Source organism: Bubalus kerabau, chromosome 3 (assembly GCF_029407905.1).
Source record: "Bubalus kerabau isolate K-KA32 ecotype Philippines breed swamp buffalo chromosome 3, PCC_UOA_SB_1v2, whole genome shotgun sequence".
Taxonomy (NCBI): Eukaryota; Metazoa; Chordata; class Mammalia; order Artiodactyla; family Bovidae; genus Bubalus; species Bubalus kerabau.
Genome location: NC_073626.1, coordinates 73,676,435 through 73,820,613, shown reverse-complemented (window position 1 = coordinate 73,820,613; position 144,179 = coordinate 73,676,435). Strand labels below are relative to the sequence as shown.

Here is a 144,179-nt window from a genome sequence, read left to right as displayed (position 1 = left end):
TCATCATAAAATTTCATTCTTAATTCCTTTTAATTTATCAGAAGGAAAATATGGATAGTTATTACCCAATTAAAATACTCCTGATGCTTTTAAGGTTGACATTATGGGGTTTTTGGAGTTTCACTGAAGACAATTAAAAAAAGAAAGAGTACCGCATGACTTCAAACTGTTTTAAGTGCTCGAGTTTGCAGAGATATTCAGCTGTTCAGTATCCTATTTCCACCTGTCTGTTCTCTTAGCATCTGTGATGTAACCAAGGGAAAATTGGAACATTTTTAACCACACGAAAGGTGCCAAAGTGTGTGACATAAAGACAAGACTATTCATTTGGTGGCTAGAAAATCTGTTCTGATACTACACATCCTTGGCTTATACTAATAGTTGGCTAGGGCAAGGACCAGGAAGATGATCAGTGGAACACTCACAAAAACCAGACAGATGCATGAATCTATGTCCTTGGCTGGACCAAGTGCTACTCACTTTGTGAGAGACACAGAGGTGTGCCCTTTAGACGGATGTTCTGTGGTGATGATACATTTTTTCCCAGATGGTTCCAATGCTACTAGCCAGAAAACAGCCCAGCAGGGCAGCTCAGTTACAATGATTATGATTTCTTCCAGAGAAATTAAATGGGTCAAAGTGATAGCCACAAAAATAAAATGCCTAGTCATCAGAATTTCATTCCAATTCATTATGAAACGATCGTGCAGAATTTAACCTCATACCTCTTTCTTTGACTTGCTCAATTTCTACCTCCTTTCTTCTCTGCTTGATCATGACCTTATTTGATTGCAAACTTAAACCAGAACAGTACTGAAATCTTTTAACTTCCTTCCCTTCACTTATCAGAATATCTTAATTTCACGCACACATGAGTCCAGTTTTCTAAAGAGAAAGCCCTCCAATTCCTAAACTTCTAAAGGTTTACTTAAAGAAAAAGAAAATGCTCTTGGGGAGGGGGATACTGTGAAGATGCCTTATTCTTGCCCAGGCTTTCAAACAATTAAGGAACTGCTCTAGCAAACAAAGAATAAGTTGAGTCTTGGCAGTGATGAGTTGGTGGGTATGCTCAAGGTAAGCAGAGTCACGTAAATATATGCAAATAGCATTCACCTGTTGTATCGTATACAGAGGACAAGATGGTTGGTTGGCATCACAGACTCAATTGACATGAGTTTGAGCAAACTCCAGGAGATAGTGAAGGACAGGGAAGGCTGGCATGCTGCAGTCGGTGGGGGTCGCAAAGAGCTGGACAGAACTGAGTGACTGAATAACAACAAACTGCATTGTTTTTCACCTAGTGTGTGCTCTAGTTCACAAACAGATCTGGAGCCTGTTGCCTTATTTGGCAAAAATAAGCATCGCTCCAGCTCCTAGAAGCAATTCACTGCTGTCTCCTAACACATCGGTCATTTGTGAATGACATTTTCTAATTAAATAGGCACATTTTCACTAGAAATACTGGATCTAGTCTACTAGGATCCATATCAGAAAAGATGATGAAATACTGGGCATTCTTAAAAAAAAAAATTGGGCTTTCCCCAAAGGCTCGGCGTAAAGAATCTTCCTGCAATGCTGGAGACACAGGAGACCTGGGTTCTATCCCCAGGTAGGGAAGATTCCCTGGAGAAGGAAATAGCAACCCACTCCATTAATCGTGCCTGGGAAATCCTACGGACAGAGAAGCCTGGCAGGCTATAGTCCATAGGGTTGCAAAGAGTCAGACACAACTGAGCAACTGAGCGCACCCACACAAATACAAATAGTACATTTTTAAAAAGTACATTTAAATGTCAGTCATTTCTTAGATGGGTCTCACCCACCTGGCACATTTGGCCTCATTTGTTATGTTCTGTTTTAGCATGAGACTCTAATGCCTGAACACAAGTTACTCCTGTTCTCAAAAGTTATGAATTTTGATATATGGCCCCTCATTATGAAAGCTTACCTCTTTTTGGCTTCACCCAGGTAAGTGCATGACTCTGGGCTTTTCTTGAAGGCTCCAACCTGGAATATGGGCTCTGCAGGCACCGACTTGTACAGCAAAGTCCCACACGGGCAGGTATCACTGCCTCTAGTGAGCTGGGAAACTCTAGCCAGAGAACATGGAGTTGCTAAGTCTTTCAATGTAGGACGGGAGCCCCAACTTTTAAAGAGGCTAATCCAAACAAGTGACAAACTGCTGTACTTCAAAGACAGGAAATCCCTTCAATCGTTAAATTGTAAGGACAGAAAATGACCTACATTCAGGAAAACGGGGAGCTAGGAATTCAACATCATGTTTGTTCCAGTTTAATGAAGCGTGTTTGGTGAATATTAACTGGTTCTAAGGATTCCTATTCTGAGTAGCCACCAGAAACCCACATTTTCAAGATCTTATTTTAAAAAGTCACTTTAAAAAGTTCACAGCAGTTTGAAGTTATTGTGTAAAGACTCTCTGTAGGCCAGTTTTCACCCTTAAAATTTGTCTGGTTTAAAATTACAAATTACTCAGCATGTTTAAGAAACCGTTATGAACATGTTTTAACATATTCCTAAACGTCAAAACTAAGAGAAGGCATCACCCTGCAGTGCAGCTTTGGAAAACAAGCAGATGGATTGTTTCAGGTTTGACAGACAGACTGAAGTTCCTCAATGGCAAAGCATGCGATTCTTCAGTAGTTTTTCCCAGCTCAGAATGCAAAGTCTAGATGGACTTCTTGACAACTGCCAAAAGTACTTCGGGCTGTGGAGCTAGCAGTTTGAACCATGTGAGTATAAGTACTAAATTCTTGCCCAGTTTGCTCAGAATAAAAAGAGGGCCTAGGATAGCTAATGGGGACAGAGATTTGGTGAATGCTGTTTTCTCATGGCAGGGCCTCTGTGCTCCCCCAGCACTGAGAAGAATTCCTGAACAAATATGCGAGCAGGAAGGGAACGGGTGGGTGAAAGTCAGCCCCATCTCAGAACACAAAAGTTGTCCTGTGTTTACGTTTTCAAAAAGCGAGAATCCAAAAAAGAATTGAGATTGGAAAATTCCTGGGGAAACAAAAAGCTTAACCTACATTCCATGGTTGTATCAACTTAAGCCTTTCTGAGCAAGGAGGTCAAATTTAACTCTGGTTCCCTGTTTACCAAACAAGTCAACTTATTTTGTATGTATAGCTATAAACTGTGTTCAAGTTTCCTAAATCAGGCACTCAGGATGAATTATGAATGGAATTAGCCAGCTTGACTTGGAATTTCCTCACTTTTACTGGTCTTTTAAACAAGATTTTTATACATTCATATGTAATCAATGGGACCAACACATGAAATGGTCCTTAACGTAAAACACTCTGTTTTAGAGTGATTTTGCAGTTAAGGAAACTTAAATATGAACTTCTAATGTGGAAAAGGTAGTTTTTACATGCTGCTTTAAAAATGATCTGGAAAACTGATGATCTGGTCACAGTATTTCTGTCAGAAACTGAAATCAAGTTTATATTTTAAGGTACAATTTTAAATGCTTGCTTTCTTTCATGAAGCCAATCTGCTTCTTATAACCTGAGCCTTAGTCACCTTAAAATACATAAATTTGTTATTTGGCTATTGAGTTTTTAAGTTGCAGGGGAGAATAATTTAGATATTCATAAATACGGAGTATAAGGAAATCTTTCCTGAGTGCAAAACTACCTTTTAACCTCTCACTCATCTAAATAAGTGAATGATACAAATATACCTCTTGATTTAATTTTGGCTAGTAGTTATTTCATATCTTAATATATATTCTTTCATATTAAACTTGCACCAGCTTAAAATTTCCCTATAAACTGGCATGTCCAAATTGATTTCCATAACAGTTTGTGTACATAAAAACTAAGAGATCAGGATCAATGTCAAGTTTTGGAGAGAAAAATGAACTTGGGATTGTTTTTTACTCCAACAAGGCACATGTTCAAATTGATCCCATATACATATAAAAGATTAAAATATTTCTCAACTGTTCATGCAGGAAGTAAAATGTAACACATGCCAACTATATTTTTATTATATAGATAATATAACAAAACACTTGGAACGGCTGAAAGGCAATCATTCAAGAATACATAAAAATTTAAAAGAATAAAAAGCCATTGGAAAAAATACTTCTTAGTCACTTAGAATCTAATTACTTGCACGTTTTAATGGTCTTGTATATTTTGATAGTAAAATGTTTTTACAAACTTCTTGCCTTTTCAAGTACCTCAAACACATGAAGAACCAAAAATATTTTTTCCTTCATAATACATTCAAAAGTATCCATCATCTTGACAGAATTGTTATTATAGTAATAATTTTCTTATACCTGATTATAATATTTCTATAGAATGGAAAACTCTGACTTTTCTTTGGAAGGGGGAATAGGGTTTAAAACATGCTTTAATAGTCATATAAAATGTATTCATTCCCAAGTTTCTTTACAAAAACCTTTGATATTACAATTTTATCTAGATTACATTTATAGTTTTGGAATAAACCAAACCTCTTGAATAGGGTTGTGCTAATCTTGGTTAAATTTAAAAAAAAATTACTTCAGTGATATCTACTTGAAGAGAGTTAAAGAAATATTAATCCTGATGTTTTTAGTAGTTATGGAAATACTTTTTTCCTGAGGGACAGCTGAACTTCAATCTGAAATGTGAACACAGAACAAAATAACACAAGTATAAAGTTTCCTTTTGAATTTAATAAAGCAACGAAGAAATGTTTATCGTGAAATTTTAAATACAAAACTTTTAGTCTGAACTCTTGAGAAAATCCTATTCAGTAAAATATTTGTTTCTATATTTGCTCCTTAAACCTTCTTGTCCTTCATTTTTCAAAGGAGCACTGACTGACCACATTCGCAACTGCTGTCTGCAGGGAATGGCTCAAAGTCACCGCCATGTCATCTGTCCCTTCTCCCCAGCAGCCACGGTTGTCAAAAAGAAATTTTATTATTTATATCCATTCTTTTTAATTCTGTTTTTATTAGTTCTCAAAGTCTTTGACAGCAAATGTCAAACCACATTTAAATTGTTTTGATTTTTAACTCCATGCTCCAGGCCAGATTTCAAATACTTTGCAAATGATTAAAACAAAAACAAAAACAAAAACATTGTTGTTTAAAAAACTGTTAAAGAACACTTCATTCAGATAAGACCAAAAAGTCTGAAACACGGACAATAATTCCCATTGTAAGTTAATGATAGTTATTTTAAGCTAGAAGTGTCAAGTGAATACTGCTTAGCCAAAGATTCTCGGGTTCTCCATTTGCCTTGGACATTACCTGGCCACACAAAAAATCAAATGCTCTTGCCATCTGGAAAATTAAAAATACAAGGTATTCTCTTCCTCGTAACCCGCACAAGCCTCGACAGGAAACTAAAGGATCTTAGGTGGTAACTTTAACTTACCTCTTCTGGGCTTTAGCAAGTGGTTTACTTAAAAGTATTTACTTCCTTGCAAAAGGCAACTCATTCTTAAATGCAGCTGAAAACCTTGAACAACCCTGAGAAAAAATGATGCCCCGATATGTGTCACTGCCCATTTACTTCCTGTTTCGCCAACTTACAAGTAATTCACTCCTGATACTGACTCTTCAGATGGCAGCGTTTGCATCTTTTTGGACTACGAAACGTGGCCCGTGGTTACCTCTAGCTTAAAAGCACCCATCTTTCATTGGGCGCCGTCACCGTCATCTTTCTTCCTGGAAGACAAATCCTTTGCAGATCTCGCACCCCTCTTTACAAACCTGCGCGGGGCTTTCGGGGGGAGGGGGAGGCAAGACTTGGGTGGGAGCTGCTTCTCTTCACCAGACCGAGGGCTGACTGCAAAGGCGCGGGCTGGGTTCTCCAGCAATTTCCTGCTGATTCCAGATTCCACTCGAAGCAGCGTGGAGAGAAGTCGGACTTCTTTTCCGTGCGGAGTCTCCACGTTGGACTTGGAGAGCCCGTGGCCGTGAGCCCGGGGCTGAGTCCCTGTCCCAGGCCGACGGCCCGCCCGACGGGGAGGGCCGAGGAGAGGGGTCCCCGGGGCGGCGCGCCACGCTGGACTCCAGAGAGGGGGCTGCACGAGGGAGAGCTCGCTCCCACCGCCGCGGGCTCAAACCCCGGGCATGCACTTGAACCCGCCGCGAGGCCGACCGCTTGCCCCGCTCCGAGCGCACCCGCGCCCCGGGCGGAGCCGGACGCGGGCCTCACGCGCTGCTCGGCCTCGGTCCACCGAGAGGCCCAGCCCGGCCCGCGGCGCCGGGGGCCCCACCCAGTTCCCCGGGGTTAGCCCCGCGGCGGACAGCGCATCCCACTCTCGGACCTCGAGTCTGAAAGTGGAGACCGAAGGCCGCCTGTGGCAAAGCTCGGCTTACACTTCATTTTCTGATTTGGAGAAAATGTCACAGGAGAGAGGGTAAAGTCGGGGGGGGGGGGGGAGAACCGTAAATTCGAGTTCGAGGGGGGCGAGGGCTGCCTGCTTGCGGCTCCGGGCGGCGCGGCGGCGGGGGCGCCCGGCGGGGATTCCCGGTCTCGCAGCGCACCCTAGTGGCCGCCCTGCGCCTCACCCGGTCCCCGCGACGCTCGCCGCGTCTCCCCGAGCTCATTACAGTCCGCAATATATTATTTCTTCCAAAGTATTGACAATGTGTGAGGCTCCAGTAACCCCGCAGCTCTTGTCTGTAATCAGCACATTTATTCACATTTAGGGACAAGAATCCGAATTAAATCCCCGTGACCCAGATTGGGTTACAGTGTCATTTCCCCTGGATCCTCTTTTAAATCCACTCCACACCGCTTCTGTGTCTATTACATGCTAATTTAATTTTACTGTGGACGATATTTTCAGCATTTGCTGAGGACAGTAAATTTTGTAGTTTATGTTATTTCACTTTTTATGACTTTTTAACACTTAATAAAATTTTATTAGAGCACTTTTGTGTTTACAAGGCCACAAAACTCTTGGCAGGTTGTCAGAAGTCCTTTTTATTATGATCCTACTGATATACTGCGAGTAATGAAATAATCATGTCCAGAAATGTATCAAAGGCCAGAGGGATTATCCCACTTAATAGCTCCACAGATGCGCCCAGAAGAATGCGGACACGCGGCAAGACGGGCTGAGAGGCGGCGGGAGGAAAGAGGCAGCCCCCGCGTCTGTCTGTACCATTTCGGTGCTTTCCTAAAAGGCTACAAGCAGGGTCATGTGACTTTCCGCGGTCTCAATAAAAAAAAAAAAAAATTATTCTATTGCAATAGTGCTTTTCTTTTTATTCTCCTTGTGTGGGCATTTAAGGCTGTTCTAGTGGCAATGAGGCTGGCCCAGCATATCCGTGTCGGTCAATTTCTTCTCATTTCTAAGTGTACTTTTGTGGCATGTAAGCAGCCGATGGTAACATTGGTGTTGCTCGTAGGACTTCTCCAGCCCATGCCGAGAGAAGGCACGGGAGGGCCCCAGAAGGGCTCGAGGTGTTTGAAGGAACTCTCCCCCACCCCTTCTGGCAAACCGCACCTTTTACTGTTGCTTTTTGTTTCGCAAAACAGGGGAATAGTCACTGGAGGACTCTGCTTTCTGCCTTGTGCAAAAGAACCACAGTATGCTGCTTTTATTTTATTTTGGTTTTGGGGGGATAAGACTTGCTATGAGGACAGATACTGCAGCTTTTTTTTTTTTTTTTTAAAGAACCATTTCCTTTTCTTTTAAATATCCTTGTAGTCATTTAACACACTGGTGTTCATTCTTGCTGCAAAAGAAGGCCATTGTGCTTCCTGACCCCAAAAGCAAGGTGGGTGGCTTTGTTTTATAATTACATTTTCTGTCTTCAGCTTTGTATTTCTCTTGCTCTGTTATTTCCTAAGTGGTGTGCCAAAGTGATCAAAGAGTGAGGCATGGAGTCATAAATGGAGTGATTTTGAAATTGCTGTTGCTGTATCCAGGGCACGTGTTCTTCTAAACTTTGGCTCTGAGGGGCTTTGGCAGTATTTTTCACAAGTGTGTGTGTGCGCGTGTGTGTTGCATGTTCCAAAACACATCACGTTTGGATTTTGGAGTCTGTCATTGTTTAAAACAGCGCCTGGGAAGCATGCCTTTCCCTGGATCGCCTCTACCACACACACGTGTGCGCTCTCGGGTTCCGATATACACAGGGGCTGCTCACCAGGGCTCTTTGATTTCAACTTCAAGGGAGCAGTTTTGTTCTTTGTATGCCATTTGCTAACTGTGGGCAAAACTTGGTGCCTGGTCTGTCTACTGTGTGTACAAGATGGCCTGGGTTCTAGAAAGAGCAACTGAAGGCTAGCAGTCATCCTTTAAGAAAAATTTATGTCCTGAGACCATCTGGGCGGCCATGTTCGTCTTTTTATAGTGTTTTCCATTTGCAGATAGGAGGTGGTTTTTCTTTTTTTCTCTTGTTCAAATGATTTTTCTAATGTAGCTGAAGAACTTGGAAAGAAAATGATCTTAGGCTGGGAGTAAACACTCTTCCTTCATCCTGGTTGTTACTGATGATTCATATGTTTTGCCTTTTACTGCAAGAGTCATAAGACTGGACAGAGAAAAGGGTTCAGATTTTAGCCCTCCAAATTTCAGAGCATTTTACTTAAGGGAATTTATGCACAAGTACAGGAATCAGGAAAGCGTATTAATTTTAATTCTGCTATAAAGTGACAGTTCAATTTTATAAGTAATTTCTGTCTAGGACAATTTAAATAACATTTCAAAGACTGTAATAGCCTTCAAGTTAGAAATATGTTTTATTAGATTATGAAGTAAACCTCTGCTAAGATAGATATTTTGAATGCATCAAAGTGTGTTTTGTAATTCTTATTCAAAAGAGCGGGAGATTGCCTTAAATATGATAACTGATGACATACGTCTTGGTCAGTGGAGAGCCTAGCTAGTGTGCACAGGGATTTTACGGCCCTACTGAAGTCTTCAAAGCTGAAAGAGTCGAGCCCCAATCCTCTCACCTAGGGAATCCATCTTTGAAAAGAGGAGTAAACGAACCAAGCTAGAGGCAGGAAATGGTACCCTCACGTGGCCAATGTGTCAGAAAGCAGTCTCACATGCTGTCAGAAGGCAGGAAGGTGTGGGGGTCCAGAGGACAGGCCCTAGAACCACACTGCTTGGGTCTGACTTCACTCTGTTGCGTACTCTGTGTGTGGCCTTAGACAGGTTGTCTAACCTCCTCGTGTTTAGCTTCTTCATCTGTAAAATGGGACTAATGAGAGTACCTCCCTCCTAGTGTTTTTGAAGGGTTAAAAGAGTTAGTTTATATGAAATACACAAAAAAGATCCTTTAACCCTAGGGAGACTAACTTACCCATTACCTAGCACATGCTGGCACAAAGTAGACGCCACTTAACATTTGCCAGGTGAGTGCGGCTCTTATTTCACGGACAGCCCTGGCTGCTCAGGTGTGACCCAGGGGCAGTAACTCAGTCAGTGTCAGCACCAGGTGTGTGCTTGACTTCACTGAGAACGGCCAGCACTCCAGGAAAAGCTGTGTCTAACTGCTCGTTTAGTTTTGGCTGGGTTTGTATATAGTCTCTCAATTAGCAATTGAGGTATAAAGTTTCCGAGGAAAGGAGGAGCTCAGATTTGGGGAGAAGGGTCCCATATCCAGTGCAGTGCTTTGTAGAGAAGTAACAGATAACCAGTAAGATAATCTAATTTGGGAACACATATCAAAGCACCCTTATCATCATTTGTTATTCGATAAACTGTAGTTAATAGACACTGTACTAAACTCTTTGATACATGATCTCACATCATCCTCACACTGGCCTTCAAATAGGTAGTTATCATAATTCATCTTTTACAGGTAAGAAATATGTAGCTCAGAGAAGTCAAGTGACTTTCCCAAGGTCACACAGCTAGTAAATGACAGATCTGGAAACTTAACCCAGGTCTCTGGGAATGTAAAATTTATGCAGTTAATCAACTTCTGTTCTACACTACCTCCCAATCTGTTTGGTTTTATAGAGCTCCTAATCAATGTGGTCATTTATGATTTATGATATTTGATGGTTTACACCATCATGAAAATGGAAATAATGAAGGTTGGGACCTAGACCTGTTAAGTCTTGAGTCATCAGCATCTTGTACAGTGATTTGAATGCCTGCCAGACTCAGGGGAGCGAGACACAGGCGTGCCTCCCAGGGCCTTGCCTACCGCAGTTCCTCCCACTGCTACAAGTAGATGTTTGAAAAGAGCCAAGGGAGAAGTTAGGATTACTTTCCCCCCCGTTGGAAAATCATAATTAAGATGAATTTACCTGAAGTATTAAAACAACAGGTGAATGGAATTGCATGTGTATGTGTGTGTGTGTGTGTGTGTGTGTGTGTGTGTGTGTTCAGTTGCTTCAGGCGTGTACGACTCTGCAACCCTATTGACTATAGCCCGCCAGGCTTCTGGCGGGTGATTAAAGACTTAAAAAGCAGAATTCAGACAAGTAGGTGGCAGAGCACTTTTTCCTTTTCATCAAGAGTTCTTCACGGACTTTAAAGATAGTCATTCTCCCAAGCCAGATGACAGGTTTCCTGACCATTTCAGGGGGTAAAGAACAAACTGAGACAATAAGGAAAGCCTTGATCCACATACAAGGTCACTTAAGGGCAGGCAAAGGTGCAGGCGTGGTCTGCTTTAACTACAGGACTACGTGATGGCACCTTTAAACACGTGTGCAGAACCCCAAAAGAGGTCATCAAAGAGCCCACAAGAGAGAGAGAGACTGTAGGGAATAGTCAACACCCCCTTAGTAAAAAATACATCCAAATCTAAATTTCAAAAGTGGATGATGAAAAGACGAAAGCTGATAAGCAGTATACTTTTCTTGAGAAGAGAAGACTCAGTCTTGGGTTGGTGAGATTCTACCACCACCAAAACAATTAGAATTCAACTTTGACTTGTGACTTTACTGCTGGGAGAAGGGGAGGGAAAGGGGAGGAAACGAGGTGCCTCCAAGGGGCTCATGACTCCACACAACTCCAGCTCCCTGCCTTAACGGAGAGGCTTGCAGCCTCACCAGTCCGGATTCACTGCTGGGCATGTAAGGCCAAGCGCTGATGGCGGTGCTGGGCAAGGTTCTGGGTTGACCAGTCCTCTGAGCACTCAACTCACCGTGCTATCTTGGGCTTCTCCTTTTTGAAAGATAAAAGTCATCAGAATGTTAACACACATTTGCAGAGTTTGGGGAATACAGACTGTATTTAGAGTTCATTTTGAGCTCTTCGCCATGAAGTCTGAATAAATTTTTTTAAAAAATAGATGAGTACCACATTGTGCCTTGCTGAATATTTGATAAGAACAAGAGAAAACTAAAAAAGCAGCATCAGTTGCTGAATTTAACCCCACTGACATAAAAACGTAGCACGATGGACAACAGAACTGAAGCTGAAAATCTCTGAAAAGAAAGAATGGATGATACGCCAGCCATTTGGCAGCAGATATAATTTTAAGCCATCAAAACTTTTAAGGACCATGAGTCATTTTCTTCAAATTTGACTTGCCTTTCTTTCTGCCTCTGTGAATTTGCCATGTTAAAGTTTATTGCTATAACCAGTTTTGAATGAGGGTGCATCTTTTTTGAAAAGGTCTGAGTACTTTTTGATTATTTGATGGAAAGGATATACACTTTTCCTTCTTATGTAGCTTTCAAACCAACTGCTCTGATATAAATAAAATCTTGAAAAACATGTATGCGCCCTTTTTAAGCTAAGAGCACACATTCTGTTCCCTGAAAATTATGTGATTGCTGAAAGCATCTTATGAATGAGATGGTTCTTAGCTCTAGATTAGTCAGCTAGCCGGCAGATCAGATCTTATTCCTATAGTTCCACAGTCGAGAATGAATGTGATGATCAGCAATGCCCAAATGCAAACCTCAAGGCAACAAAGCAGTGAGCCCCCAGGGCAGGCTGTGAGGACAGGAAGCCACTGGAATCTGGTTGCTAGGAGACACTCCTCTTGCTTTTGCTGGCGGCAGGAAGATGTCCTTGAGCGTGGCTTCCCCTGGGGTCGGCTTTGGACAAGCCGCGGATCAGTCTGTCTTTGCTAGTGCAACCCTCCCAGTAGGACTGACCAGTCCATGGCTGCAGGTGACGTGGAGGGGCAATGACAGGCTCTGTTACCTCAGCAAGTTTCTCACACATGCCCTGCCTTTCTGACAGACTCTTGAAATCAAGAACTATTTCATATGTCTATTCTGGGTTTTGAGGATATAACAAAGGTAGATCCCTGTATGATGCTTACATCTGTGAGAATTTTGCAACATGAAATTACATGAAACAGGGGACTGCCCTGGCCGTCCAGTAGTTAAGATTCTGCTTCCACTGCAGAGGTTGTGGGTTCAACCCTTAGTCAGGGAACTAAGACCCCACATGCCATGTTGGGCAGTGAGGTCAAAACAAAACCAATAAATAAATACATAAATACACAAATAAATAAAATGATAGGAAACAGCCTACAAGTGCTGCAGGGGAAAAGGGGGATAGGATAATTAGTTAATAGGAATAGAAAGAGATGTCCTGGGAGAGAGAACTGGGGCTGGGGGTGTTGCTTAGGGAAGGATGACTCTCACAGGAGAATAACATCGACCTGGGAGAGCTCTCTTGGGGGCAGGTGGGGTGGAGGACTGTGAACCTTGTCTCTTTGCTCGCAGAAATATCCCTAGTACCTAGGTCAGTGATTGGTAGAAGGGGCAGCCTCAGTGCTCAAGGGCGTTAAAAAATTAAGGTGCTACTGGCAGATTCTGAGCCTGGTAGAGAAGAAAGTTTTGTGGTTTATAAGTGCTCTTCCTTTTTTAAAAAAAAATATTTATTTTAATTAGGGGATAATTGCTTTACCATATTGTGATGGTTTTTGCCATACATCATTATGAATCAGTCACAGGTATACATGTGTCCCCCTACATCCTGAACCCCTATCCCTCCCTCTCTCCCCACCTTATCCCTCCAGGTTATCACAGAACACTGGCTTTGGGTGCCCTGCTTCATACATCAAACTCACACTGGTCATCTATTTTACATATGGTAGTGTGTATGTTTCCATGCTGTTCTCTCAAATCATCCCACCTTCTTCTTCTCCACTGAGTGTGAAAGTCTGTTCTTTTTTTTTTTTTTTTTTCATTATCTTAATTTTATTTTTAAACTTTACAATATTGTATTAGTTTTGCCAAACATCGAAATGAATCCGCCACAAGTATACATGTGCTCCCCATCCTGAACCCTCCTCCCTCCTCCCTCCCCATACCATCCCTCTGGGTCGTCCCAGTGCACCAGCCCCAAGCATCCAGTATCGTGCATCGAACCTGGACTGGCAACTCGTTTCATACATGATATTATACATGTTACAATGCCATTCTCCCAAATCTTCCCACCCTCTCCCTCTCCAACAGAGTCCATAAGACTGTTTCTATACATCAGTGTCTCTTCTGCTGTCTCGTACACAGGGTTATTGTTACCATCTTTCTAAATTCCATATATATGCGTTAGTATACTGTATTGGTGTTTTTCTGTCTGTTCTTTACGTCTGTGTCTCCTTGCTGCCCTGCATGTAGAATCATCGGTACTACCTTTCTAGATTCCATAGAAGTGCTCTCTCAAATGCATTATTTCTCAAATACATGCAGTTTATTTATATGCCAATTACAACTCAGTGAAGCTATTGAAAATACATGATCTCATTAGCTATTTACAACTTGGTGCAGGGCACCTGCTCCTTATTTCATTTCACAGAGGAAGAAACAGAAGGACCCAGAGAGGCACACGGCTTGCCCGAGTTTAGATGTTTCAGAAGCCAAGACTTCTGGGTCTTCTGTCTCCACACACCTCGTTTGCTCCCTTCTGGGAGCAGCTCTGCTGAGGGGCCTGGGACAAGGCCAGCCTCTGGTGGAGGAGGCCAGCCGGGAGGCAGTGGCAAATGGCTGTTTATGAGGTGGCTGTGGTGCTGGCTCCGGGGACTGGAGAGGAAGACAGGAGAGCAGGGTTCTCTCTCTCTCTCTTTCGCCCTGTGCTTTGCTCGCTTTGCCTTTCCTCCCCATTCTCCCTCAATCGCTGCCGGGGTCCAGACCTCTGAGGACACTCCTTGCTAAGCGTCACATGTGTGGACTCCATGACTGCCAAAGTGGCCACAGGGCCAGCTTTGGGACAATACTGTACTGCCCAGAGAGGAAAGGGCAACCTCCCCCTCCCCAGTTTAATTGAGATAGAATTGACATATAACATTGTCTAAATTCAAATTATGCAATATAATGCAAATTGCATGTTTGCAAATTTGCATATTGCAAAATGATTACCAAAAAAAAAGATTAGTTAACATTCATCACCTCATATAATTACAATTTGTTTCCCTTGTGATGAGAACTTTTTAAGATCTACTCGTAGCCATGTCTGAATACACGATACTGTACTGTTAACTGTAGTCACCATGCTGTATGTTGCATCCCTAGGGCTTATGGATCTTACAACTGCAAGTAACTGTAACTTTGGACCATTTTCACCCAATCCCCTCACCCACTGACCCTGTCTCTGGCAAGTGCAAATCTGATCTCTGTTTTGAGTTTGTTATTTTTTAGATTCCACGTATAAGTGAGATCATACAGTATTGTCTTTCTCTGACTCATTTCACATAGCATAATGCCCTCGAGAGCAACACCTTTTGGATCTGAAGCATGATATCTGTGGCACCTCTTGAAGAGGTCTGATATAAAGAGAATACGAAGAATGAGATTTGGAGCCCGTCAAATATTACTCGTATTTAGACCGCACTTGTGACTGTTGCATTTAAATAGGTATTTAAAAGGCTATCTTAATGGGCTTCCAGATCTGGCTTCAAAAATAGTCATGCAACTCTTACATGTGTGAATGAAAATCACCTAGATTTTGACTTGAAAATTAAATGGCCTCACAAATATAAGCCATTAGACCATGTGATAGAGGCCATATAGTCCCGGGGGCTTCGGAAACAGATGACTGAAGTTGGAATCCACATTCTACCATTTATTGAATGCTAGGTATTACTTAACCTCTTCGAGTCTCAGTTTCCTACTTAACAGGTTTGTGTGCCAGTTAAATAATAAACTAAATATAAGGAATTGTTCGCACTCCAGTGATCACCTTTTGGCTGGTCACCACCGTCTCCTCCATCATCAGCTCATCATCTTCATCAGCTGCATTACCAAAAGCAGTCTGTCCTAGCCCGTGGCACTAGAGAAAAGCAGACTTGCTTCCTTTAGCATCTGGAGTCGCCCAAGGCTGAAGGTTATATTCCTAATGCTACAACTTCAATGATTTTTACCCTTATACCTCGTTCGGCAGTCTTTTTCTCCCCTACCAACTTGCTCATCTAGAGCTGTTCCACTTGAAGGGCTTCTTAGTACACATTTGTTGAGTAAATGTATGAAATGAACCGCATCACATCCAGTGAGGATTCTTCCTTTGTGAAGGGTTGTGGTGGTGGTTGGTGAACAGTGTTGATAAACAGGAGTGACTTGGGACAAGGGTTTCTGTGGGGTCAGGTGCTAGATTCTCAACCCAGTCATTCAGAAATTCCTTTTCATTAAACTGAAAAGCAACCAACTGGAAAAGAAAAATTCAGTCAACTAGTTCTTTTATGGAAAACATCCAGGTTAGCAAGCTTTTTCCCCCACTCCGATGTCCTCTCATGGGCCTCTGCAGTGGCCTGGCTAGATTGAGTCATGGTCCCAGCCACAGCCTTACCCGAGGCTCCTGTGACACAGCCTCCAGTTCAGTGCGCGTTCCAGCCCCAAAGCACTCAGCCAGCTGCTCTAGAAAGAGCAGGCTTGACCATCTCCAGCCCCTTCACCAAGCCTCAGTGACCTGTTCTCATAGTCATCTTGCTGCTGAAGCCCAGTTTGCATCAGAGTACAGATAAGGGGTAGAACAGCAATATTAACCGCCTGAATAAAAGGCACATGGGAACAGGAATTTTTTTTTTTTTAAGCCAGCAAGGAGCTCAAGAAATCAGCCTGAGTGAAAGGCAGTTTGGGGCCAGTAAGATGTATCTTCCCGAGAGGTATTATACCAATACATGGAAACAAGAGGTCCCTTCTTAATAACAGAGTCAAACAGATACAAACCCACCTTTTAGTCTTTTAGTCATACTTCAAAGTAAAAAAAAAAAATTTTTTTAAGTATTAGGCCTGTATTTTCCTTTATTAGCAGAAGCATTTCTTCATATTCTCCCAAGAATGCCAGTGGCTAATAGTGACCTTGAACAGGTTCTAGGATCCTGGCAAACTCACTTAACTCTGGCTGCTCCATCCCCAGGAGCTCAGACTGCCAGTCTTGAGTCATCTCAGCTGGGGATCTGGCTTTGCATTTCTTTGCAAAAATTCAGCCCATGGGTCTCATCCTAAAGTAACATCAGATGTGTATCCAAGAAACACTTTTCTTTCAGATTTATTTGCCTATCCGCCAATCCAGTCCTTAAATATTTTCACAGTCTGTGTATTCCAAAAGATGCCTTGTCTGTCTTCTTGACTGTATCTCTAAAACTTAGCCTATGTCTGGAATAGCATAATCACCGAAAGAATATTTGTTCAGTAAATAATCAAATGATTATCAAATACCCACTATGTATTGAAACTGGAGGCTATCGATATGATAAAACACGGTTCCTGACGTCACTCTTGGTATTCACAATTCTTTTTCAGCCTGGCTTTGTACCTCATCAGAAAAATAGATTTCAAGGCTGCTAATGCTCTTTTTATATTCAATTGACTGGCCGTTTCAATAATTGACTGCGTAGTGCATTAACACAGATGCAAAATTCCCTTCAGAGACAAATGAGGAGGAAAAAAAATAATCAGCTTCACATCAGACAGATTGTCATCATTTCTCCCTAAAGTGCACAGCACCTAGTCACTAATGGCTGTAGGAGACTTTGGGGACACTGATCTAATGACTGCACCATTTCCTACAGGTCTTGTTAGTTCCTAAAACCATATGTAAGAAGTTATTGTATTTGGCTTTCTTAAGCCGTGTTTTAAAAGCAAGGCATTTAATTAGTGCTTGTTAAGATGTTGCGAGCGCTCTGACCACTTCTGTCACCCCTGCTGTTTCTTCTTGGTCAGCATATTTTCTGGAAGTGTTGTTTCCAGGAAAGCACACGAGATGCTTCTCTGTTTTGAAGCTGTGTGTGTCCACACGAAGCCGGTTTGGAATGGAGACCCAGGACCTTGTCAGGCTGGCCGTGCAGGAAGGGCCTCTGTGTTCCCAGCAGCTTCTTTGAAAGACCTCTGGTTTTGACATATTTATTGAGAAAGCTGAGACCTCAAAATGGGTTTAGGACCACTATAGGAGCCCTAGAGAAAAGGTCACAAAAGGGAAATGTATTCGAAATATTAAATCTAAATGTGTTTCTAAACATTTCATAAAAGGGGAGTTTGCTTGAAAGGATATAATTTTCAGTAACTCTAAGAGATGCTAGGAAAACTGCAAAACAGTTCATGGCACTGAAAAATCCACTGATACTAAAATAATGAATATGTTGAATATGGTTCTATTAAATTTGCAAATACTTAATACCATTAATTTAATTCAATTAATTAAATTTAAAATTCAAGCTGGTTTTAAACAGTCAGACAATTTTACTGTTTTCCCCAGAATCCTTTATCCACATTCAGATTAGAAGGGTTTGATATCTGTGGTTTATGAATCACAAATGCATGCCAAATCCAGTTCTAAAAAATATTACAGGACAATAAAATATGAATTTTTGGATATGAGGAAATATGTGTCTAGATAGATTAAGGAATGTTATATAACCTACTAAGAGAATTTACTTATATTCCCCCTCCAACATCCCAAACATATATTTAAAGTTTCATGTTGGTTACTGCATAAGTGATAATTTAAAAATTTTTCCACTGTCTTTGAAATGTGCTCTTTTAAGGTAATCCTTAATTAAAGAGGAAGTCCAATGAATGTAATATACACTTAGCCAAATTATTAACTCTCCATATTCCCTAAGAAATTTCTATTGGAATCCCTTTTGCCTCCATAACTGAAACCTTTAAATATATGGAAGGCCTCAGTGAAGGATTAGCATTTGGCACTGGGTGTAAACATTTCCTGTTGGGCCCTCAACCACTAACAAGCTTCTTGTTTGGGAAAGAGGGGCAGGAAAGGTGGGAGGGAGGGAAGATAGGGGAGAAGTTGGCCAACTCAACATCTGAAATCTTGATCATGGTTTTCGCTTTGCACTAATGATCAGTGGTATTGGTGTCTATCCGTGTATCTTTCCCTGTTTGGATGGAGACCATCTGCAGTCATGATGGTTATTAGAGCAGCCCAGCCAGACATCTGGCTGCATCCTTGCCCCTGAAGCAGTTGTTGGGCACTCCTGATTCCCTTTGAACATACTACTGTGATTCACCAGTTTCTTGATGTGAGCGAGAGTCAAGTCCTGGCTTCAGTCTAGTTGGAAACAAGATTTATGAAATGAGGAGGGGTATCCCCTTTGCTGGAAGAATGGCTGTTTTCGTCGGCATAGGGTTTAATGATGCAGCAGGTTCCTCTGCACCCTGGACAACTCACTCTTTGAACACAGAGAGAAATAGCGCATCAGAAAATTATTTTCATGGTGTTGCCATGTTTACTGTTTCCTGTGGTCTTTGCCTGAAAGTGTTTTTAACAAAAATGAGGGTTGAGCAAAGAAATATTTGAGCCAGGGGATGAAAGGGGTTGTTATTATGCTTCCTTTCCAGGTTAATGTGGTGGCCTTTGATTTAAGCACCATAGACTTAAGACAGGATATGACACCAATTAAAAACATGAAACTTAATTTTTGGACTAAACGATTACATACTCTTTCTTCTGATATCTTGTTGATGGTTACTGACATGACATTTATTTCGCAACCACAATCCTAAATTTATTGGATTGGATTGATTTAAGGTACATAGGGCAACTGAGAGTGGTGCACGTAAAAGTCTAGACCCATCTCCCAAACTGTAAAGTAGCTCTTTGCTCTTCCCCTGTCAGCAGAAGATCAAGAACACAGGCAAGCTGGCTCTGTGAGCCCCAGACCCACTCATCTTGGTTGGAGGCAGATTTAAATTTAAGATCTAAATATCAAAACAAAATAATTGATTTTACCTCCTAAAGTACAGCAGGGGGAAAAAATTAATAACTTCTCTTTAGCTTTACATTTAAATTGCGTTTTTTCACAAGAGTTTTTGTATTTATTGAAAACCAACTGTAAATAGTAATCACAATATACTACATGATGAATTATTAAAAATATGAAAAGTGGTGTGCTATATCTGGCTGACAATATGTTTAAATAATAAAATTGAATATTCATATGTAATTCAATGCAACAAAGACTGAAAGTGAAGGCATGCAAATTAACAAGCCAGGTCAAACTCCTCATCTTTTCACTTAGGTACCTTGTTTCACTCTAACTAATGATCCCATGAAAAAAGTATTAGTGGTTTCAGTTCAGCCCCTGGTGGTCTATGTCACATATTACATAACCCGCTGGTGGGTCCTCCAGGGCTATATTCTATTGATAGACAGTACGCTTTTATAATTCTGTCTGTGTGTGTGAGACCTACCTATTATACACTTGAAAATACCGGAAATATTTATTAAAAGGAGACAAGTTAAATTTTGTAAGACCTTTCAATGAGTTTAAAAATTTCAAACCTGCAACTCTACACTAAGTACTCAAGTTATTATGTTTAAAAGAAAAAAGCTACTTGTAACTTTGACTCCTTGTGGAAAATTACCAAACACACAGCAGTTTTTTTAACCACGAAAATCCCATTTTTGTGTGGTTAGTTCCTCACTGTGTCTCCAAGGAGTCTATGGAAGTCTGAAGCATTGCAGAAAAATGAGAATTTCCACACTTAAATGCAGCCAAAGCAGCATTTTTTATGATTAAAAATAAGAGCAGAAGTGGAAGAGGAAGGGACCCTGGGTCCTTGTTTTGTTTTTTTGCTCCCCTAAAAAAATAAGAGTGTGGGGTGTTCCAGGTGAGAGTCAAATGTGGGCCTGTTTTTAATTTTTACAGGACATTTTTTTTTAAGGAAAAAAACTCCCTTAAACCTCACTGTCATTTGCATGCCGTGAACTAAAATGAAAGGAGGCGTCAAGGCCAAATTCACCGTTCACAGCTTCTGTGAGCTGCCAGGAGCAGCTCTCAGGATCTGGGCTTTTATTTCAGTTTGCGAAATAAGTGTGCCTTTTTGACGAGTTCTTTCCATCGTTCAGTTGAATGTACACAGCAGATGCTTCCAGTATGACATCCACCCACCCTCCCACACAGGTTTTATACATTTAAAGAAGATGAATATCTTTAGCCCCTTAGTAATAACATTTTTAAAAGCTCAATATTTGGATCAGAGAGTAGAATACTTTCATAGGCAGCTCTCGTGGGCACAACGTGCTAACTGTTTTCTATGCCACCCTTTCATTGTGTGCGAGCGGATAGCAAAATGGTGGTTCCAGCATTTTGTTGTATGAGGGCTTCTTTGCAGACAGCCTCCCATCTCGGATCGCATAACCAGTTCGTGTAAGAGAGAAAAGCCACATTTCCCACGCTCAGGCACGGATTCAATAAAGCACACACAGATCTTCCTCTCCTTACTGCTCTGCAGATGCGCAAGCAAAATTTTAGATACATTCGATACAAAGAGAGTAAATCCTGGTTAAAATTTTAAAAATGTAACAGAAATGATGTTTCAGTTAAACACATAACTCCATGGTGTTGGTAAATGCAGATATTATGCATAGACTAATGTCCCAGTTAGAAATCTACCTTGAGAAAAGATCCAAGACAGTGTGAGCATAGAGAATATGAATGTTTTACTTGTGAATAAATGATCTTTCCAGATCAAGGTTGAGGTCATTGGCAAGCAAGTTTAGGTGAGCTCATTCCACAGTTATTTGCACATGCAAATCAGGCTTCTCAATTTTTCTTACCTTTTTCTGTCTTTTGTGCATGAAAACATCATTGATTACTTTCTTAAAACAAAAATATTCAAATAATTGAGCAATATAATAATTAAGCTTTGCTTCTAGTATCCATTATGAACTAGCTCCTAAATAGAACCAAAGGTAAGATAGATTTTGACTTACCTTTTACTGGATCTCAAATGGAAGAGAGATAAATATGACTGAGAGAAGAATGTGACATTGCTCTGTATTGCCTACAGCTGAATCACCACTCTCTTTTGTCTGAAGGAAAACATTTTCTTCTCAATGAGGTGTATATTTTTAAGACTAAGAAAAACAGGGGGATAGCATTTTTTTTTTTTGCCATTTGACTGAAATTTCCAAACATTGAGATTGTAAAAACAATGGTGCTACATAAACTAGACCTGCAGCAACACTGTTTATGGCACACACAACAGTATTATTTCTCTGTTTGGTGTGGAGAAATTGTAAATAGGAGTGTGTAAAGCTATTAAATCTAGAAGCAGGAGGACTCTTACGGCAAGGTTTATTATACCAGTGTCTGAAAAAAGCCTTACTTTTTTTATCTGTGGGTGTTAAATTTTCGTGTTTGCAACAGTATTTTAACTCCGGAGCTATTTATCTGGTAGCATCTTCGAGAAAAAGGAAATGGACAGATGTCCATAAACAAAGGGCTCCACCTGGTGGTAAAGGGAAGGTATGAAATGTTGATGAGAACTAATGCTGTAAAGGGCGAACAGATGGAAAGGCAGCGAGGTGTATGTGTGTGTTTGTGTGTGTGTGTGTGGGGGGGTGCAATAAATATATTTTATGCAGAACAATAACACATCCCCCAAATTTGGATTTCAATGTTGATATAGCTTTACAGTTAACACTTTATTATTTCTTTCAAATTCAATCCTTCTAACATATTTACAAGGTATTTTATTCCAAATGCATCCATCAGAACATACATAACGTGTGAGGAAGCAGAATAGAAGGCAGACTCTCCATATCACCCGATCATCTTACTTTTAAGTACAATACCAACCAGTAGACAAATTTAAACAAAGAAAGCATTTGTTCCAACCCAAGGGTGTTCCTTGGGTAACTTCGTGGCTCACCTCATTAGGAAGGACTGGAGAGCATGTGGTACAGAATTCAATCGGGAGGAAAGGAGTAATTTCAAATCCATGCCTAAAAAACAGAAAATTGCTCATTTTAAAATGGCATTTCTGGCTGAAATGTTGAAGAATTTGAATCTACATATTGTGACTCTTCCACCTTTTCAAACTCTAAAATTAGACGAGGAATTACACATACCAAATGCTATGCAAAATGTAAAATAGGCACACCGTTTATGGCTCTCGACGTAAGGTGGAAATTAAATCTTCAGCCTCCAATAAAATTGTATTTCTGTAATAAAACTGCTGCACTTTGACACTGGACTACATTGAATCCCAAATTAAACACCCCATTTACTGTACTGTAACAAGAAAAAGAGTTCGCTGCACTGAACACTATTACAGATAGAAAAAGGTATTATATTTTGCCTTGCCATCTAGGTGTAGTCCACCCCAAACAGGCGCTTGCCCCACACCTTCTTTCTTAGAACATATTTTGACAAGGGGAAAATTGAAGGTTTGTCTTTCATTGCTAAAGCGTCTGTTTCTTCCTTAATTATACAAACCTGCATAGGAGAGTAGGTCTAAAAAAGTCCATCAAGTACTCTACTTAGTACAAAATGTCCTACTGCATTTTATGGATAACTCAGCCACCTAAGCAGAAACAGCCGGTGTGCTCAGGGCTGGGGACATTTCTTTATGCGTTATATACAATGGAGGTGTTCTCCCCGAGAACTTACACCCACTGCCCCCTCCATAGCTACATCTGCAGTGTACACATGTTGCTACAGAATCTATGGGGGTTTTAAACTTAGGATCTGTTCACACAGGTTATGTATTTATCTCACGCAGTGTTGATTTAGAAGAATTAGACTGGATATTGTTTTAAGATGCTGGTTGATTCCACACCCCCCGCCCCCAAGCCAGCACGGCCATCCGGCATTTCTGAAGGGGCTTTATGAGAAGTTAAAATCGACAGAGGTGAGACGTAGAGAACGATGAATACTAATGTTGCTTCTTACCAGCTGAAGAGCAGGCCAGCAGGACGGGATGCTGTGTGTCGGTGTCTCTGCCTTCCTCCCGCCGGCCCCGCGGAGCCCCCCCTCTAGTGGACGGAAGGGGGAATTGCCTCTCCCGGCGGCCTTTCTCCTTGGCACATATACCTCCCCTCCCCCTCTCTCAGGAGACGGTGGATATTATTAACCTTCAAGCACGATACAGCGAGATGAATGTTAATCGTGAAGGGATTTCTAATCAAGTTTAATGGTGTAGGACAGAGAGAAGTTGTGTTAGCAGTTTCAATTCTGCTAGAAATGCTAATTGTTGCATTTCATGTAATAGGTGAGGATCATATGAATGTGGTAACAGCTTTGTTTCCATTTGGAAGTTGTTGCCTGTAATTTTGAGACAAGTATGGAGGAAAGGGACAGAGTCCTTAGTGCTGACGACTTGTCAAGAAGCTAATTTCTTGGGAACCATTAGATATTTAGGGCTTGATGTCTACTCAATTCAAGAAAAGAGTGAACTCCTGGGAGAAAAATCGCTGAGTATGAGAAGCCCTGGGGAGGTTTTGAATCTGCAAGTATCACATGTCTCCACTAAAGGATGCAGAGGTTACAGTATTGAGTCACTGATGATAAGAACACTTCCATCTTTTATGTTTCCCTTTATGGTTCATTGCCATTTTTGCCAACATGTGAAGGTAACTTAAAAAAAACCACAAACTTATTTTGTATTGGGGTATAGCCTATTAATAATGTGATAGTTTCAGGAGAACAGTGAAGGGACTCAGCCATACATATACATGTATCCATTCTCCTCCAAATTCTCCTCCCATCCAGTCTGCCACATAACATTGAACAGAGTTCCATGTGCTATACAGGAGGTCCTTGTTGGTTATCCATTTTAAGTATAGCCGCGTGTACGATTTTTTTTAAAGCAGATATTTCACCCTGACTTAGGAAATAGAGCACTTAAGAGTCCTAGATGAGCAAGGGGAGAGTCCCCATTCTCTGGCCTCTGTCTCTCTCATTGACTCATGAATCATTGCCTGTGCTCTGATGTAAGGATGCCCTACTGTACCCAGCGCTGATGCTCCCACTCTGGTGAAGTTGGCATCTCCTGTACTTCTGTTGTCTGTCCTGGTCCCCTGGCTACTTGAGCTGCAGTTCTTGCAAGGCAGATATGTACATGGAAGTGAGGGTGCTGTGTTGTGCTTAGTTGCTCAGTTGCGTCTGACTGTTTGCAACCCCATGGACTGTACCCTGCCAGGCTCCTCTGTCCAAGGGGATTCTCCAGGCAAGCATACTGAAGTGGGTTGCCATGCTCTCCTCCAGGGGATCTTCCCAATCCAGGGATCAAACCCAGGTCTCCCACATTGCAGCCATATTCTTTACCATCTGAGCCACCAGGGAAGCCCAAGAATACTGGAGTGGGTAGCCTATCCCTTCTCCAGGGGATCTTCCAGAGCCAGGAATCTAACTGGGGTCTGCTGCATTGCAGGCAGATTCTTTATAAGCTGAGCTTCCAGTATTAGATGTTAAATGAGCAATGTCTTCAGTGCATACTTTTACTTGACTTTGATTACTTTGTATGGCTCAAGCCTAAACCACTCTAGTACTGTCATAAATTACCTGCCAATGAACTGGAAAGCCTTTTGCTGCAGTGCAGTTTACCAGTTCAGTGTGGGCCTTGAAAAGTTTCCTTGTATTTTCATAGTTTACATGCTCAGTCTAAGTTTAAAAAACGTCTAAGTGATAAATACAAAAGATCAAAAGATAGTCCATGAAGGCTCTGCATCTGTATGGAGATGGTTCATTTTAACTGTGTTGTGCCGGCCTCTGTTTTTGGCTATTGTCATCATTTATCTTTTTTTTTTTTTACAGACTCCTCAAAAAATGATTCAATGTAGAGGAGATAAAAGTGATTCCTGGGTGTTAACATGAGAAGCGAAATCAGTGACCAACATTAGTTTCCCATCAATAATGATAATTATGCTAATTAGTCCAGGCATCACACACCTGTGCAAAGCCTTATCCCTATTTTACAGATGAAGTAACTGAGACACCAAAGGTTAATTGCTGGCACAAAGCCATGCCGCAACTCTGTCAGTACCACAGTTTAAATCTCCCAATCTTGCTTCCTTGGCAATAGAGAAATTATACTTCTCTTCAAAGAAGGGAAATTTATTGCTTGCATCACAGGAAATAGGCACTGATGAACAACAGAACAAAGAGATCACATATTGTTCTAAATTTGTAGAATTTTTCTGTGTTAGTGGAGACTTTTACTGTATTTTCTAGGTTGGAGTTATTTTAGTGTCTAAAATTCCACATTATGTACTGTTAGCAAAATCAATAGTCACCCATCTGAATGAGGAGATGGTGGTTAGATATGGTACAGACCCTGGCATATCCTTGTTTGAAGACAGAGTGAATTCAGTGAGATCGTCTACTTCTTTTCATTTTCTTTCCCAGAAGAATATGTGTTTTTTCCCCTCCCCAAATGTTTCAGTGCATGTTGCAGCTGTGCAGCAAGAGGCAGTTTTGCATGCATATATTCTGAGAACAATGTGGAGTATTTCTCCCTGGGGATTAAAAAAACCCCGGCAACAACAAACTTGAAAACAGATGGTTCTGATACAACCTGATAAGAATGTAAACAGGAAAATATCTTTGTTGACTTATTTCTTAGTAATTAGTAATAATTAGTTATTGTCTGGAGATGAATTACAGTTTTGATTTCGCAAGTGTGGCCACCAACAGCCTCTGAAAGTGAAACCAAATTTCTGAAATTGGTAAGGAATTACTGACTGCCACTGAAACCTCCCCATTAACATTCTCCTTGATTGATATATAAGAATGAAAACTCTAGAAAGGATCATTTCTGCATTCTTAATTGTTTCATTTGTTACCATATGATTGAGAGATATTAAAGCCCTATAATCAAGCCATAAATGGGTTCACTTGAAAAATAACTTAAAACGTCTCTACAGCTTAGAGCACTAACACTCTGCTTCCTTCCTTCTCTCCCTCCTTCCCTCCCTCCCTCCGTTCCTTCTTTTCTTTTTCTGATCTTAGATGAAGATAAAATCTTCTCTCTTTAGAGCCTGAACTGGTATTTCTTTGAACTCATTCTACTTCTTTGTCAAAGGCTGTATTAGGCTGATTACTGAGATTCAGTGTTTTTGGCATTTTTGCTGAATCACGCAGCCTGCAAGATGGTTCCCTGTGCGCTTAGTTGCTCAGTCACGTCCAACTCTTTCCAACCCTTATGGACTGTAGTCCACCTGGCTCCATGGCGTTTTTCCAGGCAAGAATACTGGAGTGGGTTGCCAGGGGATCCAGGGGATCCTCCCGACCCAGGGATGGGATCCTCCCGACCCAGGGATGGAACCCAAATCTGTGTCTTCTGCATTGCAGGCAGATTCTTTACCCGCTGAGCTATCGAGGAAGCCCTTAGATTCAATAAATATTTACTAAGTGCTTCCTATTTGGTAGGCACTGGCAATACAAAGGTGAATCATACACGCTTTCTTCTTTTATAGGACTTGCAGTTTAGATGGAGAGGCAGGTACATAAACAAACATGTGTGATGCCTGCTCAGTTGTGTTTGACTTTGTGACACGGACTGTAGCCTGCCAGGCTCCTCTGTCCATGGAACTTTCCAGGCAAGAATATTGGAGTGGTTTGTCTTTCCTACTCACAGGGATCTTCCTCACCCATGGATCTAACATGTGTCTCTTGGATTAGCAGGCAGATTCTTTACCACTGTGCCTCCACAAATAACTCTCCCTCGGTGGTGATGAAGTGTGTGAAGTGGGATAGAGAAGAGTGGGGAAAAGGATTCATTCCTTGGGTGAATGGGGAGCTTTACAAAGGAGATATTAGATCAGGTCTTAAATATTACTGTGTTACAAAGGAGATATTAGATCAGGTCTTAAATATTACTGTGTCGAATCCTGGCTGCAGGGATCCACAGGTTGTGAGATCCTGAATGAAAAATTAACATTCAAATTGCCAGCCAGTTCTTTGGATAAGTTCTTCAGTTGAAACTGAACAATTAAAACATTAGTTGTTTGGGCAACATGTAAGATCATGGGATTCTGCCACTATCTGGAAGTTTTGAGAGGTACTTTTCTTTCAAAAGGCAATACCTGTAACAGAAAACTTAAGCTGCATGCCTCCATTATATTATACCATTGGAAAGAGTAACCCCTTCTTTAATATTGCAATTCAGCCATCTGAAAATATTTGCTAGTAAAGTAAACGAATACAGGTAGTCTATGAAGTATATCCCAGAGATCCTTGGGACTTCTTTTTTAAAAAAAATATTATTCAACAAATATTTAATAAGTGTTCTATGTGCCATATGCTGTGCTAGGCATGTGGATTAAGAAAATAAATAATATATGTAACCTCTCCTTGTGGAACAAGGTCTAGTGAGAAAGGACAATGTCAAACAGGTAACTACCCAAATTATTTACTAATTAAAATGTGACAAGCACTAATGTATGTATTGTATGTGATAAACTCTATTTTTAGGTCTACTCAGCTTGATCTGGTGACAGCAACTTGATTTTATTTTTGAGAACTACCCTTCACCATTGCATGCAACCTTGATGGGGGTGTCAATCAAGTTCCCTCTCCTCCCCATCCTAGCTTGTGATCCAAAATAGACCAGTCGGGGGCTCTTTTTTAAGAATGAGCTGGATCTCTTTCTAGTTTTATAGTGTGCTGCTGCTGCTGCTGCTAAGTTGCTTCAGTCGTGTCCGACTCTGTGCGACCCCAGAGACAGCAGCCCACCAGGCTCCACTGTCCCTGGGATTCTCCAGGCAAGAACACTGGAGTGGGTTGCCATTTCCTTCTCCAATGCATGAAAATGAAAAGTGAAAGGGAAGTCGCTCAGTCATGTCTGACTCTTAGCGACCCAATGGACTGCAGCCCACCAGGGTCCTCCGTCCATGGGATTTTCCAGGCAAGAGTACTGGAGTGGGGTGCCATTGCCTTCTCCGAGTTTTATAGTCTAATATCGTGAAAATCTGTACCTGATTCATTCCTAGCTTTTCCTTTGGTTTTGAGAGTTACCTATATCCTTCCAACGCATTTGTTAAGTTAATCAGCTTCCCCTGCTTGCAACCAGTAATAGTATGTATGGAACTGCCTCAAAATCCAGGATTCAAACAAGAAGTAAACTAAGACGTGGCATGATTTTGAGGGTTTGGTGGAGTTTAAGAATAGAGAATTCATTTGACTGTGATGCTTAGAATACTCTATTTCGCATAGCATGATTTTGGTGACATAAATTAATTTCTATTTTCTTGCATCTGTAACAAATACTATTTCTATGATAATATCAGAATTAATAATATTTATAAAACAATGTAAATATTATAACCCTTAACAGCATAAAAGCTATACCCTGACAGAAGTCTGGAGGTGGAGAGGTGTGCTAATGTAAATAAATATTTTCTGAAGCTGCTAGATCTAGAAATGGAGAGATAACTATGTTATACATGCAGATAAGTTATCCATCTACCTCACTGAAGAACTAAAACTTTGTGAATTAAATTGGGGAGAAGATAGAGAAGGAAAACATATAAATGAGGGAAATCTTTCATCATGTAGAGAAGTCAATAGCTACTGAGTGTTTAAGGTCGAAAATCAAAAGAGGTATATGTAAACAGATAATTTATTTAGAGCTCATGTAGAAACTTCTGGAAGAACTAAAATCTAAATTTATTAACAGTGACTTCCTTTGGGGAGAAAGGGCTAGATAGAGAATATATTTTGACATGAACTTGGCTGTAGAAGATCTGGCGTTCCAGAAATACACAAGCCATTAACCTAGCGATGGCATTAAGACAGCAATACTCTCCTAAGCCCTGTTACGACGAGCATCATTTGTAGCCAGGAACTAATCTTTGTATAAATTCATCGAAGGTCAGGCTCTTATTTGAACATTACGCTTTAGGTCTGTAACTTGAAACATATGTATGAAAATGGCATAGAATTCATGCATAGAAAGAAGGAAACAATGACAGGGATTGGAGGCTGTGTACACAGGGAAGGAGGTGGGTTATTTATCCTGAAGAAGAGAAGGCTGAAGAGAGACAAAATTAACAAGCTCAGAGCAGTGAAGTGGAGCTGTAGAGAACACAAGCCAACCTTCTCCCTTCTCCCTGGATGGAGCAGAAGAGAGGGAGTTTCAGTGGACAGCACCAGGAGAGTCTGTTTGCAGACACAGGAAGACTCTATAATCTGTAAGTATGACCAAACTGTAGAACAGGCTGTTCCAAGAAGTTTTGGAGTACTTTATTTTTTTTATTTAATTTTATTTTTAAACTTTACATAATTGTATTAGTTTTGCCAAATATCAAAATGAATCTGCCACAGGTATACATAGAAAGAAGAAATAATCATTCCTTTTCAAAATATAGGGCTTATATCAGAATTCAGTTTCCTTTGGCGATGCAGCAAGCACATTTACAGTCTGATGTCTGTGAATTTACATACAGAGGAAGGTTAATGATAAAGTGGTCTAAATAGTCCTACCTTGGCTGTGATTCCCAGGTAATAGCTCACTAGGGGGAAAAAAAAATCAATATTCACTATTTTTTCTCTCCTGGTTACTATATATTACTTTATATATCATGTTTTAAAAGAAATGTGTATACTCTTAGGAGTGTGTGTGTGTGTGTGTGATCAGTTGTGTCTGACTCTTTGTGACCCCATGGACTGTAGCCCACTGGGCTCCTCTATCCATGGAAATTTCTAGGCAAGAATACTGGAGTGGGTTGCCATTCCCTTCTCCAGGGATCAAACCTGCATCTCTTGCATCTCCTGCATTGCAGGTGGATTCTTTACAGCTGAGTCACCAGGGAAGCCATTCTTAGGAGTAGTATATCAAATTCAATTTTTGAACTGCTATTAAAATATTCAGTTTATTTTTCTAACAATAAAAATATATGTTTTTAATGCTGAGATACTTCAAAAACACATAAAGAACAAAAAATACATTTCTTTCATTAAAAACTGAGCAAGTAAACAGAAAACATACACAAAATGGCCCTGCCATCTCCTGGCTGCTGCCTAGGCGTTCCAGCTGGGTTCCTCTGGTTGGAATCTGCTCCTCCAGGCTGTCTTTCAAGAATGAGTTAGCAGACAGTGAGGAGTTGCATCTTCATCCTTCCTCCTCACTGCAATTGGATCTCATTTCCCTTTCTCTGCTACATCTGTGTTGATACAAGTAGAGTGAGAATGGAGCATTGATTTACCTACACTTAAATCAGGGCCACTCCCTTTCCAAAGCTGGTTGTCCAGTCTGTGTAGGTAGCCCTGGCAAGACACTCAAAGGAATATCTGAGTGTTGGTTCCGGCATTTGTGTTTAACATCTGAATAGGAGTCTTCAACTTTGGATCTGAAGACAAAGCATGACTATCTAAGGCTCATGCTTACTTGAGACTTGGTGTGGAGGGGCAGGAAGCGGGGATGGAGTAAATGACAGTTGGTTCTTTAAGTGGTGGAAGCTGCCACAACAGGATTCCAGAGCTAAAAGAAGTTTGAAAATTGCAGACCATGCTGGTCGCAGGAACAGAGGCATGACCTTACTGACTGGAGCTTTCTAGCCATGCATACCGCTTAAGTTATATATTTGGTCTCCTTTCAAGGCAGTCTGCCCATTACCTGTCTCTAATCTTTGGTGTCAAAAAAATACTCTGGTTTCTCTTGATTTCCCCTGGAAAAAACACACTCCTTTCTCTCTACCTCTCCTATCTATACAACGGCTGTATGGAATATGCAGGAGCTGAGGTCCTCCTTTGCTCGGCTGCTACTCCAATGTGCTTAAATCTTTAACCTTCTTATGCCCACTTAACTCTAAGCTGGTCGCACTGTTTGGAACCACATCTGCCCTGAGCACACACACGGAGACCACGTGATTGCTCTCAGGCTCAGCATAATGAACTCGGGAATTTCAGAGCTAGAAGGAAGTGCTAAGGACTATCTTAAGCTTTTAATTTATAGATAAAAAATCAAGACCAAGAGAGACTAGATATCTTGCCTGAGACCAGGCTGCCCAGTGGCAGATCTAAGACTAGAGCCCAGGTTGTTTATTTCCTAGGATTTTGCTGCTTACTCCAGAAAGCACCTTCAGACACGACAGGGGCGTCTCTCAGTTCTCCTCAGCTCTTCCTTGTTGCGTCCAGCTCTCGAGATGCTGAGGGCACAGGAACCTTCATTAGGGGGGCCACTGGTCCCTACAAATCAGTATTTAAGAAATGTCATTATTAGTAGAATACAGAGATATTCTGTGTAACTTAGTATGGTTATTTTCCTAAATAGATCTATAGCATTCATATTATACAATAACCAGAAGTTTATATAAAAAGATCTATGCAAAGGTTACTTTAAAAAAAAATGACACCAATTAATTCTTTGTCTTTCTCATTTTAGTCTCTAAAATTCTCAGAGAGCTAGTGATTCTTGCCCTTTTGTTCATCAGTTTCCTTAGCCCTAAAATAAAACAATATGAGATAGTCTCTAAGATCTTTTCAGAACCTCAATAACTTGGATCTCTGGATATTTATTTTCTGCAGAGTTAAGATTTGGGGACTTTATCTTGGTTTTAAATACTTCATAATGAAGCCTTACTAAAATGTATGATCCTCGCCTGTTGTAGACTGTAGACAGAACACTTCGAGTCTCCTCTTGGTGAGCCCGTATCAGTGTGGGAGAGCATCCATGAGGCTGAGTTACACCAACAGCGATGTCCTCAGAACCTAAAACAACCTTCAGATCACCAGTTTTTTGGAGTTCTTTTGTCAGAAGGGATGTCATTTCTGAAAAACAGAAAAATAACAGGAAGAGAAATGAAGAAGGCTCAGCGGTTACTAATGAATGGGGAAATTGGCCAAAGGCAGAAAGCCAAGTGCCTTTTATTATCAAAATGTTTTCTTTCTTTCTTTTAAATTTCTGGCTTTGACACTTAGCTCCTGAGCAACTTCCTCACAGGCTGGTCTAGGCCTAACATTTGACTGGTTCAGCCTCAAGGAATTCAAAGGAGCAGACCTATGTGAGGCTTTAGGGTGACGGCAATCAAGAAAATGGAGAGGTGCAGTCACGGTTAAGAAGAAGCACCTAAAGGTGAGCCATTCGTTGTCCCATTATATTGCCATCCTGGGCTTTTGACAGTATAGCTCATTCATGTAGAAGTATACACATGGTGTATTTAGTAAGACTCTGAGTTCATAAATATCCTCTGACATGAACAGTAGATTCTGATCTCTTTCACTGTGGGAACTACATGACTTTCTTCCACTATTCCTGATGTCACTTGTGTAAGGAAATGACTTTTAATGTCCTCTGTTTAACTGGGCAGGGGGGAGGGGGCAAGGGAGGTGGACACGGATGACCAGGACAGCAGAATATAACCCTCTAGTCATGTTCTGAATCTGCCCATGACACAACCAAGCATGTATTCTAGCTCTTGTCACGACTGACATCAGCTTCAGTTATAGAAGCTAGAGAATATTTAAAAATATTCTTTATCCTCGAGATGACATAGGTAGCATTACATATCTCACACACAAAGCTAAAAGTAGAGATGCAGATTGGAGAAGCCCACAGAAGAATACTTATTTTATGCAATAAAAATGGCTGGGGAGGGTTAAAGAAGCCAGAACACACCTGGGACAGTAGGGAGATGTTTCAGAGGAGTTTCACAGGGAGGAGAGAGAAGCTGGAGAAACTGTCAGAGGCTGTGAGACTTTGAGGCGTAGGCAAGCGAGCGGGCTTGGAGAAAACTTGGCTGTATGTTAGTTACTCCACGTGCTGCCTCTTGACTGTTGTCCACAAATAATGATCTCAATTGACATGACTTATCCTTGGTTTTGCTGTCAGAATTTAGAGCCCCTCACTATGAGAAGGCTAACCATAAGTGAAACAGTTTTATTTTTATTATTAAGTTTTATTCAGGCTGCAGATATTTTCATTAACAAGAGCCTAAAGGCAACTTCTGAAGTCATAGCTGGACACACCGCTCTGCTCTCTGCCCCAGCGGTCTTGTTGCAATGGTCACTTGTGGTCTAGTTTACATAATAGCTGGGAAACCAGTTAAGTTGGTGCTGAATGCTGAGGCTCAACCAAAACATTTAAAAAAGAATAATAAGATAAAAAGCCTATAAAGAAAGGCAAGAGCTTCTAGCTCAGCTACAATATTTTGGAAAAATCGTTTAACCTCTCTGGAGCTTGTTTGCTGTGTCTGTAAAAGAAGAAGCTGAACTCGCGATGATTCTAAGCAGCTGGGAATTAAGCATATCAACTACCATGCCCATGGCACAAACACATTTTGGAACAGTAGTGGGCTCTGAGTTTAAACTGTTTGAATAGGAAATTGGTAAGAGAAGGGGATTCTACTTGCCAACTCCCCAAAGGTGTGTTGACCTTTGTCACTGCCAGGCACCTGAGTAGTGGGTCAGAGAACATTCATTGTCAGAACCAATGTTGTCATCTTGGCTCTGCTCTGACATCAGTCTTACTCCAGGACTCGGTCTCCAATTTACCACGAAATGGTAAGGGAGTAGGTCCGCAGGTTAGCCTAAGGAAACCCAGGGCAGTTTTATGCTTCCCTCACTGGAAAGGTGGAAAATTCCATTCCAAGAGCAGGACCGTGCTGTGTCTCAGGAGGCACTCAGTGTGTTAAATGTAAAATTTCCTTTGTTCGGCTCAGATTTCATCAAGAAGCCTGTTCCTTAAGATTTGGCTGGCTGGTCAGATCTGCCTACAGGGAGAGAATGAGCTGGAGTATTTTGGTTCCTGTGATAGTTATAGCTTATTATAAATGCTTAAGCAAGGGCAGATGATATTAATGTTGAGAGAGAATTTAAAGGGATAGAACATGCTAGAGAAACAGTGAAGGGTGGAGGAGGGGCGGCGGGTGGGCTAAAAGATCATCACCCTGTAGCCCTTAGAGACACTTTATAGAGCTTGGGGATGCAAGCTGGAGGATATCGAAGTGTCTGTGTTGCTGGCATTTACATGTTTGATGCAAATATCATAGTGGATATGCTTTATAATCAAGACGGCACTTTGCAATTCATCTCTCATAAAGAATGGGAATCATTTGTTAAGGACTGATGTGCATTTATTTACTGATGTGCATAGCATTTATTACAAATAAATATGTAGCAGAGTGGTCATAGAATAAATGAGCAATATCAATTTAAAAATTGAGCTAGCATGAAATTGCTGAAAAGCAACAAGCATTGTGAAATCTCTTCTATGTGGAATTATCTCTGTGTTTACAGATTGATATACTTCCATATACTTCCAGTTGTACCAATAATAATGTCAAAAAAATCTTGAACATTTCAAAAGTTGAACAATTTTACAGGGACCTCTGTCAAGCTATGAAGTATTACTGGTTAACAGGGGAACATATACTTCTTTAATGTCATTTGAAATGTATTACAACAATTATTAAATAAGTATCCCGATTTATATCTGTCTTTTAAATCTCAAACTAAAAATCCTCAAAGAGCATAAACACAAATGCCCTCAATCACAGAAAGGGCTGCTTAGCAGTCTAAGAAAAATACAATTAAAGAGGCCAATTTTTGGCATCTATGCAATTATTTTAAGATATGTTTAGAATTTGCATTTAGTAGCATGATTGGGTTATTAACCATGCAACTTATCACCCTTAGTAATCATATTAACAGAAATAAAATGCCCAGAAACTAGGAATTTGATTAGTTATCTACATTTTATACTAATTATGGGAGGCATATTATGGATTATAAATATATAAGATAAAAATCCCAGGTTACTGAGTGCAAAAAATAAACTTTCACATATTTTGACAAGCATTGCCTGGTCTGAACTATTTATAATACTTTAGAGTGTGCTAGCACTTTTTTTTGTAATATAAAAAGTAATAGAATCATAGTAATATGAGGTCCCACTAGAGATATTTGCTATTAAATTGTTGCTGAGTGCGCTGAGGTTTGGGGTAGAATTATCGAGTTTGCAGATTAGCAAAGCAGGTTCTGGCAATGTTTTAAAATTGAGTCAGTGATGCTTTAAAATGAGGCATATTTTAAGGATTCACAATAAGAATTTAAAAATAGATGAAAAGATTGGTTTGTTATCCTCAAGTGGCCTATGTTAATTAGTGCTTTTATGTAAACTAATTTTATGGCTGTCTACAGGTTTCAGCATACACAAGCAAGGGTGTAGGAATGAGGCAAAGTTCACAAGAGACTAATTGAAAATGAGGTGTGACATTAATTTTAAATAAGTGTTTTCCCATTTTGCTTCAGCTTTCTTTTTATTTTTTTAGTCTTTCCCATTTCAAACATTATCAGGGCGAACCCAGAATGGCCCGATTATGTGAAATGGGCCTTTTGTCTATTTCTGATCCTAAATTTGGTATACTTTGAATTGCACCCTGAGGATTGCCAGTGGGAGCTCCCTTCTCTCCTGGGCACTGTAAAGTTTGCGGGACACCAAAAAAAAAAAAAATACAATGCACTCATCTCTTCCCCACTTGCCATGGGGAAGCTCGAGTTTGTGCCTTTGTTTCTTCTTGCTTTGAACAAAGTTGCCCAACATAAAAAAGCCACTTGATAAGGGCCGAACAGTTAAATTGACTCTCTTTTCCCTGTCCACCAGTTTAAAAAATGAAAGGGTCAATTGTATAGCCAGAGAGGAATTCTTTACAGTTGCCAAATAATGGTTTTAATTATTTAATTATCTATGTGCCACTGTAGGATTACCACTGGTGAGGAGGCAATTATGGGACGTTCTAGTGGAAATCCTAGAAGTTTGGCAGAAATCATTTTTGACAGTCATTTTCAATTTATTTTGAAACAGTGTCTTAAACCAGAATTAGGTAGTTGTTTAGTCACATATAAGGTAGTTACCTTGTATGATACGATTAAACAAAGTAATTTTTAATTAACTATCATGAAATATCTGTGCTGGAAAAACAATCTTATAAATTTTGCTAATTTCCATGGTATTAGTAGTTGTACCTATTAGAGGCCTGCCTGCATGCATACTGTCTCTTCAGTCATGTCTGGCTCTTTGCGAGCGCGTGGACTGTATAACCTGCCAGGCTCCTCTGCCCATGGAGATTCTCCAGGCAAGAATACTGGAGTGGGTTGCCATGCCCTCCTCCCGACCCAGGGATTGAACCTGCATCTCTTACATCTCCTGCACTGGCAAGCGGGTTCTTTACCACTAGCACCACCTGGGAAGCCCATTGGAGGCCTTTAGTATACCTATTAGAGAGTCTTTCTTTAATATTAACATTAATTATTAATCCTAATCTTAGAATTCCAAGGATCCTGAGATGTTATCTTATCCAGCTTCTTACCTTCAGAGATTAGGTTAAAGCTCTGCCTCTTCCTTGAAAATGATTCTTTCTGTCCCAAACCTTGGCAAAGGCTTCCTGGCTTTGAATTCTGTATGCTATCTGTGGTGGACATTTGGTACTTAGCATGGGTTACCCTGTGTTACAGTTCAGGCATGTGTCCTAGCTCCTGAACTAGAGTCACACCCTTTGAGGCAAACCTGGATTTAGACATTTCAGTCTATGTCCTGAAATCCTGGGGCTGTGGTCTACCACAGAAGATCGTTATGATGCCCTGAGGGTGATGATACAAATTTATCTTGAAAACCCTGCCAGCCCTTAACAGTCCTCTCCTGATATTTGATAAACAGCTTGAATTAGACAGTGTTAGAAAGAGATGGGAACCCACTCCAGTATTCTTGCCTGGAGAATCCCATGGACAGAGGAGCCTGGCGGGCTACAGTCCACGGGGTCGCAAGAGGCAGACAGGCCTTAGTGACTAAACCACCACCACCTAAAGCGGGCTTCTCCTGGTGGCTCAGACTGCAAAGAATCTGCCTGCTGGTGCAGGAGACCCAGGTTCGATCCTTTCTGACCCAGGGGAGATCCCCTAGAGAATGGAGTGGCCACCCACTCCAATATTCTTGCCTGGAGAATTCCATGGACAGAGCAGCCTGGTGCACTATAGCCCATGGGGTCACAAAGAGTCAGAGACGACTGAGTGAGTAACTCAGAAATGTCTGGGAACTTGGAGATGGTCTAGTCTAATTTCTGTTTTATATATAATGAAACTGAGTAAAACCCAAAGAGACAAAAATCACTTGCCTAAGACTTATTGCTAGTTAATGACAGAATTTGGACCAAAATTCCAATTTCATTGCCTCCAGGTCCAGAACTTTCTTTTCAGTGTGCCATCTGATGTCATCATCCATGTACATAGCCCCCAGCCCACCTTAGGTTTGTTCATCAGAATGAATGAATCCTTATAAATGTCTGAGGTGCCAGCCGTTTGTTTTTTCCTTTGTGTTCATGAGCTGGCAGCAGCGTCTGATGCGACAGATGTATTCTGATATCAGCTAGTGACCCTGGAACTGAATTTACAACATCCGGGTATTCTACATTCTTCTGAACATGTGATTTTTTTTCCCCCTCTGAATTCTATGTTTTTCAGTTGCTTATAGAAGATCAAAGTGGAAGCTTTGGGAAATAAGTCTTCGTCATTCACTACTGTTCCAAATTGGGAAAACCAGGTCAGTGAATTGTTCCTCTGGTTTGGAAAGGCCATTTTAAGCATTCTTAGACATGTAGCTAAGCAAGTCTGGCACTCTCTGACATTACATAATTTCTCCGCTAAACCAAAGTTCTCGAGTTTGCTGTATAACAATATGTTACATTGGATTAGCTCAATATTGGCTCAAAGCTCAGTGTCATCATTTGTCCAGCCTTGTGGTATTTCCCCAAAGAGGGAAGCTGACAGGTTTTAGCTGACTGGTTTTTCTGTCACTGGGAGAGTTTTTAGTGAACAAGTACAATAGAGTTTTCATTTGTGGCAGATGTTATCTTGTTTCTAATTTTTGTTCAAGTTGTTTTAAGGAAAAGTACCACCCATTTGCTCTGACCAACTTCAAAAAAAAAAAAAAAAAAGATGAAAAGATCTTCTCAGCACAAATAATAGCAAAAAGCACATGACGATCTAAGCTTTTGAACTCTCAGACAGCTGGGGAGCCCAGAATTGGCATAATTCTTTCTTTACTAACTTCAGAGCCCCATGTGTGTGATCAGAGTAGACTGTGTCACTCTGATCTTAAACAGCCCTGGTGTCACACAAGGAGTTTCATTTCTTGACTAAATAGACTCTCTGGTTTGAAATTAGCATCCCACCATGAAAAACAGGACAGTACAGGGAAGTTGGCAGAAGCTTCTGCTGCCATCTGAGACAAGTACCGCTTCTGCTTCTCCTAACCCCAGTGCACTGGGACGCTATGTGGAGGCGGGGACCCAGCGATTCTGAAGTCTCTCCGAGGAAGGAGAATCCAACCAGGCATCTAGTAGTGACAACTTGATTTGCAGTGTAGCCCAGGTGAGTGTGGGAATGAATTAGAAATACACCATGAAAACTTCACCTTCGGTCAGTGCCATATCCAGAAAGTTGCAGACACTGGGAGCAGAGGATGGACTGGTATCAACACCTCTTTTGTATGAGAGTGGAAGCACTGTGATTTGTGGTTATGGGTTCCATACACTTTCAAGGCCAAGTTCTAAGTGGTCCACTGGCTACCTTACCTTGGCATTTCATGAACTAAAAAGGTTTTCAAAAATCATTTGAGGACTAACATAGAATTACCAATCCCCTTCCACCCTCAGTCCAATAAAGACACTGAACACACCCAGTCTTCCTTGCATCTTTGTTTCACAGAAAAAGGGAAACTTTAACTATAAAATGAGAGAACCACAATCTAAGGCTGAAGTCCTTCAAATCGAATACATTTGAGGGAAGAGTCCCTACATCGTACCTCTAAAAAGAAGTCCTCTCATTTTGCAGCCTGCCTCTGAAAACATCGCACAGACCTCCCTTGAGAAGCCAACGCTGCAGTGAGCAGCGTTAGCAGACTCTCACTGCTCATGACCATAGCACAGGCTGCCTTTCTGTATGCTTGACACTGTGTTTAAAGTCCAGCTGAATGTTTCTTCATACTGGCTGGAGCCTTATTCCCTAGTTTTGGGAGTGCTGCTGGTATTATCATAATTTATTCATTCACAAATATGTACAACTGCTCTGATTCAGAGGAATGCTTGCAGAGACCCAGCTTCTGACTGAATTCCCAATTCCATATTGCAGGAGTGGAATCCAGGATGGCTCCCCTTGTTTCCAGAAGCTCCCACCTTCCATCCAGGGCACAAAAATTTCAAGTTTATAGTTCGCCTGGGCTTCCCTGGTGGCTCAGATGGTAAAGAATCCACCTGCAATGCAGGAGACCTGGGTTCCATCCCTAGGTTGGGAAGATCCCCTGGAGGAGGGTATGGCAATCCACTCCAGTATCCTTGCCTGGAGAATTCCATGGACAGAGGAGCCTGGCAGGCTACAGTCCACGGGGTCACAGAGTCGGACACAACTGAACGACTAAGCACAGCACATAGTTATCCTGGCATACTGAGGTGTCAACAAAAATTCTTTACAAGGAATTAGGTACCTGGGCTGTAATTTGATGTTCTGATGATAACTAGCCAGATGGTCCTAAACAAATCATTTAAACATTCTGGATCAGTTTTTGGGTATGTAAGATGGAGATAACACCACCAGCCATGCTCTGGAGACTAATTTATTGGATACTCTCCAAGCTTCAGAGTTCTTAATCTGTAAATTGAGTGAGTGTGAGTGACTGGATGACTCAGATCTTTTTCCTTTTTTGCTTACAAAGGTTGTTAGCATTTGTGAGTAGGATTTGCACACACCAAATATTCAGTGAAGGTATAGTATGGGTCAAGCACTGTGCTGTATCTCAAAACACAGGAAAATCCTGCACTATTTATTCTTTAGGTCGTGTTTAGAAGGTCATGTATCTCTCATTTGTATCGATAGTTCATTTCTTCATTCATTCACTCATTTGTTTAATTAACAAACATGGACAGACCCAGGCCATGTGCTGGAGAGATAAAATAACCTTGTTGCCCTCAAGGAGCTTGAAACTCCTGTCCATAGTCTGTTATTAAAAAAGAAAAGAAATACATATCCTTTTTTTGTTCCATGAGAAACAAAAAGCACATTATATAGAACATAAGCAAAAATTGTGAAATAAGCCTGTGTCTGTTGTTCTTGCTGCTAAGTCGCTTCAGTCATGTCCAACTGTGTGCAGCCCCATATTCGGCAGCCCACTAGGCTCCTCCATCCATAGGATTTTCCAGTCATGAGTACTGGAGTGGGTTGCCATTTCCTTTTCCATATTGTTCCTGAGTATAAGCTTATTGGAGAATGACTCTGTCTCTGCCTACCATCTCTCTGCCTTCTGTTTTTTACTATTAATATACAAAGAAACAATGTTTGATAAAGTTAGGCAGAAGTTATTCAATCCAATAAAATTCGATAAAACATCTTTCTGACAATGAAATTCAAATAACAGAATCTAATGTAATTTAAGGGCATCAAAAACCAAAGAACATTTAAAGTACCTCCAGCCTGTGAAATCAGTTCATTTGCTCAATGTAGTTAGTTCACAATAATTATTCATCCTCCTCTTCCTCTCAAAATACCCACCCACTAACAGCAACAATAAATAAAGCAGAAAAGAAGAAAAATCCTCTTAAGGGCATAAGATTTTCTCATTTGCTTTCTGCAATGCTAAAATTAAGTAAACACTTACAGATAGCTACATAACTTTGCATGGTGTAGAGCCAGCCTTTGATTGCCAGGTAAAATTTCTTGTGGTTCATGAGGCTAAGAAATTACTTCTGCTTTGAACAAAATCATGTGTATTCAAAATCTTACTCAGTTAAATTCAGTTGTTTGCAAACTTAAACTGGAAAGGCTTTGTATGTTATCCTTTTTATTTATGAATAATTTCAAAGGCACATCACTTATTGGATAGCTTTCTGTTCACAATTCCAAACCAAAATATACGAGTCTCAGGCAACTCTGACACTACAAATACCTTGATGTTGTACTGCTTCATACATATACTAAATGAATATTTGTTTAATGAATGAATATAGAAAATCAGTTGGATTAAATTAGTGATCATATCATCTTGCACTTGTATATTGCTTTACAATCCATAAAGTGCTTTCACATTTATCCTCTTAAAGAAGAAATTAACTCAGTACGCTAGATCCTACTTTAAAGCTTTGGAGTTACCAAATTTGTCCTCAGCCTGAAGTGAAAACAATAGTAGAAATGTACTAAGAAGTGTGAATAATTAGAAGAACAAAACAAAACAGAAACAATAACATGTACATAAAAAGCTTAATAAAATAAAATTGAACCAGAAAGGAAAACTGTGGTTTAAATGATTGTCCTACTATTATTTTTATATAATCTAGGGCAGAGTTGATCCCTAAGCCAGCATTCCACATCCAAGGAATGTTTACTCTTATGTGTATGAATATGTGCATGTGCAAAGACATACACAGGTGTGTGTACTGCAGCTTCACTATTCTTCCTAGAAATCTATCCAGGAAAACTAGAGAATCATACATTTTTACAATAGAGCTTTGCTGCAGGCATCCAAGATGGCAGCCATTCACATAACCAGACAATGGAATCTTATTTTTTCCTAGTTGGAGCCATGGATCTAGCTGAATGTCAGTAATAATAGTGATCACCTGTGCTCCCAGATAGTCAACTAAGGACCTCCAAACAGATCCCATCATGCAACCCTCTTTCTTTGCTAAGGCTGTGGATGACAAAAAGGAATTCCTTCCTTGAGGAATGAGAGGAAGCTCACTTCAGTTCCTGGACACCCCAGCTCTCATTTTTGTCCCAAGAGCTCAGACATCAGTCCTGATCTTAAACTGCTGTGCATGCTAAGACATCTCCCAGAGAAGAGCATTTCAAATGCTGTATGAGCTGAGGGATGCTACCTGCACTGTGGTGAGTGTTAAGTTAGTAGTAAGTAAACTACTAAAGTCCTTGGGTTTTTCTGTTGTTGATGCTGTTCTTATTTTTCTCTTGGACAGTTTTAGTCAGTAAACACACATAGTAACGTGGAGTTATAATTAATTCACAGAAAGCTTTATTTTTTTTAAAGTGTGCACATAAAGCACATAAGTCTCTGAAAAGATGTGTTCCCAGCTGTGTGCGTGTACCTTTTTGGTACTGCCTCATTCAGATTCCCTAAGTGTGGACTTCCTAGCTCACAAGCCTGAAGTGCCCCCAGGCCACAACCAAGCTCATCAGTATCTTGTTCTCTCAAAATTAAATGCAAAAGAGATTAAAAGAAGAAACAAAAAAGAGAACTAGAAGCCGGGCAGTAGTTGGAAAAAAACCATCTGGGCTTTTCGGAGACCTGAGTTTATCAAGATGCTCATGAAAACTTATAAAGAAAGCCATTCGAAAGCTCGTGGGCTTCCCAGGTGGCACTAGTGGTAAAGAACCTGCTTGCCAACGCAGGAGACGTAAGAGACTCGGGTTCGATCCCTGAGTCAGGAAGATCCCCTGGAGAAGGAAACAGCAACCCACTCTAGTATTCTTGCCTGGAGAATCCCATGGACAGAGGAAAGTTCACATCCAGGAGGACTGTGATGGAACAGGAGAAACATTTAGAATCAGAGGACTTGGGTTTCAGGTTCCTGTTCTGCCACCTCATAGCAGTTGAGTATCGGCAAATCACTTTATCCCTAAGTCTGTTTCCTCATCTGTAAAATAGGGACACTGATTCTATGTCACAGTCTTTGTGAAGGTATGATGAATAACTACATGAAAAGCAGTTAATACTTTATAAACTATAAAGTGATGTCAAAAGATTTTCATAACAATAACTATTTTGTTATAAAAGTAATAGATGTTTGTTGCATAAAATTTGACAATTATGAGTTGTAATGTACTGACAACATGACTGAGGGATTTGGGGGATCAAACACAGATCCTAGTAAGTCTGAAGCATCAGTCCTAACATTATCGGGGATTACCTCCCTGTGTGTTCAGAAACTGCTTGGGAGCTCTGGGTGGTTGCACGCTGCCCAGAATGCCTAAATGGTTGAGGTCATTTAAAGAGTTTCCATCAAAAGTTTTCTCAGAAGTAACCAACCAGCAAAACTGCAGGTGCTCAGAGAAACTGTCACATGTCCCAAGGCCCACGGGATGGGAATCAGGGGCCGGAACTCTAGTCCTGATCCCCTGTTACCTCTTCACTTCCCTGGGCCTCAGTTTTCTCATTTGCAAAATGAACCATTGGAAGAAATACTCTTTGAAGTATCTACCCAGGTATGGTCTTCATGAGTCTTCCTTAGTCTGTTGTTTGGGTGGACTCTTCAAGCACAAAGAGGGATCAACTGGGTGAGTCAGACCTGCTTGATGTCAGTTCAGGGCAGGTCCCACTGTACTTCTGGGTGCCTTCAGGAATTTTGAACACGACTGTCACTCCATGTCGCCCCTAAGATGGGGGCAGGGGACCCAGTCAACAGCAATTATGAGGGGCATGAGTATTGTTCGGTTTAAAAATGTTTCCATTTCTCTCTCGTTTTCTTTGAGTGAATGAACAAAGCCTCAAATATGGCTAGAAAGTCAGAAATCTGTACTGGCTATAGATTTTTTTTCCCCAGAAGTAAGTAGTTAAATCAAAAAGATGGGACTAAATAAGTTGGAAAGGCAGAGAAACAGCTGTCAAGAAGTACCAGAATTATTCTTGTTGCTAAAGGGAACAATAATATATTGCAGAGCATTGCAATGCTGCTCCAGACAGTGGATTTCAGTTGAGATGGAGCCCTTGCAGTGTTCTGGAATGAAAAGTTCTTAAATATGTTTAAATGCTGACATACAGATTTAATGTCAGTGTTCTTTGACCTGAAATCACCACCAGGCTCTACCCTGATTAAAGCAGTTTTTATGGGGGATTTGGATCTTGCTCGCGTTTGTCCATTCAAGACAATTTACTGAAAAGTTGGGTCAGATCTTATAAGAACACAGTAAAGAATAGAACCTTTTTTATTCTTTTTTAACTTGTCTTCGAGAATATCTGCTGTCAGAATATTGTGTTCAATATTAAAATGTAGTCTCTTAATAAAATGGTTTTGCTTTCACTTTAGTGTGACGATGGTATGCATTAAGCTCTGAAAGACCTGAGGGCCAAAAAACAAGTGATATTTTAAAATGAATTTTTAAAAGCATTAGAAATTTTAAAAGTAGCTTTCTTTAGAACATAATGAAATGTAAGTTGAGAAGGTAACTTGCCAAAGTGACGCTGGTCTTGTAATATTACTGGAAAAGTCTTTCCAACTGAACCAGTAATACCCTACTTTAAAAAAAGAAGGGGAGGGAGGCTGAGGTACTCATATTAAATTCCATGCAAATATTCTGGTTATTTAGTAGTAATTTATCGTATATCGTAGTTTTACTGGAAATTTTCTGCTCTTAGTTCTTAAAAGGTTTTACAGTCTCATTTAGCACTTTTACTCCTAATAATCAATATTGATTTTACTTTATTCGTTTTGGATTTTAAAATTTTTACCTAGAATTCAAATCTTAACTGTTTTTAAAGTAACATAGCTCATTAAAAAAATCAGACTTACTGGGAGACATTCATTGCAATCTGGAAAACTATGAATTTCCACTTATTTAAGGTGGGTTCTTTATTGTAAAAGAAATGACAGTTCTGGGGAATATGGATTTGGAATCATTGACAAAATATTAAACAAGAACATGTGCAGCATTTTCCAATATCTTTTCAAAATTAGGTGGTTGTGGTTATTTTGCCACATAGTGTGGATTCTGGTTTCAGCTTGGCTATTTATCTCTGTATTTTGGTAGCTTGGTGTGTCTAGGAGTCACTTCTGCTGCTCACAGGTTAAATTAACTTTATAGGCACAATGCCAGCTGGAGACCGAGGTAGGCCCGATGTCCTATGAGAGGTCCTCAGGAGATAGTGGGTACTAGGGATGATTCCTATTCCCTCCCTGTGTTGTGACAGGAAACTGGAATTATTCATTTTTTGCATCAGTAGCCTTCCCCCTCATATTCCAAGCTTTCTCTGATAACATGCCACCCGTAACATCTGGAACACAAACACTTCTCCAAAACCCTTCAATTAAATCCTGCCAATTGTTTTCTTTAAATGTTTCCTGTGATCTTTTATGTGGCGTTCAATTTCATCTTCTTTTGAAATGTAAAAGATGACTTTGGGGGTTGTGGTTAGCATTCAGTGACACTAGCAGAAAATTAAAAGTGTTTCTGAGGTCTACCTTTACCAGTCCCACACGCGCAGACGCTGGAGCTACCTGGGGTCGGCCGGGGAATGTCTGCTGCCACATTAGTGATGTGATAATGGGCTTCACATATCACCTGGACATTAATAGAGGGAAACCACTCACTGCTTCTGAAAGCAGCTTTGTTCTCAGCTGGTGTCCTGGAGGCTCTGTATGAGTACAATGGACTTTCTATCATGGAGGTGAAAATCAGAAATTACCTAAAGTCATCTTTATTGCCGGGGTGTATTGAGGTGTGTGTGTGTCTGTGTTGTTCATCTTTGTTTAATGGGTCCACTGATATTTGATGGAAATGACCAAAATTCAGCTAGTTGTATAAAGTATTTCCGAGTCTCCAATCTGCTCTGCTCTATGACATGCAAAACTTCTAATGACTGGGGACCTCTAACCCAGCTGCAATAGCCCATCAAAGGTGCAACTTTATTCTCTCATAACAGCCTTGTAATGTGATCAGCAGACATATCTGCAAACTTTTCCCTGAGCTGTGCAGATGTGGTCGTAAAAGAGGCGCGTATGCCATTGTGTATTTCCTACTTTCCTCCGAAAATGAATTTGGTTTCTGATTATGGCAGTGTGGTTGCTTGCCGTATAAAATTTCCTACAGGTGCACACGCTCTTAAAAGAAAGCCCAATCTATGAAAATCAGGAACTAAGAATGAGAATGATTCAGAGCTATTAATAATTTTATAAGACTCCCTTTGCTTTGTAAAGGCATTTGCCAAAGAAGTCAATATATAAAAGGTTTCTCTAGTGCATTTACAATATTCTTCAATCAATCAAATGTAGATGTTTAGGTATTTTTCAGATAGGCCCCTGTCATATAAACTATAACATGAACATTATTAAATAATTAGCTTCATGAGTTTTTGGTTGGGAAAATTATAAACCATGAATTAACTTGCTGTATATGTTTATTTTAAAACTGAGCATATGTATTTTACCTGAAGAAAAATCAGGCCTTGAATTATTGTTACTCAACATAAAATGTATGGCTTCTAAAACTTAGTTTTGAGTTTTTAACCTATTTCTGCTGAGGAATATGGGCTTGTGAAACAGCATACATTCTTCATATCACATTCAAAGTCTAATCTGGTTTTTTCTAGCAATCACATGGATAGGTGTAAACAGATAAATAGTCACTGTGCACCATTGACTGCCATGGCTCATTTTTCATCTTTTGAAATAAAAGCCCAAGAGAATTTTTGTCAGAATAAATTGAAGATAAAAAAGTTCTCTTTTGAAGTGGATATTTTGAACATGGCAGATTTGTAAGGAATTTTCTTTTGCCTTCGACTCCTTTTAAGATTTAATTCTACAAATTAGAATGTTATTTATTATAAACAGTGTTTATCTGACCCTGGATTAAGGAACTGCTTTTGAGCCAGAGTTGAAGTTGTTTTAGTTTTTGTAATTTCAGATACATTATCTGGTTTAACACTAAATTTAAACATTTTAAATTAGCTGACTTTTCCCTTAATCAGCAACAGTTACATTCCTATGTAAAAGCTGAAAATATAAACACTCACATTTTCCTCTAAAGGACTCTAATCACATTATGATCTGAAATAATATCTCCTTAATGATTCTTTGAACAACACGGTCTGTGTTTCTTTCTCCATCCAGACTTTTCACAAATAACACGGTCTACAGCAAGATAAACAGCACTTTAACATGCTTTGCAATATGGAAAAAGGCAAGTTAGAAAAAGCAAATTAACCAAATATCTGTACTTGTAATAAGCTTCTAGACCACTTTAATGCAGAATTCACAATAGTTATGTACATTGTTCTTTGAAGGATTTTAATATTTTTTTCCATACAAGGTGATCCATCAGGTAACCAAAGAAGGCAAATTACCTACAGGGGAGATTCTGAAAAAGTCCAGAAATACTAAGTGATGTATGGTGACAGTGTGAGAATAAAATACTCAGCGAATTATAACAATACTAACTACTAGTAAAGAGACATGGTTGCCAAAATCATGATCATATTAAAAATGGGCCTTCGTATTTAAGGTATAAAAAAATACCCTATCAATTCTGATCCACCTTCCATACTTAGAACAAAATAAAACAGTGTTTGTTTAAAATAAAATAAAACAAGGCTTCCAGCAAATCCCTCAAGACATTTCAAATCCTACATAAGATACACCAGAATTAAAGAGCATTACATGGACTTCTAAACGACACAACTACAGAATTATTATCCATCGAGTTATAAGGAATGGCTTCCCTTAGAGTTCAGAGTTTATTTTTTTCCCCACGGTCAATGTTTAACCCACGAAACAGCTGAGGAAGGCCAGATGGGTCAGTTTTAGCTTTCCAAGGGAATTCTGTTTAGAGAACGACACTGCCGCATGATATCCCACATTGCTCTCTAATACAAGTTTCTTTGCCAAAATTCAATTTTGTGCTATATTCATTTCTTTTTTAAAAAATATTTATTTATTTGGCTATGCCAGGTCCTATTTATGGCATTTGGGAGCTTTAGTTGCAGCATGCAAACTCTGAGTTACAGCACATGGGATCTAGTTCCCTGACCAGGGATTGAACCCCAGCCCCCTGCATTGGGAGTGTGGTCTTAGCCACTGAACCACCAGGAAAGTGCCTATTTGTTCATTTCTTGAAGGACCCCTGGAGTTCACATAAATAAATAGAAAAATCTTTATACGTGCTCCATGCCGTGGACCCATGGGCATAAATAACATGATGTGAATTCAAATACACATCCTTTCTCATTCGTTTCCATTTTCAGTGCCAACTTTGGCCTAATAAACAATGACCTTCAGCTTAGTGTGAAGGAAGCATCCAGTAAGTAATGCACGGAGAAGCGGTGCCCCTTCAAAGAATGAAACCCTTCAGAACAGCCAAGGGTAAGAATAAAACAAGCTCAGGAGAGCAAAATACTTAAGGAGGTAGTTTCAATTTCACCTAAGGTGACCAAGTCAGGGAAATGTTCTCGAGCGTGGTTTTGCTGAGGACTTTTAAAAAACATGATCCAAGAATAAGCTAGAAGATATTTATGACACTGGAGTTGAAATGGTCATAGAATTGGGCATGATCTGAGGTCTCCTGCTTCTTTCTTTATTGCACAGATTCCTCAGCTTCTCTAGAAGGAAAATGGAGGCATAAAGCCTTTCCATGTTTCTTAAAAGCATATTTCAAGGATTAAAGAATCAGAAAGATCAAATTGCTATTTATCTAGAACTCTTTCTAACCAGTGGGGCATCAGGAGATACCCTGAAAGAGCTGATTTATTGAATCCCCAATTGAATTGGCCTTAGAGAGTTAATACAGCATCCACGGTGACAAATTTACTCACTACCAATGAATTGCATTAGATCCATTATTTTTAAAGCACTTTTCCATCTGGGAAGAAAGTTTTGTGGCATAAATCCCACTCTTTTCAGTAGCATGGCTGGAAGGCATCAACCTTTTATGAGCTAGGAAAGTCAGGACTTTTCTTCTATTAATTTGCCAAGTATTCTCTGCCCTCATGAGTTTTAACATGATGAAAACATAGGCAATGACAGAGGACAAGGACAAAGAACAGAGATGGGCCTTTTGTCCCATTGGGCTGTGTCATCTTTTTAGTTCTGTGGAAGCTTGCTTCATAGGATTTGGGGCTGACTTTGGCTCAGAATGGGTCCTGAGTTAACAACTACAGACTCACTTTAGTTGAGATCTACTTCCAGGTAAGTTTTGATATTTGAGCAACTCAAAATTTTAGTGGATTTAGCATGGTCTCCAGAGTTCCAAAAGCTGAGACGTCCTGTCCCTAAGCATTTCCACAGGGGCAGTATTATATCATGTCAGGAATATACACTTGAGAGCCCAGTGATCTGAGATCAACAATGTGCCACAACTGTTCACTGTTTGGTGAAATTAATTTCACCTCAGTAAGTTTTAGTGACATCCTCCATAAAATGGGAATAAGAATAAAAGCAAGGTAGAGTGTTATGGTGGGCTTTCCAAGTGGCGCTAGTGTTAAAGAACCTTCCTGCCAAAGCAGGAGATGTAAGAGACTCAAGTTTGATCCCTGGGTTGGGAAGATCCCCTGGAGGAGGGCATGGCAACCCACTCCAGTATTCTTGCCTGGAGAATCCCATGGACAGAGGGACCTGGTGAGCTACACAGTCCATGGGGTCGCAAAGAGTCGGACATGACTGAAATGACTTAGCACACATGCACACACAGAGTATTATGGGAAGAGTAAGTGTGATAATGCATGTGAGCCTCCTAGCTCACATTTTAAACACATTTTAAACCATCTCTAAATGTTTGCTCTTATTATCATTAGTCCATTATCACGGACTTTCCTGATGTGTGACCTAAAGTTTCTGCTCAGCTCAAGATGGTGCCCTTAGTATTCTAGAAGAGTCTAGTAGACACTGGTTCAATCATCTAATGTGTAAATGAAGGACTTTAGACTTTTTTCCTGACTCCTGTCAACATATCTCATCCATTAATTTTGAAATTCCTGTTCTGGACACTAACCTGAATGTTTTATCCATTCGTTCAGTGCCATGTTAGGGCCTCTGTGGGCAACTTGTATCAGTCCCTTGAAAACCAGATGAGACAGTTCTTATCTTTTGGTGTCATGAAAATACATGGAGTGACTTTATAAACAATATGAAGCATATCTGCACATATAGATGAGCTGGATTTGAATTTCATGCAATTTGATTCTTTGATAATGGCCTGGCATGCTGTGATTCATAGGGTCGCAAAGAGTCGGACGTGACTGAGTGACTGAACACTTACTGAAGGCTCAGCAAAAGGCAATCACTGGGCTAAGGACCTTCTGTAAATTATCCTTACAAGAATCCTACAAGGCAGACACTATTTTTATTATTCTAAACTTTGAACACGAGGATTCGAGTTCAGGGTCGATACCCTTAGCTATTACCCTAAACTACCATCCTAAGATAGGACTGATGGCTAACCCATTTTTCAAAAAGTCTAGATGTTTGTCCAGGACTGTCTGTCCCCTTTGAAGACTGCATCCTTATTCCTTGCCACCAGGTTGCACTGAATCCAACACAGTTTCATTGCATTTATTAGCAGCCATAATCCTTCACACTTTTATTTGTAATTTCTTTTTTTTTTTTTAAAGTTTTTAAAAAGAATATGTTTATTAGATTCCTTTATCTAAATAATATAGCATTAAGAAGACTTTTCAGAGTCTCATTCACTAGTGACTGCTCAATGAGCATCACTGATGAATTGGGTAGTAATTCCGCCCCAGGGTCCAGTCCCATCAGCTGTCACAGGCTAAACAGAATGGAACTGGCTACTCAATAAGGCCAGCAAAGACTCTCAGGGTCCTAACTAGAATTCTGTTATTGATTCAGTTGGTGGCTCATCTTTCTACAGTTCAATATCTTTTTTTTTTTTTTTTAATTTTATTTTATTTTTAAACTTTACATAACTGTATTAGATTTGCCAAATATCAAAATGAATCCGCCACAGGTTTACATGTGTTCCCCATCCTGAACCCTCCTCCCTCCTCCCTCCCCATTCCATCCCTCTGGGTCGTCCCAGTGCACCAGCCCCAAGCATCCAGTATCGTGCATCGAACCTGGACTGGCAACTCATTTCATACATGATATTTTACATGTTTCAATGCCATTCTCCCAAATCTTCCCACCCTCTCCCTCTCCCACAGAGTCCATAAGACTGTTCTATATATCAGTGTAATTTCCAGTTGACAGAGGGGTGTTGTATGCTTTGTTATTCAGACCTCCTCTTTTACCAGAAAAATCGCAAGGCTCTCGTTTATGTAATCCTCACCGGGAAGTCACTCTTGCCCACTGTTTGCTGCTCAGGAAGCTGAACCTTGGAGAGCGGACAGGACTAGACCCTGGCCACCGCACTGATGAGCGATCAGTGTAGAGTTAAACCTAGGTCTTCTGATCAAAATAAATAGTGAAATTATTGTTAGTCTTGTAAAATTGAAATGATGCATTTTACATGCTCAAAGGCAGAGAGATTTTATCCCTGCTGGGTGAACCATTGCGTCCTTCCTCTTTAGCTATTTCTGACTCAGTCATTTCTGACTCAGTCATTTCTGACTCAGTCACATTACTGAATCCCTCCCAAGCACTCAGTATAATCCACACAGAGCCTGACCACAAGGAATCTATTTGAGAGGGGAAATTAGAATCTTCAGTCAAAGATATACTATAATAATAATAATGGCCACAAAGGAGGGATTCGAGTCAGGAGATTGAAGGAGTCTTTGTGGGGGAGGGGGAGGCTTCCAGCCCTGACAAAGGAGGGTGCTACTTTAGCATGGGAGGGAGTTTGTGCCAAAGAAGTGCTAAACTGGTTTACTCAGCAGAGAGCTGGTTAGAGAACTGGGAGGCCAGAAAGCTCAGACTGGCACAAAAATGAAAAATGTCTTTGTCTATTAATTTTCTGTTTTCTACCAGTTGTTCTCACGGTCAGTGGTGTGAAATATATTATGAAGTCAAATGAAAGGTTCACACACCAAATGAAAAATTTGAAGTTCATATTTTCAGTTATTTCATATTTTGTATTTCATTCATTTGAAAACAAATTCATGCAGTTCAGCTACTGCATCGAAACATCTCCGTGGAACACACTTAGGCCGTTTCCCTTTAAGAAAAGATGCTGGTCCTCTTTTTCAGATGGTCATTCAGTGATACAAACGTGTAGGACTGAGATAAATTGCTCCTGGAAACATTTTCCTCTTGGAAAATCACAGATGAGACTAAATGAGACATTTTATATATATAGTAGCAAACAGTCGTAGGTACATTTCATTTTGAAAGTCCCATCTGTCTTGCAACCCAAACAGGTTTTGACACTGCAGAGTGATTGCAGCCCTTCAGGAGGAAGGAAGAGCAAGATTCAGATACAGAACAGGATGTTGAAGAACTTACTACATTTTTACCATTTGGATGTTTTAAAAAATAAAAGAATATAATTAGAACTGTAATTATGTCTCCTGATACATGTGACCCCTCTATTTTGCAAAGTATGATGACTTGACTACTTCAGCCCAGCATTTAAATATAAATGCAGCTTTTATAATAAAAGAGAACCAGCAAAGCTTCTTGCTAGGATTAGAGTTTTAATTGATATCATTATAGCTGGAAGTTTGAACATGATGGGAATAATGACTCTGGTGTTTTTTGGCACCTTATTATTCATTTTACATCTTTATGGCAGCTATGTGCTCAAGTCCACAGAGTCTGTAATATTTAAATTAATAATGCAAATTTAACTATTGCCATTAAAGCAAAGAGCTAATTAGATCCCTACTTGCTGACTGGTGGGACGATGCAGTGAGTAAAATGGTTTGAGCCGATAGCTAATACTGCTAACACTGCCAGGAAAATGTGAATTAAGTTCACTTGAGATTAAACAACCTCTAAGACTCCTAAGGAGGGGAAAATAAAAAGTGTCCCATCTCATTTTCTAAAAAAAAAAAGAAAAGAAAAAAAAATCCATGAAGAGACACAAATAGCTCATCAAGCATCTCAGAGCAAGCTTTCTGAGAGATGGTGCAGTGATTTTGTGCTTTTCATTCTGCGCTTCTTCATCCATGCACGGGGTGGAGAGGCAGTTTTCCTTAGGCCTCAGAATGTTGGCCTTCTTCCACAGTTTTCACATTCTAGACCAGAGAGGCCAAGAAGCTGAACTTTACCTGTTTTATAAACACCTCTTCTAAAACAGCAGAAATGACAAGGAGAGGCAAACACATGCTTATTTCCAGTTCCGTTCAAGAGAGTCGGTCTGGCTGAGAAATGCTATAGAAAGGCATAAGCACATCCTCCATTTAATAGGTTGAGCCTTTATGATTGTCAAGAACAAAGCAAAGGCTTCCTCACCCTGGCTTTTCCTCTTGACAAGAGGATCAGCTCACTCAGGGCTTCAGACTGGCTCGTGGGAGCTGCTTCCAGAAGCGTGGGAAGCCTGGCCGCTTCCTCCTCTCTCTGGGCTCTGACTCTACCAGGGGGCTATATGAACACGTGGTGGGAAGCCAGGCTGACCCCACCAGAAGGTACGATGGAGCAGGAACTGGGTGTGAGCAAGGAAAAGGGGGACTTGGCTCAAAAGGCTTTTAGAAAATAATCTTTAAACGTAATAAAAGGTATACATCATGTTTATCAGGGCTTCCCTGGTGGCTCTCTTGGTAAAGAATCTGCCTGCAATGTAGGAGACCTGGGTTCAATCCCTGGGTCTGGAAGATCCCCTGAAGAAGGAAATGGCAACCCACTCCAGTATTCCGGCCTGGGAAATCCCATGGACAGAGGAGCCTGGTGGCCTACAGTCCAAGGGGGTCACAAAGAGCTGGACATGACTGAGTGACTAACTACTTATGTTCATCAAGGGAGAGTTCCATATGTTATGTGAAAAGACTAATTTTAAGAACAATGCTCTTACTCTCAGCAAACCAATATTTGTCTCATGTAATTTCATCAGATGACAGTTGATGTGCTAATGGATCCATTTGTGAGGAATACTTTCCCATAGCAAATAAACTCATGTTCTATAGTCTCAGCCTTCTCCTTCCCTTTCTCTGTGTTTGTAAAGTCAAATATGATTCCCCAAGGCAGAGTTGTCTGGTGTCCATCACTGCAGATGGCTCTCCCCATAGTGAAGACAGAGAGTGAAGACTGATAGTGAAGAACCCCACCAACCAAAAATACTGTGCACTTTGGTCTTCAGCTTGGCAAGGAATGGCACTAAAGTGACAGACAGAAAAGGAATTTTAATTTCTAAAAGGCTATGCTGGCTAATGATTCTGGAACTTCTTCTGGAACTGTCTATATAGCACCAATAGTTTCTGTAAAATTGCTTTTTATTTATTTATTTATTTTAAATTGGATTATTATTGCTAGAGGCAATGCTGTGTTCAGTTCAGTTCAGTTGCTCAGAGTTGTGTCCAACTCTTTGCAACCCCATGAACCGCAGCATGCCAAGCCTCCCTATCCATCACCAACTCCCGGAGTCTACTCAAACTCATGTCCATCGAGTCGGTGATGCCAACCAACCATCTCATCCTCTGTTGTCCCCTTCTCCTCCTGCCTTCAATCTTTCCCAGCATCAGGGTCTTTTCAAATGAGTCAGTTCTTCCCATTAAGTAGCCAAAGTATTAGAGTTTCAACTTCAACGTCAGTCCTTCCAGTGAACACTCAGGACTGATCTCCTTTAGGATGGACTGGTTTGATCTCCTTGCAGTCCAAGGGACTCTCAAGAGTCTTCTCCAATACCACAGTTCAAAAGCATCAATTCTTTGGCGCTCAGCCTTCTTTATAGTCCAACTCTCACATCCATACATGACCACAGGAAAAACCATAGCCTTGACTAGATGGATCTTTGTTGTCAAAGAAATGTCTCTGCTTTTTAATATGCTGTCTAGGTTGGTCATAACTTTCCTTCCAAGGAGTAAGTCTTTTAATTTCATGGCTGCAGTCACCATCTTCAGTGATTTTGGAGCCCCCAAAAATAAAGTCTGCCACTGTTTCCTCTGTTTCCCCATCTATTTGCCATGAAATAAAGGGGCTAGAGGCCATGATCTTTGTTTTCTGAATGTTGAGCTTTAAGCCAGCTTTTTCACTCTCCTCTTTCACTTTCATCAAGAGGCTCTTTAGTTCTTCTTCACTTTCTGCCATAAGGGTGGTGTCATCTGCATATCTGAGGTTATTGATATTTCTCCTGCAATCTTGATTCCTTCTTGTGGTTCATCCAGCTCAGTGTTTCTCATGATGTACTCTGCATATAAGTTAAATAAGCAGGGTGACAATATACAGCCTTGATGTACTCCTTTTCCTATTTGGAACCAGTCTGTTGTTCCATGTCCAGTTCTAACTGTTGCTTCCTGACCTGCATACAGGTTTCTCAAGAGGCTGGGGTTTGGTAGCTACACTCATAGAACCACCCACCCATTATGCTCATCTTTGAAAAAGTAGAATTGACTGGTCATTTTGAAAATAACCCCTTTCAAAAGGAAGTTGTATTAGAAAGAGTTCATTAAGTTTGTTCTTTTAAACCTTGCTCCTTGGTGAAAGTCACTACAGAATCCTACTGAAAATTCCCAGTGGATCTTCAGAATTGATTTACCAATATTCCATTGATTAGATATACTAATATGAATTTAACCAGAATTCTATGGGTAGATATTTAGGTTGTTGTCAATTGTAAAATATTTTAAATAGCACTGTGGTTAATCTATTTATATTTGTATTGCCCCTCCCTACATTCTAGATGATTTCCTCAGAAAAGATTCCTAGAAAGAAGCTACATGATTGGTTTTTAAAAAGTGAACATTTTTATGGATCCTGAGAGAGAGAGAGAGAGAGATATATAGTCAAATTGCTTTCCCATTGACAATTCACCTCGTGAACAGAATTTTACCAAGGAAAGTGAAAGTCGCTCAGTCGTGTCCAACTCTTTACAACCCCGTAGACGATACAGTCCATGGAATTCTCCAGGCAGAATACTGGAGTGGGTAGCCTTTCCTTTCTCCAGGGTATCTTCCCAACCCAGGGATTGAACCCTGGTCTCAATCCCCCTCAACTGAACAACTGAGAAAACTTAACTAGCATCTGAAAACAAAATTTCCAAGGGGAAGGTTCAGCCCGTAATAGTCAGTCTTATTTTTCCTGTTTATATCTACACTAGCAATCACAGTATGTTCTCCAAAATCCACGAGAAGCACGGGACTGGGGTGGGGGGTGGGTGTGGTGAGAGTCTCCCAGGGGATCAAGCAAGGAAGGAAGGGACAGAGAAGAAAGGCAGTTGAACTGACCTTTTCCCAGAAGTCTTCGGAGGTGTTTATGCCACCACGATCTGGGATCCTTGGGGCCAGCAAGTCCTCTTGAAGCTTTGCAGGATAGAAACTGCCTGCAAACATTGTATACACGGTCAGGTGCCATGAGGGGAGTTCCCAGTGCCAATAGGCCAGCCTTTCACGTAGCATCTCTCCATCTTGGAAGCACAAACATGTGCATTCTTTTCCAGATCAGCTTTCCAGTTCACCTTTGTTTTCCTGAACAAGCATATTTATCAAGGTTGATGTGTGGGAAATGCCTTTTTTTGTGTGCAGGTCCCCTTTGTCCCTCTTCCCATGCCTTAAAGAGCACTTAAAGAGCATAAGACTCTGACATTTTGTAAGAGTCACCTCTGAGACTGGTTACTTCTGAGTTCATAGGAAGATTCAGTGTGCTTATTTTGATGTGATGCTGAGATGTAGTTATCCTGAGACAGTGTTTATGGAGGTAAGAGAAGGGAAATTAAGGGGCTAGAGAGGATGAAGGCTAGCTTCAAAAGTGCAGGTAGAGGGCAAGTTTTTCCTGGTGGTGCAGTGGTTAAGACTCTGTGTTTTCACTGCTGAAGGTGTGGGTTCAATCCCTGGTTGGGGAACTAAGACCCCACAAACCATGAGGAGCAGCTCAAAAAAAAAAAAAAAAAGTACAGGTAGGACATAGAATGAGCTGAAATATCTTACCCACTATATTTCAAATAGAAGCAGTCCTATTCCATTAAAATACTATTTTGTAAAGTCTCATCTGTCTCAGGAGAAAGTCCAAGTTCCCTAGTGTGGCACATACAGCCTTTCAGGAACCTTCTCTTTTCTCCAGTGGCCACGATTTGCCCCTCACGAGACACACTCCAGTCCTACTGATTCATTTTCAGTTGTAGGACTGTGTCACTTTCTTGTCTGGAGGGCTCTGTGCCTGTGGATACCTTTGCCTCTAGGGACTTTCTCCTCCCTCCTCTCTGGCTCCCTCTCCTTGCTCCTCCCGAAATGTGCTTCTTCCAGGAAGCACTCCCTGACTATTCAAGACCTGGTTATTTTCCTTTCCTCTGGGCTCCCATAAATGCCTGTATACTCTGTTCTCATCCAAGTGCTTTCCCCACTGATTGAAATTCTCTTTTACTTATCTGCTCCCCAGCTATGCTGCTGGAGGGGAGAGACTATGTCTTATTTGGTACTTTCATACCCATTCACTTTTTATGTAACAGTACTTGACTCTGAGGAGGCAGTCCATAAATGTTTGTTATGCTGGAAGTCTTGACTTAGGCTTCTTCTTTAGATGACATGTGCTGACAGTAAAATGTGCTGACTGTGTAGATATTAGCATCCCATTCCTATGTTTGAGCCACTGAATTGTAGACTGAATACCTGTTGCCACCACACAGCTATCACCTCTTTTTCTTACACACACACACACTCCTATAGTTATTAAGCTACATGGTTGAATCAGAATCTTGTCTACAACACTGCTTTACACCCAGAAGCATTCTTACACATCCACATTGCTTTTATCCAGAAAATACTCTTCTTACTCTATTAACTCTAATGCACAACTTTGGTGAGGAATTGGTATAAGCCTAAATGTAGATAAGGCTTCCCTGGTGGCTCAGACAGAAATTGCCTGCAATGCAGGAGACCTGGGTTTGATCTCTGAGTCATAATGGTCTATCCTTCTTCCAATCTAAATAGCTGGGTTTGGGAGCCCACAGAAAGCCTCTTCAGAACCACCTGGTTGGCTGGGGTCTGGGAGAAGGTATCCATTTTTGTCACCCCTGGTGTTTCCAAAACCCAGCTAAGACCTGGCTAGATATATCAGGAAGGCCGTTATTCCTGAGGTTACAACGGTAGTCTCCAGTGCCCTGCAAACCCTCGATGAAAGACACAGCCTGCTTTCAAAGAATTAAAACGGCTCAACTTCAAAGAGCAGCTTTGCTTAGAGTCACCTGGTGCCACTGTCTTGGTGCCTCCTGTCTGGAGAGAGTCTGGGAGCCGAGGCTTACCATCATCTCCTGCCCTCCTAACCTGTCGCTGGTTACATTAAGGTAGGAAAGTTTTATGTGTATAATTTGTGAAGTTCCCTTAAGCTGACAGTGCTATATAAATGTGAAAAGCTGTTATTAATAATAAAGGTTGGCACACCTAAGAATACTGTAGAATTAAAGTAATGAGATTCTATTTTTAGGCAGACTTGCCAATAACATGCAAGTATGATAAGGCTGTGATTTAAAGCTCACTTTAACCTTCCCTTGCTCTAAAGAGTACATTTTCTGGGCCGCCTACACAGCAGTCAGCCGCCCAGAGCTCTATTAACGCTAATGGTGGAGCCAGGCTTGGAGCAGCAGCCTGCCTGCCTGGCTAAAAATAGGCTTTGGTCTTTGCTAGATGGGAGTGTGCCTTGCAGACCACTTGCTTTCAAAAGATCTAGATCAGTCTCTCAGTCACCTTGCAAATCTTGACCACTGTCTTGGAAACGATCAAAAAAGCTTCCAGAATGTGTTGTGAAATTTTTATAGATCTCTAATTATGTGAAGGTACAGGATACGTTTGGGAGGCTCAGTTACCTTTATTTTCAGATGTAAAGGTATTTAACAAAGGCCCGGGTTGGAAGGGATTCACAATTAAAAAAGAAGTCTCTCTTCTCAGGGGGAAAAAAAAATGATTAGCTCTTCCTCCACTAATGTTCAGGTCAATGCTTTGTCAATAACAGTAACTCTTCTTCACCAATTTAATGCAGCCTATAAAGATCGTTATGACTCATAATTACAGATGCAGATTTATGTCAAAATGCATATATAAATCTCTGGTTCTGGCTATGGGTCACCTCTTATCAGAAAAAAGATTTGTGTAAGGAGACACTCTCCTTGATCCCTGTGGGTATTTTTTTCTTTCGGATTTGGGGGGCAGAATTATAAGGGTTTGCTACCAATGACACAAATATGACCCAAGGCACATTACAGATTCACAGCTGGAGGGAGTGAGGAGCTGGATTGCTTTGATGGTGGGTAGTGGGGGAGGGGGAGGTTGCCCGGGAAATACACTTTCTGCGATTATTGCTCTCTGGCTAAATCAAGACCACCTTTTCAACACCTGCAGGCCAGCAACTATAAATCAGAGGAAAGATGATTACCTGAACAGAAGGAGATGGGTTTTAAAATGACTGAGACTTCCTGAGGCTGAAGTCTACCATGTGATTCAGGGACACAGGGAAACCTAAGTAGGCAAAGGAGATGTCAGGGTGGCATTGCTCAGGATTCTCACATAGCAGGATTTGTTTTGTGAAGCATCTCCTGCTAAGAAATCTGAGTTTTGAACCATCATCTAGACTCTAGAAAACAATCTGCGTAGTGATAGGACTCCCCAGCACCTATGGAGGATGGGAGAGGTACAGCCACCTTTCTGTGGGAACGTATACTGACTCTGTGTGCTCAGTTGCTCAGTTGTGTCCAACCCTGTGACCTCATGGACTGAAGCCTTCCAGGCTCCTCTGTCCGTGGAAATTTTCCAGCAAGAATACTGGAGTGGGTTGCCAATTCCTCCTCTAGTGCATCTTCCCAACCCAGGGATTGAACCCATGTCTCCTGCGTTAGCAGGCAGATTCTTTACCACTCTACCACCTGGGAAGCCCATACCATCTCTGTGTAACTGCTGAAAAATTGCTGAAGATTCTGCATTGTCAGTGTTGGAATGCTGGATCCGGGAGGTTACTATGACTGTGTCTGGAAATCCCATTTTTTTTTCCTACCTGCAGATCTCAAATATGGTAACTCTCAGATGGTGCTCATAAAAATACATAGAAACTTAAACACCTATCGGTTCTTAGTCGCTCAGTCATGTCTGACTCTTTGTGACCCCATGGATTGTAGCCTGCCAGGCTCCTCTGTCCATGAGGATTCTCCAGGCAAGAATACTGGAGTGGGTTGCCATGCCCTACTCCAGGGTTCTTCCCAACCCAGGGCTTGAACCCAGGTCTCCCACATAGCAGGCAGATTCTTTACCATCTGAACCACCAGGGAAGCCCATCTACCTGTCTACCCTATGACAAATCAATTCTACTCCTAGGAACACCCTAGGAATGCATATGCCCACAAGAAGACTTGCACAAAGATGTGCATCACAGCTTTATTCCGGACAGTCCAGCCCAGACAACCCTAATGTCCATCAACAGGTGAATGGATAAACAAACTGCCTGCTTTCCCTACACTCATCAATAAAAAGGAATGAGGTACCGATACCCACACAGCAAAGATGAATCTAAATGTGTCGCATTGCGTGAAAGAAGCCAGATACAAAAGAGTCCATAATGTGTGATTCCATTGAGACGAATTTCAAGGACAGGCAAAGCTAGTCTATAGAAATAAAAATCAGAATTCTAGCTACTTCAGTGCAAAGAGGGTTATTGACCAGAAAGCTGCACAAGGGAATGCTCTAGGTGATGACAATGTTTTATATCCTAATCTAGGCAGTGGTTAACATGGTATATAATATGTTAAAAAATGATTGGGCTGTATGTTTACTTAAGATTTATGCTATTTACTGTTTGTAAATTATAGCTTAATAAATAAAATTTTAAAAAGCTCTCTGAAAAACATACGTGGAGAAAAGCTTACTTTGTAAGAACAATCACAACCAGACAAAGATAAAATCATGAAGTTAATCTAAAGAGCAAATGAAAAAAAAATGAGCCTTTCACTTCTCACTTTTATCATAGGACATGAAAATGCTGGGGTTTAGGAAATTAAAATCATTATACGGTATGCTTAGGAATTCACCTATAGGTTTATTTTGAGAATGTTCCTGTTAAATTAGGAGGTGTTTCATTTGCATGTTTTTCCCTAGGAAATGATGTTGTTTAAACGTGAACAGTCAGGAAATAGGTATTTTAGGTTGATTCATCACTTGTCTTAGCAAGAGATCAATTAACTAATGATACCATTGGCCTCAAGCATTCTTCAGTAAAATGTATTTCATCCTCTTGAATATTTAGATTAATTAAGGTATGAGGGTATGGTGTTTTTATGACAAAAAATTGATATTAAATACACATTTCCTATTTTTTCATGCACTATAACTAATTTATTTTGCATTTGTCTTTATTTGTATAAAGACTTTCAAGTTGTTAAAGGAAATCTTTGGAGTACTTGCCTTCCTGTGTTGCTAATGAAACAAAGAAGGCTTACTTTCTAAGAACGATCATGACAGAATTTCCACGTGGCATCTGCTACTCATTATTCAGCTGACATTTCCATTTCTGAAACTCTAAAATTTGTCTGAAATTGTTAGTGACATGTATAAAACGCTTGCAGAATTTTAAAATGGACCCTAGAGATCACCAAGTCCTTCTCCCTCATTTAAGATAAGGAAACTGAAATCAGGAAAGGCTAAGTGATTTGCCCAGGGTTTGACTTTTTTGGCTGACTTCTTAGGTAGAATTGGAATGCTTCCCTTGAACTTTGTGATAACAGCAGATTCTATGATCAAAGAGCTATCACGGCTGCATCGTCGTTGAACACGTGCACATTTTAGGAAATGGGAAATTGTCTTCAGAGCGTAAAGTATTTCATAGTCCTGAAAACACTGTTCCCAATCGCTAGTTTGCCCACAGCAAAACTCCTATCACCAACATTAGGCTAAGCCTGTCTATCTCCCTCACCTGCACTATTGCATTTAGAAACTTGTGAATCAATATAATGTATAAAATCTGGTTTAGGGGCTGCATTGCCTTAGTTCACTTCTGATTTCACTACTGACGAGCTATGTGGCAGATTAAAGTGTGTTAGTTGCTCAGTCGTGTCTGACTCTTGGTGACTCCATGGACTGTAGCCTGCCAGGCTCCTCTGTCCATGGAATTCTCCAGGCAAGAACACTGGAGAGGGTTGCCATTCCCTTCTCCAGGGGATCTTCCCGACCAGGGATTGAACCCGAGTTTTCTGCATTGCAGGCAGATTCTTTACCATCTGAGCCACCAGGGAAGCCCAACTTGCACTCAAATCTCAGCTTCCAAATCTGGCAAATGGGGATAATAATAGAATCTTATGCCATGTTTTTACAGAGAAGGCAATGGCACCCCACTCCAGTACTCTTGCCTGGAAAATCCCATGGATGGAGGAGCCTGGTAGGCTACGGTCCTTGGGGTCGCTAAGAGTTGGACACGACTGAGCGACTTCACTTTCCCTTTTCACTTTCATGCATTGGAGAAGGAAATGGCAACCCACTCCAGTGTTCTTGCCTGGAGAATCCCAGGGACGGGGGAGCCTGGTGGGCTGCCATCTATGGGGTCGCACAGAGTCGGACACGACTGAAGCGACTTAGCAGCAGCAGCAGCAGAAGCATGCCGTGTTTTTAAGTTTTAAATTAAATGGTATTAGTCAAGTCAGGCTGATACTTAACAAATATTTAATAAATGTTAGCTAATAGGTCATTTTGGAATTTCCAAAAATGAAATTATACTCTGATTTATGTTGTTTGATTTTCCCACTACCACTTTTTTTGCATATACAGTTCAGTACCTCAGATACACTATTCTCTCCTCTGTTTTCAGGACCCTCTCAACTCTAGCTCCCTCCATCATTTCCCAGCTGGTCTTACACTCACCCCTGATCTGCCTGATTTCCCATGCACAGCTCACAGTATACATTTTAGCACTTGACTCTTGGTCTTATAATGCTCTTTAATTATTTCATCTGATGTAAGTTATATAATGTATTTCTTTTGCATCTTTAACAGGACCTAGCGTAGTGTGAAGGGCATGTTGCAAATGCTTGAAAAATCATTGTATCAAAGAATTAAAATAGAAAAGTCAAAATATTAAGCCTTGATTCCAGTGATGGCTGGTGAACTATTTTAATGGAGATCATCTGTAAAATCTATTTTATAATATTTTAAATAACTTTATTCAGTAGGAGCATGGTAGCCAGAAACAAACAAACAAACAAAAATGACACATGCAAAAAAACAAAAACCTTGCCTGGAGTGGGATTATGACATTTGCCATAACACAAATTCTGAAAATCTGATGTTTCCTTTTTAGTTCTGTTATAGTGCCTGCAATCTAGTATGAAGACCAAAGTCCTGTTTTTGATTTATATATCACATTATGATGTAAGGCTACAAAGAACAAATGAAACCATATCACCAGCTCAGGCTCATGCTCATGGCCATACTCTTTTAAAATATTAGGAAATAACAGAACTATCAGGAATATACCACAGTAATATTAGTAATACAAAGGACAAAAAATAAGATATATCAACATGTATAAAGTTTAAATATGTTTACAGCAGTAGTGTAAAGGAAAATAAAAGTGAAAGTTTGAAAAAGTAAAAAAAATCATATCATACAACAATAAAACTTATGGTTGACATTTTATATATTTACATGTATATTTTTATGGATCTCAGGGGTAGAGACTGCCTTGTCAAAAGCTTTCAAAAAAGCACCCCAAATACTTGGATTTTATAGTGACATTGTACTAGAATCCTTTCATACCCTTTTCATGCTATGATTTTAAAAATTTCACAAAAGATCTTTCTCAAGTATACTTAAGAATGTAGAATTGCTTGGACAGTTGCCATTCATCCTGAAACTTTAACCTTTTCAAGGCCTTGGTCCAAATTTGAGATTTATGTAAACAATAATTTTTTTTTTCCTGTTGACAAATTCATCACTAACTTAAGCATCAGAATTTTACTTTGTGTGTAATTCCTAGGTAGTGGCCAAGATATCCTAAGTGCCACAAGAAACAAAGCCCGGGAATAAGGAGTTCCTCCTGGTGGGCTGCCGTCTATGGGGTCGCACAGAGTCGGACAGGACTGAAGCGACTTAGCAGCAGCAGCCACTGTCCGTTGTTAAACGATTGTGCTCGACAGGAACAAGGCTTGCTGGGGCACACTTGGCAAAGAGCTGTGCTTCCTCACAGTGCCTGTGTTCATCTGCAGGTCACTCACACAGCCACACGACTGTAATATGAAGGGTGTTTGTGGTATTATTGTCTAATTTTTCTTAATTCATCCAGCCATCCATCCAACAAAAGTTGAATAGTATTCTGTACCTAGCAGAAAGAAAACACAAACACTCCTGTCCTCGTGGAGCCTAATTCTAAGACCTTCTTATTTGAACCTCTCAGACTTTGCTCCTTTGTTGCTTTGCCTGAGTTCCACCATTACGTTTGGACAATAGTAGTAAATAATTGTCTGTATTCATGTGGTCAGTAAGGATTTTCATTTCAGTATTATTTGTTTTATGCTATATTGAATATACATGTCTCGTTCTTAAAATGCAGTGTGAAAGTGAAAGCGTTAGTTGCTCAAAAGTGTCTGACTCTTTGCGACCCCGCAGACTATAGCCTCCCAGGCTCCTCTGTCCGTGGGATTCTCCAGGCAAGAATACTGGAGTGGGTTGTCATGCCCTTCTCCAGAGGATCTTCCCAACCCAGAGATCAAACCTGGGTCTTCTGCATTTCAGGCAGATTCTTTACCATCTAGCCACCAGGGACTCCCAAAGTATAATCCAAAGATATATTAATTAATTTAAAAAGCCTGATATCATTTCTTTCTTTAGAACGTTTGCAGTGGAGGTGTTTTCTTAGTAAACTGTCATGGGAGCATTTTTTTTTTTAATGAAAAAAATTGGAATTATTTCAGTGGAGCTTATGTGCCTGAGTGTCTGTAATACTTGAACAATTAGTTAATGGATTGATGGGCCCATTAATATTTTGCAGAAGCTAGTTTTGTTTGCGGTAAATTGCATTTTACTTTTTTCACATTCAAAAATTTATTTATTGTGTTGTTTGGCCAACCAATGTTTCTTTTTGCTATTATAATATATGCTAATAATATTATCTGGAGTCTAGTGGTCATAGCATGGACTTACACCTTTAGATACAAGCGATGGGCATAATGTCAATATCACAGCTACATTTTTGATTCTCGGCAAGGGTGGTTAACAGAGTATGTGATTCAGGTTGCACACTAACATTGGTAGCAACCTATTATACTGTGCTCAGTGGAACAGAACTCAGGACATCCTAAGATGTTAATTATTCCTTTAGGTGACGGCGACTCGATGAAGTATTAGAAAAGGTGGACATAGAGATTAAGATGAAGTAGGATTTCTCTGCCACATTGAAACTTTTTCAGAATTGTTCATGATACATACATCCCTGTGACTACAGTGAGATTACCAGGAAATGGAGAAATCATTGCTAACTGAGTAGGTTTGAAAAAAATAAGGAAACACAAGCCCTTTCTGTTTTAAAGGGAAGTTTCTTCAAGCACTATATATGGCTGCCTCACATTATTCCACTCTACAGAGGCAGTCAGTTGTCTGTATCATATATGTATATATACATTCCAGGATAGAGAGCTATGCAGGAATGTAATTTGAAGCAAAGAGCAGTTGAGAATTTATGAATTGCGATTATGAATGGAAGCTATGGATGGCAGCCAAAAATAAGCTGGGTCCATATCTATGAATCTGAGATAGATTTTTGGAATATGCCTCTGTTTTCTAAACATTTCTAAAGAATTTCCTTCCATTCTTTTAGTTTTTTTAATTTCTTGCAATTCTTGGAAGTCGTAAGAAGATGTTATGGGACTGAACTAAATGAAAATTATAAAATGAAATGATTTTTTAAAGTAATGCTTATATTTTGCTTTCCATCTGTCAAACATTTACAAAGTACAGAAATTGCTTTATTTCTCCTTTATCTAACCCTAAGAGATTAGAGCACTTGAGTGTCTCTTCAACAGCTGAAGAAACGGAGGCACAGCAGGATCAAGAGCTTTCCTGAGCTCACATAGATAGTGTTCAGGTGTGGGCTCCACAGCCCACACTTTGAATCAGCTTTTTACAATGCCTGCCAGGTTTTGGCAAGAGGAAATAAAATTCTGTATTATTCTTGTTTTTTTTTTTTTTTTTTTTTTTTAAATTTCATGCTGTTTATTCAAAAAGGTCAAATTCACATCTTTTCCAGATGGACATTTGGTGGTTCTTTGTGGAGGATGGTTCCTGATACTTTTCAAAGATCTCTTTGACTTAAGGGCTTATTTCCAACTTTGAAAGTTGCCAGGTCTGAGCTGCTTAAAATTATCTGGAGCTTACTTGCAACCTTTTTAGTAAACGCCCTTCTCGCTTAGGGTGGCTTTGGTATTTCATATTTAGTACAAGTGTCTGCTACCTGCCCTTAGAAAATATCTTGGCTTTATGTCTCCCAGACTGCTTATTGCTGAAGGCAAAATGAGGAATGGAGAATGGTGGAATTTCACTGTGCTCTAGAAATTAGGTACAACTACTACATTAAAAGCAACAGCAGGTGCTATAAATCTGAACTTTGTTTAGGGGGGAAAAAAAAGAATAAAAGTAAAACATGTGAATGGGTAGGCTACTAAATTGCCAAGTTGAAGACAGTTTTCCTAAAGAAACAATTATGGCTTTCTACAAAGAAATCATGTTTTATTTTGGATTGCACTTAAAATGTGAAGGTACAACGCAGATTTCTAAATAATTAATCATTCATTCAATTTCTACAAAGTCATTTCACCTCCTTCAGGACACTTCTCTTTTTCCAATATTTAAAAATATTTTCTTATTATCTAAAGTAATTAATATTTATTGTAGAACATCTGGAAATATATGAATAACCCAGAATATCACAATATAGAGATGTATGCTGTTAACATTTTAGTATAGATTCTTCCAATATTTATTTTATACACACATACTTTTTAATGTAACCTGCTTTTGTCACTTAATATATCACAGAATCTTTCCATTTTATTAAATATTTTTGATATGATCATTTTACTAGTAATTATATCATATCTTAACCAAACCATTAGGCTGGAAGTTGAAATTGTTTCCAGTTTTACACCATTATAAATAATGCTGCAATGAGCACATTTGTAGCTAACTCTTAGTGTATATATATTTATGATTATTTTTCTTAGGATAAATTTCTGTAACTGGACTTGTTGACACCAAGTGTTTGGGAAATATACTGCCTAATTGTTCCTCCAGAAAGGCACCAATTTACAGTCATACAATATGGCATTTCTGATCCTTCTTTTGGTGAGCTCTTACTTTTTTTTTTACCAGCAAAGCAGGGCCCCTCTGTGTCCATGTGTCCAATGAACGGGATGAGCTGAGACTGTTGGTCAGTCACCTGTCCATTCATTTCCATCTCTACCTCAGGCTGCATATTTTGCTCTATTGCACTTTGGTAAGGTTGTCACAAAAGAGAGAGAAATGATAGGGAGCAGGATGAGGAAAGAAGCAAACACACTGTCTGAAACCTAAGTCTTTAGGATATAGTACCTTCCATGGACAGACTTGGGCTAGAGTGGGGGGAAACTATGCTTCTTATTTTTATTCACTTTCATTATTTATCAGCATTTGGAATGCTATATTAGAGGGTGAGAAAGGAAACTAACCAGTTAAAAAAAAGTCCTGTTGAGGTCTTAGTTCTGCCCTGCTCAGTGAGTCCTTTCCATGGTGTCTTGGGTCTCCCCCTTGATGTCATGCATTGATCCTAGAGAAAACTGGAAGCCATTTAGCCTATGGGTTGAGAGTAAATGTACAAGGTCTCCCCTATTCCTCACCTGTGGTCAACAGTAGCTTGCTCTAGTAAGCTAGCATGATTACAGTCCTTAATACCACCGGGAAAAACTTTTAAGTTGAGTTGGACTCTTGGTAGAATGATAAATGCCCTTAACTCTTAAAGTGGAGGTCTCCAACCTCCAGGATCTAATTAATGCCTGATGATCTGAGGTGGAGCTGATGAAATAAATGATGTTAATAATTTGAGTCACCCTGAAACCATCCCCTCCACCCCTGGTCCATGGAAAACTTATCTTCCATGAAACCAGTCCCTGGTCCCAAAAAGGCTGGGGACTATTGTCTTAAAGAACTACTTCATCTTTAAGCAGAGATTAAAAAAAAATCAAATCCCAACTTTTTATTTTTAGAAAATAAGTGATCAATCATTTTTCTTTCTCACATATATTGTATATGAACAAAATAGGAAAACATAAACTTGTAGGGATCTACCTCAAATACAGTTAAAAAAACCCACTTATTCAAATAAAATGAATTATTTTGGATAAAAATACTGTTGGTTAAAAGCACCACCTCTTCTTTATCCAGTTATGTATACATAATAAACCACAGGGACAACTGCTTTAATTCCGTATAATTTACTTGTAGACTCACATGGAGCAGAAATACTGTTTTCCTTTCTTTACTTCTTATGACCAAGCAAAGTAAGTAATTTAGTTTGAAAAATCTTGGAGATTAATCCAGTTGAAGCTGATGTGGTCCACTGATGACAAAGAAGAAAGTGGAGCTCTCATAATAAAACATCTAGCGAATAGATATGATTACAGCAAAATACATTTCATAACCCAAACATGAACCTAGATGTTGGCTGTACGCCTCCAGAGTGGTTGACAGAAATAGGCTTGCTGCTGCTGCTGCTGCTGCTAAGTCGCTTCAGTCGCGTCCGACTCTATGCGACCCCATAGTCGGCAGCCCACCAGGCTTCCCCATCCCTGGGATTCTCCAGGCAAGAACCCTGGAGTGGGTTGCCATTTCCTTCTCCAGAAATAGGCTTAGTCCAAGGCATATGTAAACTGAAGATGTCACGCATTGATCCTAGAGAAAACTGGAAGCCATTAAGCCTATGGGCTGAATGTAAATGTACAAAAATTGGATTGGCTTGATGGGCATTCCAAACTCAATTACTCAAAACAAAGTTTTCTTCTGTTACATTTATTCTTTATAAAATAAATTGGTGCCACTAAGTTATCCTGTGTTCTAAATGTAACCTTTTGCCAAAACTCCTTAATTCAAAACAGTTTATTGCATGTCATATACCTCTTCTTAATCTAGACAAATATAGCTGTTTCAGACTCCATAAGAAGATTTATTAACATGGATTTTTAGTATTTTGACTCGCTCACCGTAATTAGCCCTGTTGTTTCCAACTCAATAGTCTTCACTGATGATGTATTTATAGTGATGGGAGAACTTTATCAAAACTGATGCTCTTGACAGAAAATAAGACTTTGGAGCTACAAAATACACTCTGAGGATGAGTTTGTTAATATCATTGGCACAGTATGACAGACTGTAACCAGGCCAATGAACAACCTCACTCATCTGGAATTAGAAGTTTTTTTTTTTCTAAAGACCAAAATCATTTATTTTGGTCTGAGAAGAAAGAAGAAGGAAAGAGTGGCTTAGAACAGGAGACAGACCTCTGCATTTGAGAATTGTAGCCAGTCAGAACCAATGTAACATATGGATATGCAAAGAAAAGTGTGAAAATGTTAGTTACTCAGTTGTGTCAGACTGTTTGAGACCCCATGGACTGTGGGCCACCAGACTCCTCTGTCCATGGGATCCTCCAGGCAAGAATACTAGAATGGGTTGCCATTTCCTTCTCCAGGGAATCTTCTCGACCCAGGGATGGAACCCACGTCTCCTGCATCACAGGTGGATGCTTTACCGCTGACCATCAGAGAAGCCCAAATCAACATGTTTTCTTTTTTTTTTTTTAATATGGATACCCAAAGGAAGCATCTTCTCAAACAAGGAAATGCAAAATTCTCATTCACTATATTCAAGAAATGATGTAAAGAAAGCAGATTAACCTTTTTTGATGGAACTAAGCTTCTCTGGCTTCTTGAAATCAGATCAGATCAGATCAGTCGCTCAGTCGTGTCTGACTCCTTGCGACCCGATGAATTGCAGCACGCCAGGCCTCCCTGTCCATCACCAACTCCCAGAGTTCACTGAGACTCACATCCATCGAGTCAGTGATGCCATCCAGCCATCTCATCCTCTGTCGTCCCCTTCTCCTCCTGCCCCCAATCCCTCCCAGCATCAGAGTCTTTCCCAATGAGTCAACTCTTCGCATGAGGTGGCCAAAGTGCTGGAGTTTCAGCTTTAGCATCATTCCTTCCAAAGAAATCCCAGGGCTGATCTCCTTCAGAATGGACTGGTTGGATCTCCTTGCAGTCCAAGGGACTCTCAAGAGTCTTCTCCAACACCACAGTTCAAAAGCATCAATTCTTTGGCGCTCAGCCTTCTTCACAGTCCAACTCTCACATCCATACGTGACCACAGGAAAAACCATAGCCTTGACTAGATGAACCTTTAGTAGTAAATATTTGCATACTCTACCTTGAGATAAAACCTCTAAGTCAGACCCAAGCAAGAGTATCATACAATGCCATGGTTCTCTCTCACGCCGATACAATTAAAACTCCAGGCATTTAACTGCAGTGTCTTAGGAAGTCTGGGGCTGGTTTACTCTTGCATCACCCAGAGCAGACCTGCTTTTATCTGAACTCTACCCTGGATGGCTTTCTAAGCATACACTTAAAGGAAGGCTTCCTTAGTAACAGTGAGAATAGTAACAGCAACAGAAAAGTGTTATGATTTAGTAATTGTTTCATAGTGATTAAATCATAACCAGAATCTTAACTCAGCCATAGACAGCAGCACTGAAAGATGTTCTAATGCTTTTAGAGACTATTATTTGAAAGAGAAATTAGAGTAGTCCTGTACCCAGCACATAATATATGCTCAATAAATGTGGAATGACTGGATTAGTGAATAAAAGAGAATGGAATAGGGTTGCACCAGTGGTTTAAAGACCTAGATTTAAATCCTGATTTCTTGAGGGATCTTGGCTTCCTCTCTGGACCCCTGTTTCTCAAACTGATTCATTTTGAGGTCCCATACAGTTCCACCTGGAATTATGACCAGAATTACGCTGTGTAGGAAGGAATTGGAAAGGGAAACAGCAGTTAGCAATGCTAAGGATCAGGTCAATAAAGATCAAGCCACCAACAGGATCTACAATATCCAGCACAGCTTGCCTGGAAAGCTGAATATCATTTTGTTGTTCTGTTCAAAGCAATTTCACACACACATGCTCAAAATACCTTGAGCCCCATTTTGTAAATGACAAAATCGAGATTTGGCAAGGCAAGTGATTTTCTCAATGTCATCCAAGTGTTGGAGCTGACATTGGAAGCTGAGTCTTCAGACTCCATCATCCTGGACTCAAATATATTTAAAAAGCTTGTATGATCTGATCACCTAGGTGAGAGGAAAACATAAAATGGCAGAAAAATTGGGTGAATTCTTTGCACAGAACTGGGTGGCCTACTTCTCCTCTATGGAGAAGGAAGCCCATAACCTAAATCTCATAATTTCTGAACCAGAGTTTCAGGCATGAAATTTTATAGCCTCTTGAAAGGTGAATGAGTAGGTTTGATTCATTGGAAGTCAGAACAGCTTTTTTTAAAACATTTGGGAATCAAGATAGGTAGTTAGTTTGCCTTATAAAATTTTCTTATGGATGTCACCATCAGTTAAATTTATCTTAGCTTAGTACACTGGGAAGCTATTCAAATCTATCACATTTTCAGATTCAGTCATTGTTAGCTGAGGGTTTTAGCAGTAATCTTAGCTGCATCTTAATTCATGTGATATTGGAAAGTAGTGATTTGTTTTGCTATCACCAAATTTCATCCATTTAAAATAGGTCACCAAGATGTCACATTTTATGATGTTATTTATACTACCTCCCACTTTTTGAACTGCAGTTTTGCAGGTTATTTTTCTTCTGTGTATTAATGAGAGGAGTTCAGAGTACTGAATTTTGTTTATTGAAGAAATTGACATTTGTGACTCCTGAATAAATGAAAAATAGAAAATGTGAAATAACGCAATACCTTATCTGGCCAAGAAAAGGCAAATTCTAATTTTATATTAATCATGAAAGTCTTAAAGTAAAAAAGATTCTTCATTTCTTAGTTTATTTAAAAATTGATATGATCTACACATGTAACTTTCAAAAGTCACCCAATTAAACTTTAATAATCTTTTATAAGTATGTATATCTGTGTGTGCACATAAATATGCATACATATTCCACACATATTCTAGCATAAAAATAAATTATTAATGACTTAGAAAATATCTTGCCCAACAACTACAGTTTCTAGACATATGAACAAGATAACTTTCTGCATTATTAGAGGTAGTTAACAAATAGCAATGATATGTCCATTAACGAACTAATAACTAAGTTCTAACTTGTCCTAATTATTTCTAATAATCTCTGTGGAGACTAATATCTCAAAAAGTATGTATGTGTTGATGATAGAAAACAGGTTGAAAAGTACTGATTTATTACAACCCTTCATTAAGGTTAAAAGCATTCCAGGGAGATGAAGACATCTGCCTTGTATTTTCACATTGCAGAAGAAAAGTTAAGGACAGGAAGAACAAAAAAGAAGGAAAACAATGTTTAAAGCTGAATTTAAGCCAGCTTTGAAGAAAACAAAGTTAGCTTCATATCTTCAAAAGTTTTCAAGAAAGAAACTTTTGCAGCCATTTATTACTAAGTTACCAAATATATTAATACTGTATATTAACAATAAAAATTATGTTATATGCCCCTAGTTTTCAATTTTTATATGCAGTTAATCAACTCAAGTATCTTTCAACTGCCTTTTATTTCTTTAAAATGTTAACAAGAAGGCTACTACCAGAAAGAATTAAGATAGGTTAATTACGCAATGTATTGGAACAAAATTTTTTTAAACAGGCCATTTCTTTTCTTTTTCTATTAGAGGTGGAACTGGGTAAGGTTGGCAATTACAGGGTTTAGTGAATAGTCACTTGATATCTTGAAAAATCAAAGGAAAGGGCCACTGGAGAGAGGCTGAACTTAGCTGTTGTAGGATTTTTATCTCTCTAAATGAGTGCTACTGACAGGAACCATATGTGTTACATACTATAACTGAGGAAGAGAACATGGGTGGTTTTCCAAGGAGCTATGACCTGCCTGCGTATGCATGTCTATCTGGGAGCTCACGTACAAATCTGATGTATTTATGAATGTTCAGTAAACACTTAGAGCCACATGTGAGTTTGAGGACTCTGCGTTTCTCTCATTTAAACATTTATATGTGAACATTCAGGTTGATTTTGCCTTAGAATTTAAAATCAATCTTTGTATTTTGTGGTGTTTCTCACTACACAGAAACGTCCATGAAAGGTGTGAGTCTCCCTTTGAAATGACAGAGGAAAGATTCATTAGTTCCTAATTAAGCTTGTAATTAGCCCACTTGAAAATAAGAAACAGCTTAAGCAGAGCTGATGACCACTGAAAACAATTTCACTTAAGTAAATCAAATGTGTTTACTTAATATTGTAGTGTCAGGGTTCTTGAAAGGCAACTATTTTCCCAGGAAAGGTAGATGCAAGTGGCATTTTAATTTGTGTTTCTGTAGCATTTTCCATGTATTATTTTACTTTTTTCACTTACTATTTATATGTGACATATCTTTTTACTTTTAATCTAGCTCTATCATTATGTGTGAAGTGAGTTTCTTGTAGAAAGCACATAGTGGAGGGGCATGATTTTTTAAAAAAAAAAACTTCCTTCTGCTAATCTCTGTTTTTTGATTGGTGTGTGCAGACCATTTATATTTAATGTAATTATTGATATAGTTGGGTTTAGGTCTATCATTTTATTTTTTATTATCAGTGTTTAATTCATCTGTTTCCCCTTTTCTGCTTTCTTTTGCATTATTTGAATCATTTTTTAGTCTCTCATCTTTATTATGTTTTTAACTATATCTCTTTGTATAGGTTTTTAGTAGTTACTCTAAGAGTTATAGTATAGGCACAACTTTTCATAATCTTAGACTCACTATTTTACCATTTCAAGTGGAATGTAAAAAACTTACCAGCACATTGATCCTTTTATATTCTCCACTTAGGAGTTATAGTTGTCATATGCCCACATTGACAAGCCTATCAGACAATGTCATAATTTTTCCTTTCAACCATCAAACATTTTTTAAAGAACTCAAGAGGAGAACAGTCTATTTTATACATACCCAGATACATTCCATTTCTGATATATTTCTTTCATTCCTGGTGTTTCAAGTTTCCCTCTAATATCATTTCCTTTCTTTCTGAAAAAGAAAGGAAACTTATTCCTTTGGCAATAAATTATCTTAGTATACCTTTGTCTAAGAATGTTTATTTCACCTTCATCCTAAAGGATATTTTCTCTAGATATAGAATTCTATGTTGATAGTTCTTTCCTTTCAGCACTTGAAAATTATTGTGCCACTTCCCACTTGTCTCCATGGCTTTTGATGAAAAATCTGCAATAATGAGTACCCTTATTCTTTTATAGATAATATGCTGTCTTTCTGTCTGCTTTCAAGAATTTTTCTGTGCTTTGAGTTTTCAGCAGTTTGATTATTATATATCTTGGGATGGGATTTCTTTGAATTTGTCCTTTTGAGCATTCACTGAGCTTCTTTTTCTTTTTTTTTTCACTGAGCTTCTTGAGTTTTTAGGTTTATGTCTTTCACCATATTTGGTGAGTTTTCAGTCATTATTTTTGCAATTCTTTCTGTTGTTGTTGTTTTTAGTATCTCCACCCCCATTCTCTTCTTCTGAGACTCAACTGACATAAATATTGGCCTTTTATTATTTTCTCACTGACACTTATGTATTGGTTAATTTTTTAAATTTTAAATTCTCTTTGTTGTTGGGTTTTTATAATTTCTATTGGTCAAATTTACACTCATAGACCCTTTCCTTTGTCTGTGGCACCATTCTGCTACTGAGTTCATCCAGTGAGTTTTTAAAATTTCAGTTGCCATACTTTTAGTGCTAAAATTTTCATTGGGTTCTTTTTAAAATTTTCTGTTTTTCTTCTGAAGCTTTCTGTTTTTCTATTTGCTTTAAGAGAGTTTGTCATTGCTTGTTGAAACATTTAAATAATAGCCGCTTTAAATTCAATTCAGTTCAGTTTAGTCGCTCAGTTGTGTCCGACTCTTTGCGACCCCATGAATTGCAGCACGCCAGGCCTCCCTGTCCATCACCAACTCCCAGACGTCACTCAAACTCACATCCGCATTAGATAATGTGAATGTGTTATCTTGGCATTAATGTTTGTTGATTGTTTTTTCCCATGTGAATCGAGTTTTCCTGGTTCTTTCCATGGTAATTTTAGATTGGATTCTGAAAAAATTTTAATATTGTACTATGAGACTCTGAGTCTTATTTAAAACCTATTGAGCATATTGGTATTTTTGTTTCAGGAAGCAAATTGACCAAATTATGTTCAAGCTACAAGTTCCAGGCTGATTTTTCTGGATTATGGTCCCCATTCGCAGTTCAGTTTTTAAGGCCCAGTGTGTGCACCAGCCAGTGGTAAGTCTGAGACTTGAATATAAGTCTATATGTTCACTTTTTCAAAGTCTTTTATATGTTGTTTAGGATGAGATCCACTTATATTCAGCTTTTAGAGTCTTGAAGTCAATAAATTATTTGGTTGCAACAATAATTCCCTCTCAACAATCTCCCTGGTACTTTTTGGTTTCCTGGGACTCCCTTTTGAGGCACCCAGTCAGAAATTTGGGCTCTGCCGTGTCCTTTGTGCTCCCTCCAGGGCCATAAAACAGAGAAAAACTAATGGTAAAATGACACAAGTTCAACTGTACTTTGGATTTTGGTTTTCTTCTCCAATTTGCTATTATTTACTTCTCAGCATCCTCAAATAACTACTCCACACATTCTGTCCAGGTTTTATAGCTGCATTCAGAGGGAGGCTAGGGAGGAGTCTGCTTTCTCCATCTTACCCAGAACCTAAATCTTGAGAATGACATTTTAAAATGATGCTTTTTATTATAATAAACTTGTCAATTAAATTTTCAGGTGTAGTATCCTCAATAATTGAGGACATTCAATTTAAAAGGAAGTTTTCAGACATTTAAGTCTTAAATCTCCTAATGTTATTAATATAAAGAATAGCATGGTTAAGTAATGAACCAGGAAATAGCTGTGACAAAATCAATACAGTGTCATATAACAAGATAGGCATGACAGCATAGATTTATTCATATCTCTGCATATGTACACAATTCTAAAATTTGCTCATTTTGATTTTTGTGACTTGTCTACGTGGTGTTTCTATAACGTATCATAATCTAGTATCATACTTGCAAGTCACTTCAGTCGTGTCTGACTCCCTGTGACCCCATGTAGCCCACCAGGCTACCCTGTCCATAGGATTCTCCAGGCAAGAATACTGGAGTAGACTTCCATGCCCTCTTCCAGGGGATCTTCCCCAATACAGTATCATAACATGGGATATTTTTAGCTCACAGATAATTTGTTTTGTTTGTGCATATGTGTGCATATGGGTGGGCTTCCCAGGTGGCACAGTTACAAAAAAAAAAAAATCCACCTGCCAATGCAGGAGATATGGGTTCAATCCCTGGGTCAGGAAGATCTTGTGGAGGAGGAAATGGCAACCCACTCCAGTATTCTTGCCTGGAAAATCCCACGGACAAAGGAGCCTGGCGGGCTACAGCCCATAGGACTGCGAAGACTCAGACACAGCTAAATGACTGAGCACGCATGCGCGCAAATGCACGTGTGCACACACACATCTACACAGAGCTTTGTTCTCAAAAAGAATCTGTTTGCAACTGGATTTCCCTAAAACAGTGGTTCTCAAACTTGAATATGCTCCACCCTGAGTTTTCGATTTAGTACTTCTGCCATGAAGTCCCAGAATTTGCATTTCTAATAGGATAATGCCACTGATTTCAGGGCAACTCTTTGAGAACCGCTGCCATAAAGAAATGAACAGAAGACACCAAAATTTTTATGTGGCCCTTTAAAAGGCATAATTGATGATTAAATCGCAACTTGTGACTTTCTATCCACTTTGTGAGATTTACCAAGAATAAATTCATTTTGGCCTTGAGTTGACTTATCACAATGACTCAGTTTTCAGTTTTGATGAAAACATAAATATTTCAGTCATTTCAATTGCTGTTATAAATAAATACACACACAAATGCCTATGTAGTTTATTTATAATATTAATATTACAAATTGAACTGAAAAGAATTCATTCAACCAAATCAATTATTTGGTTTCTCCCAATGTCAAAAAGTTTTTTAAATTAATTACCTTAATTCCTACTCATCCAGACTTAAGTTCAACTCACTTTTAATCTAGAGCTAGAGTTGGCTTATGGGCCAAATCTGCCCCATGGCCTGTTTTTCTATGGTCAGTAAGCTAAGAATGGCTTTTACAGTTTTTAAATGTCATTTTAAAATGAGGGAAAAGAAGAATATGCCATAAAAACTGTATATAGCCCACAAAATCTAAACTGTTTGATCCTTTACAGAGAAAGGATCTAGATCCTTTCTAGATCCTTTGATCTAGAGCATTGTCTGGGTTAATTCCAGGTAGAATGTCAAGAGATGGTACAGAGGAGTGGTTAGAAGCATAGTTTTTGTTGTCAGACTGCCCTTGTTCAAATCCTACCTCTGCTAACTACTTGATGTAGCCTTGAACCAAATAACACAGTATTCTGAGCATCAGTATCCACATCTACAAAATGCAGATGAAGAAAGGACTTGAATCATAGGACTGTTGTTGCTTTAATGACAATACATATAAAGCCCTTAAGATAGCGCTGGCAGATAGTCAACACAAGATAGATAATAGCTACTATCATCTACTTGGTAGAAAACTGTGCAGACATTAAAAGTGAATGTTAAAAGCATTCATTAAAAACATATGTATATGTTTCTATTTAATATTAAGTGAAAAAAGCAAAGCATAAGATGGCCTGCAACAGTTTGAAGAAGTAAGGCATAAAAAGTACGCACTGGGGAAAAAAAACACACGCACACACAGGAAGGAAATACTCCCAAGTTGCTAGGAGTGCTCCCCACTTTTACCCCACTTATTAGCAATGAGAATATGAATAGTTTTCCTCCTTCTACTTTTCTATCTTTCCCAATTTTTCTAAAATTCATTATGAATCTCAGCTTAATGGCTGTACCTCGGAAGTAGCTTATGCTTCTGCCAAGGTGGTTATCCTCAAGAGAAGATAATAAGGCTACAGCAGTCACTATAATTCTGCCAGTATTTATTTTGGTCTTTGGAAGTCAGGCTGTTCACATTCTTTGTACATAGTTATATTTAATTAGGACTTAGAGTTAGCCATAAAATGTGCATTAATTATCTGTTATTTCATAAGTGATAGGCAAAATAACCACCCTTGATCAGAACAGTTTTGGGGGTAAGCAGTATTTGGTCTGTTCGGCTTCCAAGGCTCCCTGCCCCAAGCAAGAGATTTCTATTTGTTATCTCCTTTTATCCTGGAGAATTACTAATCCTGCACTACCATATTAAGTACCAATTAAGCAGAGATTTGTCATTCCTGCTCGAGAACATTGAGCTGGGCTGTGGCTGCATATTTCACAGACTTATGACAGAAATTATTTTAATTAGACTGCTGCTAGCAGCATTTAAAATAGTCTGTATGGCCAGAGAGAGGAAGAATGACTCCTCAGTCAGATAATTTACTTATTTTTCTTTTTCACTCACCATAAATCTTAGGATTGCAGTTATTAAGCCTTTGGAGGGGGAAGGGGATAGTCAGGGAAAGAAATCAGCTTAACTTTATCTTACTTTAAATACCAGAGAAGAAAAATCTCCCACAGCTTTACTGAAAAATACACTCTTAAAAGAAAAATGTGTTCAAGCAAAAACTGACACCAACAGGATATTTTTACATTAAACATATGAAACAGGAAAAATGTTTAAACAATAAAAAGGATCCACGCGCCTTTTCTATATAACTAAGATGGTTGTAGCCTTTCCTATTCATTTTTGTTATGCCCCCAAAATGAAGTCATAATTTGGTAATTAGCAGATTAATCTTATGCTGAAAAGCAAACTAAATAAGTAACAACTAAGCTGATCTCCACATTTACTACTTTAATTAACCCAAATGTAAGTTTTACAGTTCTAAAAGAATAATTTTATTTTATGAATCTCAAAGATAAGAAATTGGATGAGTACATTTTTTTGTCTTTTCCAAAAAATTCCAAATGAGGATTTCTCCTCTCACCTCACCCCCAAATTCTGATCTATACACAGTTAATTGGAATATTAGTCAAAATGTCTTATTTCTAAACATTCCACTTTACTTAATCAGATCAAACGTATCTGTGTACATATCCTGAAAATATGCTATGATATCTAACCATCAAAATGTATATTTTCCTTTGTGTTCTTCACTCACACATATGGTTCAATCTCCCCTCTATCAAGCAGCTACAACCCCATTATTTTATCTTTAACTGGAGTTTTAATGCTTTATGGCTTACTTGACAAGATTCCACATGAAAGCCAACAAAATTTCATATAGGATGAATCCAAAGATTGTAAGTCTCACATGGTCTTGAAGAAAAATTTAAATTCTGTATTCTTACCATTTATCACTGAAAAAAAAAAAAAGCATCACATGATCCAATTTTAATGAAAAGACTGGAAGAAGAGAATAGTGTAGTGATTCTCAAAGTGTGACTCCTAAACAGCAGCAGCAGCATCACCTGGAAAACTGTTAGAAATGCATATTGTTAACCTTCACCCCTCACCTGGTGAACCAGGAACCCTGGAGGGATTAGGCCCAGCAAACCATCACTTTGTAAGCCCTCCAGATGAATCTGATGCTAAAACCGGAGCCCCTTTGCTATGGGCCACCTTGACTACACACTGGGATTACATGGGAGCTTTAAAAATTCCTGATGCCTGTGCCGCTAGAGCTTCTGATTTAGTTGATCAGGATGTGGCTTTGGAATCTGTATTTTCTAAAAGTTCCTTGGGTGATTCAAATATGCAGTGAGGGTTGAAAATCACTGTAACAGACCAGACAAACATGTCTCCTGTTCCATCGATCTCTTGGCAGCACTCATCTACAGAGGCACATACCTCTCCACAAGCTGTCCTTCTGAATTATCCTTCCTGTCAAAGTTTTGTTCCCTACCTATGAACAAGGTTGTGTTTTTTTCTCTCTCAGCATTTTGACTTTGTGTTAGCCATTTCACTTAAAAACAAATTTTATTGTTTCCATTGTAATTATACACTTAGTGGCTTTAAGATTCTCAGTGCTTTTGTGGTTATCAACTGTGAGGGATTAATAATGTTCAGTTAATGATTACCAAATATCTCAAAACAAGGTACAGACGTGCCAGACACAACTTTTCCTGCCAACTATCAGTGGCAGGCGTATTGACCCACTTCTGCTTTGGAGGATCATTTTGCTCTCATCTCTAAAATTTTCCATTTGACAAGCTGCTTTACATGATTTATTTCTACATTTTCATTGTGAATTATATTTATGCAGGACTACCATACATGCGAAGAGTTGACTCATTGGAAAAGACTCTGATGCTGGGAGGGACTGGGGGCAGGAGAAGCGGACGACAAAGGATGAGATGGCTGGATGGCATCACTGACTCGATGGACATGAGTTTGAATGATCTCCGGGAGTTGGTGATGGACAGGGAGGCCTGGCGTGCTGCAATTCATGGGGTCACAAACAATCGGACACGACTGAGTGACTGAACTGAACTGAACTGAACCATACATTTAGGGCTTCCCTTGTGGCCCAGCTGGTAAAGAATCCACCTGCAATGCAGAAGATCTGGGTTCGATCCCTGGGTTGGGAAGATCCCCTGGAGAAGGGAAGGGGTATCTGCTCCAGTATTCTGGTCTGGAGAATTCCATAGACTAAAGGGGTCACAAAAAATTGGATGTGACTGAGCAACTTTCACTTTCACCATACATTCAAGACTTCCCAGGTGGTGCTAGTGGTAAAGAACCTGCCTGCAATGCAGGAGACATGAGATATGGGTTCAATCCCTGGGTTGGGAAGATCCCCTCGAGGAAGGCATGGCAACCCACTCCAGTATTCTTGCCTGGAGATTCCCATGGACAGAGGAGCCTAGTGGGTTGTGGGGTTGCAAGGAATTGGACAGGACTGAAGTGGCTTAGCATGCATGCATGTACCTTACATTTAGGCAGATCTACCCACACAGACCAGTTCTCACCATAAAGCTCCTTGCCTCAACTCATTTTGTACTTATACCAACATCACACTTATTTATTGATCTATTTAACAGATATTCACTGAGAAGGTACCATGCACTGAATTAAATATTTAAGTATGGTAGTATATTTCTCATGCCACTAACTTGTTTAACAGGTATTAGAAAACAGTTACCCACAATAAGCCAGTCTGGTGGAAATTTCATCAAGGAAGTGTTGCCCATAAGACTCTTACTACTAGGACTTCCCTGGCACTTCAGTGGTTAAGACTCTGAGCTCCCAATGCAGGGGGGCCCAGGCTTGATCCCTGGTCAGAAAACTAGATCCTGCATGCCACAGCAAAGATCCTGAGTGCTGCAACTGAGACCCAGTGCAGCCAAATAAATTTAAAAAGAAAAGAAAAAGACTTACTACTTTTAGTGATGTTAGTATGTGGTGTTGGCCCCCGAAAAAGTAACAATGTATGGGGTCACAGCTTGAAGGTACCTACTTTTCATTGCCACAAAACTGGGCATATTGTTTCTGACAAATAGCCCCAACTCAGTTTATCAGATATTTATTGAAAATCTACCAAATATTTATTAAGCATCTTCTGTGTAGAAGGCATGATACCTTTCCAAGTTGCCAAAGGAAAGAACTGTTACTGATGTTTTACTACAGACAAGTTTTGGTGTGTAATGAATTGGTCAGACCACCGAGGTCTGAGCTAAAGCATTCCAATTTCCTGGGAAGCCATACCTGCCTTGACCATGCCTGGATATTTGGTGGGGGGTAGGGGTGCTGAGTTCTCTGTGAATAAATGCATTGTTTATTATATCCAGGTTTCAACCTGTGTAGAATAAAGAAATGGACGCTTTTTTTTTTTTTTTTTTATGAAAGGAGTTATTCACTTACTAATGGTCCAATGAAATTTGGGGAATGTCTACTTTCTGATTCCTTTCTGGTGGAAAGTCAAGAAAATGTATGTGGGAAGATTACAGTTTGAATTAAAATTCAGACGCACTTCAGGGCCCTCTTCCCATCCGTTCCCCCGCCCCCCAACCTATGACCCTCCTCTAAGAGCCCACTAGTTGTTCAGCGAAATGGGAAATGGTGCGCCTCTGCCGGCCCTCTTCGGAGGTCAGGATCCATTCAGTGGTTTTGACCCATTTGTCAGCTTTTGAAGGTTGCAACAGCTTTTGTTTGGTGTCCAGAGTTTCCAGCCCCCTCCCCACCCCCGCACCCCCAAAACTCTGAGTAAGTAATACAACTTAACGGTGGGGCATGTGGCCAATGCTGAGCTGGGGAGGGAGGGGTGGAACTGTGGGGATGTGGCCAGGAGGAAATAAGAGCAAATTCCTCCCAAACGATCTGACAGGAAATGACAGCGCATCGGCCTCCCCTCGCAGAGGGAGCGAGCCTCCGAGAGGGGAGAAGTCCTTCCTAATCACAGAACAGTGCCAGAGCGCAGTAGGTGAGGATGATGAAATAATAAAGCATTTCCCGTGTGTGTTTTTCATTAGGCCTGTTTTGTTTTTCTTCCAAGTGCTGGGGAAACAGAACAGAAGCCCCGCTTCCAGCGGCACCACAGCGGCCGCCTCCCGTGGGAATAGCAGCTGAGCACAGAGGAGGGGAGCCCTGGGTGGAACTGGTTCTAACACCTTCCTAATGGAAATAGTGATTTGCAAAGCCCTCTTTATACCCTTTGATACATAATTAGTAGCCCAAAGAGCAAAAGATTAAATAAAAATGCTCCCCCAGCTTTTCGGAAATTTGGCAAAACATTAGCTGCTCCCTTCTGAGAGCCAAATAGGGTAGAGGTCTTTGTAGGGACCCGGTTTGGCTGGTCCAGACTGGCCCTTGAATCACTCAACACTTATTACATAGAAATTAACTGGCTTGATGTCAATTAGAGAGAATTTGTTAGCAGACATACCCAACGGGACCTCTTTCTTACCCAATTTGGTAGTTTCTGTAAGAAAATATTGAAACACCTTTCATCCAAGCTAACTGAGTGTTAGACAACACAAGTTGTGTCAGCCTCCTTTATGGTGTGTGTGTGTGTGTGTGTGTGTGTGTGTGTGTGTTCAGGGCCAGGGCTGAGCATCAATTTTTACCCATCTCACAGAGAAGATAATTAAGAGGATGCTCAAAAGGAGGCTGGCTGGAAGAAATAACCAATCCAAAATGCCTGTTGTTAAATGGGTCATAAAGGCCCTGGGAAATCAATATTTGACTTTCTGTTTCAGGAATGGTGGCTGCTACATGCAGTTTTAGATCATCTGCTATAGTCATGCTGCCCTGAGACCCAAATAATTCCTCTGTTAACTCTGGACACTCCGAAGGTAGAAATCTCACTTGTTTATCTTTTCAGAAAATAGTTATACTTGCGCCCCTTCTTCCACCCCAGCCCTGGACAACTCATGTAAAATCAACTGTGAGATAAATAAAATGAGGAGTCATTTCATTAAAGATCTAGGAAAAGTGCTCAGGTGATCTGAAAATGTAATTAAACCTCTAAATAAGCGGATTACTGGCTGAAAAGTGAGATTGATAGATGAACCCCTTCAGCTGAAAAGGATTGCTTAATGGACTGAACAACAGTCTTGGACTCTCTCCACCTTGGAATCGCAGGTCCAGAATCGGGCAGGCTCCACGCCACCACTTCCCCTCCTAAGATAAATGAAGCTCCACGAGGCTGCTGTGAGGAAGGCCCGGAGGGGAGACCCCAGGCTGCATGTGGATGCACAGATGTGCCCCCCGCCTTGTAAAAATAGCCAAAGACACTCAGAGCACTGTTTCTGGGGGCTCCTCCTGGCTTATCATCCAAAAGGCCTTAAGACCTTGGTAGTTCCAAAAGGTTAAATTCACTTCTGACTTTTCGAAAAGAAGATATTAATGGCAAAATGAAGAGCTGAAAAGTTAAAAGCTTTGGTAGGACAAAATAAGCTAAAACAATGAAGAATTACCTCCTATAATTGTACTTCTACCATCAAGAGGGAGAGAGAGAGAATTCTTTCTTCCTCACTGGCAAACAGGACAAGCTTTCTGACTCCTTTTATTCTGAAGGTGGTCTTGGTGTGAATTTTGGTAACATAAAATTTGTCCCCAATTCTATGAAGTTGATATATTCCAAGTTTAAATATTTGGAATATTTTGGATTTATCCTCTTGTCCTCTTGGTTTTCTGCTTTGTTTAATTTATAAGCTGAAATTAAAGGAGCCGTTCTTTGTAGAACTTCGTAACATTTCCAGAAACCGGCAGAGTCAAAACATTTTTGTTTGATAGTGATAGGAGTTCTGTAACCTACACGAGCCATTCAATTTATCCTAAGATAGCAGCAGTCCTGACTCTGGAGCAGATGGACAAACATGAAGCTCTGTTAGTTTGCTGCTATTGGTCATCTAGCTCTCTTTGCTCTCAGGACTAAAGATCAGTCTTTAAGCTAACATCTCACCGGTAAACTAACTCTCAGTATGATTCAGTCCACACCATTTACTGTCAGCCCAAAGAAGGTAGCCTAGTGGATACCCCTTGATGAAACCCAAGTTTCTAACTTAGTTTTGCAGAACAAATCATCACTGTCTCTCAAACTATGAAAGGTAGAATTCTGTCCTCTTCTCACTTTTGGAAGAGGGCAAGGGTAGAGTCCTTATTCCTGTCTAAATCTATGAGGGATATATCCTGGAGGTCCGTGACCACTCATGGAATTTAGCTAATGAATAAATTGCACTTTACTTCTTGGTGATGATACATGTTGTGAAAAAAATAAACCTAAAACATACAGGTCATTTTACAATCACAGATTCAACCTAGGATAGAGTAAAGGATTACTTTGATTTTAAAGTCAATTTATCCTCCTGGAGCTCATCATCAAGTAAATTAGTATTTCCAAGAGCACCCCAGTCTCTTTGGATTGAAGTAACTCACCAATTCATTTGATTCCCCAGATACTCATTTGTTTTCATTTTAGTTCCATGTTCTTTTTCTTATTTCCTTATGAACTCTGGGAGAATGACTTAACATATGATCAGTTTCCAGACTGCATACTTCCCTGGTGGTTCAGATGGTAAAGAACCTGCCTGCTGTACAGGAGATCCGGGTTCAATCCCTGAGTCAGGAAGATCCCCTGGAGAAGGGAATGGCAACCCACTCCAGAATTCCAGCCTGAAGAATTCCATGGACAGAGGAGCCTGGTGGGCTACCTACCATTCATGGAGTCACAAAGAGTCAGACATGACTGAGCGACTAACACTTTCACTTTCACAGGAGCCCATGGTCTTAAGTAAGTACCCCAGACCATCTATGGAATGTACCTTTCTCACTGATATTTGTCCCAGTGTAAACCCATCAGGACTGGGGGGGTAAAGTTACTTAAAAAAAAAAAAAAAAAAAACCCTGAAGAGATCAAGAATTGGACAAATGAGCTTCCTTGTTTTCCTATGAATTTGTTTCATTTCCAGTCAAAATGAAGCCTTTCGAGTGAACAGCCTGTCTAGTTGCTGCAGAGATCTTTTACAGTATTACTTAGTTAAATGCATATAATCATAGAAAATTGGCCAGATTCAACTCAAATCTGGAAAAAGAATAATTCTTTATACTTTCATTTTCTTAAACTGTTCTTTTTTCTGACCGTGCCTCACAGCTTGCAGGATCTTAGTTTCCCGACAAAGACTGAACCCAGGCCCCTGACAGTGCAAACCCAGAGCCCAAACCACTAGACTGCCAGGAAATTCCCCTTCTTAACATCAACTTTCTAAAATTTAGCAGATAATGAACTCAATAATGTGAGCACGTGAACCACGCGACAGTTTGGTGCTTAACAATTACCTGCTGTTCTCTTAAAGGGGTGCTTACACATCAAGTAGCGTGTGTGAAAGGGTGCAGTTTGACTCAGAGTTTAGCTGAAATCTTCGATTGTCCCTACAACATAAGGTATAAACAAGGTGTAACTTGCTTGGCTTTTCAAGTATAAGTATAATATACAATATAAGTATAATATACAATAATATAATATAATATAATATACAATATACAATCTCAATCTGCTGGGCCCCAAAACTAAGGCCTGCTGTAGGTGGAGCTCAGGAGAGGGTCTCTCCAGCAACCACGGTTATGGTAGCAGCAGGTGAGACTGCTGACTTCTCCTCTTGACTTGAATTCTCTCCTCACAGTCCCCTCCTCACCATGGCAGCTCAGTTCAGCTTCCAAACAGTCCTCAGTTCTTTCCTACCTGGCCAGGGTCCTCTCACCTTCTCCCCACTCTCTGCTCTTTTGTTTTTCTGCCAACACCTTAATGCTCACACATTTGGAGAGCCTGTCAGCCTCTTGGGCCCCTGGTCTGCATCTCTACTGATCATCCCATCCTATCCATTACTCCTGGGACGAGAGGAGCCTCTGTGTGAAGTCAGAGGAGGAGAAAGACTGTGGATAATCATACTTTTAATTTTTTATCTCCGTCAGAGTAAATAACTTTCTAAAATACATGAATATGATCCTATGAATCTTTCTAATCTGAAAGCAATGCCGAGAGTCTAGTCATTGGCATATATTGCTGTGGCAAATTTATTTTTTTCAAATATACTATTTGCTGTCAAGCCCACTGGCAGCATGATAGAATCATTACTTTATTGTTATTTGTTGTTTTTAAATTACTATAGCAATCTACATTAAGAAACCTACCGAAGCCTATATCTCTTTTTATTGAACCATCAGAAGGGATTGAAATTAATTTCAAATCATTTCTTAAAAAGAACATTCAATGCTTCCTTGTTATTCACTACTTGGTTGACAAAGACAAATTCTGTTTTGAAATACTGTGTGACATTACTTGGTACTGTTTTCCTATCAAGAAAAAGTGCACCTATTTTTCTGTTTAATGAACTAAGATAACTGAAGGCTATAGCACTCGATACATCTTGTGGCTTTTATGATATTGTCCAATTTTCACATGATTCATAATTTACAACTCAAATGGAGAAGGCAGGGGTGGGCATGCATGGAAACTGCAAATCTGTTGGGTAGTACTTTTGAGTGTAGAGATTTGATAATAATTAAAATGAGAGATTCCAAGCTTTTCCCCAAGTGTGCATCAAACTGGCAGCAAAGACAAGTTTGCTCCACCTCCATCACTACTGAAGAGAAAAAGCCCACAAACCCCGCCAAGGCCGGCAAAGTCAGCGTTTGCTGCCCTCTCCCCACTGCTTCCTTTTAATGCCCACCCTTCTCTACATGACAGCCCAGAGTCCGGCTCCCGCCTCTTCCTTGGCCCTTTCTTTTCTCATAATGGCTGTGATGTCTACCCACCCACCAAAAGTTTGTGCCCCACCCCCTTTCACAGTGCCCTGGGGAATGGGTGCCCGGTGTCTACATTCCCCAGCTTCACTTGCATCTGGGAAGACTCTTAGACTAGTTCTTACCAATGATCTGTTCGTAGTAGGTATGTCTATTCTTGGCTAGAGTTTTTTTTTTTTTTTAATTCATTAACAAATATTTATTCAACGTACAATTTATCACTGGTTACAAATCCAAGCCAGTCTTTTTTGCTTTATTATTATCTTATTATCCTGTGGCTCTAGCATCCAGAGTCCTCTGCAGTCATCTTATTTATAGTGATGCATTTTGATTTTTTAGTTTTTCAGTATTTTAATTTTATTGGAGCATAGTGGATTTACAGCGCTGTGTTAGTTGTCAGAGAAAGACAGATGTCCTATGATATATCACTCATATGTGGATTCTAATTTCAAAAAAAGATACCGATGAACTTATTTACAAAACTAAAGTAGACTTATAGATATTGAAAACAAACTTATGTTTACCAAAGGGGAATGTTGGCAGAGAGGGATAAATCAGGAGCTTGGGATGAACACATGCATACTATTGTATATAAGATAGATAACCAACAAGGACCTACTATATAGCACAGAGAACTCTATCCAATATTCTGTGATAACCCATATGAGAAAAGAATCCAAAAAAGAATAATATATGTGTAATTGGCCAGAGTGTTTAAGAGTCTTTCTCACTGAATGCAGAGGACTTACTTCAGCCTTTAGGATGCTAGAGCCACAGATGGAAGAAGTCTGAGTCTCTGAAGTTCCACTGGAGTAAGGATATCTGCTACCCAAGATGCTTATCCTATATATTATAAGATTAAGAAATAAACAACTATTATCTTGAATCACTGAAATTTTATAATTTGTCTGAATGGAACGCATAACCCTAGCCTGGACAATAAACTCTGGTCCCTAGCTCACTCTCAGTTGGCTGAACTAATGCCCAGAGGTAAATCAGGAGATTATGATCAACCTTCCTCCCGCAAGGATTTGCATTTTACTTGAGGGAACTGCCCACACTTCTTCCCCAAAAAGGACACTGTGCACCTGGCTGTACACACTGAATGATCAGAAGGGTTGACCCTACCCACTAGCATGATAAGGAGGAAGCAGTGCTGGCTGGAGTTACAGTTTCTGGGTCTGAGTTCTAATAATTTAGTTCTTAGCTGGTCCTGTGCATGTCACTTAACTTTCTGATCAGGGAGATGGAACAGGGGTGTATATTGTCATGTTTAAGAATTTGGAATCTCACAGTCCCCAGTTGGTGATTTACAAGATCTTGACAAATTCCTTGCCCTTTGCACGCCTTGGTTTTCTCGTCTGCAAAACACGGAGTAGAACACCTTCTTCATAGGTTTGTTGACTCATCCATTCATTCACTCATCCATTTAAAACGTATTTACTAAGAACCTGCTCTGTGCCAAACACGACTCAGTGTGTTTACAGGAAAGACAACTCTGAGCAAGACAAGGTTTGTATTGAGTGGACATGGAGGGTAGTAAACAATGAATAGACCTCTGTTCAGCTGCTGTGGAGAGGAGGAAACAAGCTAATGTCTATGAACTGCTTCTGCAGTGCCTGATACATAATAAACATTAAGAAATGGGAAGTATTATTAATTCTTTGAGACCCCATGGACTGTAGCCCTCCAGGCTCCTCTGTCCATGGGATTTTCCACACAAGAGTACTGTGGTGGGTTGCCATTCCCTTCTCCAGGGGATCTTCCTGACCCAGGGATCAAACCTGGGTATCCTGAATTGCAGGTAGGTCCTATACTGTCTGAGCTACCAAAGAACCCAATATAAATATAATAATATAAATAATTTCTATTTCATGTAAATATGAAAATGCATAACATAATAATTGCAATAGCATCCAATAGGGCTAGTGTGAGGATTAGATGAAACATGTATTTATGAGCTATTTATTATTATCTAATTACCTGATGGGAGAAGGCAATGGCACCTCACTCCAGTACTCTTGCCTGGAAAATCCCATGGATGGAGGAGCCTGGTGGGCTGCAGTCCATGGGGTCTCAAAGAGTCGGACACGACTGCGCGACTTCACTTTCACTTTTCACTTTCATGCATTGGAGAAGGAAATGGCAACCCACTCCAGTGTTCTTGCCTGGAGAATCCCAGGGACGGGGGAGCCTGGTGGGCTGCCGTCTATGGGGTCGCACAGAGTCGGACACGACTGAAGTGACTTAGCAATTACCTGATGATTAATTGAAGCAAATGCAAAGAAGAATACGTTAAATTCCTCCTCCCCGTTTCAGTGAGGTTGGGACATTTTCTGTTGGCAGAAGCTATTACCTCGTGAGAACAGAGAAACCAATTACTATTCACCCCAATCATCCCATGCCAATTTGAGTAATCTCGCTGCAAAGCTTTGGAAGGGATATATCTGCCCTCAAGCAGAAACCTTTAGCTTCGGTTAAGTTGAATGAAAGAAACCAGGGGCCCTCAAATATAACCTCCACATTCTGTCATTGGCAAAAAGGAGGCCAGTCCCTGGACACTAAGCAGAGGCTCTCACCTGGCTTGTATGAGTGTCCATCTGTTGGAGAGTTTTCCTCAAAACTTTGGGGTGGAAAAAGTCTATGCACTAGCCCTGTGTAAAAATTCATCTGAAATGTGTATAGGAAGAGAACATGCAGGTAAAAATGTGGGCAAGGCACACAATCTTTTTAAAAATTCTTACTGTGCTATTTTCCTACAAGCAGGTCAGCAGAGCACACTTCAGCTAATGGTTTGAGTTGCATAAGTAAGGTGACCATAAAATTTATCATCTAATCTGGGTCACTTTTGAGAGCGAAAAGGGACAGTATTAATAATTATAAGCAGAACAACAGTAGTAAATCAGAACTGTTCTAGGGGGCAAAACTCTACACATGTTCACCCTGGACACAGATTGTTAGGAATATTGTTTTTATTTATTTTTAATGCTCATGATTCTTTTGGAGGACAGGGCTGTTTGTAAAAATGTCTGAGAAGTAACAACAGGCTAGTATTTTTCTGTAACAGTGACAGCCGTATACCAAATATTTTAGGTCTTCTCTGCATTATGTGAAAGCACTTGTTTCAGGCTTTAAAGGGGCTACAAAGTTGTCCAAGACATGACCCCTGGCCTCAAGGAACTTATAATTTAGCAGAAGAGAGAAGCCAGACAACTCAGACAAAGGCTCATAGACCAAAAACCTTACTGGGATTAGGGAATGATGAGCAACTGAATGTTGCGGATGCAAGCGTTTGTGGCTAAGCATGAAGGTGGAGTTATGGGTTGGGCCAGATGGTGTAGGGGCTTCCCAAGTGTCTCTAGTGGTAAAGAACCCGCCTGCCAATGCAGGAGACACAAGAGAGGCAGGTTTGGTCCTTGGGTTGGAAAGATCCTCTGGAGGAGGGCATGGTAACCCACTCCAGTACTTTTGCCTGGAGAATCTCATGGATAGAAGAGCCTGGCAGGCTACAATCCATAAGGTTGCAAAGAGTCAGACGTGACTGAAGCGACCTAGCATGTAGATGGTGGAGAGCTGTGAATGCCACAGCTTTGCACGTGGAAGATTTGGCTCACTTCCTGACTTGCAACCTCAGATGAGGGGTGAGGAAAGTTCTGCTATATGGCAGGGGAAGGTTTCATGCCCAAGCAGACTATGTGGCCATGTTTTTAGGAGGATACTCATCCTCATTCATGGGGTCATTATAATCCACGGGGTCACAAAGAGAAGGACATGACTGAGCAACTTTCACTTTCATCCTTGTAGCACTGAAGACTGATTTCCAATCTAGACATGACATTAAAACAGATGTCAACAGATCTTGTTGGCTTTTACATAACGAGTGGAAAAAACATAGGGAATAGGAAAAAATAGAAAAAAAGCCTTTTGATGCTTTGGATCCTTCAAAGACCGAGTGGAGAAGGAGGGTAGGTTTTAACCTGAGAGGAGAGTGAATGGTCATGGCTTACAGTTTCTCTCCACCAGCACAGGAATTAGCACATAATATTGGCAGAGGAGGACCATGAGCAGAATATTTACAATAGGGTCCCCTTGGAAACTGAATCGGAAGAAGGATGGATCTTTTCATCTGAAAGAAACCAGAGGACACCCTGTTGCTTTGGGCTATTCCAGAAGGGCAGCTACAGTGCCCTCTCTCTTCCGGGACCGGCTCTGCTCAGTTGCTTCAGTTGTGTTCGACTCTTTGTGACCCCATGAACTGTAGCCCACCTGGCTCCTCTGTCCACGGGATTTTCCAGGCAAGAATCCTGGAGTGGGTTTCCATTTCCTACTCCAGGGGATCTTCCTGACTCAGGGATTGAACCTGCATCTCTTGCATCGCAGGCAGATTCTTTACTGATGAGCCATTGGGGACCGACTGTGAGTGGTCTTATCTCTTATTGGGAGGAGCCAGTTGTCTTAGTTTAATTGTCCTGGAAACAGACTTGGAAATGGTGATTTGCGTGCAGGAAATTGAGTGTGTATTTAGATAGATGCTTGTGAAGGAGAAAGAGTGCAGGCTTGGGTGGAGGGAGGGGTTAACCAGAGATTTAGTCATGACAAAGACTTCGGTGGTTCCCATGGGGTGCTCTGGACCGGAATAGACCTTCAAAATTGTCCCAAGTTAAGGACTCCTACCCCCATAGACAAATCAGGAATATAGGATACCCCAGAAAGGAAGCCTGACCTTGGATAAGGCGGCTATCTTCACCAGAGGGACTCAGCCAAGAGCTGACAGCTGCCAAACTCCCAGAGTCTGGAGGAATGAGTCCTGAAATACTGCTATTCTGAAGGGGGCATTTGGGCCAACTACCATAGGACTTCCCTGGTAGCTCAGATGGTTAAGCATCTGCCTACAATGTGGGAGACCCAGGTTCGATCCCTGGGTAGGGAAGATCCCCTGGAGAAGGAAATGGCAATCCACTCCAGTACTATTGCCTGGAAAATCCCATGGACAGAGGAGCCTGGTAGGCTACAGTCCATGGGGTCGCTAAGAGTCGGACACGACTGAGCGACTTCACTTTCACTTTTCACTTTCATGCATTGGGGAAGGAAATGGCAACCCACTCCAGTGTTCTTACCTGGAGAATCCCAGGGATGGCTGAGCCTGGTGGGCTGCCGTCTATGGGGCTGCACAGAGCCGGACACGACTGAAGCGACTTAGCGGCAGCAGCAGCAGGTCTCCATGTCAAATGTTATTGCCATTCTCTATGGACCAGCAGCTGCTATTTGAAGTTGTTGTTAGCAGTTCATTCCTCTACTTCAAGAAGAGACAGAACCTAGTTGCCTGCCTTACAAGATTCCTCCCCACAGCTGTGCTTGTGTTACCTGCATCCATTTTTCTAGAGATCCACTCTCTTACTTGCTGTCATCATGTGATCCAGTTCAGAGGGATCAAGCCCTCGCTAAGCTCTGACCACCACAGCTGGTTGAAGGGTAAACTTGGGGCCATGCTGGACTCTCCTGAGTCCTTCTCCAGGAATTCCATTTGGGGCTGAGAGAGAAGAGCCCCCTTCTTCTCTGGAAATGAGGATATGAGCCTGGAGGTACCAGTGACCATGGCTTTTGTGCAGTGAATAAGCCTATGAGCAAAGGGAGGAGATGAGACCAATTGATGGAGAGAAATACAGTTAAGAGGCAGTTGTCATTAGCTATATTCTTGCCCTTCTTGATTACATTGTGCATGAGCGCTCAGTCGTATCTGACTCTTTGCAACCCCATGAACTGTAGCCCACGAGGCTCCTCTGTCCATGGAATTTTAGAGGAAAGAATGCTGGAAGTGGGTTGCCATTTCTTTCTCCGGGGATCTTCCAGACCCAGGGATAGAATCCACGTCTCTTGTGTCTCCTGCATTCACAGGCAGGTTCTATCCTCACTTTCTTTAGCTAATTCAAGTTAGGTTGCTGCCACTTGCAATCAGATGAGTCCTGTCTAAGGCTCCCTTTAAATGCAAACACCATGGGAAGCAGAATACATGGCCCTGATCCTAACAACTTAACTTTCAAGGGCAGAGTAGCCAGAAGAGCCCATGGTCAGGCCGGGGGAGCATCTGCAGCAGGAACCCTTGTTTGCTCAGAGGCTTCTGGGGAGTGGGATGGCGGTGGGAGGGAAGGTCAAAGAGCCACAGTGAATGCTCTCTATGTTCCGGGTGTCCTGCTAGGCGTGTAGCATGCTTTATTCCATTTAGTCTGACATGGTTGGTAGCGCCGAGAGCATGGTAGATGAGACATTAGGTACAGAGATGGTCAGTGCATTTCCCAAGGTCATACAGCCAGTCAGTGGCAAAGCCGTGACTCAAACATGGTTGGAAGTGCTGTGCACTTAACCACTGCCTTATATATGACTGCTCCCCAAAGCAGAGACCACACCAGAGGAAGGGGTGAGTTATGGGATAGAAAATTTCATTTTACAGTTTTGTTAAGAATTATACCAGAGACCAAGGTCTGGGACCCTTACAGTGATCCAAGAACTATTTTGAGGGATCCAGTTACATTTCTCAAAAGTCATAAAATCTAGGAATCCAAGGTTAACCCTGAAGAATATTAGGGTAAAGCATATAGTGACTTATTAAGGTTATATTTACATTGAAATTTACATTTATATTCTTTTGAGAAATTCATCCAGAGGTGAAATGATGGATTTCATCATTTTGTTGTTCGTTACCAAGATGTCCCCACGTCTATGGTCGAGAGACTCGACAGAACTCTTTCACTCAAACATGGTTAATTCATGCTCCACTAATTTGAGCTCTTCCTATAATTCAAACAATGCCTATGTAATGCTTATTTAGCAAAAAGTTTTACATTTCTTATTTTATCAATTCCTGGATCTTCCTCTCAAGTGGAGAATGTAGTCTAAAAAGTATAGCTTTTACAAACAGTGATTCAGAAACAATAAATTTCTTCATGACACTCACCACCACATCCAGTAACCAAGTCTTGAAGGCATTCATATATAGTAGAGGCTTGTGAATTATAACTTTTTCATGAATGCTCCTCATTTAATCTATTAGTACTCACTTATGTCTTCCTTTATAATATAGACAACTGTTAAAAATATAAAACTCCATTTTCTCAAAAAGCACTCTCTCTGTAATTGAAGGCTTTCTCTAAGTCACAAAAACCTTTCCACCATCACTGAATCTGCCAGGCTTCACATTATGTTACTGATGTATTGAAACAAATTGGATGGTTTGGAAATAAGTCTTGGCTAAATTAGCTAGACAAGCGTTTCTCTAACTTGCTTTATTGTGAGATTTACCTCTGAGATTCTGATTCAGCAAGTCTTGATTAGAAGCTGAATTTTCAACAGATGTCCCAGGGGATTCTAATATAGGTGGCCCAAGGGCTATCCTTTGAAAAACATGGAATTGGATAATACCAAAGTTCTTGATTTCCCTTTGACATGAGTATGCATTAGGTCCAAAGAATGTAGTGTGGATAAAAGTATGTGTTTATATCATCCCATATGTGAAGATCCCATATGTGAATAGTGTATGTATCATACACTATTAATATGATTAGAAACTTAGAGAAAAAAATTCTTTTGTGAAAAAGTACAATTCCTTTATACAGAGAGAATTTATGATGATTTTCTCATTCTTACTGATTTCTTTCAGAGTGAGATTTAATTTCCCATGACAATCATTTCATCAAATGACACATTCACAGACATATAATTTTCCTTTGAAAAATTCAATATAGAGTTCACCTCTAAGGCTTTTTCTTTGCAGTAGAATGATTGTATAATTTCACACCTTAGCAGCACTCTTTGAATTCTTATTGATAATTGTGTGTGACTTGTTACAGAGACACATCAATAGGAATATTGAGTTGTATAAATTATAAATACAAACAAAATAAAACAATTGTCTATCTCTGCTACCTTATCTGACGAACACATTTTCTACACCAGTTCTTCAACTTTGAAAATGAAACTAGGTTTTAATCAATTATTCAGTCATTTTGAGACATATTTGAATGTGGGCTTTCTTCAATTTATTAGTTTTGAAATGATAGTACCAATTAAATAAAAATATTTTTTAAAAATTATAATGCCATCAAATAAAAATATGTAAAAATATTAATTTTAAAATGAAAATATATTAAAAGATCTTGCTCTCTAATTTTCATAGTATACAATTGCTACAGGAGATGGTTATTAATGCCTCTTTGCCAGTTCATAATGAACTTGCTCATTTTCCCCTGATAGTCAATAACCTCTCAGTTTCTAGCAAAGGTTTAATGAACAAATTTGGGAGGACTGTGCTATTCTAAGATGAAAGGTTTACAAAATACACCACAAGACATTTACTAGGAGGCAATACATATTATCATTAGCAATTAAAACTACATTACCCTTGTCAAAATGAATGAAAAAGTGAGTCTTATGGTGTGGTGCTCTTGTATTTTATCATGTTTGTTTCTCATCTGCCTATCGGTATGTTTCATGGGGTCTCCCACTGCAGTTTCTGCATAGCCTGGTAGCAGTATTAGAGAGGAACATGAAAGAGTATGATAAATTCATCCCTTGTTTATGCATCAGGGACAATGTGTGCAAAATCTCATAGTCTGAGGTGGGTCTCTTCATTGTCTTTAGTGAACAAGCAAAGTTCTGCTTTCCTTATCACCTTGGAAAAAATGTTCAAATTTCTACTCTTTGTATTTTCCTTCAATTTTTGTTGCACAAATATCACTCCATCATTCAGCAAAGTTTTTCCTGAAAGAGATGGTGATGAAATGAAGGCAAAGAATATGGAAGGTAGTCTTTCCTTTCTATAATTGTGCTTCCTGTTTATTCAACCAGCACTTAATGAGTTTCTACCATGTGCCAAATGCTGGGTAGACAATAGGGGGGAGAAGATTAAAAGCAGTAAGATAGTTCCCACCCTCTAGGAATCCATAGCCTACTTAAAAGACCAACACATACACAAATTTATTAAAATAGAATGTGTCATAGCAATGATATACACACATGGCCATGCCCGATGACACGCAGATGTGACAGTGTGCACTCAGTGGGGTGGGGGAGCGTCCAGCTCAAATGATGTCCATCCCCAAAGCTTCATGGGGTAACAGCCACTGAAGTGGGACTTCAAGTACTAGCAGAAAATAAAGAGTACATTCCAAGGAGAGGGGATCTGAAAGAGCACGGCTTATGAGGTTGGGCTGAGGTAGGTCCAGTGGCTGAATGTAAGGGGGATGGAGGAGAGAGAGACCATGCTGAGGACTGGGAAAACTCCACATTATGAATTGAATCATGTTCCCCCAAATTCATGTGCTGATACCCCAACCCTCAATGTGGTTGAATTTGGAGAAAAGGCTTTTAGGTAGGTAATTAAAGTTAAATGACGTCATAAAGATGAGGCTTTCATCCACTAGGGCTGGTATCCTTATTAGAAGAGGAGGAAACACCAGCGGTCTCTCTCTGTGAGTACACAAAGGAGAGGTCACGTGAGCACACAGTGAGATGGCAACCACTTACAAGCCAAGAGGAGAGGCTTCTGAATAGAACCAGCCTTGCCATCACCTTGATCTTGGATGTCCATATGTTCAGAAGAGTGAGAAAATTAATTTTTGTTTCCAGTCTATGGTATTTTCTTATGGTAGCCTGAACAGACTTGTATACTCTGTGAGGTGCAATTAAAAGGGCTTTGCCTGCAGTGCTGAGGAGTTTGGACTGGAGCCTGGCTACTTAGCAGAGCAATGTCATGATCAGATTTGGGCTTTTGGAAGACTGCTGTGTCTGCAGTGGGAAGGGCATGTGGGGGTGGGGGATAGATTGAGGCCATAAAATATGCAAGGAACAAAAGCAGAAGGATAGATCAAGGAGCCCTGTCCCAGGAGCCGGGGGTTGAGGGGCTGTACTTTAGCCCTGCTCTTCCACTACTTGGCCTTGGGACAGTCGCTTCACCTTGCTGGGTCCCTGCTTCTACCTCTGTAAAATGAAGAGAGTTGACTCAGGGGTGGTTACTGTATGCCTCCTATAAGACATCTTTCTCTGAAAACTCTCTCTTCCCCTCCCCTCACTGTGTTTGGACCACAGGCTAGAGCAGAGTGGATCAAAGTGATTGCCTGACTCTGACTGGATCAGTCCGGCTCCCTTCTTCAAAACTTTGGGCTGAGAGTCAGTCTAGGTATTGGGAACCAAGTCACATTAACAGCAAAAGGAAGGTTCTGAAATCCTACTTGTGCCCCAGAATTGTCTCTGTTCTCATTTCTGATACCTGGTTGTTCACCTTTTCCTTGGTGCTCCTTGAGTTCTTGCTGCCATATACTTGGAACATAAAGTTTTTCCTTAGGCTAGATTGTCAGGTTCCATTAGGTATAACCAAAAGTGTATTATCCAGACTGTTCCCTGATACAGCACTTGCTGAGTCTGAGACAGGGGATGACACCCACACACTTGTAGCTGGTGTAGGTCCAGCCACATCTGATCCAGGATGGTGACTGGTTGTAGGGTTACTATTAGATCCTCAATCCTTCTGTAAGATTTCTCCACTCATCTGCTGATATGTCTGAAATGTCCACTCCTATGGATAAGAATGCCTCTACAGGGTCAGTGTCAAAAACAGTCTAGGATAATCCAGTTCACTAGTTACTTATCTATTGGAACCTGTAGATATTTTTGAAGGGGAAGACTTTGATGATGGCGAAAGTTAAAAACTATCTGGATCAAAAAATCCAACAAGGCAGGAATGAGATTCCAGGGCTGCTGGTAATAGTTATGAATGACCCTAGAGACGGGGAAGGTCACACCATCAGTGAACCCACCTAAAACACACTTCACCATTTTATTGTGGGCCAACCTTGGTCCTGTTAGAGGTCCTGTGAGTGTCTGGCTTGGGTCTTCTTCACAGTCTCCATTGTCCTATCTAATTCATTTGAATAAGGAGCCCTTCTAGAAAGCCTACCTGAGCAGGCTCTGGGAAGGGCTTTGGCAAGAGCATTGCTGAGTCCCCGGTGCTACTTCTCCCACTTACTGACCCTAGGGCTTTAGCCAAGCCACCTAATCTCCCGAATTCTGTTTCATTTCTTACAGGCTCCAAGCAAAAATTAAGCAGAGGCCATATAGGAAGATGTTTAGTAAGTGTTCACACTGAAAGAAAAGAAGACTCTTTGTACCTACCAAGTTGAAATATTTTTCACAGGCAAAAGCCTTCATCCAGATGCTGTTCAGTTCACTTCAGTCCCTCAGTCGTGTCTGACTCTCTGTGACCCCATGGACTGCAGCACCCCAGGCCTCCCTGTCCATCCCCAACTCCCAGAGCTTGCTCAAACTCATGTCCATCGAGTCGGTGATGCCATCCAACTGTCTCATTCTCTGTCGGCCCTTACTCCTCCTGCCTTCAATCTTTCCCAGCATAAGGGTCTTTTCTAATGAGTCAGCCCTTTGCATCAGGTGGCTAAAGTATTGGAGCTTCAGCATCAGTCCTTCCAATGAAAATAAGTGCAAATCAAGGAGTGTGCCTTGAGCACACCGCAGCCATCCTCCAGTGTCTGTAGTCACCGAGGTGGGTGTTGACCCTGGGCAGCACTTCATGTGTCCTCCTTAGAACAGACATCCTCGAGTAACTTACACCATGTCACGTCACAGAGGCAGAGTTAGGATTTAGTATTTCTGTGTCTCTGTTGATCTAACAAAGATCCTAGTCCAGTGGGAAAAGTTGGGATCACTTCTCAAAATGGACCTGCATGAAAATCCTAACTCAGCCACTAACTCCACTTTTACTCCATGATTGTGAGCAAATTGTTCAATCTTTCTGAGCCTCAGTTTCCTCACCAGCAAGCTAGATAATCAGAAACAGGGTGGTATTAGATACAACACCTAGCTCAAGTGAAGGGACTCAACAAATGTTCCCTTTCTCTTAATTATAAAACCATTAGATTTGGTCAAGGTTAGGAACAGTTGCTAAGTTAGTTCTTTCCATGAAGCAAGTGACATTAACCACAGCAAAATGCTCTTCTTTATTGACTGGACCGAGATTCACTAATATAGACAATGAAAGCACATTTGGGGGATGATCCTTGCCAAGTCCACTTTGATGTTTTTGTTATAAAAGAGCAAAGCCAGATGGAAGTGATCAAATGGCTAAGCTGGGTGCAAAAATATGAGACAGAGGTATGTTTTCCCCCAGTGAAATATTCTGCACCCTCCCCAAGTTACAGAAGAGTGCTTCTACTCAAAGTCTACAGATCACAGAGCCCCTGGCCAGACCCCAAAAGTCCTTTAGCAAAATCTGACTTTGAGTTAAAAGTAGAAATGGATTCTGAGCATCTGCTTTGGAGGCCTCAGATAACACCCTTGCTTATCAAGCCTTGATCAGAAAGGATGCCAGACACACATGGAAAGGTCTTGCCCCTCTGACCTTCCCACCATAACATTTGAAAACAAGAGGACTCAGAGCACTTTAGGAGGGGCCTGAAGAGTGGTTAGAGTGCCTTAGTTTAGTTCCACACACATTTATCAAACCCATTGCTAATGCCAGACTTGGCAGGAGCCAGGGTGAAATTAGGAACATCCCAGAGACCAGAAGGCACTTAGTCTCTGCAGCCAGAATTGCTACAGAGTACCCGCACCTTGGTAAATTCACATCCACACATTTGATTTGCATGGTATGTTCTCTCTATATGTTGCAAAACTGATGCAGCAACACTACAGGCATTACTAATTTTTTGTGGTTTCCTGTGTGTGGGCTCACAGTGTTCTAGACATTGCACAGAACATAATCCTGGTGCTTTCGAATTCAATAATGCATCATATCTGAGACCTCAGTTGCATAGTTTAAAAATAGCCTAAGGTATGTGATAAATTATGTTACAGATGATGATACATAGTAGAAACTTGTAATATCTGAATCGAGGGGCTGATTTGAGGAGTAAATGGAACAATTCATGAAAAACACTTGATTTAGTGCCCAGACCATTGTAGGTCCCTTGATTCACATCTAGCATCATCAAGGTTTTTATCAAATCAGCAAATGGTTGCTCCAAACTCACCCAGAAGATTACGAATATAGTTAGATAATAATTGATAAATTTATTCAATCATTGGGTTGGAAGGCATTTTGAAAGTTCATCCAATCTCTCCTTAGAGCCAACTGAACTCTGTCAGCCTTATTCATAAACCCAGTTTTTTTGCCTAAACATGTTCAGTATGAATCAACTTTTGATAGTACTCTTCTTTAGTGCCTAAAATCAGAATTACATCTATTATTTGTTCATTTATTTATTTGAATAAGCTACACGTGCTCGCCAGGGAGAGAGGTTTTCCTCTAACTTCACAGGCAAACTTCAAACAGAAAGTCTCTTTATGGAAAGACTGGCCAGATGCAGGTATATATCTCTGGGAGTTGTCCTGGTTTCTTTTCAAATTAGGCAATGAATATGCTTCTTGACATGCACACACAAGATTTGTGGCAAAAACACCTTTCTTTCATGTAACTGATTTTCCTTTAATCCCAACCTTAATGTAGATCATTCTTGATGCATAATCTCTAATGGACTTTGAACTAGCGAGTGCTAAGTTTGAATAATGAAGAAATAAATGACAGTTTTCCTTATAGCTGGATTCAGGAGACATGGGGTTGAGGGGCAATGGAGGTATAACTGCTCACCTTTCACCCTGGCACAAGCAGGTGAAGTGCTGAAAGGAAGATGTGACAATAAGTTTAAACCCTGGGGCTGAGTGTTCCCAATGCATTTGCATTCCTTGGTTTGTAAGGCTGTGTTTAAAATAAAAAACCGTCACCAAGACAGAAAAACTGCTATAGTTATATCACGGCACACTGAGTTGCAAACCTTTTAATGAAAGACATAATTCTTGGGTTGTCTACATCATACTATACTCTCATGCAAAACACTTTAATGCCTGGTGTAAATTACTTTCGACTTTCTTAGCACGTATTGCATTTCTTAATCATGGGTGTTCAGTTCTATTTTCCATTTGGAGTCTGGGAGAATCATATCCAAATGAAGCTGGAGGACTTCCCCTCCTGCAGTCTCCCCTTCTCTGGTCCCACTCTCCTCCCTGCCCCCTTCTTTTCCTCCTCACCTCTGTGCTACCCACACCATACCCCTACCTAATACAGTTTCTGGGACATCCTCAGATGGAGGCTATAATCTGGTCCTCAGTCAGAAAAGTGAACAAGTAAAAAATACACCTTTCGCCTGGACAGGATGTTACATCTTCAGAAAGGCTGCAGCCCAGCCTGCCCAGGTGCATCTGCAGAGAGATGAAGCTTGTCCCACAGAGCTCTACCCTCTCCATGGCAGGGTACATTAGAATGGTCGCCAAGAACCTCCCACACCCGTCTACCTTCTGAGAAAGACACAGCTGCAGGAATTTTAAAATATTCACACAGAATGCTGGGGTCTAGAGTAAGCGCACAGCATGCGCTGCCTGCCTAACTCTGCACTGCTGCTGTGGTCAGCTCTCAAAAGCACCAGTTAGACCAAACCTTTTCTTGGCACATATCTCCCATCATCTACTTCTTCTAAGGCAGAATGAACCATTCATGCATACTCCTACAGCACTGTCCATATACCTCTCTGTCCATATACTTCATTATAGTAACTGACACAATGAACTATGGTTGGTGGACAACATCTTCTGTGACAATTCTGAAGCACTTCTGGGGTCCAGATTCATTTCTCTAAGAATCCCAGGGCAGAGCACAGTGCTGGTATATAATAGTAGGTGCTCAGTCAAAGTGTGTTAAATAAATAAACGATATGTCTAATGGAGAAAGATGTCAGATTTATACACTGCCATTTAAATCATGTATATTTTCATTTCACAGTCTCCAAATTGTGTAATGAAAGTAGGAAATACTCTGTGTCTGGAAAATATGTAATGATAGTAAAACATTGCCATGTTTATCCATTTTTAATTCAGGAGATTGGCAACATGGCTGTAGTTGAGATTTTTGGAGGGAGGAAGCAAAAATGTAATACATCCTCTGCAGTATTCCCCTTTTTTTCCCTGATGGGGAAAAAAAATGCAGCTTTTACTTATTTATCTATAACATTTGCAGGGCTCTATTTTTTCAGCTGGTTCTTCCTATTCAGATTTAGCTACTAAATAGGGGGCTAGCCCAAGGTTAGCTAAGACCCTGGATGAGCTGAGTGCTGGCATCTGTCCCTGTGACTATTGATTCTGGGGCTATGCCAGATCCCTGGGGATTGGAAAGATTCCCTATCTGAGGCTACTTGGCTCCTAAAACCCTTCCTCCAGCCCTTGCCAACTAAAACACAGTAGGAGCAAATGTTGTGTGGCAACTGGGTATAAACACAACAGTTGGAATGCTTCAGAAAGAAGTCTGGATTTCCTGGTTAAGTGTATTCAATGCTAAAACAACAATAACAGTGTTAAAAACACATTTGGGGATTGTTAGAATGCCTTACCCACTGATTCTCATTATTCCTCTTAGAGTCTCACTGGATGCACTGATGTCTCTGAGAAATATTTCCTCAGGAATTATCTCAGATGCTACGTCCACACAAACTAGTTAAGGTGAAGATTAAAGCAGGCTTCTGAGTAAAGTAAATGCAATCATGTTTGTTAAGTCAACACCTTACTTCATATTACTCATAGGAATAGGGAAAGGAGAATAGAGAGACACGTGTTCTGCTTCGGGGCTGTGACTTTTACAAGCACTGAGATTTCAGGTAAATCGTGTGTCTAGTTCTCAGTTTTCTTATCTGTAAAGTGGGTAGGTCGCTCATAGAGATCTGAAGTGCCTTCTAGCATTGAAGCTCAGTGAGCATCACTGCTCTCAGAAGTGAAGCAAATGTCCTTAGCCCGGCGTGATCTGTGTTTGAGAGGAGAGTTAAGGCTCTTAGTTTTTAAATCAAGGTGTTTGCACAAGGACAGAGAATCTCATGAATTTTTACCAATGAACTACCTAGTGGGGACTACCTCCTATGGGTTGAATGATATGCCCTCAAAAAAAGATGTTGAAGTGCTAAACTTTGGTATGAGAAAGGTCACCCTATTCTGGAAATAGGGTCTTTGCAGATCTAAGCGACGTAAGATTAGGTTGTGAGGGTACGCCCTAACATAGTAAGACTGGTGTCCCTATGACATAAAGAAATTTGGACTCAGAAACAGAGAGAAGATATGTGAAAAGGCACAGGGAAAACACGATGTGAAGATGGAGGAGAGATTACATTGCCATGAGCCAAGTAAAGTCTGAGACTATCAGAAGCTGGAAGAGGCAAGGAACGGTCCCTTTCTCCACCGTTTCACAGGGCATGTGGCCCTGCCAGTACTTTGATTTCATACTTCCAGCCTCCAGAGCTGGGAGACAATCGTTTCTATTGTTTTAAGTCATGGCATGGCAGTACTTTGTTACAGCCACCCTGGGAAATGAACACAGACTTGCCTCAGATCTCCAGAGCCCAGGTTCCACTTGGCTTCTTTGCAGGAGGAAGTGGATATCTTGCCCCCTCGGTGTACATTATTTGACATTTATCAGAAGAAAAATTGGACAAGAGACAAGAAGGGAAAGGGAGAAAAGGGAAAAGAAGAAAAAGTAAAGGGTAACTTGTTTTGAAAATGAAGATGGCTAGGATCGGGCCTGGTGTTTAACTGGTATACACAGGTACAGTCTAACAGCTAAAGTATTTCTGTGTAAACACCCACTGCCAAAGCCCCCTGAGTGGGCCATTGTCAGAAGACTGCCTGCCCGCCACTTACATGCTCTGTCCTTTCCTGGGGGCCACTCCGGGATTTTCCCCAGAGTCCAACAAATGAAGGACTGACTGTTGGCCTACAGGGCTCTCTACATTCTGCAGAGCTACCTCTGCCATGCCATGACTGCTCAGTCCCACCGGTTAACAATATTTCTGATTGAGAGCCTTGTTCATTTGAGCTGTGGCACTGGGCCTCTGCAATTGATGGAGAATGTGCAGGGAAAGGAGATGAAACCAGAGGCTGCTGGGAGGAGGTGAAGAGACACAGACATGCAAGAGATCAGAACCATTACAGTTGTTATTGAACAGTTGAGATGGTGCTTCACCCACAAATGCCTCTGGCCTGCACGTCCTTTTCCTGGCACCCCAGCGCTGACTCAGGAGGAGGGGAGACAGGAGGAAGGAAGGAGGAGAAAGTCTGGGAAGGGCCAGCTGCCCACAGAGACACGGCCGAGGTGAGACTAGCTGGGACGCGACCTCAGACGTGCCCAGTGGGCCAGCACACATGTTGGGCAGGTCCCCAAGGGTTGATGCTAATGGCGGAGGCTCAGGGGGGGTGGCAATGCTCAGGGAACAGGAAACTCTGCGTCAGTCAGGCTAGCCAGTGCAGTGGGGAAAGGCAGCACTTGCAACAATAACCCTTGCACCTCTCTATATGACTTCCCTTCCCAGAATCCTCACACAACTTCCACAAAGTAGACCTTAATTCTCAGGTTATAGATAGAGAATCAGAAATGCAGCCAAGTTAAATACTTTCCCTAAAATCCTGAGACCAGGAAGGAATGGAGCCAAGATTCAAACCCAGGTGTATTTGTCTCCAACACCTGAACCCTTAGCCATGGGTCTGTCGGCTTCCTGTAGAGAGGTTGTCTGGCCATGTGTAAATCAGAAGCTGCTCAGATCTAAGAGTGTATCACACGTGCCAACACCAATTCAAATGTCCAACCAAGTAAAATATATTGGCCAAGTCAAGATGACACGTGTTCAGATGAAAATCCTATAATAATGAACATTAATGGGTTGTCTTCCCACATTGTCAGAGACTTCTGTCCAAGTGACATCATTGAATACTTATTGAATATCCATCAAGAGTTAAGCAGAGGCTACACTACAGTCACACACTGGAATTTCTCAGGTTTCTGTACTGCGAACAAAACAGGCAATATCCTGCATGGTCAAGCAGTGATCTTGAGAGATTAGGTGTTATTCCTACTCTAACCCCATCCATACACTGACTGGATACAAAGGAGAATTTCCAAGATACAATTCAGTTTTATGGGTAACAAAAATGCAATCCTTCTTAAATAAGATTTGCCTTTGTCATCTGGCTGACTCTGAAGTATTCTTAACTCTTTAACTATGTTTACTCCATCAGTTCCATTTGGTAAACATCATCCAAGCATGCTCTCAAATATACCGCCCTTTAGAAATCAATGTAATTGTGATTCTACCAACTTCAACTAAGCTAATAAGATCTGAAAGGTCATCATGGTAGTAGACATGCTATGAATAATACCTGTGAATGCAGCTCAATGACTGATTCAAACATGACAAGGAAGGTCCTGGGGAAAACCAGCTATTTAATTTCTAGTATACTCTAGTATACTCTAGTATGTTCTAAGGCACCTTTACATTTGGACTTGGTTCTCATGCTCATTGTGCATGCACTCGTGGAGCCTACAGTAGAAGGAAAGGAAACTAATGAAAGCTTAGGAACTTGATTTCATTCCTGAGTCCAATATGGTCTCACTCTTTAGAAAGATCCTCAACCATCACTGTGCTTATTTTACCTATTCCCTTTAAACTCACCTCAGCCAAGTTCATAAGGCAAAACAAGCTAGGAATAAAAGGCCAGGTGGCTGGAACTGAACAGACGAGGACAAGATAAAGTCACAGTTAAGAACATGCTTTAAAAACTGAAGTAAAGAGTTTATATTTTATTCTAAGGGCAATGAGATACTATCAGGGGGTTTTAAGCAAGGGTGTAATATGACCTGATTTCTGTTTCCAGAGGATGTGGTATCTATGTGGCTTGGGCAAATGAGAAGCAGAGAAATGATTCGGTACTAAACATCAGTAGAGATGGACACAAGTCCAGATTTGGAATGTGCATTAGAGTTGGGAGTCCACAGGACTGATTAATTTTGCTGGATTTGGGGAATAAGAGAGAAAATGATGCTAACATATTTGGCTTGAGCAACTGAATGGATTGTGGTGCATTTTTATGAGATGGAAAGATATGTAAATGAACAAATAGGATACTGAAAGAGGAACTCCCCAGGTCAGTAGGTGCCCAATATGCTACTGAAGACCAGTGGAGAAATAACTTCAGAAAGAATGAAGGGATGGAGCCAAAGCAAAAACAATACCCAGTTGTGGATGTGACTGGTGATAGAAGCAAGGTCCGACTGGTGATAGAAGCAAAGTTGCTCAGTCATGACCGGCTCTTTGCGACCCCATGGGCAACCAGGTTCCTCCGTCCATGGAATTTTCTAGGCAAGAGTACTGGAGTGGGTTGCCATTTCCTTCTCCAGGGAACTTCCCGACCCAGGGATCAAACCCAGGTCTCCAACATTGTAGACAGACGCTTTACCATCTGAGCCACCAGGGAAGTCGGGTTGAACAAATCTGGGGATATGTAAATCACAAGTTTTCTTTGTTAAGATGCCCATGGAATTATCATGTGAAAATTTTACTAGGCACTTTGCTGTACAAGTCCTTGGATTTTTGTTAAAGGCCAGTCTCATTCCTCATGTAATATACAATCTATATTAGTCAAGACAAATTTCTTTTAACATTTCCTTGTGGCCTTTTTTCACTTTGCTTTCTGCTGTTCCCCACTCAGTCACTCACCAAATATTATCTAGCACTTGTTGTGTGACTGGGGACAATGTTGGCTCCAACTACTTCAGACATAGCAGCTCTCTCTCGAGCATTTCTAGAATAACTGAATGAATGAATGCAATGCTCAGGTTCTCCTGAGGCTTACGTTTTCAAGGAGTCAATAGCCTAGGACAGGAAATAATAAGTATGCTTTATTTTTTTAATAAGTATGCCTTAATAAGTAAAATGCAAGATATTAAGTGGTGAGTTGAGCAGAAAAATTACTAATTAAAGATTGTGGGAGTTCAAAAGAAGATATGGAATTCAGGAAATCTGATACATTCACATGATGGAATACCATTCAGTAATATGATGAAGAACCTAAAACTATATGCAAAAACATGAATAAGTTTCACAGACATAATATTGAGCAGAATAAGCCACACAGAAGAATACACACTGGATGATTCCATTTGTACAAAGTTCAAGAAAGGCAGAACGAACATCTGGTGTGAGCAGTTAGGGCAGTGGTTACCTGTGGAGGGACTGCGACTGGTCAGGAGCCTGAGGGGAACTGTGGGATTCTTATTACCTTATCTCTAGGGTTTTATTTATGTGAATGTGGTAAATGTGTTCACTTTGTAAAAACTCACCCATCTGTACGTTTAGGATTTGTTCATCTTTTTCATGGAGAAGGAAATGGCTACCTGCTCCAGTATTCTTGCCTGGAGAATTCCATGGACAGAGGAGCCTGGCGGGCTACAGTCCATGGGGTCGCAAAGAGTCGGACATGACTGAGAACGACTTAGCATCTTTTTCATGCATCATATGTCAAGAACTCTGAAGAGTCTGGAATTTACCTTAGTTGCAGGCCTGCCATGGTTTGGGGATACTGGCAGGAGACATGATACTCTTGGGTCAGAGACAAAAGAGCTGATGACTCCCAGTGTGGTCAATAGGATGAGCCATGCTTGCTTCCCCACCTCAAAGTTACACAAGGGAAGCTCAGATGGATGCTGCACAGGCAATGGGCATGTGTCCACTGAGGAACCCTGAGCTTAGAAAACCCAAACCTTCCATAGTGGAGACCAGCAAACTTGCCCTGCCATGGAGGGAGACAGTGTCTTCATCATAGTAGACAGTGCACAAGCCTGTCCTCCACTTGGGAGGGAGACACTGTTTTGCAAGACTGTTCTCTTCATAATCATCCTTGAAAAGATGCGAATGAAAGTTATAGGTCCCTCTCTACTCATAAGCTGCTGCTGCTGCTGCTAAGTTGCTTCAGTCGTGTCTGACTCTGTGCCATCCCATAGCTGGCAGCCCACCAGGCTCCCCTGTCCCTGGGATTCTCCAGGCAAGAACACTGGCATGGGTTGCCATTTCCTTCTCCAATGCATGAAAGTGAAAAGTGAAACTGAAGTCGCTCAGTCATGTCCGACTCCTAGAGACCCCATGGACTGCAGCCCACCAGGCTCCTCAGCCCATGGGATTCTCCAGTCAAGAGTACTGGAGTGGGGTGCCATTGCCTTCTCTGCTACTCATAAGAGAGGGAGAAATATGAGGACCCTCCCTTCACCCACCAGAGGATTATCTCACAACATGGCATACTTCAACAAGCAGCTTACATTTAAAAGCCGTATTATTTTAGCTAGGTCTTCACTGAGCAGGATCAGACTGAGGGTAAATGAGTTTTGTGTAAGGAACAGGGAGCAGCTGAGTGTGAGTATAGGTTTTCCCTACTTAAAAAGTCTTCCAACATGGGAAGGAGAGTAAAATGAAACTCAGATGGCCAATTTTACTGTCTTTTTTACTGCTCAGATAAAGATTTGTAGAAGGGAAGGAAATCACTTTAAAGAGTGAAACAAGATTTTGAGGAATCATCTGTGGATCTGATGTATCCTTTCCCTCTTTCCTCAACTATGTAAGAATTTGGATTATGTAAAGCTGAGATTTACAAAATATTTCCATCATAGTATGTGCGCAGTTCAGTAGATTTTATTTTGAAAATAAACTTAAAATATAGAAAATAATAAACTCAAATAGCCTTAAAAGTTTTTTATTTCCATAATTGAAAATTTTAAACCAAAATTATATTGGTCCTAATTAACTTTACTTTGAAAGACAAATCTCCAAATTTCTCTTGTCTTATTTACAATAAATCCAGATGACCCAATAGTGCTTAAGCACAAATGTAATGCACTTAGTGCTTAACATTTTCTTAACACTTTCTCTCTGAAACATTCATTTTTATGCTACCTAGGTAAGAGTGTGGAAGTGAATATTAAAATCCCATAACCATATTTTGGTGCTGATGCTGCGTTTCCACATTTTATGGTCTATCTTGAGCTGTTTGATTGAATGGCAGTCTGCTGTTTAATCAAGAGCCATGTGTTATTCTATATAAGTGTACTGTATTATAAAAGTGAATATAAAATTAATTTCAGGATATATATGTTTAATTACATAGCCTCATGTTACATATCTGAATCAAACTGTGCATTGCCTCTTAATAGAGTGAAAAAGTTTGGAATTAATTTAAGCAATGAAGCTTGAGGTTTTTTTAAGGAGGCTCTTCTCAGATCATAACTCAGTTCTTAAAGTTGGTTCCTATGTGGTTTTTCCAATTCAGCTCCTTAGGTGGGGAAGTAAAGGATATAACATTTATTGAATGTTTGTTCTGCACCAGGCAGTGGAAGTAGATGGTTTTAGATATCACCTTGTTTTAAAGCCTAACAAAATTCCATGAGGTGAGTATAATTATTCCCGTTTTATACATGAACAAACAAGTCAACAGTAAATTACTGGAGGCCACACCATGAGTAAGTGGTGGAACTAGGATTTGAATCCAGAGCTGTATGTTTTCACAGTAAAATTAATTTTTAAAAAATAGGACTTGCATATGGGGAGGGGAAAGGATGACTATATTTTACTATGTTAGCAGTGGTGGGATTAGAGATAGTTTTTAATTATTTATTTCTGTCATTGCATATTTTCTGAATTTCTAATGATGTGTAAGTGTATCTATTTATTTAAATGAAGTATAAGACTTGAATTGACCTTGAGAAGTCATTCAGGTTTAGACTTTCAGTGGCAAGGGTTCCCTTGGACTCTGTCCTTACAATGTTTCTTTACAAGGGAAATTTGAGTCTGGTAGCCTTCTGAAAGAAAGCCCAAGCTATGAAGTCGATAACCTCAGGCTGTGAGTGTGCCTGCCTCAGAGATGTTAAAGGTCAAGTTGGGTCTGAAAAATGACCAATTCAGTGTTCCACTACAAGTTGGAGCAATTCTAGTGGGTGGGCCTTAGATGGCTAGACTACTACTAGCTTACATAAGTAAAATCTACCCCTGCTTCCTCACCACCACCATTAAAAAACAAAAAGAGAAAAAACTGCTCTAATAGCTTATGGAATCATGGAGTCATTTTACTTACCTCCCTTCCCTGGTGGCTGTCAGTAAAGAATCTGCCTGCAATGCAGGAGACCTGGGTTTGATCCCTGGGATGGGAAGATTCCCTGGAGAATGGCATGGCAACCCACTCCAGTTTTGTTGCCTGGAGAATCCTCATGGACAGAAGAATCTGGTGGGCTGCAGTCCATGGGGTTGCAAAGAGTGGGACACAACTGAGGGACTACACTTAGAGAGAATGGATAAACAACAAGGACCTACTGCATAGCACAGAGAATTACAGTCAATACCCTATGATAAACCATATTGGGAAAGCATATGAAAAGAATGTGTATATATGTATAACTGAATCACTTTGCTGTTCAGTAGAAATTAGCACAACATTGTCAATCAACTATACTTCTGTAAAACAAATTTAAGAATAACAACTAGCCTTTTATTGTATATATCCTTGTAAAAGTTTGGATCAAGATTCAAGTGCTCATTTTCTCCCATACATGTATCATTCCATTTAATACTTCTGAAGCTGATTGTCCATAAGAAAGTACTGCTGCTGCTGCTGCTGCTAAGTCGCGTCAGTCGTGTCCGACTCTGTGCGACCCCATAGACAGCAGCCCACCAGGCTCCTCCGTCCCTGGGATTCTCCAGGCAAGGACACTGGAGTGGGTTGCCATTTCCTTCTCCAATGCATGAAAGTGAAAAGTGAAAGTGAAGTCGCTCAGTCGTGTCTGACTCTTAGCGACCCCATGGACTGCAGCCCACCAGGCTCCTCCGTCCATGGGATTTTCCAGGCAAGAGTACTGGAGTGGGGTGCCATCGCCTTCTCCCAAGAAAGTACTAGAATACTTTAGTATAGGTCTGCTAGGAGGGTAGAGTAATAGTGTGGTGTGCCATCTGGATCCCTCCTTTTGGACCACGATGTCATTTCCCACAGTCGCCAGGAGTGCTGTCTGCTGCCAGCTCATGGCTGAGACCCTCCCCAGGAACTGCCCTGACCAAAGGAACCTTGCAAGGTTACCAGTCTTCCTCAGGGACAACTGACATCTAATGTCTGGACAGAAGTGATACAAAGCCCAGCATCCTTGCCTCAATATGGCCATCCCAGCTCCAGATCTCCTTGTAGACTCATCAGAGACTCCTGTTGCAACCCCATCACACTCAACTTTCCCTTCTGCCCAGTCCTCCTTCCCCGACTCGCTTACGGGTATGACTCTCAAGAACTCTCACCAATGAGCCCTCTCCATGCAAACTGATGTTTCTGAATCTCTTTCTCAGAGAACTGAACCTAAGACTCACCTACATTTCCTGGTCTCCACTCCACATTCTGCTCCCGGTGAGCTATAGAGAGGAGTAGCCAAAGGTGAGTACAGAATTGGCACCAGGCAGATCCCTGGGTGGATCACCTTTCATAAACTCACAAAGCAAGTTTGCTCAGAAAGGGTCTCTAAATCCAGTCAGCTTCTTACTGTCAACAGTCTCTGTGGGGCGTGGATAAAGCTGGCATTGGCGTCAAGTCAAGCTCAAAGGCAGGTGCATTGACTTCCTGGACTTTGGAACCCATGGAGTGCACTGCCCAGTGAGAGCTGAGAGTGTTCTGCAGTAGCAGCGGTAAAACTTGGTCTGTGGTTTGGGATGGGGCAAAGATGCCACTTTGTAGGTGATCATCTGTGATCCAGTTCTTGGTCTGGGCACCCCTGCTAATTATATATGGGGAATAATAGAGTTGAAATAGACAGTGCCTGCTCTGGGTTTGGTGACTGGGTAGCTTAGCTTCTTTTCTTGGATTTGCAAATACTACCAGGAAGCCCACACAGCCAACAAAGTTCGATAGGATGGCCTCAGCAGAGACCACAAAGACAGCACAAAGAAATGTGCTGTCTCTTTGCAGCAACTTTCTTTATGAAAAATATACTTGAACAGCTTGCAGCAGCATCTGACTTGGTCAATAAAGACTTTGGGATTTAATCGCCCATGTAGGGAAACGTTCCCTTCAACATCAGAGTGAGCTATTTCCCCCAGTACTACAATGATTGTTACATAGTTGTAGACCCTGGAGAACTCTCTCTTGATGGAATCTGCCAACAACCATTCACACAAATGCAAAGGATTGCTTGACTTCGATGGAAAAACAGTTCAAGAAAAAAATCTTTATGTATCATTGTGGATGGTGGAGTCCCTATTCTACTAAATTTGTTTCTCTACTTCTCAGATAGAATTTCCTCATTTTAGCATTCAAAAAGAATTTCAGAGCTAATTTCACTCAACTGGCAAATTAATTTAGTTTCATGGAGATAAAACTTGTAACCTCCTCCTCTGGTTCAGCAGGATGTGTGCATGCGTGCTAAATTACTTCAGTCCTGTCTGACTCTTTGCGACCCTATGGATTATAGCCCTCCAGGCTCCTCTGTCCATAGGGATTCTCCAGGCAAGAATACTGGAGTGGGTTGCTGTGCCTTCCTCCAGGGGATCTTCCCAACCCAGGGATCAAACCTGTGTCTCTCATATCTCCCGCATTGGCAGGCAGGTTCTTTACCACTAGCACCACCTGGGAAGCAAACAGTGCTACTCAAAATTAGATCATTAAAATATATATTTTTTAATAACCAACCAGTAACTCTTGCTGTTAATATCAGGTGTGTCAAAATTGAAACAAAACTATAAAACTTACCAGGTTGCCCCCTTACTTTGACTACTAAGAAACTCAGAGCCAAATTTAATGTTTAATTACAATAACAAACCTTAGATTTTCCAATACAATCCCTCCTCCTTTCCCATCCCATCTTCATTCCATCTTCCCAACACACAACAACTACTTAATTTTTAAAAAACATTTTTAGGAGTGTACTCTGTTTAAAACACACACACACACACACACAGAAGGCAAAGAAACATTCTGAAAACTGTAACTACTTCTGTCTTGTTGGTTCAATATTTTAAGGCTGATGTGGGGGAGGCAGGTAGATTGTAAGCAATCAATAGTGGGCAACAAAGAGAAGATATTCAAGCTCAACTTTCCAAAGATGAAAAATTTGATGATGAGTGGCTAAATATGGATTATATATCCACCATAGAAAGGAAAGCAGTCTCTTCAGTATGTAATGTATTTTCCAAAACTGAATAGATCTGTGCCTCAAGCAGTTCCATCAGACAAATTGTACCCTAAATCTTCTTTGAACTGCTGGGCTTAAATCAAATTTAGATATAAAAGGTTTCATTTTTACATAACCTATATTTAAAGCTTCTATTGAGTCTTCAAAATGATTTGCTGCAATGCACGTGTTCTTGGTGTGAGTCCAACTTCTTAACCTGTCTAGAGTTCCAGTGATAAAAGTTCACATGAATTTAAATAATATGCCGGCATCGAACGCTTTCAGGCTAGTTATTGATGTTCTCCTTGTCTCCAGTATATTCAGATAAGATGAACTGAATCTATAAAAACTGACATTAGTTGGTACGATTCCCTATATCAATACCTCAATCAATTTAAAAATATCTTTCCATATTCTGTGTATGTTGGCATCTGAGATAATGAAATGTTTATGTCAAGGTAGCATGGGCTCTGATGTGATGAAAATATAACCCTGGAGTCCGGTTACTTAGCATAATAAAGGTTTATTTCGTGTTCGTGCTAAGTCCTAATGTGAGTTGTCTAACTCTTCAAGGGAGTTGCCTTCCATCAATTCAGTTCAGTTACTCACTCGTGTCCGACTCTGCAACCCCATGTGCTGCAGCATGCCAGGCCTCCCTGTCCATCACCAACTCCCAGAGTTTACTCAAACTCATGTCCATTGAGTTGGTGATGCCATACAACCATCTCATCCTCTGTCGTCCCACTCTCCTTACACCTTCAATCTTTCCCAGCATCAGGGTCTTTTCAAATGAGTCAGTTCTTCACATCAGGTGGCCAAAGTATTGGGGCTTCAGCTTCAGCATCAGTCCTTCCAATGAACATCCAGGACTGATCTCCTTTAGAATAGACTGGTCGGATCTCCTTGCAGTCCAAGGAACTCTCAAGAGTCTTCTCCAACACCACAGTTCAAAAGCATCAATTCTTTGGTGCTCAGCCTTCTTTATAATCCAACTCTCACATCCATACATGACCACTGGAAAAACCATAGCCTTGACTAGAGGGACCTTTGTTGGCAAAGTAATGTCTCTGCTTTTTAATATGCTCTCTAGGTTGGTCATAACTTTTCTTCCAAGGAGTAAGCATGTTTGAGTTTCATGGCTGCAGTCACCATCTGCAGTGATTTGGAGCCCCAAAAAATAAAGTCTGCCACTGTTTCCACTGTTTCCCCATCTATTTGCCATGAAGAGATGGGACTGGATGCCATGATCTTAGTTTTCTGAATGTTGAGTTTTAGCCAACTTTTTCACTCTCCTCTTTCACCTTCTATACTGGGACACAAAGATCCAGGCTGTTTGTTTGTATCCTCTGGACCTGCCACCTCAGTACATGCCTTTCTTTGTATAATGGTGGGAGAAAAGAGAGTCAGAGCATTGCCCACTGATTCCTGAATGCTTCAACCCAGGAGTGCCTCTTGTTCATGGCCCATTGCCCAGATCCCATCACATGGGATGGGAGCACATGGGTGAACAGTGAACAGCACCTGCTTGATTCAGGGAGTTTTCAGCATTCTGAGGAAGTGATGCAAACTTACTGCATCTGATTCTGTGAAAATACAGGCTCTTTCAATGTCACTATTTTTTAAAAGTGCCTGTTTAATGAAACATATTTAAATGTATATATAGCATCTATGCTTATGATTAGACATATATAAGCAGAATATAATTGTTCCATAAAATAATTCTTCTCCTTCAATTTTATAAGTTATTCTTGTTATATGGATGTGAAGATTATTTTTTGGTAAAAGTATTGTTTTTCTGTTTGGGTGATAAAGGTCAAAGACACACAGCATGTGGGCAGGAAGCAGGGTTTCACTTGAATAAGAGGTTTTTCCTGGTGCCAGGCATGAAATTCTAGGAATATTCTGAGGAAGAAGCAAAGCTCTCCCTTCCAAAGGGAATCCAGGGTTGAAAGGCACTGCTCAGAGAGACAGCAGTGAGGATACTCTTCTCAAAGTGGGTAAGACAATCAAAGCTAATAATCTCTGCATGTCTGGAAGAAGGACAACAAGCAGACTAAGGACTGGAGAGCAAGGCTCCTTGAGAAGGGCCTGGTTTACCTTTGAGACAGCTTTTAGAAAGGAAGCAGAAAATCTTGGTAATTTAGATGGCGATTGAAATAAAGGAAGTGGGAAGTGCCCCTGGTGGAAGGCTATCTTCTGGGAGACAGGCAATGTGCAAGTGGTTGAGCCTGGCTCTCATGACACCTCAGCAGGTAGGAGGAGTGGGATGTGAGGTTGGGGAAATGGACAGTGGCTAGATTTGCTTCCAGAGTCAATGCCAAGAAACTGTGGGCTTCATTTCAGGACAATACATGATTAGATTTTCATCTTAGAATTCAATATTGAGTGAATGAATGGGTGATGAATAAATCCAAAGGGGGCCATTGGAAACAGACCTCTCACTAGTCTGTCTGTTGATACACCTTGTGCTCACACACTCGTGATTTCTCAATAGTCTCCGCACCAATGATACATCTTCCCTTACCACATATGTAGTAGTGAACACAGTTTTCACTAATAACTGACTGGAAATAGCCAAACTCATCTTACATGTCCAGTCTAAGAATTCCACATACATGTGTCAAAGCAGAGGGATAGGCAGGCCAACAGTCTTTGTGACACAATATCCCAAAAGAAGTATAATAAAGCATCTTTTTTGCAGACATGGCACACACAGCAGGAAAAGGAATAACACATTTTTAATTGGAAACATTCAGATTTGCTCTTAATTTAATTCAGCTGCCCAGTAGCCATGATTAGATTTGCATCATGATAGATCTTCAATGCTATCTGTTTTCATAAATGTGAACTTTCCTGAATATGGTTCTGATGGATCCTGACATTTTAAAATATGTCCTCTTGTCCTTTTCTGCGCAGTAGACCAAGCACAGAGTGTTCACTCCTATATCATTGTCACCGCACTATCAGAGCAGATGGCTACTTCATCACAAAATCAAGAATTAGGGATAATTTATGCTGTTCCTCGCTCTAGAATGTGAAAACAGAAAGCGTTTGCTATACTCAACCCAGTGGTAACAGCCTCGTCAGAGGGCATTTGATGCTATTCCGATTTCGTTCTGTGGAGCCCTAAGCTCTCAGGTTATAGAGAAAATTCTCAGAGCACGTGAGTTGATGCTTCGTCCAGTAACCAAATTAAGTCTACAATGCCTCTTTTAGGGAAAACAAAATGCAATAAAACAGCTTTAAAATGGGAAAGATTATATCTGAACCCTCCATTGTTTCATAGTCAACGATTTCTCCCCTTCATAGGAAAGGGGTTTCATAGTCAGAGGAGTTGTTTTTTTGTCTATGAACATTAAATGTTAGACATGGAAGAGCTATTTATCCTCAGCCTGCTGAAGAGAACAGTAGAAATTTCTCTTTATTGGTCTATAAATAAGCCACGTCTGAACATACCCTTTATTGGAAGAAGAGCCACGGCAGCTCATCTCACGTGCCAACAGGCTCGTCAGGATCCCTTCATTTGATTGCCGTGAGCATGCCGAGAAAGACACAGACAAAAGATTGTCCTCTGCAGCGATCAAACTTATTTAACCTGAGAGCAAGGAGTATTCCCTAGGTGAAAGAAAGATGCACATAAAATTATAAACATTTATGGTTAACAGGTGTTAATGTTTAGGAAGAGCAAGGTGAACCAGGAAAGTGTCATTTAACACAGCTCAGAAGTGACAAATCAAATGGCCGGAGGTTCCTTTGTTTTATAATTACATATTATCGACAAAGACATGTCGGGCTTTGGGGCATATCTATATAGTACCAAAGTTAATTGGTTAATTCAGAAAAAAATAGAAAAGAAAACTTCCCCCCAAATAGCAATTAAGATGCCTGTTTGAATTCCACAGCCAGATGATCTGGTTGCATTCATTTTATATATATATATTATTTGTGGTTGTGAACATGTAAAAAGCCATTGAAAATGTCTCAATTATATGGGCAATATAGTCCATCCTTTCTATTTGAATCTGTTTAATTTGTTCACGTGTATTAACTTTTTCAGATTAGCTATCCCGTGAAAACAGACAGCTGCACTAGGGAAATCTAGTTGTGCAGACAAAATTAAAAGGCTATCAGTGTGAAAAGTAAGAACAGACAGAAAGCTTAACAAATTGGAAGGAACAACAAAGCAGGCAGCAATAATTGTGTTCCCTTTCCACAGAAGGAACTCTGTTCTCTGTACATGATTTGAGGCTCATACCCATATTAATAATGATACCTCTTCCATCAATATCTTGGATTATTACAGTGTCTGGGAGAAATTTTATTGGCTGCTGCAGTTCATTGAGAATTAATTGATATGACACACTTACTCTACATGAACTTGAAAAAAAGTCTATCCAGTGGAGTGATTTAATTCATTTTATGTTAATTATAAATTATGCCTGGAAACACTTATTAAGGGTGGACTTGTTTCCAGCTCTTGGACTGCACATGTAAGCAGTTTGTACTTCTGACATTCTGGATACCCTGATTTTGGCTGGCTGGCTAACACCTTAGAAAGGCATTCATTTGGCATTCCCACCAATATTTGTGATGTGGCATGTTCTTAAACAAACTAGGCCAGAAGGAGGCAGCAAAACTGCCCACTTATCTTTATTTGTAATTTAAGCAACAGGATGAGAGACAACTTCCAAACTGGATAATTAAAAGTATTTACCCACACTCTGTATATTTTAAATAATCTCCTAAGTGTTTCATAAAACTGGAAAGGAAGGGGGTGGGGACTGGTTGCCAAACCAAACGGAAAATGAAAGATGACTTTGGAAAGAGAATGTAAAGAGTTACTGGCCGTATCCTAAAGAACTCTTTATTTTCATTTCCTGTTCGATACTGCTGATGAGTAGATTGCTCGCGATTCTTCCTCTCGGTGAGCGCACACTAGTACTTTTATTAAAAGAAGTCCATCAGAATGTGGGTAGTTGTTATGCAGGAGCAGTAACTCACATAATGGGGGATGGCATTTCTTTCCACTCGTGCTGCTCTGCTGGCTCTAATAGCAACCTGGAGCTCAATTTCCTCCTCAAGAACATTGCATTTCATGTGGAATGTCAATTATTAAAATGCAGTGTCCCGTGTCTTACTTCTCACTAGATGAATTCATTTGCAAAATTTGCTAATTTATGCAAATGAGCCTTAACCTGTAACTGCCTGGAATCGATTTTACTGTTTCTGGCTTTTGGCAGCTTGGCGCCTAGATGCGGGTTAATGCAAAATTGGTCACTTCTGTCATCATTATGTTGGTTATTGAGTTGTTACCCACCTCCCCCCGCAAAAACCACCACCACCAGTAACCACAGATAAAAAGCTGGCTGACAGCTGGAGTGGAAAAATCTGAAGATTAAATGAAAAATAAACTAGAGTGAGAGGATCTGGTACCTGCAAATCCTGACACCCTGAGTAATGTTAGAAGCTAATCACCTCCTTTCTGGGAAAAACTAACTGGTTAATAACCCTAGGAGGGTCTGTGAGCTATTGACTAAGACAGATACAGATAGTAGCCAGATAAGAAATTTCTTCCTGAGGGTAACAATTGAACTGGCCTGGGTTTTAGTAAATACACAGCATGATTTTCAATTTAGGGCCATGGTTTTCCATGTAAGAAAAGCAGCAAAAAGGGATGTTTGTCAAGAAGGGGATTGCTGAGTATGTGTGTGTGTATGGCGGTGCACATATGCATGCATTCAGATCTTGGGGGTTTACAAGTGGGCCTGCTTGACGTTTCTGCGTCTGACTGTGTCCCACAGGTACCCCATACATCAGATCTGGAGGCGTTCCTCTGAATGAGCTGGGCTTTGTACTTTCTTACAGCAGGGGCACCATCTTAATCATCTCTTCTGAAAAGACAGGCAGCAATTTTGTCCCCACTGGCCCTGAGTGTCACACAGTTTATGCTTATGAAAAAGAGCTTTCTGCAAACCTCAGAGCTGGTTTTCCTTTTCCTTTCTGAGGTCAGAGGAAGGATTCAGAATCCATAGGAAATGGATACATCACATCATTTTTATTGTGTTCTTCATTCTGGCAAATTTCCGAAGGCCATTGCATCGAGCAGTTGAGCAAGCTAGATTGGATTGGCCAGGGAGACTGGACCAGGGAAGCAGATGGTCACGGTGTGTGTGTATGTGTGTGTGTGTGTGTGTGAGAGAGAGAGAGAGAGAGAGAGAGAGAGAGAGAGAGAGAAAACCATAGGTGAGCTCTAGTCTAGATACCCTCCCTGGGCTGCTGATACATAAGCTAGCCATCAAACAGCCCCCACCCCAGACTCCTGCATCACACAGATCTCTCTCCACTGTCTTCCATGATTCTTTCGTTTGGGCTCTGACTTGTCTGGATCTGGGCTACACATACATAGCCACAAGCTGTCCTTGTAACCTACTCTTTTGACTGCTGGGTTGTATTTTCCTCTTTCAAGTGCACCAATAGTTGCAAAGTAGGTGGAGGCATTTGCCATGGATATTGGAATGGATTCTTTCACTCCACAAGGGATTTCAATTAAAGAGAAAAAAAAATTCTGCCCTTGGTAAAATGGACAATTACCACTTCAAGGAACCTGTCCGAACTCTAGAAGAATAATATGAGAAGACGCATTTAATCACTCAACTTTGCTGTTGTTTCTTTCAGAATCATAATCTCTTTAAATCTACTGAGGGAGCTATTCCTCTGGCCCCCAGGATGCCAAAATGACTTGATGATTTATTTATGCAGCACTTGACAACCCACAGTCCAGACTGTGGGTGAAGTTGAATTTTATGAGCCTTCCCCTAGTGAGTATATTTTAACATTATATTAAAAAAATATTTTTTGAAAACCTCAGTCATGTTTGGTTCAGCCTCAGGCCCTGAGAAAGCCAGTGACAGAAGCAAGGAATTAATACTGCTAAAGACTTTGCTGATGAAATTTTTATTGTGAGGGATTAGAAAAAATGTCAAGTTTTTATTTAAGGAAGAAGAAAATGATATTAAGACCTAAATGCTTTAGTGATATCAAATGTGACCTTTTCTATTTATAGCCATTCATCTGGTCAGTCAACAATTTATTGGGCCTCTACTGTGGTCCAGAAAGTATTCTAGGCCCAGAGGACTGTGGTGAAAAAGACAAGCATTGTCCCTTGTATTGTGGAACAGACATATCAGAGAAGGGAGATAAATGATAAACAGGTAAATAAATACTGTAGGTGAACAGAATGGGTTCAAATCACAATTATAATAAGTCCCATATAATAAAGAGGAACTTTGAGCTGAGACTTGGCCTGAGGTACAGAGAATTTATACATTTGCCTGAGAAGATAGCTTCTCTAGTGTCAGATCAGAAAAATAGAAGGTCTGACAAAATAGTTTCCTGGACAGTTTTATTTCTGCAAAATCCAGGTCAAAAGAAAAATATGTTGTCAAACTCAAGTGAAAGGGTCTAAACCCTTTCAAGTTTTATTCATTTTTACATGGATTTTTAAAACTGAAGAGATGGAGAATGCTCAGGTTGCTCAATGAAGCTGGTCAGGAAGCATGATTCTAGAGGCAGCTTTGCAGTTTGAAATCATGGATTTAAAATTCATGTGATCAATGATTAATTGTTTTAAGGAGGTCCAAGTTTATAAGATCTGAAAAAAAGGCCAGAGGGGCAGGGGTTTTATCAATGGGAAATAACAAATGGGATAGTAAGTATATGAACTTAAAATCCTTGTAGTTTTTACTGAGAACTATTTGTAGAAGTACCTTGTACTTGCATGCCATTTTATGTTTTTTCTAGAGTACAATTCATATTTCTTATGTCCTTTGATTTCCATGACAATCCTATAAAGTGTTATAATATTGACATTAGGTGAAGAAATTAAGTCACAGAAAAGTCAGACAGCTAAAAAAAGATGGCACTCTAGTCTCTACCATGGTTAGCCATTCACTCAAAAATGGAGATATTTTACCATTTTAAAGGAACCATTCTTTGTTATTATGTTACACACTGGTAGTCCATTACTTTGTTCCAAGTTTTATTCATTTTTACATGGATTTTTAAAACTGAAGTTATGTCTTCAAATAGCCACTTAAATAAGCAAATGGGGTCAGGAGAGATGGAGAATGCTCAGGTTGCTCAACCAAACAAGGTATTTGAAGCCATAGTCTGTCGTGGTGTCAAGCAGACAAGGACTCAAGTTCAAAGACATAGTCTGGCTGTTATTGCTAACACAGTGGAGACAGATTTCACTTCGCTTTAATTACTATAGAAAAGTGAAGGTCAAGGGAAAGCCTGGGATTCTGTCTAAGTCTAGACCAGAAGATATCAGGGGTCTTGTTATTTTTGAAAACCTTAGCCAAGAACAATCACGAAAGCTGAGACACAGATGTGAGCTGTTATAATCAAGACCTTTGCTTCTTAAGAACTTCAGGCCAAGGAATGAAAATTCAATAATTTAAACTCATTGAAACCATTTTAATAACTCTTTTTGGTAAACAAAGATCTTTTCTCAAAACAAAATCTCAAGCAATTCATCACTTATAAAGGAACAGATGTAATTATTACCATGTAACATTAATTGAGTGTCAAAAGCATTTTAATTACTTTATTGGGTACTAATAATGTATAAGGATATTGCATAGAACATGAAATTAGATGCTTTTCTGCCTATTAAGTATTTAATCATAATTTAACAGATAGACACAGTTCAACATTCTTAAGCTGAAGTGAATCTATCATCAGTAAATTACTAGTGATCATCTTTACAAAAAAAATCATTATTGCAGCTTCACAATGTAATCTTCAATGCTCATTCCAGTCCACAGAAATTGCTTTTCAAAAGAATTATGTGTGTGTTAGTGTGTTTCATTGAAGGTACTCAAGCATATACTTGAGTTAGGATTGCAGTAATTTTGTCCAAAAATATCAAGGAAGAGAAGGTTTGATCCCTCCTGAATTGGCAGGTACATAACTATATGCTATAATGAGCTGACTCGTAGGGAAAACTTGGGTATGGTCAGGCTCCATATTCTTGAGAATGTGGAAGAATCTTCCTGCTCTATTCCAGCCAAGGGTCATGGTGCTTCTCGAAGAGACAACAACAGCTAAATCCTGGATTCTATTCAGCCCATAACTCACAATCTGAAGCAAACTTGGATAGTCAGTTTCAACTACCTTCCAGGGGAGTGAATGACAGTCCCTCAGTCACGTCCGACTCTTTGCAACCCCATGGACTGTAGCCCACCAGGCACCTTTTTCTGTGGAATTCTCCAGGCAAGAATACTGGAGTGGGTTGCCATTTCCTTCTCCAGGGGATCTTCCCAAACCAGGGATGGAATACAGGTCTCCTGCATTGCAGGCAGATTCTTTACCATCTGAACCAGCAGGGAAGCCTACTATCAAGAGACATTTCTAAGCATAAAGACAGGTTAACTTTAAAAGTATCAGCAGATACATGCTTGACTTTATCTTATAATCTATAGACAATACATTAGAATATGTAATTAATTTATATACCTTTTCCAAAGGAATAGCTGAGAGAGAAGTAGTAATAAAGTTATAAAGACAGTAATTAATCAGATGAAATAATTTAGATGACGCTTATCTCTCTCGAAGAGATCGGGGCTGGACTTTCCAGGGGAGAGTTCTTCAATTGGTTAAATGTCTGGATCCCGCGGAACTTTATTTTAAAAATGTTCTTACCATAGACAGCCAAAACCCTTTGATTCTTTCTCTACCCTTCAAGACTCCCAGCATGATGGTTGGCCTTTCTGGTTATTCTAGAAGATCCTAAGTCAAATCTCTAGTGAGACTAGCAGTCTTAAGCAAGGACACCATAGTACTGATGGAAAGGTACAGCTTTGGAATCAGCTATAACTGAATTTGAAACCTTCTCTGTGAACGTGGGCAGATATACCCTACTACTTGAGCCCGAATTTCCATACTCATAAAATGGGGATTACCATGCCTACTTTATAGGATGTTGTAAAGACTAAATGAGAGAAGAGTCGAGCACTAAGCATCTAGTAACTGCTCAATACTGCAAGCCCCCTTACCTTTCAACTCTCGAGTACCTGACCTTATAAATATACCTCCACCACATACACCATTTCAAGTCACAGGTATTCAAAGTGGATTTTATACCTTAGTTTCATCTGGTGCCTATTTCATCTCCTAGGTACTTCACTGGTATAGTGAAGTCCTCTAATGTCTACTGCTGCTACTGCTAAGTCACTTCAGTCGTGTCCGACTCTGTGTGACCCCATAGATGGCAGCCCACCAGGCTCCCCCATCCCTAGGATTCTCCAGGCAAGAACACTGGAGTGGGTTGCCATTTCCTTCTCCAGTGCATGCAAGTGAAAAGTGAAAGTGAAGTTGCTCAGTCGTGTCTGACTCTTAGTGACCCCATGGACTGCAGCCCACCAGGCTCCTCCATCTATGGGATTTTCCAGGCAAGAGTACTGGAGTGGGGTGCCATCGCCTTCTCTGATGTCTGGAGTCATTGAATTAATATAAATGGAAAAGTGTAGAACCGAATTTCCTTCAAACAGGGTTTATGTTGAACTCACCTTATATTGCATGGCATAATGGGGAATGGGGCTACCATGTATTATACTCCAAGGTGATACTAAATTCCACTGTGTAGTTAGGACTTAAGTTCTTTGTCATACTAAAGTCACACTTCAAAAAGCAAAAACAAAACAAAACAAAACAAAACGTGGACTAACATTGTTATGTTGTTAATACCATGGAAAACAATCAGGTTTGATTTAATTAATTCATTAATTTCCCATCAGAGGTCGCCTTGTCACTTTCACAGGGACAGGGAATTAGTCCCTTTTAACGAATGTGGTTTCTTAGAGGCAAGGTTCTATATAGACACTGTGATTCTTATGGCCCATTCTATTTTCCCCACAGTTATCTAGACAGGATCAGTGTTGTTACCTCAAGAGTTATACAATGGAATGGGGGGGAGTTATAGGTAATCCCTTCTTCTGAACTAGCTTGAAATAAAAATTAAATGGGCCTTGAGCGTTTGTGAATTGCAGTGTTTCATTGGGGCCATGGAACACTAAGTGAGGCTCAGAAACAGGGTGTTAATTCAGGCCTAATCATTTAATTCCACTCTGTTATGTGCCGTATTTATTGCCCTCCTGGATCTGTTTTCTACAGCCTGATAAAGAGACAGTGATTCTCTGAAGCTCAGTCAGGGACCATTTTATTTATATCGTTAGTTAGTCCAATAAAAGCACTGGCTTCAGATTCCTGCTGTTACTTTCTGTTTTGTAGCCCTGTCATTAACTATGAAAATGCTGATGGTTTTTCATCTCTTGGGCTGGAGTTGCCTTGCAGTTGAAAGCGGAATTTGTAAGAAGAGGGGATGGTCTGATTAGGCTGATAGTAGAAAATTCCAGGTCAGTGTAACCAGATAGATGCAAACTGACTGGGAGAAAACTCAGGTTTCAGCTGCAAATGTGAACTTGCTCTCTTAAGCATGTTGGTGTGAAAATTTGATTGACACTTTTCAGAGTGAACTTGAACATGTTTAGGCTGTGATTCTGTTTGTGACCCAGACCAGTTTAAAAGGAATTTTTAATCAAAAACTTGTTGTGTCTCTATCCAAAATGAAAACAGTTCTAATCTCACACAAAAAGAAATGGAACATAGCTGTATCTACAGTTGTTTGTGTATATCAAGTAAAGAAGAAGTCATGAAAAACAGATCAAAAAAATGCAATAGATCACACTTCAGCTCTTCCTTTCCAGAAATAGTTTTAACCATATAGCTTAATTGATTAACTGATTGTTTTCTTAACAATCTATAAAGTGCCATAAAGAGGCCCAGAATGAAGAAGTGATGGTGGAAACAGATTTACAGAGGTCACTTGAATGAATGATATGGCAATCAGATGATAACACAGGTGCATTAACGTAACATACTGTGTAATTACCAGTGCTTCCAATGGAGTTAGTGTGTGGTTACGCATGTGATAATAGACATTATTTCATAGTGGATATGCAATTAGCTCATGTCCTTGGTGTGCAATGCACAAATGAAGCAAATCAGTACTGTTGTTTCAGCGCTAAAAGATGAGAACATTTTGAGGACCAACAGCCTTTTGACCAGACAGATCATCTTTTTAAGCCTTCTATAGCATATATCCAGCAAGGAAATGTGAAAAGTAACCAGTCAATGGCTTCCATACGTATGATAGTGTTTATATGTTTGGAACACTTCACACTGAGGATAGTTGTATTTGAGGAATGTGGTTGAAATAACATGAGTAGATGTGCTTGAAAGTGTAAATATAAATAGCCAAAAGTTATCATATTCTTACTGAAAGATAAGTGAATATTCATTCATTTTTCCAACAAAGATTTGTTTACCATTTTCTATGGGAGAAAGACAGTTAAAGATTAAGGTCATACCTCTAAGCACCAGCTGCAGCCTGCTGATTTGAGAAATCTTGCCAGTTCCAGTATGGCAGAAAGAGGAGGCAGAATTTTCCACAACCCCAAAAGCCATCTGAAGGGGATAAAATGAACAATATGTGAAATTCTCTTAAGTATTGAGAGACACATCCTTGAACTGTGGAACATCTTTTTAGAGTATTTGCTAAGTCCTCATTGGCTCCACCCAACTACATTGATAGGGTGGGGCAGACAGGAGGGCTGTGCTGTGTACCAGGACATCTGAAATGGTTAACAGCACTTCTTTATAATTTATGAATCACTCTCTTATGCATGATCACAGTTGACATTCAAAGCAAACTTGTGGAGCAGATAGGTAAGATATCTCCATTTTACAGATGTGGAAACTGAATCTCCTAGAGCTCATGTGGCTGGCCCAAGGTCAGCTGTGGAGAAGATGGTAGAGTCAGGTCTTCTCATCCTTAATCCAGTGCAATTCCACTAAATCAGGATTGAGAGGAGGCTTGTAAAAAAAATAATAGTAATAAATGGCCCCATTCATGTCCCTGCCAGCTCTAAAACTTTTCATCATTCTATGGCAAATGTTAAATTGTGGATTTTAGAGAGGAAAGGAACTTAGATAATTAAAAAAAGAATTTCAAAGATGTGGGGAGTGTGTGGGAAGGGGTCTGGAGAGAATGGTAGAGTCACTTGGGGCTGATGAAATGAAATGCTGGCTAGAGGGTGCAGCATTCTTGGGGTCAGAGGGTGTGCCAGCCACAGAGGGTTTGCAAAAGGACGCAGTGGGAAATATGCACTGAAGAGTAGGCAGTACCCAGATGGCAGAGTCCTTGAATGCCAGCTCGAGAGTCTGGCTGAGAGAAAGTGAGGAACCACTGAAAGTTTTGAGTAGGAGAATGATGTCATAAAAATGACTTTTATGAGGATTAGTCTAGTGGTGTGCAGAAAAAAGTAGCTATTGTTGGCAAAGACACAGCTATGAGACCACAGCAATTGTCTAAACATGAGAGAGAAACTAATACTGCTCAAGAGAGTATACAACCACAAGGATTTAATGATTCTCTGGTGAATTAGAAAAACAATTTTAAAATGTTCTAAAGTATTTAAATAAATCAGTCACAGCTGCTCCCCATTCTTAAGCAATAGCTCCAAATTAAGCTCAGCTTTTAGTAGACATGAAAAACAAAATTAGGCAGTCCTCTAAAATCTGGGACAATGCCCTATACTTAGTAAGTGCTCAATAATTTTTTTTAATAATTTTGATGGAAATAGCATTCAATTCAATCAAGAAAAATCATATTTCTCTATATGGTCAACTTTTTAAGACATTGATATTTCTGTTAAAATATGACATATAAGGCTGCTTTAATTTTTCTATTTATTTTAAATGTATGGGTATAAAAAAATACATACTAAATTTGGAGGCAAGTAGAGAACTTTTTTTTTTCTTTATAAGCTGAGTGATATTAAATAGGATAGTAATAGAAATTTTAAAAGGAATTTAATTTTTGATTTGAATCTAGAATATTATAGATATTTCCTAAGGGTCACAATTTCAATTAATTGAACATGTGGTGTTAATATCAGTAAATTCTATTATTCCTACAGAGTCTTGGGTTAAATTATGAACTAAGATAAATGAGCTTTTGGAGGCACCTGATTCTTTAGTATAATCATCACACTGGCTGGGTACTCGCGATGAGCAGGTTCCTTAACATCTCTGGGCCTCCATTTTCCCATCTGGGAAATGGGGATGATATAATAGCGGCAGTACTTGCTCTCACAAATGAACTGTACACATATTAGTCACTTTTGTGATTCATTCCTTATCCTTTCTGTGTGCCCCCTGCTTCTTCTCGTGCCCTGTACCTGCATGATGTCTTTTGAGCAACATTTCATTCTCCCCTCTCCCGTAGGAAAGGTTACCTGTCCTGAGTTCCAGCTCATCCTACTCAGCACACTAATTTTGGCTATTTGATCATCTGCTGCAGACCAAGATGTTAACAAATGTGCATATATCCATTTAGCAGTCATTCCTAACACTTTGTATTTTGACAGTACTTAAGAGGCTTAAGACTTCCCTGTGCCTCAGATGGTAAAGAATCTGCCTGCAATGCAGGCGACCCAGGTTCCGTCCCTGGGTTGGGAAGATCCCTTGCAGAAGGAAATGGCTACCCACTCCAGTATTCTTGCTGGAAAAATCCCATGGACAGAGGAGTCTGGCAGGCTAGAGTCCATGAGGCCACAAAGAGTCAGATACACTGAGCAACAAACACTTTCACTTTTAAGAGCCTTAAGCCAAACACTGAAAATGGTATTAATTTTAGTTTCTTCATTGTCTAGTGAGGAAGATTCTAGAGGGGAGTGATGGAAGGAGGACCTAAATCTAGCCACACGTAAGACAGACTCTGGGGAGAGCCTGGCTTCAGGGTGGTCCCTTAGCGGCTCCATAACTGACACCCAAAATAGTCGCTGCTCCAACCATAAGCTGATTTCCCCTCAAAGTCAGTCCTGTGCATCAGGAAGTGTTTTCTAGTTAATAAAATGTGCTGCCATCCCTTTCACCTTCAGGAAACATAAAGGAAACCCTCGTTGAATTCACTATCTACACTTCCTATAGGTTCTATAGAGTCCCATGTTCCAGCTGCAGTAAGGGCCCAGTGGGTCTTCCGCCTGCGTTTACAAAACCGGGCATTTAATCCACAGCCAAGCTTCCCCTTGCTGGAAAAGAGCTGCCTGCATCCCTGTACGACGGTCTGTTTCCAGTCAAACCAATCGTGGCACTTGCTTCCCTTGGCCCTGGTGCCTATCTACAGCTGTGTTTACTGAAGTGCGACTGTAATTTGCTACAGCATGCCAGAGTATTAATAGACAATTATTTATTGCAAATCTGTACCATTTATACTGTTTACCGGCTGACACAATGTAAAATTTTGATCCAAATGTTAATGTGTCCATGACATTGCATAATTCCATTCCATGCCATGGTTTTTTCTTTTCTAAATGAATCGAATTTGCAGTACAAGGAAATGGCATTTTTAATGGATGAGTGATTTACAACCTCAAACTTAGAAGGCTATTATTTGGGTAACAGGGAGAATTGACTAATTGCAATAACACAGCAAATTAGACAAATTTAGGATTGCACTGGGAATAAATTCATAGCGAGAAAACGAAAATAACTCACAAAGTTCTTAAAGGGTAACTGAATAAATCTCACTTTAGTTTTACAGGGGGATTGTATTTTGGTGGGGGGAGATCAGGTACTTTTGAGGCCAAACAGACTTATAAATATTCAATTGAGTAGAACATAGATAAAATTACCTCTTCATAAAGAACCATATGTGTAGGAGAGAACACTTCCAATTCTCCAAATGTTTACTGAAATTGCCTACACAAATGTTTTCAGCAGTTGGATGAAAACAAAGAGCTTTATAGTTATGTGATTTTTCATGAAAAAGACACTAATTTTAGCATATTTACCTCGTGTGTTGTTAAGAATGCAATACAATGCTAAGGAAGAATGATTTCCTAATAGAGATCCTCATGATTTTTCAAAATAAAATATGTGCATCAGCAAAAATAATATTTCTTTCTTTCTGAGGTATTCTAGTTAGGTTGTTGATATCGATTCCTGTGATTCTGTTACCTCTGCCCACCGAGAGATTATTAAGATAAAAACTGCCTCAATGCAGCTCTATTTAAATCTCTGGGAATTACACTGGGACGCCTAAACACAAGTTCAAAGTGAAGATTCCTTCAGCCTTTTAGTCCAGGTGGTCCCCACAAATTAATGAAGAGAGAAAACAGATTGGAGGAGGTGGCAGCTCTAAGAATAACGATAAAATATTTGTGTGTTCTTCCAAATTACATACAAAAGGGCCTTCTCTTCTCTAGTAGGAAAGATCCGTCCCCGCTCCCCGACTCCAGCGTCACTGATCCCTTCCTTGGTTTTCTTTCCTGCCACCAGTCTTATTCCCTCTCTTTCTGTTCTCCACTGTCTAGCTGATCATCTTGCTAAATGTATGCTTGTCTGAATGGTCAGGATATGGCACAAGCATTTTAGCATGGGACACTTGATCCTTCTGAGCCTCTCCACCACCTCTCATGCTGGTCCCCTTCTGCACCTGCCCTACCCGCCCAGAGCAGTCCCCCAACCCCGCATGAGAACGGCAAGATCGAGATAACTTGGGCTCCTTGGGACAGGCCATACATGTGCCTCTTTCTCTTTGGAGGGCCTTCACTCATTCCTGCTGCTTCCCTCTGCTTGCGATGCTCTCCCCGCTCTCTTTACCTGCTTCCTACCGATGCTCCAGGAGTGGGTTCAGATGATATCTCTGGGAAGCCTTTGCTGAGCCCTCCGGGTGGATGGATGTCTCTGCCTCCCCTCTCAGAGCGCATCCACACCCAGGTGACAGCCTTGCTTCTTTAACCTCCTTCTTCACTGGGCTGGAGGCTTCTGGAGGGTGCGACTTGTCTTCTTTCCTGGACTTGGCCACAGAGTAAACAGTAAACATATGAGGAATAAAAGAAATACCTCCCTTAAAAATCTACTTTGCCCCAGGCACTGAACAAGGCCTGTGAAGAATGGAAAAAATGGTTTGCACGTGTTTCCTACTCCCAAATAGAGCTTTTAATTAAGTAGGGATGCTATAAGAAGGCCAGAAATAACAAAACAGAATTTGCTACAACCACAATAAAGGCAAATTTTGCTATAGGATTTCAGAAAATTGAGATTTGTTCTTTAAAAATCATTATCCTCTTTTTGTTCGTCTCTCATGTTCTCTGAAATCAAGTAAGTGAAAGTGTTAGTCGCTCAGTCATGTCTGACTCTTAGCAACGCCATGGACTATAGCCCTCCAGGCTCCTCTGTCCGTGAAATTCTCCAGACAAGAACATGGGAGTGGGTTGCAATTTCCTTCCCCAGGGGATCTTTCAGGGATCTAACCTGGGTCTCTTGCATTGCAGGCAGATTCTTTATCATCTGAGCCACCAGGGAAGCCTGAAATCAAACAAATCGGAAATTAAATCCTTGTTCAACCACTTATTAACAATGGGATGCTAGACAGTTTACCAAAGCCTCAATTTCCTCATCTGCAAAATGAAGACAATAATATTTACCTTACAAGGGACCATGCCAATTAAGACATGGTGGGAAGGACCAGTGCATAGGAAAGACTCAACAAGTGGTGCTGGGAATAGCATTTCAAGTAGATATGCTACTTGTTTCCTCAGGCCTGCTCCACTGTACTTCAGCCTTCATTTAGCATCTCATATTTCACCTGTCCAAGTTGGAGCCTTATCTGCTTACTGGCATATAACCAATAGTTCATTTTTAAATTAGGTCACAATATACTCAGGTCCTTTCAAAACTGATTGTAAATTAATAATTGGAAGGGCTGCCTGGCTACTAATAGGCTTTCATTTGGTTCTTTTTGAAATTTTAAGGACTTAAAAACAGAAACCATACCTTACAATCTGCAGGTAGTCAATGACTTTCTGCTGAATTTGATTGGAGAACTGAAAAACCTGGATTATTTGTTCAGCACACATGTATTGAATTCTTGCTTACACCTTCTTACTGGATCCATCTTTCCTTCCACAGACTTTTATCTAGAATAGAGAAACGTCAGGGAGAAATGGAAAGCAGTTAGCAACTGCAGCAATGTACACAACAGTGATGTAATGACTGGTTGAAATTGAATCAGACTTTAAGATTATTTGTACGGTCTGTGTCAGATAGAAGGACCAAATGCCACTGCTGTAACTTACGCGGTAAATGAAGCCAAGCCACATTAATAGTGGACCCAAGGCCATATAGTGATCAAGAAATTGAGTTGCAAAATTAGAAAGGCCTACACAGCTGCGTGACTTTGTACTGATCTTTTAAAATTCCAGGTTAGGGATTGTAAAATCTACTTTGGGAGATTACTTTGTGACTTAATTGAGACAAGTCCATGGGTCACAAAGAGTTGGACATGACTGAAGTGACTTAGCACGCATGCATGCATATATAAAACACCACGATAAGAAGTCAACACATGGATGTTTTTATTATCATTTTGAAGATAAGTCATGGAGTCTGTGGTATTTTAAAAGACATAAGTTAAGGATGCCCATTTGAGAGAGAAGATTTTTACATTATTCTTACTTGACTGAATGCCCTGGCCGTAATTATTAGACAGTGCAAACTTGCCTTCCTGCAGACTGCCAAAGAATGAGGCAGGTGTTAAACATATGGAAGGAGAAAGATCAATAGACCCCACGGCCCTAAATGAATCAATGCAAACAGAAATTTGGCATTATTTATAATCAGCTACCACCTTCAGTACATGCGACGTTGCTTAGTCTTGCTTTCTTTGCCATCATGCAAAATTAGAATGTGGAAAAATTAAAGAAATTAAAAAGGAAAGAACCATTTTTTAAGCTTTATCTCAGAAAGCCTGGAGAGCAGTTTGGCTCAGGCCTATGCATTCAGGAACAGCCTCCAATTTAGTTTTTGAACATCTTTTCTAACCTGTAACTGCCCACAAAGACACAATGGCAGAGTTAAAGAAAGCACACATCTGACAAAATTCAACTTGGGTCCCCGCGCTGGATCACAAGGCTTGCAACAAACTATTAAGGAACACTGTTTACATGTTATTTAAATATCTTTAGAACAACAGTTATCTCGTCTAAAACATTTTGTGTTAAAGGCATGACTTCTGTATAGTTTATTCATTGAAAATATATGCCACAAGCTTTGTAGCCCTGTTTAGATGTTTCTCCACTTGGTAATACTCAGAGCTTCTAGAGACAGGAGTAGCTGAGCCACTATCTTGACAAGTCAGGGCTCACGCCCTTCCTAACTCACTCATCTGGTTAACACCTGATTTGATCAACAGGGGGAAGCCACCCTTTTCCCTATTAAATGCATTTATCTTACTTTCACAGCCCATCCAAGAAGAAAAGCCATAAACGAGATATATTGGTTAAGAGCCAGTTTTTAATTGTGTCCAATGGAAGATTTCCTTGGGAGTTGCGTAGGGGTGTATCACTGATGAAAATCAAGAGGAATTCAGATTTTATATTATTTGTTCTAAACCAGAACATTTTACTTATTATTCATAATACACGTTGAAAGCAGACACCAAAATGGCTCATTTGGAGCATTTCTGTGCTCGCTCACTAACGTACATTAACGCCAGTACACATTCTGTATTACGGATCCATAAAATGCATTTGCATAATATTGAAATTATAATCCCAAATGTGTAGTAAAAACCTTTATGAAAAATTGTTACTGCTCAGCTACTATACAGTGGCTAATTTTTAATCTTCAGCCTCTCTGCTGTGAGTTAAGATAGGGTATTCTTTAAATAAAAACCTCAAGAGTAGAAGCCTGGAACGGAGCCCTCCTTTCTTCTAAGTAGGATATTTTTAGGCGGAGGAATATAATCCCTACTGTGTTAAACAGTTGCCTTCACAGTGATCTTGGCCTTTTTTGGCACCCCACTCCAGTACTCTTGCCTGGAAAATCCCATGGACGGAAGAGCCTGGCAGGCTGTAGTCCATGGGGTCGCTAAGAGTCGGACACGACTGAGTGACTTTACTTTCACTTTTCACTTTCATGCATTGGAGAAGGAAATGGCAACCCACTCCAGTGTTCTTGCCTGGAGAATCCCAGGGACGGGGGAGCCTGGTGGGCTGCCGTCTATGGGGTCGCACAGAATTGGACACAACTGAAGTGATTTAGCAGCAGCAGCAGCAGTCTTGACTTTAGATTCGGTTGAGCAGTATCACTAATTCACCAGCCTCGCATCAGCAGTGGGAAGAGGGTTTCTCTCATGACCCCACTCAAGGGTCTCTGCTGAGCCCATGAAGAAGCCATCTAGAAAAGAATCCCAGTGACTGAGCTGGCAAGTAATTTTGGCAGAGAATCCACTGGCCATGATTTCTTGATCCTGTCTCTGTGCTCACTGCTGTGATGAACTCTTTTTTTTTTTTTAAGATATATATATTTTTAATGTGGACCATTTTAAAAGTTTTTATTGAAATTGTTACAGTATTGTTTCTGTTTTATGTTTGGGGTTTTTTTAGCTGTGAGCCATGTGAGATCTTAGCTCCCCAACCAGGGATCAAACCTGCATCCCCTGCATTAGAAGGTGAAATCTTGACCACCGGACCCCCAGGGAAGTCTCTGTGGTGAACTCTTGATTAGATTATAACAAAGAGCCCTCTTATTGTTTCAATGAGGTAGATATATACATCATTCCTGATGAAACAGACTAGAAAGGTTGAACCCTTTCCAGGGTCTCTCATCTCTCACAGATAGACCCATACCTGTTAACTCCCATATTCCAAGCGCTGAACCCAACTACAGTGTTAAGTACAAATGCTTGATTTTTCCTTCAAGTGATTCCACTATTGTGTTTTCAAATAATTGTCAGAGAGCTCTAGCTGAGACTTTCCAGGATTAATGTTACCGAATTACATTTCTGCTAGGCTTTATTGACATAGCTCTTAATAAAAGGAGCCCCAGTGGTTGGGCTGAACACTCACCTTGTGCCCAGAGAGTGTTTCCCCTACGGAAGTGGTCATCTCTTGGTCATTGGCCCCTCTTGCCTTTTCCCATGCTCCCAGCAGAAGTGCAGACTCCTGTGCGACCCCATGAAGCTGTACTCAATTCACGTTTACACAGTGACCAAACTGCAAAACAAGGATGTGTTCTCCAGTGCCCTCTCACAGGGCTCTGCCACCTTCTTCCTCTTCTCTTTCTTCTGAAATTTCATGCCGCTGGAAGGAGAAGAGAAAATCGGAGTCAAACAGGCCTGCCTTCACTGGATCCCACCTTATACTAGGGTTTTCCTGGCAAGGATGAGGGAGAGCAGAAATGAGACAGAATAGATCTCTTACTTTATTGGCAGAATTTGGGCTTGGAAAAAAAAATTTTTTTTTTCTTATTTCCTTAGTCATTTATTTTGGTTTGTTTAATAGGTATACAATGCAAGTCCAAAAGGTATAATAGTTCAAAAGTTATTTTTTATACTGTGGAAAGTCTCTTTTCTATTTCTTAAAACCAACAGGATATTGATATTCAACATCAATTATTCAACAATGATATTTATTGTTGAATAAATATCAACAATTATTCAATGATACTATTTTCATTTTTTCATCTATTAGTATCTTTGAGATTCTTTTTACAGGGACACGTAGAGCTGCCTCTTTCTTTTAACACATATGTGCCTTAACTTATTTAATCAGTCTTCTTTTGATGGATATTTAAGTTGTTCCCTGTAATTTGCTAGTATAAACACTGCTCCAATAAATTACCAATTCATATCACCAATTCTGGAGATAAGGCAATGGCACCCCACTCCAGTACTCTTGCCTGGAAAATCCCATGGACGGAGGAGCCTGGTAGGCTGCAGTCCATGGGGTCACTAAGAGTCGGACACAACTGAGCGACTTCACTTTGACTTTTCACTTTCATGCATTGGAGAAGGAAATGGCAACCCACTCCAGTGTTCTTGCCTGGAGAATCCCAGGGACAGAGGAGCCTAGTGGGCTGCCGTCTATGGGGTCGCACAGAGTCGGACATAACTGAAGCAACTTAGTAGCAGCAGCAGCATCAACAATTCATCACCTTTTGAAATGTGTGACTAGATCTGTAAGATAAGGTCCTGGAAATATAACTGTAGGGACAGAGAGATGTACACTTAAATTTGAGTGGATTTTGAAAAATTATCCATCATAGAGATTTAACCATTTTACAGTGCCCCCTTTCCCCAACCCACTAGCAACATATGAGAGTTCCTTAGCTCAACCTTTCAGATCAGGAGGGTCTGGTAAGCGATGACTAGGACTTGAGAGAAGATGGATCCTGAGGAGGACTGTATGGAGGCCTGGCTTGGTGGATGGCAGCTGGACTGTAGGGGCATGTGACAGTGAGAAAGACCGGGAAACTCTTCATGAGCCCATTCTATCCATTTCAAACTACTCTGAAACAAACCCAAACATATGGGTCTCCTGTCTGCTTCTAAAAGTCTACAGGAGGTAAATTCCACAGCTTTCTTGGGTAAACTATTTGGACTTCTCACAACTCTTCTGAAGGTCAGGACATTTTTCCTTATGTATATGTAGTATAAATCTTTCCTGCACACATCCACTTGTGAAAAACGTGTCTAATATTTCCCCAAAGCAATGCAAGTTCAACTAAATAGGCAACATGATGCTATAATTTCATGGCTAGAGTATGTATCTTCTTTTTTAGAAAATAGCATACATCTCCTAAATCATTTTAGAGTGATTTAATGCATACATGAGGGATACCATGAGTGTTTATTTAACCCTGTGTTTAATGTAAAGCTATGGACTTTACAGAGACTGTGTGTATGTGTGCGTACATTTTAAAATTTTGCTACCCTCTCTTGTTTTACTCCTCTTATATATTCTAATCATAGAATTATCTTACTTTCTCATTAGATGCTGATTAATATATAGCTTTCTTAGTAACACTTCCAATATCACTCCTGCTGAATGAGAAAATGGTGATGTAACCCAGAAGTTTGTAAGTTATTTCTGAGTGTATCTTTCTTCCTCTGCTGAGATACAATAACTATTTTAAGAACATTTGGCATCCAAAAAATCTCAGCATTGTGTAAATTAAAACATCTGCTTATACTTTGACATCCTCATTCTTCAAAGGTTAGTTGGGTTTGCGGTTGCTTTGTTCAACAAGACTGCTCTTAGAGCCCAAGGATGCACATTTAATTATTGGGAAGATATGTTTGACAGAGCTGTGGGGGAAAAAAATTACCCTTCATATTCACACCAGTATTAACATTTTTATAGAATGAGATTGCCTGAGAGTCAAAGAAGGGGGAAACTCCATGAAAATAAATATGAATCTATTTGGTCACTGGTCTTCTTCTGCTGATTTACAAGACTTCAGCCAGCGATTCTTCGCTCTGATGCCTAGAACTCATCAGTTCGCTCTCACACTGGCATTGCTGATTTCTGCTGAGGTTAAAGGCAGCAAAGTAAACTCTGCTTTCAACAATAAATAACAGAGGGAGTTATTCTTTTCACTCAAACAGGCTTTAGATCACAGCAGACAACTACAGCCAGGTGCATTTAGCTACATTTGTCATTGCCACGAATGCAAAACATGTAAAGAATCTGCAGCAAAGGGGTCCCTAGCAAGCCCTTTTCCCCCTGGAATATTCTTCCATCCCCAACTGTGGTCGAGCTGAAGTCACCCAACACCAGGAGGAAGGGCCGAGGTGCCTGTAGGAACAGCAGCATCTCCCGACCGGTTTGTTAATTTACACAGGTCACTGGTGCCAGCTAGCAGATTGTGCCCTGGAAGGCTTTCTGTGTCTCTGGCCAAAGACTGGTAATCTCCCCGGGCAACGCCGAGATAACACATGTCAGGAGGCAGCAGTGGCTGGTGAGCCAAGTCATCACTCACCTCGCCCCACCGCCCCTCCAGGCCCCCTCTTGCTGCAGTCATTTCATGGCCATTCCAGAAGCCACAGACCTTAGCTGTTGGATTGGCGGGAGGAGGGGAGGTAAAGGAGAAGCGGGATACAGAACACAGGCGGCCAGAGGGATTTGGTGAGGCAGGAACCAGCAGGTGAACAATGACTCATTTGGAACCGAGCAGCTGGGGGTGTGTCATCCGCATGTCAGAGACCCTTTGTTAAGGTGGCTTGCCCAGCTGTGTGGGTGCATCCGCGTGGGAGCTGCCGTGGGGCGGGATATGAATTCTCAGGAGAGCGCAGTTACTTCCTATCTAATTTGTGCGCAAGTTAGGGGAAGGCGCGCTCATCCGGGACCTGCTGCCGCCGAAAGGCTGCGAGGTTCTGAGATTTATTTTCCTTCCGCCAAGTATATTATTTCCAAACTCGTCTTTTCAAGATCTTTCAAATTCCCTTGAAAATGATTTAACAATTTAATGAAAACAACACTGAGACAAAAGCCACGTTGATGGGGGCAGAGGTAAGGCTGGGTTGGAAATGAGTGACGAACCTCGTAATGAGGTGTGCAGCTTTTGTATATTAAGCGATTTCTCTGCGGTACTTTTCCAGATGTGATGGAATACATTTATTTTTGTGCTCATCTGAACTGAAATAATACAAATGAGATAGTAAAAAGATATCATTACGTGCAGAAGTAGGAGAAGAATTTAGAATCCCAATTCCGTAAGTTAACAGCTGTGCATGAAGCAATTGGAAACTGCTTCCAGTCTGCAGGTTGCCGGGGAGCCTTTGTCAAGCTCGTATGGACCAGTGATGATCAACGTGTGAATCCTGCATGTAGATAGTTCAAGGCGACTTTATTTCAGACAAAAATAAATAGCTGGTAGTAAGAAGTCCTTCCCCACCTAAAGCCTGCAGTATGGCTGAATATAGCTACGGTGGTAGGGCAATAAAACGGGATGAGTTTTAAACTACCAGATGGTACCCTGTACAGTGCCTGAAATAAAATGGAGAATTAGGGTGCCCTAAGGTGTGCACAGGAAAGGCAATTACATGAAATAAATGGGCCTCAGGCCTACAGGATGCTCAAGTATGCTACACAGGAGACAAATAGTACATCTGGTGAACAGATTTTATCACACACTGGAAAGCCATAAAGCACACCGTTGAATATCGGATCCGCATCTCACAATGACATTTTACCTGTGTTGGTATTCAGTGCTGTTTATTTTAAAAGGTGCTGTAATCTCAATGATGTGTTTTAAAAGCTTCCTTAACATTGTTTTCGACTATGTACTATTTGGAGGGGGATAGATTGATACAAGGCAATGAGATTTTGTGGACAAATAGCCACTCTGGTTGCAGGAGATTGTGTTTTTTCTTTCATTTATCACATTGCTGATGTGATTTTAGTAATAGGATTATACTTGTCAGCACTCCCTGTTTGGGAAAATGCCAACATATTTTTAATGCTAGTTCCCACATCTCCATTTCATTGTCTGTAACTGCACTAGAGTTTCCCTCCTCACCCTACCTCCTTTTTCCTAAGCCTCAAAGAAAAACCAATTTTAGGTGGTGGGGGTTTGCGAGGAGAATTCATTGGCACAAAGCCCTTTCTTCTTTCTTGTCCACAAATGCAAATCTGTTTTCTGTTTGAAAATTGTGTGTTCCTTTTCTATTGTAAAAAGAAGACCAAGGAACACACAACATTCATTATTGTTTTAAGAATTGCTGTAATAAAATCATCTCAGTACTTAAAGATAGTTTTAGTGTCCCTCCTAGGATTCATTCTAGCTCTGATAATTGGGTAATTGCATCCCCTCCCCCACCAATAAATATTTTCACCCAATTAAGTTTAAAACGATAATAAATTTTAAAGAATTATAGTCTAAAAATTCATACCCTAGAACCAGTATTAAGTATGAATATTTATCTTAAGCTGTGGAGCAGGGCAGCCTGTTTAAATGTTTCTCTACCTCTGTGCAGTGTCCTTGCTTGAGAGCTGCCACTGGCTGTGTGGATTCCCTGAGTGCCGGGTGTGAGGTAAGGGAGCCCAGAACTAGAGCCTTTCACTGCCTGAACTACCCCTTGACTTCCACATTCCAGTCCTTCTTTGTTTCCAGATAGCATTATTCAACCCTTCAGCCACTCACTCACTCATTCCTTCCCTCGTTTGTTCATTCATTCCTGTCCAGTAACTTCTAATCCAGAGATGAGGCCCACGCCTGGAGCTGAGGCCAGACGTGTAAGGCTCGCAGGATCCACAAGGGAGCTACTTGTGCAGGGCTCACTCTCGACTCCGTCCCACAGCTCCACAAACCAATGTGTCCAACTCAGCTTTTCAGGGCTTCATTACAAGGTAAGCCCTCTGCTGCATAGACGCTCAATGCTAAAAGGCAGTCAAGTGACCCAAGGCACTAACCACGTCGTTCACATGTGTAGTAAAGCTCCAGCCCGCTAGAGACTCACAAACCTCCTGTTCCCTCCTTAACAAAGAGAAGTGCACTCACAGTGCTCAAAGCCAGGAGCTTTTGGCAGCAGTCATATGTGGGGCCCTGGAGCCAGCAGCAAGGACAGAAGGACACCACCGGCACAGCCAAAGGCCAGATCTGTTGTTGTTGTTGTTTAGTTGCTAAGTTGTATCTGATGCTTTTGCGACCCTATGAACTGTAGCCCACCAGGCTACTCCATCCATAGGATTTCCCAGGCAAGAATACTGGAGTAGGTTGCCATTTCTCCAGGGGATCTTCCCATCCCATTGATTGAACCCACATCTCTTATGTCTCCTGCCTTGACAGGCGGATTCTTCACTGCTGAGCCACCAGGAAAGCCCCGCATCAGGTCTGGGAGAAGGCAAAAGAGCAAGAGAGACTTGCAGCCGCAGCAGGAGGGAGAAAGAGGCAGGGAACTGTTTACTAGGGGAAGAAAGACCCAGGAGAGACTCAGGATGCTCAGCTGGTGGAAAGGAGAAACCGACCCTGGATCCCGGAGACAGGCAAACCATGCAAGTATTCCTGGGCAGCTCCCTGTCTTCCCGCCACCATCACTTGCCACAGACCTGCTGCTTCCTGTCATACTCGCTGCCCGCTCCTCTAAGCCAGCCAGTTTTATCGTGCCGCCACCAAATGCCCAGACGGGCTCTTCCGTGGTCCCCCTCCACCTCCTTCATCACCCATCTGTCCCATTCCCACTCTCTACGACGAAGGGGAAGTTCATGGTGGCACTGGGTGCCTAGGTGGTTGTACTACGAATGAAAAGTGGTGAGAGAAAAATGGCTTGAAAACACAAAAGCAGAGGTGTTAACACTGATTTAAGGTGCTGACTTCTATTAAAGAAGACTGTGCCAGTGATACGATGAGGTTGGTGGGAAAAATATAGGATATTTAGAGAAACTTTAGCTTCTAAAGCTCTGCATAAATTTCAACAATTTTTGAGGACATCATCACGGAAGTTGTTTTAAAATCAGGATTATAATACCTGGAACAATATCCTGAAAAAATTCAGAATCTAGTAAACTTTGTTCTTCAGAACATTTCAGATAAGTGGCAGTGTTTGTGGTGGCAGTTGAGGCAACTGAGGCAAGCAGGAAACACCCTAAATTTTGAAGTTCAACAGCTGAGCAGGAGCTAAAACCAATCTGATATTTGTCTCACTGCATCAGATGCAGAACTGATCAACATGATGGCAATAATGTGTGATGTTTTATTCACTTTCAAATACTTAAATTGATTTTGAAGATTTCATTTGGGAAATAAAAGTAATGCATTTAAGAAAATAGCTTATTTAAGCCAAGGGCAGAAAAAAGATGACAGGAAAGAATTTGCAGGGAATCTCTTTTGTGTCTGGATTCAATTTTTACTTATTCAGATTTTTCATCAGTTCTTGATCAGCAGGCAAGTTGCAGGCTAGGATTGCATCAGGGGAAGGTGATGTGGATAGCTATATGTTCCTAGGAGGCTAGGAAGGGAAAGTGTGTAGAAGTGTGAGTTCTTGTTAGGAAATCTGTAAGTCAGTTTCTGTGGTGTTTTTCCAAGGTCACGTTGGACCACAGGTGGCTGCTTGCTGCCTAATGCCCTCTTGTCCTGAGGCAGGGTAGCTGAAGAAGGGATCAGACCAGAATTAGCCAAGGTTGCAGGGAGCGCCCCCTCCCAGGTGGAAGTCATCTGAGCAGGTGCAGAGAAAGGTCGTTTCCATGGCAGCCATCACTAGGCGCTCTGCCCGGAAGGCTGTCTGGGACTTGGCGGACTGGAGGCGAGAAGTGAGCATCTCTGTCCGCGCTGCTGCTCCAGCAGTTAGCAAGTCACCCCCAGCTTCTCAGAGCAAGGCCTTCCAGCACAATGGATACACTGGAGTGCGAAGGTCTCACGCCTGCTAGGTTTCTAGCTCTGTAACCTCAGGCACATTTCTTCACCTAAAAGCCTCAGTTCTTCACTCTATAAAGTGGACATGAAAATAGTGGTACCTTCCTCATAAAACTACAATGAAGAATAAATGAGATAATCCAAATAAAGTGCAAAGTCTACTGCCTGGCTCACAGTAGGAGCACAACAATTTTTAGCTCTTTTTATAAACAATAATTGGAGAAGGTAATTGGAGACAGCAATGGCACCCCACTCCAGTACTCTTGCCTGGAAAATCCCATGGGAGGAGCCTGGTGGGCTGCAGGCCATGGGGTCGCTAAGAGTCGGACCCGACTGAGCGACTTCACTTTCACTTTTCACTTCATGCATTGGAGAAGGAAATGGCGACCCACTCCAGTGTTCTTGCCTGGAGAATCCCAGGGACGGGGGAGCCTGGTGGGCTGCCGTCTATGGGGTCGCACAGAGTCGGACACGACTGAAGCGACTTAGCAGCAGCATAAACAATAATGCTCCAGGCAAGAAGAAATGAATTAGAGATGTAGAGAGAACGAGAGGAAAATGACGCTTTCTTTGGGGTGCTGTAGAAAAGCGTCAGAAGGCGTATAAGAGATAAAAAGACATGGAGGACGGCACAGTGGGGCGGAGGACACACAGGTGATGACAAATAGAATTCTATCAGACTCACTCTCCCCTTGACATTGTAGGGCTCCTTAGCACCATGGAGCCATTAGCCAAGGAATGGGACTTCTTTAAAATAGAGAAAAACGATGAACATGGAAGAGTAAATCTGAAACTATGCTAGAAGCCAGTTGGTGGACCTTGATAATTGTACGGTGACTTGCCCAGCAGTTGTTGGGTGTGGTGAAGGTGGGAGCATAGCTATCATGGTACATGTGGGTATAAAAGCTGGAGAAAGGAGAGATGGCCTCTGAGGGTAATTGTTGGCTATTAAGAAGAAAAGTGAGGACAACTTATCATCACAGCGTTATTGCCAATGCCATTTGAAGCTCCTTAGAGACGATAGGACCTACAGAGTCTCAATATGTAGATGAAGGTGATGCAATGGAAAGATTTTGTGCTTGCAGGAAATTGGTGACATTGAGAATAGGAGAATGAATGTAAATGGTATTAGATGCTGGCTTTCATTTATTCTTAAGGTAACAGAGTAAAATGCATTTTAATTTGCAGGAAAAATAAGAAATGTAATGAAATATTGGGAATTGAATTAACCTAGAGAGCCTGGCGGGCCACAGTCCATGGGGGTCACAAAGAGTCAGACACAACTGAGCAACTAAGCACACACAGCACAGAGATAATTCCAAACTGTACTGAAGATGATAAGGATTGAAAAAAATAGCTGATGTGTCAAAATGCATCAGCAGTAATGTTGGATGAAGCAAAACTGAAACTAGATTGTAGAAATATTTGCATGTCGATCCCATCAATTAAACAAATCTGAGATGTGTAAGGCCTAAGGACCAAGACTTTGTTGTTTAGCTGTTTGTTCGTTTGCTGTTGATATATAATTGACTTAAAATATTGTATTAATTTCAGTGGTACCGTATAGTGATTCAGTATTTTTATACATTATGAAATGATCACCATGATAAGTCTAGTTACTGTCTGCCACCAAACAAAGTTACTACAGTATTACCGACTATATTCCCTATGCTGTACATTATATCTCTGTGACTTATTTTATAACTGGAAGTCTGTACCAATTAATCCCCTTTCCCTATTTTGCCTATCCCCCATCCTCCTCTCCTCTGGCAACCACCAACAAAGGCCTTACTATATATATAGCTGCCTGTTCAGTGCTGAACAGGGGAATGACAAATGGGATTTCTCTAGGCTATAGACAGAAGAGAAATAGGAAGAGAGAGGCTAGAAGTTTATGAGAACAATCTCCATGAATAAAAACTCCATACATGTACATAATATTTTTGTAATATAATTTTTTACAGACTTCTGTTTTCTCACTACCCTTTTTCAGCTTACAGTCTTGAATTCTAGTTCTGTCTCTTTGACTCCATTAACTCTCCTGTTTGAAAGATCAGTTACCAAATTCACTTACTTCTATCCATATACTCATTTCTTCAATGCATCTTTACCAAGCATCGGTTACATCTAAGGCCCTACACTAGACATTGAGTGGCATGATCCCTACCTTCAGAAAGCTTACAATCTATATAAAAGGCAGCGGTACACAGATTAGTAAATAGGAGTTCTGTAAAGACCGTGTTTTGAGATATGGCATATGAGGCAGGAACTATGCATTTTCAGATTTTAGGATTTTAAAAAGGAGAGCAGGATTGTGAGAGGGTATTCAAGGATGTGAGAGAGACAGGAATGAGCCAAGATGATTTCAGGAAGTGACAGGAAGTGGAGAGTTCAGGAGAGTAGAAGAAGCACCATTCAGTTACCCAAGGCTCCGTTTGCCACAGGACTAGTTCTACATAATACAAAGGGATTGCTCTCGGCAATGTGGGCAAAAGAGAGACCAGTAGGCTTGGGAGGAGACGACAGCAGCTTGAAAGGAAATTGTGGCAGAGGGAGTGGAG

The 144,179-nt window shown here is 40.6% G+C and overlaps 3 long non-coding RNA genes across 4 annotated transcripts; 2 read left to right on the top strand and 1 right to left on the bottom strand.

Moving 5' to 3' along the window:
- Nucleotides 1–29,370: 29,370 nt before the first annotated feature.
- LOC129646238 (uncharacterized) lies at nucleotides 29,371–132,647 on the bottom strand. Of its 2 annotated transcripts, XR_008711786.1 has the most exons (7): nucleotides 131,260–132,647; nucleotides 130,738–130,791; nucleotides 130,084–130,279; nucleotides 125,787–125,883; nucleotides 31,671–31,858; nucleotides 31,156–31,276; nucleotides 29,371–30,252 (listed from the first exon to the last, which is right to left on the bottom strand). It is a non-coding gene; the product is annotated as an uncharacterized LOC129646238 (long non-coding RNA). The 2 variants fall into 2 exon arrangements; XR_008711787.1 differs by lacking the exons at nucleotides 29,371–30,252; nucleotides 31,156–31,276; nucleotides 31,671–31,858 and adding an exon at nucleotides 120,321–121,006.
- LOC129646240 (uncharacterized) lies at nucleotides 73,162–81,874 on the top strand. The gene is made up of 3 exons (XR_008711789.1): nucleotides 73,162–73,344; nucleotides 75,215–75,326; nucleotides 80,332–81,874. It is a non-coding gene; the product is annotated as an uncharacterized LOC129646240 (long non-coding RNA).
- Nucleotides 102,939–141,032, top strand: LOC129646239 (uncharacterized). The gene is made up of 2 exons (XR_008711788.1): nucleotides 102,939–103,012; nucleotides 140,056–141,032. It is a non-coding gene; the product is annotated as an uncharacterized LOC129646239 (long non-coding RNA).
- The last annotated feature ends 3,147 nt before the right edge of the window (nucleotides 141,033–144,179 follow it).